General features: G+C 42.4%; 2 protein-coding genes across 2 annotated transcripts; one reads left to right on the top strand and one right to left on the bottom strand.

Annotated features, from left to right (window-relative positions):
- Positions 1–52,223: 52,223 nt before the first annotated feature.
- LOC121201190 (transformation/transcription domain-associated protein) lies at positions 52,224–129,161 on the bottom strand. Its single transcript, XM_041066896.1, has 72 exons — positions 129,140–129,161; positions 128,379–128,562; positions 127,481–127,530; positions 127,083–127,193; positions 126,606–126,710; positions 126,064–126,147; positions 125,519–125,575; positions 125,207–125,332; positions 124,888–124,965; positions 124,323–124,411; positions 123,647–123,743; positions 122,777–122,915; positions 121,849–121,927; positions 120,385–120,619; positions 119,941–120,277; positions 119,715–119,812; positions 119,338–119,532; positions 119,031–119,222; positions 118,771–118,936; positions 118,379–118,635; positions 117,793–117,993; positions 115,510–115,661; positions 113,540–113,739; positions 113,027–113,244; positions 112,606–112,803; positions 112,102–112,362; positions 111,694–111,855; positions 111,146–111,242; positions 110,659–110,780; positions 108,788–108,958; positions 107,951–108,019; positions 106,072–106,191; positions 105,580–105,699; positions 105,094–105,258; positions 104,734–104,915; positions 103,950–104,148; positions 100,262–100,390; positions 99,068–99,334; positions 98,424–98,630; positions 95,945–96,103; positions 95,420–95,557; positions 94,144–94,254; positions 93,124–93,270; positions 91,076–91,289; positions 90,689–90,817; positions 89,646–89,795; positions 87,997–88,196; positions 87,383–87,504; positions 85,155–85,368; positions 84,756–84,935; positions 84,301–84,447; positions 83,752–83,871; positions 82,036–82,323; positions 81,724–81,861; positions 81,348–81,460; positions 80,675–80,810; positions 78,299–78,490; positions 75,642–75,837; positions 74,792–74,910; positions 74,562–74,708; positions 73,779–73,879; positions 71,562–71,763; positions 70,313–70,474; positions 66,366–66,456; positions 65,789–65,994; positions 64,537–64,798; positions 59,064–59,289; positions 58,378–58,595; positions 57,327–57,511; positions 56,519–56,722; positions 54,656–54,850; positions 52,224–53,495 (listed from the first exon to the last, which is right to left on the bottom strand). The coding sequence occupies exons 2-72, from the start codon at positions 128,476–128,478 to the stop codon at positions 53,211–53,213; spliced, it is 11,532 nt and encodes a 3,843-aa protein (XP_040922830.1). The 5' UTR covers positions 128,479–128,562; positions 129,140–129,161; the 3' UTR covers positions 52,224–53,210.
- A 5,093-nt stretch (positions 129,162–134,254) lies between these two features.
- Positions 134,255–139,667, top strand: nptx2b (neuronal pentraxin IIb). The gene is made up of 5 exons (XM_041067344.1): positions 134,255–134,695; positions 135,262–135,481; positions 136,019–136,263; positions 136,366–136,545; positions 138,170–139,667. The coding sequence occupies exons 1-5, from the start codon at positions 134,255–134,257 to the stop codon at positions 138,398–138,400; spliced, it is 1,317 nt and encodes a 438-aa protein (XP_040923278.1). The 3' UTR covers positions 138,401–139,667.
- Positions 139,668–142,657: the final 2,990 nt, after the last annotated feature.

Here is a 142,657-nt window from a genome sequence, read left to right as displayed (position 1 = left end):
ATCCACAAACAAAAGGATCCAACTTTGGGATTTCCTGTGTCAGATTTCACCCTTTGTTCGCAGCATTCATATTTTCTATGGCCAAGCTTTTTTTTTTCTCTTTAACAGAGCTCCTTTTGATCACAACCTGTGACACAACCGACCGACTGAGAAACACCATCCTCTGATATCCCATGTGACAACAGTATTAAAAGCACCTACACCTCGCACAGACAAGATCAGGAGGAGGAAGAGGAGGAGGGCAGGGCATCCTAACAGATAGCTGACTACAGCACAAGTCGTAAATACTCAAGATTTATGTCCTCTACACTTCGCAGTGTCTCTCGGTGAGATAGCACAGGAGGGATATCAAGATAGCACTATCCGTGTTCCTATCTGCACTACCACAGTGAAGGGTGAGGTTCACTACTGTACAAAGTCTTCCAAAGAGATTCAGGCCAGAGGTGATTCAAGTTGAAATGAAAAATGACATTTTCATTTTGTTAGCTGAGATTCCATTATCATAACACACCTCTATTCCATGTAAAAGAATGTCTACTAGTTATTCCCTCATATTTCTACATCAAAAATACCTTCTTTTTTTTCTTGTAGCTATTATTTTCACCAGAAATTTCTATTTTTAATGGCCTTCTGGCATACCAGAAAATTACAAGTAGCACAAACAGGTTTGGTTGCATTCCAGTGGTTTAGCTTATTCATTCTGAAGAATAAGGAAAATGTGACAGCTCAATGCATTTTTTAACTTGTAAACTCTTTTGAAAAGGTCACTTGTTGGATTAAATCTCTCTCTAACTTCCTGTCTCAAGGAGGCCCAATTTTTCTTTTTCATGTAACTGTATGACAGTCACAATACACAGCTCATCTGATTTGTTCTCATGTGAGTTTCAGCTCTTACACAGAGGAATGCAAATATTATTGTATGATTTTCAGTTGTAACCGTGGCAGCATTAGGCAAATTGTATCAGGCTTTGGAAATGTACTATGTTAAAACAAAATGTGAAAGTCATGGCAATAAAACGCTGACAGTTGTTGCAAGAAAAAAGAAAAAAAAAAAGCGAGAGCAGGTTGGAAGGCGAAATGAGGCGAGGGCCTCTCTGCTTCACATCCTTCCACTGTTTCTGCCATTCATACATCTCTCTGTATTGCCAGCGTTCCATATGTATTGTCTGAGTAAATTCATTTGTCTGAATTTGCCCTTGGCGTGACCAGGGCTGAGTGGGGAACAAGACTAATTTCCATCCCTGAGCAGCGCCGCACTCACTGCATCTGATACGGCACATTTAAATGGATATTACAGATAACAATGCCCTCTGTTGGCCCCAATAAGCCTCACTTCGCTCTCGCTGCTCCTCCATCTCCTTGACCCTCCTCCTCCTCCTCCTCTATCAGCCTCTCCTCACATCCATGTACAGTTGCTCAGTTCAGGAGCCAGATGTGTAAACACAGACACATTTAAACTGTCATGAAAATCGCTTGGGTAAAAACACCCACAGTCACAGGAGACCTGGTGACTCTCATCAAATCATCAGATGTCTTTTTCCTGAATCGCTTTTGTCTAGAGCCGCTCTCCTTTTCATTTTGACCGTACAATTGTTCTTGATACAGCCTGTATTCTTTTGTTATGCCTTTCCATCTATTTCCTTATAATGTTTGAATGAAGGATGCGGCTTTTGTTTACACAATTATCACTTGTGGGTGTCAGCACAAAGCAAGGTTGACATTCTGCTTGATTGCATATTAGGGACGTGTGAGGGAGATGTGTTGTTCTCTTTGTGATCATCACTTTGTTTTTACTTGCAGAGGGATGGAAGTTGTTTATAAAAATAATTGGCATCTCATTTAGACAAAATGCAATATTCATAGAAAATTCATTGTTTCTTACGATGATGCCTGAAGGCTTAAAAAAAACCCCATCTTGGCAGCTCTTTACAGATCAGTAGCTCTACACCAGTGTTAGTGTATCTACAAAATATACGATGTATTCCTTTGTGAATAATTAAGACAAAACAGTAAATGAAAGTGGGCTGTTTTGCTCTCATTAGTATAATCACAATCAGTGAGCTGACAACTAAAGCTACCTGTAGCCCATATTTTACGCTAGTATGCCATTTTTATGCTAATGTAAATGGTATTTATGTAATGTGTTCCCACCCAAATATTCTTTTCTTGCAAGCTGTCAAACACCAGAAAAAAAGAGTCCAGAATTCATCTTGTGGGGACCATAAATGTCTGTAGAAATGACAGGGCAATCCATTCAATAGCTGTTGAGATATTTCAATCTGGCCCAAAGTGGTGGACCGTGGACCGATCAAAACCCACTGCTACTGCTACAGCCAAACTGCTAGTGTGGCTGAAAACACACGTGAAAGTCAGAGTTGGATTTCCATTTCTGCAAGACACCACACCTGGACTGATTCACCGACCCCAGAGGGTATGAACGAAAGACCGAAAAGAATGAAGGAACTAAACGAGAAGGATGTTGGAAAGGAAAGGAAGGAAAGGATGCATGTCACTCCTCAAATCAGGACTCTTAAGTGGTGATACAGGCTCCCCAGGGCCATCTCTTAAAACATCTTAAAAGCCCAGACTGTCTGTAGCTATAATAAGATGTTATTGAGGAAAGTTCTCCTGACCCTGTCTGCCTCCTCCTGCTATCAGACTGTGGGACTTACTCTCCTTGCTGCTCCACCTTGGGGTTATTTTTAAGGCTGTTTGGGAGGCACACAGTCTGCACTATACTTACCCAGGTATATGTCTTGTTTTGCTTGTGTGCACGTCAGTGTGTAAGTTCAAACTCTGAGAAGTGTGTACAGCCTCCTGTGGAGAGGGAGAGAAAGACAAGCACTGTGTAAATGAGTGTTTGGGGTTAGTTGAGGAGTGTGTGTGTGCTTGTGGGTGGATACCTGGGTCACTAGGTACAGTGATCAGTGTGTTTTGGGGCTGCTGCATCCAACCAGAGGCCCTTGCTGTGTTTGTCCCGCTGGCTGCCCTGTAATCCTATAATTAGAGCTTGGGCGGACCACTTTAATGAAGGCTGGCTTGGATGGATGAGTGTTTCTGTTTGGATCATTTCAGTACAAGCGTGTGTTTATTTTAGTGTGTGGCCCTGTTGACCGCCAGGCCTCCCCAGCATGGCGCTCACTGCTCAGCCCCAGATATAGTAGCAAACCTCAGCACCCTCCCTGGTCCCTGTCACATAAGAGTCATCTGTGGTAAATTTGTTTGTTAACTTTTGCTCTGATTGCCTGAGATGCTCCTTGACCGGTAGGTGCACCTTTGGAGTTATGCTATATGATGGAGGTGAGAATTTTTGGGGGGTATATACCTTTTTTTTGGTTGAGAGTTAGATGAGAAGCTATATACCACTCTCAGGTCTGTACACCAAATATGAAGCTGGGGGGGCGGGTTGGGGGTGGTGGTTTCTGGTTAATGGCGGTAGCTTCATATTTAACTAACGGACATGAGATAGGTATCATTAGATGTAGCCTGATTGTAAATAATCAGTTTTACTGACAAACTGGAACTGAAACTAATAGAAAGAATTCATATCGTTCCACGTAAGGACATTTTCTTACTTAAACTTGAGCAAATTTTTACCAAATTTTTTTTCTCAGTTTAATTTAAAATTTAATTTAAAGTTTCACCAACTCATGAGTATTACTACTATTTATTCACTTGGATATACTACTTTTTCATTCCATGCCAAACTGCTTTACTCTCACTCTAATGTCTGTACCTTTCATTCTGAATGTTATTTTTCCACATGCCCACATATTCAATTTCATGCAAATATTTGAATTAATCACTGTAACCACCATTTGAGTACGAAAAACATTCTTATCTCATGATATGCTCCTTTTGCTAAACAAATTTTGTTGCTCCCTCTACGCTTTTACATGACCTCTTTTACAGATACCATCTGACAAAATCAACATTTATATTAGAGCATTTTATGGGTTTAGTGCAGACCGCCTTCACAAGGAGAGGGTGTGCTGCCAGAGCGAAAACCTCACGTTGGAACCTGAAAAAGATGTAAACATCCTGATGGCTGGAAAACACAGAAATCTCACTATTAATCCTTACGTCTGCCCGGCAGAGACATGTTTAGGTTGCTAAATGCAGTGGGAATGAGGGAATCACACTCTAGTAAATCTCAACAGTTATGACAGCCAAGCTAAAATAGAGCTAAATGGAGACAGATCCTGAAGTCGTTAAGGCATAATGAGAGAGAAGGAGAGATATCTCAGAGATTTGACTCAGGGCCAACACCATTATAAGAATGATATATGAACCTATTCCATCCAGAATCTTTACTCATAGTGGACAACACACACACACACACACACACTTACTAACTAACTTGCCTATACCAGCGGTTCTCTGCAGCTCACCCAGGAGCTCCTACACACACCTGTCTACTGACTGCTGACTTTGCAACTCATGCTTCCCTCTTCTTAGTTTATCTCCACCTCTTCATCTTTTTCTCCGCTTTATTTCAACACACTCCCAACTGTGGATCTGTCATGGGCTTCCAATCCTCTCCTCTCATTAATGCATTTCTTATTTTTTCCTTTTCCTTTTCCCTCACATTATCTCATCCCTGCTTTTCCTTTTGCTCATCTCCTCTGTGCCGCTGTGGCGTGTCAACAAAGTCCCATCACTGTCAGCCAGAAACACACAAAAACGTTTGCATAAACATGAGGTTTGTAAGAGGTGGCGGGCTCTACTTGGCAACGCTGCCCTGGCTTCTGAGTGTGTGTGCGTGTGTGTGCACTCACATGTGTATGACTGTGTGGGAGGATAACCAGTCATGGTGACACGGTGAAAGAGGCACTTGTCTTTGTTTTTCTGCTGGAGTTACAAGTCTAGCTTTAGACTCACACACACACAGTGTGTAACCACAAAGCCACAAAACTGCAGTTCCAGGGATTTTGGTGGATAAAGTGTATTTTGAGGATATTGTTTCACAGAATTATTGTGCTACTGGGTCATAAAGCCACACAAAAACACTTAACATAATTTTATATTGTAGCCCCTTTTATGGTCCACTTTATCCTTCTGTGTGTATGATAAATGATAAATTGATCAACAAAGCACCATTCATTCAAGGGTCCATTTTACTGCCAACATTTTTATCTGAGTAGTGGCTGGTTTGCATTTGTATCAAGATAAACTTTGTGCTAGCGGGCCTTGCTGCAGGAAACTCTAGAATGTGAGTGAAGGGAGTTTTACCCTTGCTACAGTAATTCACAAGGCCAGCAGACCAGTGGTGTGTGCAGTAAGTGGGGAGTGATTTAGCAACAAATCTGACCTCAGTCCAACAATCAGGTGTAAAGCTGCCAGTGCAGCTTCAAAAAAAAAAAAACCCTCCCACAACTTCCAGACATCATTCACACCCACTTCACGCTGTGATTGACCAGCTGTGCGGAGGTGGGAAAGGAGACTTTTGAACTTCTCTCTCTAGCTCTTTTTTTTTCCATTGTCAAGACACCTGTGTGTGTGTCACTTTTCATGTGAAGCCACACTATGAATGCCTTCCAGGATAAACTGTCTGAAAATATGTGTTGTTATCCACATACTTAAATGAAGATGGCAGGCTTTTCACCCTGTGTAATGTGTGTGTGTGTGTATGAATGTGTATTTGTATGTTTGAACATGTTAGCTTTCTACTTGTGTTGTTGTCAAAGTCTCATCTGTCATCTTGGCCAAATAAATTACTTTTTTACCTGTTGGTTATTTACAAAGCTAATTACCAAGTGAAGCTGAGGCCAAAGTTTTGGACAAATATAACTTTTGACCTAATGTTGGCAGTAGAATAGTGCAACATGAAAACAAAGAATTGCCGTGGACATCCAAAGCTTGCATTTATTCCACTTCAATAACATATATACTGTGTATTGTATACTGTTTTGTTTTGTGAGGCAATTTGTACTGCCACATAAATAATAATATGCTTAAATGTTAAAACTGAGTGTATTAAAAAAAAGACACACAGAGCAGCGACGGAACGAAAGGGCACCGTAAATGCGAAAGAACACAGGTTGCAGTTCTGACATCAACAGAGTGTTAGATGCCCATCTATATTCACGACAATCAAAAGGTCAAAGCGTTGTCCTGACATTCTCCACACCTCTGGAGCTCATATCCCCCCACCGGGTCGTGGAAATGTTATTGTAACAGAGATGATAGCTGGACGGCACCCAGTATGGCACGGGAAGTGTATATCCTGAATGGAGTTTCCATGAGATTCTGTGCAGCTTGACCTTTCAGTGATAGCCTCAATATGAGGTACTTTCCCCTCAGGGTAAAAAGAAAAGGCGCGTCTGCTGTTTTCTTCCCCTCAATGGGAGCTTTATTGAACGGGGGAACAAGAGAAAGGAGGGCGGCTGTTTCTCCTCCACTTTCCCTATCGAATATCAGGCAAAATTGCGATAAAGTCTGACCCTCATCCATTTCTCAACCTTGGAGAGCAAACAGATTTTTTTTTTCCTTTTACAGAAATAGTTCCCACCATGCAAATGCATTAGGGAAGGAAAGTGTATTAATAATTGAAACCATTCAGGGTATGGGACATTTTTCCAGTGCACTCCCTAATGCTGGGTGATATGAGCCGTGAAACTTGCCTTTGTGTGTGCACTTTGTGCATCCATAATTTTATTATTTCTCAGATTTTATGCCTCAGCTTTGTTATATATGATCGAACCTTGAAGTATTAGGGCCTCATAAAACACATACATCAGATTCTATTACTGCTAACACTATCAAGTGCACAGCATATGCAAGACCTCTGCTGTCAGTGTTTTTGCCATTTAAAGGACATATTGATTTAGCGTTACACAAAACTGTTCCTGTTTTATTTCCCTTAAGACTGCAGCGACTAAAGCCCCTTGTGCACGTTGTAGATATTGAACTGTTACCCTTAATAGATCAACACAAGCTGCAACATACCTTTGGCTTCCTCCACTTAACACTATAACCCACAGGGCCCATCATCTGTCAGATGAAATTCTCATATTTAAAGTTAGTTTATTTATCAGCATGATAATGGTTATTTTCTCACTGAAATGGTTTCATGTGCTGGAGGGCGATGAGTTCTTTAAAGCCATAAGGAACTATGTAATTCTTCAACAGAATTTAAAACATAAGAAGGGTTTTCACATAACAGTAAAATGTAAATGGACTTTGAAATTAAACTCTGGTGAATTGGTTGTCCTTATTGTTTGTCCCATTTAGTTACACATAAAGGCTGTGCAAACCCTCACTGGATTCAGTTTCTGTCTCTCTACCTTTCCTCCCATCTCTTATTACTTCATTTCAACTCTTGATCCCAGAAAACAGAAGCCTTGTGTCTTTGTGTGTAAAGACAAATGCTCTGTTGTAATAGGTGGTGGTTTGCGGTGAACAGGGCAGGTGGCCGGCCTTGATTGCATTAGACTGATGACGCGCTTGAAACGCCAGAGGAAAGGAAAAAAGGCAGAGGCTCTGTTTCCTGCCACCTGCCAGTGGTTTATCAGAAAAAAAGGGGAAAAACTCACACTGAAGTGTGTGAGTATGGGAAGTAAAGCTGCAGAATCGAAATGATGATGGGATGTCTGAGGGGAAAAAAAATTCACAAAACTTGAATTCAGTATCACCATTCCCTGATCTTTTATTCCAACATCAAAATAGTGACACACTGCGAAGTTAATTTTCCCTCTGACCACAAAACAAACATTAAAGCCTCAGTTTTCTGTCTTCCTCAGATTACTGTGCCTCACTGTATCTCAGTGATTTCCCTCTATCTGATTCCCTGTTGTCAGAGCTCCCACCTGCCTGCCCAAGCTTTTTGCCGGAGCTTTGTTGGGCCGCAAGAGCAGCTTAATACCTGTGGCTGATCTTAAACCAGTAAAAGGCTTTCTCTCAGGCCTCCTGCCGCATCTCATTTCCTTCTGCCAAAGGTCCTTCGCAGACAAGATGCACACTAAACACTAAAAGGCAGAGGATGAATGCAGGGTATTAAAAGAAGTGGCTCAGACGGGTTATTGTGAGGGACCAAGCTCTTGAAGCGTGTGCAGTACAAGGATGGTCAGATTCCGGGTCTTCTTTTAAATCCTAAGTGGTCCAGGAAGGCTGCAAAGGGAGACCAAGATCTTTTCAGCTGTTTGGATGATTGTGCATCCATCTAAATATCAATGGTAGCGCGTAACAAAGGTCGCAGAGATCCTTGTTCTCCATCAGCGCAGATATGGACAACTCGTGCAATCACCCACAAATAGGGGTGAGGTTGAAATGATTCTCGGCAGGGCTCATATTTGCTGCTTGTTTGTTGAACAAAATATAGTCAGGGCCCCATAGTGCTGTATATCCCGGACTTTCAAAAAGCCTTGAATTCAAAGGAAGTGCCCACAGCGTCCAGTGCATTTCAGAGTAACGGATGCTGTGCCAAGGTAAATGCGGTGGAAAGCCAGCTGATTTGTAACAGCACTCACCTAAATGGATACCACGAGCTACCACTGAAAAGCAGAGTCTGTGTACAATGACAAATTCAAACCAAGTGTAGATGTACTCTGTGGCCAGTGATCACAATCAAGCCCAAAGACACTAATACCCTCTGTCTCTATCTGTCATTTAGCCCACTTTAAATTAAGGAAAGCAAGGGAAAACAATTCAGGGAATGGATCTCAGTCAACTGGGGGGCGGGGGGGGGGGGGGGGGGGTCAATTGGATTAGTCTTCGATCATTAAATCCTACTATTGATCCCCGGCCAGAGGAAATATCTGGAGGGCCGCTGCAGTACCCAAAGTGGGATTGATTGGGAAAATGGGATGAACAGGAGCTGATTTAGTTGATGCATCCAATCACTTCTAAGTTCTAAAAACACACAGTAGCCTCTGAACTCTGTTAAAAATTAAAACAAGACTATGTAACTTTTGAAACTAACTAAGAGCAGCTCTGAGGGGTTGCACAGCGTCGATTTGGGCTAAATGCTAATATCAGGACGCAAACAGACTCACAATAACAATGTTAACAAATAAAAAAAAGGCTGAACTCGTAAATAATAGAAAAGCCAGCAAATTTTGGAAGGTAAATAATCCTAATGTTCCTCTGAGCTGTAATTCAGCTGACATTGGTGTTGTCTGACCCCCCCCCCCCCCCCCCCCCCCCCATACCACCACATCTACTCAGACGTACATATTACCACTCAGCTACCCGGTTTACCAACAGGCCTGCCTTTAGCATGTAATGCAACACTCCAGAGATCAATAAAACACTCGCATGCTGAAATATGTGTCGATTTCTTAGCATCTCGCTGAGTCTGTCTCCTGAATATAGCAGTATGATACACAGATGCAAGTTTAGACAGCTAGAGCAGGCTATGTGTTGAGCATGCACCCCCCACACACATAGACACACTTGAAAATTACTTGAATGAATATGATGGTGAAGCCTTCACATTACTATAAACCCTGAGTGCTGGCAGCAGCAGTTCCTATAATTCAAATGAGAAAAACCCACTAAATGCAGGTTTCCCAGATTAACCACTGCACACTGGTCTGATTGGACTGATTTCAGTGATTGTGTAGTGAGGGGGGCCAATCAAGACCAATTCCAGGTTTGATGTGTTTACTGGAGTTAGGTTAAAATCACATTTTAAAAAAATGCTATGACTTAACATTTACCCATTGAAACTAACCCAATTAAATTGTCTTCATGAAACATCTTTGATGATACAACATATATGCAGCTATGCGGTGAAATGAGGACACTTTAAAAGATGCACGGCAAAGACAAAAAGGACTGTGTAGGACCTGGGCCTAAATGAACCAAAATCAACCTGGACTCTGTAAGGATAATTATAGTAGACAGCTTGAATAGTGCCTAAGATACGGCTTTCGTCTGTCATCCAAACTGTCAACAGAATAAAATCATAGTAGCTTATTTAAAGGAATGCAATCCAGAATCATTTTGGTAACGTTCATGATAAATGTAGCACTGATGCCAAAACCGGTCTAAAGGCTCATAATGGGTGCAGCAACCCATTAACACCCATTATGGTTAGATGTCTTTCATTTCTCCAGCTACCCACAGACATGCAACATAGATTTATTGGCGTGTTCCCTGCACTGTTAGCGGCTGAACGGGGAACGGTGGAATCTGCTTCCTCTGTCAAACTTTATCTGTCGCCAGGGATTACAACAAAAACGTCAGAGGCTTAGAAGACAAAGGTAAGATCATTAAATCCGAACCATAACAGAAATGTTTACTTATAGGGGTGATGTATTACCATGCACAATACAGGCATATTAACTTTGCTCCATTTTGCTTCTTGGCTGGAGAAAAAGGCTTTTTAACCTTTGTGGTTGAGCAGTCACTCAGTCACAGGTATTGATCAACAACCCTTATCGACTCCCATCAGGGCATTTTGTTCTACGGGGCAATAAAAGTCTTACTTGTTGGTCCTTCTACGTAGAGCTAAATGATACCAAGAAAACATCCTACACCATAACAGAGCAGCCAAAGTCCTGATTTCCTGTTCCATATTGTGTACAGGGAAGCTGAGACTGAATGGTCAGACCAGTTCAGCTGCAATCAAGCTCCCTGTGCAGGTGCAGCCCTCCTCAGTCTGCTTGTATTGTGCGTAGCAAGACTCTGACTCTCAGCCTTGTTCATTTTAGTTGAACTGCAGCCAGGCAGCACCAGCACAACTCCAACATGCACGCACGCACACACGCACGCACGCATACACACGCATACACACACACACACACACACACACACACACACACACACACACACACACACACACACACACACACACACACACACACACACACACACACACACACACACACACACAGCAGATCCTGGTCTTGACAAAAGAGCTATCATATTTCCACTGGTTGACATGTAGCTGAAATCTCTACCACTCACAGGGCTGGGTTGTTGAGATATGTTAAGTCCAGCCCAGGACGTTCAGAATTATTCAGCTTCCTTTTTTAATCTCCTTTCCTTTCTTTCTCTTTCTCCTTTGTCTTTCAGTTTTTTCTCACAATGTTTCTCTGTCGTTTTTTTTTCTTTTCCTGTCTCATTTCTTCTGTCCTCTCTTTCCTCTCCATTTCCTATCACACCGTGCCCTCTCTCTCTGGTTGCCATTTCTGACGTGCCTCATTTCCATACTGACAATTTCAAGGGTCTGTCAATTTCATCTGACTGTCAACATGTTTCTCCAGCTGCTGGAGGTATACCGTACATGAATATGGCTCCTGAATGCCTCCAAATGTAATGAGACAGAAGCATTGTCTTGTGTAAATGACCATGTATGACATTTACAGGACTACCAAGATACACAACTGAGGGTTTCATACACTCTTGGGTATCAGACTGCTTTGAATAAAACTTGAGTTGGACTTAAAGGCCTTGTTTTCTCTGGATGTTGTAAAGTATATTTTTAAAAGCTATATCTCTGAAAGAGTAGACTGTGGTTTTCCACAGGATGTGAAATATTGATCTTCAGACTAGGAGTGCAGAAAGCTGACATCCATTAATAAACTTATTTATGTTTTTCAAATCCATCAAAGCAGCGATTAATCGGTTTATCTTCTGACTTTGCAAAAAGTGTTTGCAAATCACAAGACCTATGGTACACAATGTTTTCATTAAAATAGAAGGTAGACACATTAAACCTGTGGCATCTGTTATTTGAAAGATAGACACATGGAGATTGTGATAACATACATGAAATATCACCATCATTACTGGCCACCCAGCACATCTGACAGACGGTGCCCATCTCAAAATGGCCGTCGTTGTCTTATCTGGGCAGTGACAGATTGAAATGTTAATGAGGCCTTTTGATCAACAGCAGCAGTCTGTCAAGCTAGCCTTTAAACTGATCAGTCTGTATGTCCAGAGGATGAAAAATCAAGCCCCTAGTCTGCTGACCTCTTAGTTAAATTAAGAGATACAAATAGTTCTGTTTGTCGCTGCCAGTGCCTGGTTCCTCACCTCCTGCTGAGTCCAGGTATTGATCTGGTCTTGAAAAGAAAGACAGAAGAAGACGGCCTTTCATGGGGAAGAAGGATTTGTACAAGAAATCCCAAATGGAGATGAGTTTTAGACGGAAAAAAAACCGGCATCATCAGCGGATCATCAGAGAGCGACCGCAGAGAGCTTTAAGCCTGAAAAAGAAGCAGAGCAGAGAGGAACTGCCAAGAGAGAAGAGGAGGAGATTGAAGGAATGAATATATTCATCTGGAGTTAAGAAGGAACAAAGAACAGATCTTTGATGTTTCTCAATCTCCATGGCCACAAAGAAGAGTATAACTTCATTATGACTGACAAAGGAGACAGGGATGAATGGCTCCAGCATGTCTGACTATGTGGCTATCATCATCACTGAAACCATCACTGAGAGCATCTACTGCACAGTGTTAATATGAGCGCTGATTGCAAATTGGTCCGCTGGGACTAATTTCTCAGACGAAATCCTGTTTAAGCTTTTTTGTACCTTCTATAAATCCAAGAATTTGCATACATATACATACACTGCGACATGTCATTCTAAATATTTCAGTCACATTTCCTCAAGCACAATGTATTTCATTTGCAGTCCCTGTTGTATATACATACTGTACAGTATATGCTGACAAACTTCACTTAAAAGGTTGTGAGTCCTATTGATGTGCTGATGAAAACACACATCTGCCTCCTTCAAAAAAAAAACAAAAACAATCTCTCATTTTCTCCCATCTCACCGGCGGCAAATATTGCGTTGACAGGGATGTATGAGGTGCTGTGACAGAGGGACAATGCCGTTTACACTATCTGTCCTGAGATTTAAAAAAAATATTGAATAGGAAGGCAATGGCACAAACCAGTTATGTTCCTTGACATGAAACAGAACATAGTGTATATCCTTGAGGTTTGTTTTGACTTGAGTACTTACTTGTAACTGGTAAAACTGCAACTATGCAAAAGAAGATTTACTTTGGAGTGCTCCCAAATACTGAATACTTACCATGTGATATCTTACATTAATAGTATATAGCCGCCAGCGTGCAGGCTTGTTGAAAAAGGGGAGAAGATGTCTCAACTTATTAATGTTCACAGGCACTACAGAGCCTTGACATGCTCCAGTTACTGCTGGACAGAGTGTCCACAAATGTGTCCAAAAAATGGTGAAATATGCACAACAGCTGCAGCGTCATTATACATTTTAATTTATAACCTAACGCTTTGTATCCTTCAACTAAAAGTGCAGAGAAGTCAGATTTTAGTTGGAGTGTAATATCTACATTTGTGAAGCTTCCACAAATTCTTTTCCAGAGATAAAATATACAATACAGACCACTAAACGGGACTTTTTTTCTTTTTTACCTGCTGCCATGTTGGATTAAAAGATGAGGTGGACATTTGACAAGATCTCAAACGGGCAGGATGTATCATTGAATTAAAGTAACGACAGCCCCGGAGGGCGCAACTGTACATTCTGCTACCCCAGAGCCGCCACAGTCCCTGCTTATTAGACCTATACTCGTCCACACCTACACCACACTGACACACTGCACCTATACATAGTTCCACCAGGTGTTCACACCGCGAGCAACATGACCACCTTGTCACCGGAAGCCCTTTCATTTCCTGCAGAGCTACATCAGGCAAATAATATCTGTACTTGTATGAATATATACACAGTATGTATACACATCAAAATAATTCCTTTCACTGTCACACGGTGATGCTCACATTGTCACTGCTGGATGAAATTCTTGAGTGGCTGTGCTGCAGGTTTTCACTTAAATTAAACGATCATTCAGGATGGATGATGATCCTCAGAAATCATGGGCTTAATATCTCTTTCAAACCTTATCAAATAAAACGTCTGACCTATTTTATTACCTATTATTTTTACTGCCTGAAAAAAGGAAAATTTCAGGGCTGCAAGATTTCTTTTCATATAAGTGACAATACTATATCATTAATTGAAGGACTGCCTGTGGGTTTGAAAATGTATACAGCCTCTGGCTTATGAAGCCTGTCAAGTGAACTGTTCCATAGGTCTAGATGGATATGCAGGGGAGAAAAGAAAGCAGTAAGGAGACAACATTATTGTAGACTATGAGCAATCCAGGACAAAGATCCAATCAGCATCCAAAAAAAAGAAATAATAATCTTAATTACTGCCATTCAAAAAACATTTTTAAAGTGATACCTCTTCAGCACTGTTAGAACGAGGGTCATGACGAAGATAACTGCTCCAAGTGACCCTCGACTGCACATCTAATGTCACTCAATCATTGTTCCAACATGAGATATACAATGTCTCATTTATCTCACTGTGCTCTCCTCATTAACCATGCTAGACACCGAGACAGTCTCTGGAGGCCTAATAGCTGCAATTAGCAAAAGAGCCGCTCTGTAGCACGACTATCATGGCACACATGACACCCAGACCCTCCTCCCCACACACACACACGCCTATACTGGGGCTGGAAACCTGTCAGAGGGAATTGTAGCCCTGGTGTGTTGAGTGAGAGTTAAGATGGAGGGAGAGACAGACCCAGCAGGCAAAGGCAGAGTTTCTTGTGCATTTGCTAATGATGTTGGGCTGTGTGTGCCAGGCTTGATTTCACTGGCTGTCAGGATGAAGACCACTGGGCCTGGATTAGCGCTTGGGGTAGAGGGAGGAGAAAAAAAAAAAAAAAAAAAACTCACTATAAATTAAAGTCTAATAAGGGCTGTTTTTAATTTCACTAAAAGTACCTCCATTAGCTGTATTTAAAGCACTTTATCCATTTAAATGTAATCTCAGCCCTGGTGGATAAACAATTGACTTTGTGAAGGCTGCCAGGGCAGATTTTGCATAATTTTAGTTTCATTAATAAATCCTCATTTCACTAAGTGTTTCTAATATACAGTAAAGGAAATTGACAGGTCTGGGTGGAATGAGGGCTGTTACATAATCCGATTACAGAAGCCATGGCCTGCTTTTTAGTGATCAGTACTGTTTAATTACACATTTTTGGAGGATTGGTTTGTTGATCTAATGCTTAATTAATTGATTTGTTTTGACATTGCTAATTTTTACTTAATTTGTTGCATACATTAGTTAATTTATGTATTCATATATTCATTAATTAAGTAAACGATTGATTGATTGCTGGTACATGCCATTTCTGAACAACTGTGACATGTAATCCTCCTGTTGACTGTAGCACTGTACAGAGAAAAGCAAAAAGATTACCCAAACTAATTGAATGGATTTTGGTTTTAGTGACTATTTACTTAAATAAGTCAACTATATAACATCTTAACATTTAAAATAACTGCCGTAATCTCTTTCTTGCACAATACGAGACGTAAATTAATTTCACATGGCAGCACAGAAGCACAAGAACTGCCCTTAGCTCTATTATGTGTCACTGAAAGGCTCGACATTTTGGGAAATATTCTAATTAGCTTTCTTGAAGAGAATTAGATAAGAGAACTGATATCAAACTCATGTCTGTGCTTTAACAATGTAGCTAGAGCCGGGAGTCGATTAGTTTAGCTTAGCATGCAGACTGGGAACACTGGAAACCACAACCTGGCATTTTTTACATTTCACATTTTGTACAAATTAAACCATAAGATTCAGCATGGCAGTCCTTAGGTTAATCTAAGTTAATTGCCTCCCAGCTCTAGCTCCACAGTTAATGTACAGACATGAGAAAAGGATCAACATCTCCCATAAAACTCTCAGCAAAACAGCGAAAAAGCATTTCTCACAATGTGAAACACTTTCTTTAAATCTGTAATAACTACAACTTGTCAGCAAACAGTTGCCTATTTCCACATTCAGCAGTTACACAGCAACATTAGCATTCACCTGGAGTCATGTTTCTGGCCACCTGAAGAATATCAGTCCAATATTTCACTCTCCTTCAGCTCTGTTTTTGGTCTCCACTATCTCCTGAGGGAAATATCCAGCTCTTTAATTGCTAAATTCTGTTCACCAGCCAGTGCCCATCTCTGTCTGTGTATTGCTTGGTGCTGAGCGGGTAATGTACAGTCCATTTAGAGCCTTTTCTGGTTTAGCGGCCTGCTGTGGCCCAAAATAACACCATGAGAGCTGTGACAGCGAACTAAAACAATAAAACTGCGGGCCGCTATAAAGCTCAGCAGGGCTGAGATCAAACTGCAGGGTCCGGTGATAACGCTATGTAGGTTCATCGCTATGAGGGACTCCTTTCACATACCATGAGTTATGTGATCCATTGTTAATATAAAAATATTGATTATAGCTGCTAAGAATTAGCTTTTATGCATAAACTTTAATTTTACTAGTAACTCAGGTGGCCTAATCTTACAGAACTTTCCAAAGCGGACAACAGCCTCAAATTAAACTCAAATAGAGTGATCATTAATCAGCTCTCCTGTGCAGTAAGTCTTTGTGACAAAATGCATCATGGGACTGAACGAAAGCTGTATATTTGTCTCAGTCTGAGCTGCTGTTCTCTCTATGAGGACAGCTGTCAAGGTCTTACATAAAGGAGAAGGATAGGGTGATAGGAGAGAGAGGAGAGGATGATAAGGAAGGAATGAGGAGAAAGATGAGGATGAGTGGCTGATGTCCAATTTCTCTCTTCCTGAAACCTTTGCCATACTATATACAGTATCTGGAAAAGGGAAGCAGGAGAAGATGAGGAAGAAGATAGAGAGTGAGCAAAAGGAAAAAAAGGAAAAACAAAAATAAAGAAGGTGACAAGGAGAGGGAACGCGTTTAATTGCTTCGACAACCTGCTTCGACAGTCAGGTTTTAAAACAGGAGCTGGGAGGAGAGGAGAGGCTGAGAGGTTGATGGGGATAGAACAAGGTCTAGTAATCTTCCAGAGAAGCTCCTATTATCTGCCATGCTGTCTCAGAGCAGAGAGCCCGATCCCTTGGGTACAGCCTGTGCCTGTCTCCACACACACACACACATGCGCACACAGGTAAAACCACAACTACACACCAGAGGAGAGCGACCGTAGTAGACAGACAAACAATCTGACAAGCAGAGAGACACATATTCAAGCATGCAGACAGACAGTGAAGCAGGCAGGTAGACATGCACACTGTCAGTTAGAGGCGGGCAGGCAGACAGGCAGGAGGGCAGACCGGCTACGCTCAGGCACCCAATGTCCCCAAGCAGCTAGAGATATTGCTGCTCCACTGAACAGCATAATGACAGTCTCTTCTACTTCACATGGGCCGGCCGATGTGAAAATCTACTCATAGTCGTCCTTTGCTTCAATTTCATCAGCAGAGTATACTGTGGCAGGGCCCTAAAAGGAGCAAATATGGGAGTAAATGACTGCAGGGCTGAGGGATGGGAAGTTTTTTTTTTTTTTTTTTTGGCTAAGCAAACTGATTCCAGGGCAGGTTTGTTTGGATGGTATCTACACCAGAATAAATGAACAGGAATTTTCAGTTGTTCTGTTTGAGCAGTGCAGCTGACTGCAGCGGCAATAGAATAAGTTTGTGTGTGATGGTTTGTGTAGCGCAGATCTATCTTCAGATGAGCTCAAGACCCACACGATGCTCCGCAGGGAGTTCAGGAGGGAGAGCGAGGTCTTCTGGTGAGGTCCACACACACACACACACACACACACACACACACACACACACACACACACACACACACACACACACACACACACACACACACACACACACACACACACACACACACACACACACACACACACACACACACACACACACACACACACACACACACACACACAGAAAACACAGCTCGTCCTTGATTAAGACAGATGAACACATCTTGCAAGCTGTTGCTATGGCTACTTTGTCACACCACCTCAAAGGTTTGAATTATGGCTCTGGATTCTCGCTGCATTCCATCTTACCCACACACACACACACACATACACACACACACACACACACAGTTAGCCGAGTTAGCCCCCCCCCCCCCCCCCCCCCCCCGTTCAGTCAGTCACTCTCCTACTTTCGTTATCCAGATGATTCACAAGGAAATTATATCATCTGGCGCAATGATGCAGACTCCAGAGTGTGATAGCATGTTTTATTTGGTCTGATAGGATGGCAATTAGCCACGTAATGGATGGCCAACCTATCATACAAGGCTAATTAAACAAGCAGTCATGCTACAGTAGTTGGGTTTTTAGTTCAGAGAGCCATCCAACCAGTTTCCACTGCTGGTTTAAGGTACAGATACAAGGTGATACATCATCATTATTCACTATTTACTCTTTATATATATAAATATATATAGTTTTTAATCATGTTTTTAATTTCTTATCTGAATACACAGCAGTCACTGCGCTTTTTTTTTTTTTTTTAATATTTGCTCAAGCCTAATCTTTGTGTTTACATGAATGTAAATTTGCTTATATGCTGTGTTTCTCAGGAGGGAAGTGTGTACTTGTGAAATAACTGAGGAACAGAGAAATGAATCAATTAGACTGTAACCACAGATAGGTGAATGTCACTATTTCTTAGCTTTGTTTGAGTAAAAAAGAAATTCTGTGCACAATGCCTGAAGGCCTTTATTTTTCATTTTGAAGATTGCATAGTGGCTATTGTGGTTTTTAAATTACAGTAGTTACAGGACAGTGTGTTTTTTGTGCAGCACAGACTCAAACTTTTAATGCACTATTCATTAATGTGCTTCTTCAGCAGATAGTGCAGTGAAGATAACCTCAGTCACTCACAGCTATGCCTCCTCCTTTTGGGAGGGAACCGAAAAAGACAAGAAAGCAATTATATCTCTACCACCATGCTCATTTTCAGGTACTCTCTCTCTCTCCCTCTCTCCCCCTCTCTGTTCTCCCAGGCTGATGACAAATGGAGGAAGAGGAGCAGAGCTGCAGGTGCTGATGGTGTGTGTGTGTGTGTATGTCGTGGTGGGGTGGGATGGGGTGGGGTGAGGGAGAGATCATGCTCCATTTCAGCTCATGTTATGGTGGGGAAGCAGCACTGACCACAAGCACTGACAATTTTTAGGGCTTTTAGCTGCCACTCTTCACTCCTGAATCAGACTTAATGGCTACATTTCAGAGTGATCAGGCGGCCAGTCATACCCTGCTTCCTGAGCGAGATCTCGCTCTCTCTCTGGCTGAGCTGTGCACCTTTCGTACCCTGCAACTGACCCTGTAACTGAGTGTCTTTGATTTGTACACATACAGTATTTGGTTGAAACTGTAATTTCTCTGCACTAACAGTACTACACTAAAATCCCGCATGGCTGTGGATTTTTGGTACCGACCAACGATGCCCATATCGGTTCTTTAATCGGTACAATATCTGTCTGGGCAGGCAGCGGCCACACTGGGGGCTAGAACACTAAAAGTGTCAACATTCATAGTCTACACAGAATTCTGTTCTTCAGTTATTTGTGAAACCACGGAAGTTGGCAATGCGTTCTCCTGTAAACATCTCGGATGTCAGTCAGCAATTGTCTTGGGAAACGGCCACACAGAGGATTAAAGAATTTCATTTTTAAAAATGAATACAGTTCATTGATACAGATCTCCCAAAACCTGACAAATTAAACCAAAACCATGTCAATGGCTGCAGTTTGGGGGAACTGACCTTCTAACGGCCTGTCTACACGTAGAGCTTTGATCTTACATAAAATGTGAAAAAAGTATGAATCATGTCACGCTGTCACTTCTGTTTGACTGAACGATAACCTCAGCTACAAGAAAATGACTTATTTTGCCCCTTAATTATGGCAATAGTAGTTGTGATAGTGGTGTATGGTGATAATAATGTATTAAAACAACGGACCTAAGACAAAAATATGATCATAATACCTTTCAAGGTCAAGTTTCCCGGTTGCTCATAATCTTTTTACCCATTTTGCATTAAAGTTTATATGGTCTTATGAACATCAAGGTGCTTTCTGTGACCATAATGGATGGAGAGTGCGGTTATGTCTTGCCATTACGTGTCCATGACAGCTCAATGTCTGCTTCATTGTTATTGACTGAACGTCCCTCTCAGACAGAGGCAGGATATGGCCATCATACTGCTGATCCTGACAACACATTCAAAACCTTGAGAGAGAGCGTGACAGACATTCAAAGTGGAGGTGTGGCAGAACACAGGACCGAAGTCTGGTTCTCGAACTAGCAGGACTGAGCAGGCCCGACAACACACTGTTGTCATGAATAACACAAAGTATGGATGTCAATTAATTACAGATATTCTCATAAGTGTCTTTCTGTTTGCTGTCATCCTCCATTTGTACTTAATCGAATAAAGTCAAAGGGATACATACACATGACGATATGTTAATTTAATTCACCTGATCTGCTGTATGTTATCATACAGCAAGCAGGAAACACTGCGTAATATGATGATGACATAAACCTGCACGTAAACACACTATGGATATCATGTGACACCTTATCTAAACCAGTCAAGGATTCAAAATCCAATCATCCCAAAAGTTCCCAGAAAGCGCCACAGTGCTTGTGAGCAGGGCGTGATAGCTGAGCCCATAAAGCATTTAAATCATACCTGCTGTGCTTTATGGATGTTGCTCTAAGACATAATAGAGCAGGTCTATAGCAACTCATGCAGGTGATCTAGCTGCCTCTTCAGGTTTGTTGACATAAAATGCTTTCCCCAACTGCATTCAAAGTCTGACTGATACAATCAAAATCATTTGATTGCTTACAGAGGTGAAGATAAACTGAGAGCTGATGTGTTGATGCTTGACAGGACTGTCAGAATGGCAGTCATGCATCGTTGCCACTTAACAACAGCATTTTGCTCTTCCTTGTCTCCCTGCTGATGGGATTTTCCTTTCTTGTAGTTTTTCCTGCAGGTGCAAATGCAAACAGTAAGTGCACCTCCCAAGCAAGATTCACCATATTGTTTCTTGACAAAAGCAAAAAGTTTTAAGAACGATGACACTCAGTAAACCCCGAATAATTATGTTTCTTTGTTTGTTTACGTCTTTTCCACCATTGCTCGTGTGCTCACAAACTACTTAAGTGAGAGCATTTACAGTGAATCATGACAGATCATTTATTGTCAACGTCTCACATCACAAAATACGAATGCACATTCAGCCTAACACTGTGAGAGTCGGGGTTTGTGCACACACTGAATGCATTTAAGCAATTTAATATCACTGTCGGTTCTAAGGTTTTTCTCTTGAATGTATTTTTTTCCGTATTTGATTTGAGCGTCAAAGGAAAGAGTGTGTCATACGTTGTATATATTGTAAATCCCTTTGAGACGAACCTGTGATTCTGTGCTATATAAATAAAATCGACTTGACATGACAGGTGGTAATGGGTGCATAAACACTGTATTTTTAGGTTCTTAAGAGTAGATATAAACAGAAAAGACGTGTTTATGTTCTAAAGACATCAAAAGCTGAAAGGCCTCTTAGTCCTTTGCTCTCTTTAATAAAAGCGGTTTATCCATCCTACGTACACAAGTACCTGGAGCTCGATCTCCACACACTTAAAAGCCAGAATTACTCCGCTCCTCCCATTTGACGGTTCATTAAACCTGAGCTAATCATAACTTAGCGGCCATCACACAGCAAATTTCTCCACATGATAAAACTGTGCATATCTGGCTGTAACAAGAACAATACTATAGCAATAGATTTATTTCAAAAAGCTTGGGAAATGTCATTAGCCAGCTATATATATATATATTATGTGGGGTTACAGATTACATTAGAAAAGTAGCTGGTCAGGACTAAAACATGAACTGCCTGGGAGCTAAAGTAGTAACATATCAGAGTTACATAGGTATGTATGTTAATACTGTACAATAATACTGGGACTTTTTGTCTGAGACACATGGCTTTAGCTTCAGTCTTTGAGGATAACATCATGTTTGAATACATGTAACCACCATATGCACAATTTAAGGCTTTTTGTTTACACATTAAAAATTAAAGGTCAGCTTGAGACAGAATTTTCAACCAGCTCATGGAGCTGCAGTGTTATCATTAGCTTACTCTACCTAGCAACAGCTGATAAAACCTTCCAGCAGCAGTTATCATCTCAGCCCATAAATTGTCACCGTCGTCGTCTTGACGCGTGTGAAATGGAAGAGCCATTGATTCAAAAATTACTGCAGATTTACTGCAGAAGTGGTGAATCTGCAGCAAACGGCAAACAATCAATTGGGTTTCTCATCGTCACTCTAAACAAATGTACGGTACCTGCATTATTCTGAGTTTTATACATGTAGATGCACACAGCTTTCTTCCCCTAAAGATCAGAAGCACTCAAAATCAGAGTCAACAGTGTGACTTTGTTGGTGAATAATGTCTTCTGGCAGCTTTGCAAACACGAGCAGTTGCTTGTTGAGCTGCTTTTGTTCCCGTCTGCATCCGAGCTCAGCAACAACAGAAAAGAATCGGCCTTTTGGATGCTGAAGCTGCATTCTGTTCACACAGATGCTCTACACCAATACTGTAGAACACAAAGCATTTTTCCGACAGCAGCCCTGTGTTATTAGGAACATAAAGAAGATACAAGATATCATACGCTTGTACGTGTAACAGGAGCTGACTGCTTTTCATATCTGCTGTGACAGTGTAGTGATATTCTGCTGCTCTTTGCTGAGAGAAAGACAGCTTGAAGACTGGCTTTCTTCTTGAAAGGATTTTGGAAAGCTGAGACGATGACTAAATTAAAGCGATATTGTCTTCTTTTTTTCTGTCTCCGGCTCTTCCACTCACTCCTTCTCTCTCATCTCTCTCTTTCCCTCGATCATCTTTCAATCTCTGTCTCTCTGTTTTTCTGATTGATACAGCCATTTCTTGAAGATTTCATGCTTGAGGAATCCCAAATGGGTCTGCTCTCATGACAAACAGATCAATTTTTATAGACTTGAAAGTTGCTGGTCTTGAAAATTGTTTGACTATCTTCAAGACACCGCAGTGGCAACAATCTGCCTCCCTCTCTCTCTCTCTCTCTCTCTCTCCTCTCTCTCTGTCTGTCTGGGCTCCTTCTGAGTCATGGGCGTCATATACTGTTGTTGTGTCGGTGTCATAAACCATTTATGAAACCGCTAATATCCTTCGCCGCCCTGATACATTTCGCACAACTTTTCACACTCAAATGAATTTGCAAAGGTGAACCACAAAATATGTCACAGGGGGGCAAAACGCTGAATTTTGAGGAGGCTGAAACATTGTTAAATATGCTGACACAAAGGCCTGCATGATATGCTTTATGGTCTGGAGGCTTGTAATGTAAACAGCAGGTGGCGGAGCCTGTGAGCACTGTGGCTGTTACTGCTGCCACAAAAAAAAAAGATGTTTCTAAGAGATCCACCTGCCTCTTTGAGATACCACCGGCAGCCTGGAGTCACCCTTTAGCCTGCTAACATATGCACATAAACACACATACACACACTCGTCGAATCAAACCCACATATACAGCACGGAGACACACAGAAGGGCCAGAACGTAAACACTAAAAACACTTGTATGAAAGATAAAAATGACATGCACACGTCTGTCTGCGAGCGTGCACACGCATAGACGGTCATGCAAACAATGCAATTAAAATGTCACGCCACATGCAGTGATATTCTTCTGAGCAGATTTTCACAGCGAACAAGAACAGTAATGTCTCTAATCACAGCGGGATCCTGTGGCGACAAGGTGAGCAGCACATTTACATCTCATTCACAGAGCACACAGCAAGGTGAGCCTGCCAGCCTCACTCCTCCTTCCTGCACGTGTGTGTTTGCTTTTCAATCTCTATTTGTACTTTCTTGTACTGTTCCTGTGTATGCATGTATGTCTGCATGCGCATTAAGGCCTATAGGTTTTATGATTTAATACATATATGCATTGCATATAAGCAAGCAGAACTCCCTGTGCCTCCCTCTGCCTACAGCCGTGTTATAGAATAGGGTGCTGTTTGTTTTTCTCTGCCATCTCCCTTCAGGTTTGTTTTTTTTTTTTTCCCCACCATATTGGTCGGTTTTATTTTCTGCTAGCAAAATAGTTTGTGTGGACTTGGCACTTTCTTCTACTGCCGTGGTGCCAACTTTTTCCACCGTTTCAAACTGCACACTCAGTTGTTTTCTGATCAGCAAAATACTCACCCAGAAGAAAGAATCTCTGGATTATATAGGCTTAAAAGCATCACCTGGTGTGAATATAGACAGCTCAGTGGATAAAATGTTAACAAGCATACTCCCAGTACTAATGTGGATTTTTTTTCAGGTGCTCAGAGCCATTTCTGGCCCAGCTAATGTCTCATGGGTTTGACTAAATCTCACTCCGGCTTTGTGTGTTCAGGATTGTGTCAGACTGTAGGTGTGTTTTCATGTGACCAGTTGCACAATGTGCACAAACCACAATTTTCAAGGCTGTAATTTTCCATCTGTCTGACTAACAGGAAGTTTCAACACGAGAGGCCTTGAGCGGGTGCTGTAGGTGTGTGTGTCCTATGGATGACATAATTTACCAGTCTACTAAATCCCTAGCAGGCAGCCACATAAGCAGCAAGAATGGTGGATTGTGCTCACGAGGGCAATGACTCGTAACACTGATGGGAGGACAGTAGGTGGCAGGACAAGTTGAACTTGATTTACCTCTAGTGGAGCTGCTTTGCCAACTGAGACACCAACAAACAGCTGTGTGCATGGCCACGTTTGCGTCTAAACATTCATTATCTTTGCATTCATCTCTGAAAACTGAAGGAAGTGAAGTTCCTGAGAAGGAAGAAAAGAGGAAAAGAAAGAAGGACGGACAATCCAATCAACTGACTGGCTAAATGAAGGAGCAGCGCAAAGTTAGGATGCAGTTGTTACCTGGCGATAGAAGCAGGTGCAGATCCCAGTGGTGGCCGTCTGCAGCCATCCAGGTCTAATCAGACCAGGTAATGACGCGCTGCTCGGTTTGTCCAGTCCCAGGAAACAGGTGAGTCTGATTAATCAGGAGGCAGCTACACAGCTCTGGTAAACAGCAAGCAGACACAATTCATATATCACTGCATGATTGTTCTCAGCTGGACAGGATGGAGCTTACCCACGCTTAATCATTTCTGAAATATGTCCCTGTTAGCATGCATAGATGGACTATTGAAAATCTTCTTTGAATAGTTTTGTGGTTGTGGAGAGCGATTCCGTTCTTTGTTTGATGTGTTGCTTTTAAAGCACAACTCTTGAAACATTTCATATATTTTCCCATTGTGCAAGTTTATTCTGAAAAAAAAAAAAAAAAAAAAAAAAAAAATCTCATCAACTGCTTCACAAGCCACTGACATCCAATACTGCCCTTCAGGGCCAGTGGCACTGAGAAAAAGTCACACAAATCTTATCTTTTCAGCACATTTCTCCTCATAATGTAATAAGCTACATACGCTATTGAGCTGAGGTTATTTTTATATCCTTTCCAAGGGCAACAGCCCATATGGTATATCAACAATATTTAATTTTTCAAATATTCCTCACTTGATCCGTGAGCTGACAAGAGCCAAGGCAGCGGTAAGTGGTCAAAGGCATATCTAACTACAGAGGTAATGTCAATACGATCAGGAAACATTGCTTTTGGATTGATTTTGTGCTGGATTGGAGAGATGTGCACAGAGGGATCTTAGGCTGGAGTCAAGCAATTGACGATGTTTTGGTTCGAAGTGAGAGTTTTTTGGCAGGACACCTGGGTCACACATGCAAACACAGATGAGAATAATGGCTGGGATACAAACACACATCACAGTTACTTGCACATCTTATTACCCAGTGAAGTGCTATGTGTCTGTTCATTTGGGAAAAGGGTTTTCTTTTCCAGTACAGGTCTAATGACACATACCAGCTACAGAAAACTGTAGAACAGTACACAAATAGGCCGCAGTAATTCACAAAGGCAAAATGCAGCCAAATCCCATAAGAGTCAGATTTCAGCATCAATAATGAACATTTCTGATGCACATACTGAAAAATTTGCCATATAAGCTCATAGCAAATCTTCCCTGCATTGTTTAGATATGACAATAGATAAATCCAATGATTTTCTGTCCAGGTCGGTGCATAACACGACTTCCATTATCTCCTGAAACTCAAGAGCTCGACCATCAACGACAATTTCACCAATCAATACAGTAATTTTATACAGGAATATACAAGGAGTTAGAAATGGGGTTACAGAAAGAGGTGTGTGGGGAGCAATGTCACATTTTATCCCCAAGACACCGGGGAATAAAAGCAGACATCGGTGGATCTGTCTGGCAGCAGCAAGTATCAGTAGGAAAATGGACAATTTTATCTGCTGGCTTTGATGTTGGTGAAGAGACTGATGGAGGTTCAAGGACGACTGCAAAGCCATGGGAGGGTAGGGGCTGTGGAGGGGTGGGGCAGCTGGGGATGATGCATGTGATAGGTGAGGGGAAAAATAAAAATGTGCGTGTGTGCAAGAGAAAAGAGCAAGAACTGGGCGAGATAAAAAGAGAAACATAACAAGGAGAGTGAAAAAGGAAGAGACAGCGACTGGTCTTTAAACATTTACCTGTGCTGAGGGGAGAAATGGCTGTTTGATTCCATTACACTTCTATAACAGCTGTAGTTAATGGCTGTGTCACAGTCTATTAACTGCATTCATCTTTGCCTCTGATATATAACAGGACATCAGCGTTGAACAAAGACAGATGACTGTGGCTATGCCATTACAACTCATACCTTATTTCCATGCACAGGACGTGGTGGAGGATGTGCACACGTACACACACACACACACACGTAGGACATTCACCACAAACACATGAGAAACATGTGTAGATTATATTCTAATATACTGTACACTGTACCAAACAAATAGAGTAATGCAGACATTCATCTTTCTGTCCCCTCCACACTGTCGTAGCAGCGACAGCCAGCAGGCAAGTGCGATAAAGGAAAATGGAGAGAGGTGGTTTTAATCTAAATATGTCAGTATCTGTGAAATCAGAACACATGACTGCAAGAATATATTCAGTTTTGACAGATACAACAGAAACAAGAGAAAAGATATACTGCTGTACACATGACTGTGTGTTAGCGTGTGCGCGCGGGAGGCTTCATTCACAGCTCAATTTCAGACTGCTGCTTCGATCTGACTGTTTTAAATGACTGAATGTGCGTGCCTATTCAGGGATGTAACCTACTTTACACTTCACATAAACAGACTGGGATGCTGAAAAGAGCTTTGCAGTATAAGAATATCAACTGGTATTTAGGCTTTCACTGAAGTCCCAAAACTATTTTTTCTCTTTTTAATGTCACTGCTATAGGTATATACCATACTACCAAAACTAGAACATAGCTCAGGTGAATCCAGCATGAATCTGCCCCATATTCATTTTAAGAAGGATAGGGAATCAACCCTCCAGTAATTAATATAAATCTCATATCTGTATTAAACCAATACAGATAATGTGCGATTACCTGGCAAAGTGATTTCCTCCTCTAACTCAAAAAGGGAAAGCTACCTCTTATAATATTAGTACATTGCATTTTATATGTTGGAGATTCCTTTTTGGTTCCCACATACAATTCTTCCAACGTAGGACTGAAAAACTACAGGTCAAACTCATCTTTTAGTTTTTCACACTGATGATAAAACAAAAAACACAAGAACATTCGTAGACTTCAAGCAGCAGAGTGTGCGTCTGTATTTGTATGAGACAAAGGCAGACATGGATAAAGAGCTCCTTGCACGTTTAGTTAATTTCATAAGGGGATTATACATGGTCTCAGTAGTGCCTTCAAATGAGCCGCTCTGAGATGAGTTTCTCATTGCTCCTCTCCTCCCTGCTGGATCTCGCTGCCCAGCATTAACCTATTTAGGGCAGCTTTTAGGCCTCTCCATCGCCCCTATACTCTTTCACAATTTATGAGGTCTAATCAATACAGAGTGGAGCACCTACATGAAAAAATGGTTCGGGAGGAAGCCACAGAGGAGAGCACATCAAAGAGATCCTCCACCCCCCCCCCCCCCCCCCCCCCCCATCTTCCTGCAAGAGATACCACTCTCCAAATTAATATAACCTAATACACAACGTGAAGAGCTCAGACCCCACAATAAGAGGAAAGGACCCAGAGGCTAATACTCTGTTAAAGCAGTTTTATTCTACCCTTCCTCTTTCCTGCCTTTGTCTACACCCCCCAATAAAACTTTATCAAAAGCTAATTATGCTCAAAAACAATGAAATAACTCATAGGATGGCAGCCTATACAGAGCTTATTGTATGAGCCTCTTGGCAAGAGTACCCCACAAAAATTATATTGTCACTTACCTATTAATGAAGACAAGTTTGCAGGCACTCTTTGGACCATTTTAATTTATATTAATTCTCTGTCAGCCCTCATTATGGGCATTATTAAGCTGCACCCGGAAGCAAAACAAGGCTTTTGACCTGAGCAGGAGTTGGAATAAATCTCTCTCTATCATTTAGCGAGAGCAGGCAAAATACCTTAACAAACAACCTGGCAGAAGGAGGTATGTGAGGAGAATTTAGAGGAGCCAACTGAGTTTACAGAGTTTTGAATATATTTCAGTGCCTGTGCCTGTGATAGCTATGCAGATTCAAAGCAGGTCCAAAGAAAAGAATAAAGTAAAATGTTGAAAACATATTGCAGCTCTATTGTACTGACCTGACCTGATAATGGGCCTTTTTCACAGAAGACATTCTGACATGTCACAGTAAGGAAAATGGCTGTAAATAATAAAATAATTGATTGGCTAAATTACATTTTGTCACACAGTCATGGTGTACTGGAGCACTGGAATATACATTGTTAATGTTATTAGCAACACCTGTGTCTTTCCTACTATGACTAGTCAAAACATTGCAGCAGCACAAGCTGTAACATAACTGCCTCAGTTCACCACAATGCAATTCAAACACAGGTCATGTTGTTGTTTTTTGTTTTTTTTTATATCAGCACAATAACTGCTTTTTCTGTGCTGTTACAACTGCCTTCAACGCCCACTGCACTAAAGTTAAAAGGTGATCTATAATAAGAACGCCTGATCGCTAATGTTGTTGAAGAAGGGGTCGTGGATCATGTCCCACACCACAAACTCTGCATCACAACACCAATTCCAACAGAATTAATGGGCAGCAGTTGACTAATGAGGCTTAAACTGCACCATTCCAGTCAATTTAACCAAACACTCAGTTCTCAGTTTGCATTATGATCACACAAACTATAAAATATACCTCACAGTTCTCCACGTACATCCCCAAAAGCTAGAGATTGGAACAGTTTTCACGAACCAAGTCAAACCTTGCCATGCTTAGTCCTCCAGCGTTCATAGCTGTCTATCTAGCAGCCATATCAGTCGTTTCACCGCCCCATGCCCCATTACAGGAAGAGGAGCCTATTGTTAAATGAGCCATTCTTTCTCCGTTGGCTCGTCCAGAGCTTGCGGTCAGTGGAGAGTGGCTTATCTGCCATGCTGTCTATGTTTGTAGGGTCGTAACGCCACTGACTGAATGTTCTTTGTATTCCCTGAACAGCAGTACCACCTACCAATCTAACTGCCCTGTTAACTGTCTGTCTCTCTGGCACAAATACCCGCACTGTCTACCTAACTGCTGAACTGACGGACCACCTGTTTGAACACCTGATTGTGTCTAACTACCTGCAGCAACATTGAATTTCCGCCTGAATGTCCGCCTTTCTTTCTGAAAACCCGGCTCTTTGAATTTGGGAACCATGTGACTGCCTGTCTGTCAAACAGCTGTCTGTCTTCCCGCCTGCTTGTCTCAATAGCTGTCTGCCCCTCGTGAGCCAGAGAGCGAATCACACGCAATCACTGTCAAGTGACAGGAAAATGGAGATGAAAGGAACATCTTTTACTGACGCCTTTGTTTTGGCAAATGATTAACACGACACTGCCATCACCCATCACATCGTAAAAATGAAACAGTACAAAGATAAATAAAATTAGCATATGACACAGCATCTATGAAAAACACTTCAAATGCCATGAGATCTGCGGTAAATCATTTCATTCCAACTCTCTTTGTCCCGCAAAACCAAAGCTGTTAACTACATCCAGTTTAATGCAGATACGACTGGGTATTCAAGGTGAAAAGCTCAGTGCCACTGTGATAATCAGAGCAAGGGAAACTGGCCACTGCTAGTGCCGAAATGGATCTCTCGCTGGGGAAAAGATTGCATGTGGTGCATTATTTATTTATTTTTTATTAGGGGGAAAATGCTTTGTAAAGGATTTATTGCAGTGAGAGGGAATAGCAGATGAATTTCTCACTGGGATAATGTGCAAGCAGAGTTTCTTCCTCTGCGTGTTGTCTCTATAAATATTCAGACCCACAGTCCGGGGGTCATGTTAGGCGAAAGGAACGCAGTGGTTATCCAAACTGCTGGCGTGTTTCAAAAGGTTGATGCAGGTCATGTTGACTGAATGACCCTTCATTTCTTCCATACATAATATTTATGAGTATTTCTTATTTTACTCTTTCTCTCTCCTCTTTTTTTCTATCTAACTATCCATCCCTGTATCTACTCTCATCTTGTTGGTTACACTTCTCTCAGTCTTTTTCATCACTGTTCCCTATTGACCTGCATTTGTACATCCTCTCTGTAATCCCTCCTTACCACTGTCTATTCCTCTGTCCAACTCACCCTCAGGCTGCCTCTATATTCCTTCCCTTCACAGAACAATGTAGACAAACATGATTCCACAAGGTTTTTCTGTAGATACTTGACTAAATCTTTCTGCCTTCATAAACCTATACATTCTTTTCGAATTCATCTTTTCCCACACTTCAGCAGAGCTGCGAAGTACGAGTTAAGCGAAATTCATTTTTCCCCACAGACTATTTTGAGTGCCTCACAGTTGGACCACTTCTACAGCTTGAACTGGCACGAAACTCTCCCAGTTCAATCATCAGTCCAAAGGTACAAGCCGGTGTATGTAAAATTATCCGGGGGGGGGGGGGGGGGGGGTTCACTACAACTCCCAAGGTGCATTTCAGCAAGAAACATCCAACCACTGAGCTCAAGATTTTGAAGCTAATGTTGGGCGAGAACTAAAGATAACAAATAATAAGCTAATAAATCTTTTCTCTGCCATGGAAGTATTTCACTGACAAAAATTTCCAAATAAAAGTTTCATGTTATCCAAAACAACACCACATTCACACAATATGATGTTATGTTTGGCAAATATTCATGTTTTAATAGCTTTAGAAACAGTGTTAAACTGATATCAGAGGGGCATTTAAATCAAACTGACAACCTGATGCAGCTGTGGACAAAAACTGATGTCTCAGCTTTCAGTTTGGTGCCATATTTACAGTTTCTCAGAATCTGCAGGTCACCTTCCTGTGAAAATCTGCAGTATATATATCCTTACACCCTCCTTTCAGCCCCCCCCACCCCCACCACCTCTGTCCTTTATCCCTCCATCGCTTTGCTTTTTTCATCTCCTCTATCTTCCCTCTGAAAGCCCCGGCCTGTTCAATTAGCCATCTGCTTGCCTGGCCGGCAGCAGCGGCGGCATTGTGACCAGCCCAGTCTGATGGTGTGACCCTGGGGATCAGGACAGGTGAGTGGGCTGCAATCAGCCGCTTTGATTACTCCTTTAACCACTACAGGGCCGCCAATTTACCACAGGGTTACCACTGATCCTATTAACCTGTTAGCCTACACAGGCACCGCAACAAAATTGGATGCTGGATGAAGGATGTAAGGTGGTGTTTTCTGATGGAGATCGTGTAATGTGTGCCCTTTAGGTGGAGCAAGATTGAGAGGTGGTGTGTGTGTGTGTGCACGGCAGCCCAGGATCCATGGTTTCCTGTGTTACAGTCATCAAACTTATAATCAGGAGCATAATCCAACCGATTACTATCACTTACTTAGAGGCTGCTGCTGCTGCCTCTTCCTCTTCCTCTCTCTCTCTCTCTCTCTCTAACATACATCAGTGTGCGACCCTAGAGTTTACCTCTGTGCAGGCGCATGTGTGTGTGTGTGTGTGTGTGATAACAAGGCTGGTAAGAACAGGCAGCAATTAGAGAGCTGCTGGTAGGCCCGACTGATTATGCTGTTAATTGTTTTGTTTTTTTCCTCTGAAATGGACGTGCTTTTACTTTTCGGATACATTTGTTATCATGTCGGGGGATTCATTGATTGTTCTCCGACCAACATTCCCTGATGGCCTAACAACAATAATATTATTACAGTAATGAAAGTTGAACGTATGTTATATGAGAATCTTACTGGACAGTACGAGCCAGAACGAGCTCACATCAGGGAGTGAAAGCTACTGTAATGAAAATGACCGCAATAATTTTAAAAGAGAAAAAAAAAAAAGACAACTTTCCATGCCTTTTCTCTTTGCTATAATAGTGCAAATTGTGGTTCTGCTGTGAATAATTTCAGCTCTAATTTGCACTTGGAGTCAATTACACTAAGCTACACTCCAATGGGATAAATGAGCCCACAGAAGAAAAGGATGCCAACGGAGGGACGGATGAAAGAAAGGGATGGATCTGTTGGTTGTAACAACACAGACCGTCCTCAGATCAGTGCAGTGTGGGATTTCACTGAATACCAGATTAGCTTTGAATGTCGGTGTCCTGGAAAACAAAATCCTGCCTCTACTGTTCTAACAAGGTCCTGGAGTGATGCAAGAAACCTAGCTGCTCGCGGAGTCTGAAATCTGCTGGGGCACCTGAAGTTTTCAAAGCAGCAAAAGCGGTTTGTTTGGAATAATTAGAGGAAGAGCTGGGAAAGTTTTCAGGAGCAATGACAGCCACTGCAGCTGAAAAGACAAAGAAAACAGCACCACCTACAGAAACTCAAACTCCAAGTCAAACTTTAACTCAAATATAAAGCGTGTACAGTGAAAGGGACACTGTCAACTTTATACATGAAGACCAGGTTAGTTGTCATGAAGCGTCTCCCACAAGCAGCAGTAGTCTGTGAGAACAGTTGTATAATCTTGTGTGGCTCTGGAGGAGATTTCTAAAGTCTGGTGTTATCAGGGTTATCTCAGCATGAGCTTTCAAATTTCTTTCTGAAACTTTGTGTTACAAACTGGGACTGTGGAGTTTGATAGATGTGGGAGTTCTTGAGGCAGAGATGGTCTAATGAAGGTGCTATAAAGTTGCATTATGGGAAATCTAATGATAAAAAGGCTTTTTTTTTTCAGTATGACTTGTACTACGGGCGAAAAGTCAGGATGTCTCAGCCTCTGTTTTTAACCATTCTTTTTAAAGGAATAGTTTGACATTTTGGGAAAAGCAATTACTAACTTTCTTGACAAGAGTTAGATGAAAGGATCAATACCACTCTCATGTTGTATATTAGAGTGGTATCAATCTGCTCATCAGACTCTGGGCAAGAAAGTGAAAGTGTGTATTTCCCAGAATGTTGAACTATTCTTTTAAAAGACCGTTTCTCACAAGCTCTTCAACTGTATGGAGGTACAATGGCTCATGATTGCAGTGACTCTTTAAAAATAAATAATGGCAAGTACAAAGATAACCCTGAGCTCTAAGGTCACATGCAGATGAACCTAAACACCTGTTCAACACAACTTAAGTTTCCTGGTTATAACTGTGAACTACTGCCTGCGACGTTCCACATGAAGGACAGAGATCAAACTCAACAGAACCGGCAAGGACTCAGCCTTGGTACACGGTACACACTCTACGAGGTGAGCTACCAGCTACCAAGGAACCCATGCTGCTTCTTTAACATACTTTCATACTTATGCAATTTTGGCAAGTCTGACTTATTAACTCTGAGTGTCCTGATTCATATATTGGCCTATAATTCAGAGCGACTTCATCCACTGCATGCATGTCATGAATCCATAAGTGCCTCTAATTTGGGATGGAGATGGAGCAAGGTGACCCCGGCTGTATTCTTAATCATCAGCTGGTCTGGATGAGGTTAAGAATGGAAATTGGTTTGGCTCTGTAGTGAATCTATTATCATATCTCCTCACCCCCACCCGCCCCTCCTTCTTTGTTTCTCATCTCTGTTCGACACTATTTTACATCTCGCTCACTCTCCTCGCCCATCCATCTCCTCTTTGTCATTCACTCTTTTTCCTCACACTTACTTTTTCTCTTTACATCCTTTTTTTTCTCCTTCTGTGATGTAAAAACTGCCTCAGCATATTGATAATGAGATTTATTTAAATAGCCCTCCTTAAAGCGAAGGACATTCTCTGTGACATCTGCAGTTATTATATTGAATCATGTAGGTGTCTGCATTATTCCTCTCCTCTCACTGGTCTGTTTAATCCTCAAGACTCTTGCTGACCAAGAATCAGAGGCTCCCGCTTTCATTTTTATCAGCATTGTCATTTATTGATCAGTTTTTTTGCAACATGCTGCAGGTAGGGAAAAAAAAAAAAAGAGAGAGAGAGAGAGAGAGAGAGAGAGAGAGAGAGAGAGAGAGAGAGAGAGAGAGAGAGAGAGAGAGATCCGCTTAAATATAAAAATACATCCATTCATAACTCAGAGACAGTTCATGCACAGTATGAGGTTTTCCATCACTACAAACACTTGTTGGTTCATTAGGAGCCTGTCGGAGTGACTGACTGACTCTGCCTTGTTAGGCTGATTAAACCATCACGTCTAATTAGGGGCTGTATCACAGCTCAGTTCACAGTCGCTGTAGCATCACAAAGATAGAGGATACGCTACAAGCATTAAGAATTCTATAGTCTGACTGTCACCTGAGTACGGCGCCACTACTTGGAAAGTGTCTACAGTGCAACACAACCACCTCGTGCTACACCCTTTCACGTGTAGCTGTGCTTGATAATCAGCAGTAATTCCTCCTGTGCACATACTGATGATAGATTAGGGTTCAACTCATCCTCTGAGATTATCATACCTATAAGTTATTTCCACTTTATATATCTTGCAAACACTAAATAAGTGAGAAAATCAATAAAGCAATGCAGTCAAGCAAATGCAAATAATTATAGCATGTGCGGGAAATCAGAAACTTGCTGTAGGAACTAAATAAAACACACTGATTTAAAAAAGATTTTTAACCTGTGGGCATGTGTTAATTTCTGATAATGACTTTAAGCGCACTAAATAATGAAAGTGACGGCAAGAATTAACCAAACAAAACATACACCAATCAAAAATCAGCATTTGACATTTTAACGTGGTGGTTTGCACTTTATTATGCTGACAAGAAGGGAAACAGATGATATGGGGATTCATCTAACACTTATTTTTGTTATTGGTTAATGTACCAATTATTTTTTGGATTAACTGATTAAGTGTGCAGTCTCTGAAATGTCACAAAATAGTCAAAAAAAAAAAAAGATGATGTCTTCAAGTACAGACTCCTCTGTTTTGAGAAGCTGAAACTGGAGAATCTTGGCAGGTTTTCACTCTTTTTGCTTAAAAAATGACTGAAAAAAACAACAAATTGACGATTCAATTAATTGACTAACCATTTCAGCTTTAGATAGTACTGTCTTATGTCCTCCACGATTTACTGACAAAATATCCAACAGCCCAAATACACAGACGAACAATAACAGGAGGACAGAACATAAAGATCCTCTATGTTTGATTGGCTTAGACTGCAGATGATGGCTGAGGAGGCAAAAACCTTGAGACTCATCACACCCAAACAACACTTAAGTGTTTGTGCAGAGCACGTTGCGTATGTACGGAAAGGGAACAGCTCATCTCAACATTAAAACACTCATCTCAAACAGCAAAGATATTCTCTCTTCTTGAGTTTATTTCCCCACAACATCAGAGGCGTGCTCCCTGCAAGGACTTATTTATCAGCTTGGCACTCTTGGATGTGATATTCCCCTGAAAGGACCTTTTTGAGGGGTCTGTTATAGAGTCTACATCTATCCTGCATCAGGTGCATTGGCAGTGCAGGGTTTCGCAAACACCTTGGCAGTGGAGTGGCAGGGGAGGAAGTGGATGGAGTGCAGCGAAATGCTCACAGGGTCAAGTGGAGGCCAGATACTACATTAACCTTTCATTGCCTTAGGAAGCAGAGAAAGAAAGAGGTTACATTACAAAATGTAGCATGAATGTAGTTGGCGCACACAGTCAGAACTTGGTGGAGAATTCCTCAACTTTCTGAAGAACCGACACAAAAGTAACATATAGGATGAAGTGACCTGAACGACCCATCAGCAGAATTACTGAACACAGATGATTTGAATGAACTGTAATTGGGCAGAAAATAAATAACACTTGTATTCTGTCCAATATCCCTGTCAGTTAATGCATCATTGTGAAATCTGTGCAACTGCAAAATAAACACAGAAACACCCGCCAAACACAGTGACCTTTGCAAAACTGATTATGTTGACGCAACATATTCTTCTCCATTGTCTAAGGCGTTACCATATGTTCCCACTGTGAGCAACGTGATCAACAAGTCACTAGAGGTCCATTCATCTCCTACAGAGCTTAGTGAGCAGGGATACTCAGCCAGCATGATGACAGACAACAGACTTATCGGCCAAAAATAGTTGGCTCTAATGACAAGGGCAACTCAAGAGAGTTAAATGATGAAAACATGAGTTGATTAAAGTGTAACTGAACTGATAAATCTGCTCTTAAAGTTTAGATTGTTCTGATAAAGGCGTGAACAGTTGGTTTAAAAGACACTTGATTTGGAACAGGCAGATACAGTATATGATAAAAACAGGCTTGATTTGGAAATCGTCTTTATCTTTCATCATAGCTCTGTTCACTGTCTTTAAACGTTAGCACTGGTGTGAATATTTATCATGATGCTGTGTCAAGTTCACGTGATGCGATTTCTGTTGCCACAAAAAAAAAATTTTTTTGGAGACATTACTGTGGCTTCAAGTAACTAAAATAAATATATCACACAAAAGTTGCCATCTACTCAAATCCCCACCTGTGGGAGACTTTGGTGAGCTTCCAGTCAGTTGTTGAAGGAAGACACTGATGAGAAGACACATTGGCCAGTGCCAAGGTGACAAGGTGAATAATATCAGTGCAAACACCAAAAAATATTAAGAGACCAGAGATATGGTGAAAATTAAAATGCTGAAAGCATTATCAGTCAACTTTGCTGTGCAACTTTGAGTGTTTTAGCATCTTTTAGCTTGTTGTTTTGGTTCAGCCTTGCCAATCGTACCCACGGGAAGTCGTTTTTAGCAAAAAATCTCTGATGCGAGCACTGTACATTACCTCCTCATTGATTCACCATCAACAGCCGATCAGATTATTGCTTTTGCATTCCTTGATTTGCCGCTGGAAAGTGGTTGATTACAGCCATTTAAAACCCTCCACTTCACTTCAAACTGAGATAACACCTGTGTGGCAGAGTCAGTAAGATGCTAAGGGACTGGTTGAAACACTGTGGGTTGATGTTAACATATTAAATAAACTTGTGAAAGAAAATACAAAAGCAGCAATAAAAATCTTCTATGTTCAAAACTGTGTAGCTGTGGACCAAACAGATGCTATAAAAGCGTCTCATCCCTTCCATTATCATGCATTATGACCACACATTAGAGAAGAAGTGCAAATGCACAGTAAGAAATTATCACAATTAAGCAATTCATTTCTAAACTACATTATAACTGCCTCATTATCCAATTTGTTTGATCCAAAGTGTTCTCTTTGCCTCTTTTGCTTTTTCCCCATTATGCAAGCCTGCTAGCACGGCCATGCAAAAACAGCCATGATTACAAAAAAAACCTTAAAAACATGTGGTCTGACAATACAAACAGATGCTACAAGAAAGGCGTCACATCCCAAACATCAGTTATACACAATTTACTTGATTTCCTACTCCTTCTTCAATTGAAGGAGCCTGCGAGTGAGTCAGTGAGAAGATATCAATAGCAGGAAATAACATGATTCACTGCACTGTAATTAGAGATTCAGTGAGATGAAAAGAGAAGATTTGCTCTTTGACACGGGTCACCCACAGAGAAACACAAATACTATCTAAATGTCATCAGGCGCACTGTAGCTACAGAGCCTTGTGTGAGAATGTACACAGTGAATTCATTATTTTCATCTATTTTCATCTCGCTGCCTTTATAACTCTGTCAAAGGAATGTGACTCACAGAAGGAGAGAAATTGGAAAGCAAAGTTAAAAGTCACAGCCAAGGATAGTGTTCGATGTCTTTTCCCCCTCTCTTAAACAAGAAATGCCTCTCCGGAACAAACAAGAGTCCCATATTAATTTGTTTGAGCAGATTTCTGTGATGATCAAATGGGACAGTGTCTTTATTATATATGACTAACTGGTAGATTGAAAACTATCTGCTGCTTTATCTCTCCTCCTCAGACTTGGTGGCTGAAGCTATCAGAGCACAGATCAGTAATTACTGCAGGCTGTCAACAATTTATCACCGGGGTCCCACGGGCTCCTGCGCAGAGGCTGGACGTGAATGCACACAGGCACGCTCACACACACACACACACACACACACACACACACACACACACACACACACACACACACACACACACACACACACACACACACACACACACACACACACACACACACACACACACAAGCGTGGACACAAATGTACCCGGTTGGCACACAGATGCACACAAATTCACACACGGAGCTTCAAAGACACACAGGTGTCACTGTGACAGTACATTACCCCTCTGTCCTTCGTGATAATGCGGAGTACCTTGAGGAAGGCTTTGTATGGCTCTTTTAGACACACACACACACAGAGAAGCAGCAACAGCTATTCATTTACTGAAATGTGTGTGGAGTGGCCAGCAAATTGGCTTCTATAAATATCTTTTTTTTTTTTTTTTATTCTATTAGTTTTCATTTTGCAGGTAAACAAACCTCTCACTTCTTGGCGCTATGCTACATTAACATAAAAACCAATCAAACAAATTATGTTTGGGCCATTTATTAATTTTTACAGATACACATTTATTGAGTGTATAACATCAAGTTTAGTTTTTTTACACTCAGCAGAAGAAACCAGGAGTGATTATTTCTACAGTTCTGCCATCAATTGTCAGCAGCTCATCAAAATAATTCTGTTATGGATGTTAAACAACACGGCAATCCATCATCAAACAGCTAAGGTCACGTTGTAAGTCATTCTGTGTGCGGTTTACACCTCTCAGCATGCACACACAAACACGAAGATGCACACAAACCCTCCATCACCATACTGTTAAATTTGATTTATGAAAAGTGACAACAGCATCAGTGTTTTTAATTATTAATAGGGAAGAGTCCATGGGAGTCATCTCTCAATCCTCCAACAAAGGTAATGGGGTTATTTGTTGTGGCGGAGGCCCTTAAACTTTGATTCATTTGACAACCATCCCTTGTGTCAAGAGCAACAGCAATGGCTGCTAGATAAGAAGGCTATTCCCAGTGATACTGTGACATTGACCTGCCTTACTAGAAGGTACATGCACTCACACACGAGCTCATATGCACATTCACAAACACAAGCTGCACACATACACACCTGAACCCATTTAATCTTCGAGCCAGTGTTACAAGTGCTCCCACTGAGATACTGACACCATTACAGGAGCTGAAAGTCAAGGGGTGACCCCTTTTAAACTGCACCTCGGTTGGACAGTACAAAAAAAAAAACCCATTAAGAGGTTAAATGAAAAGGTTAAGTGATCATTCCATAAATCTGAATGTCAAAATTCCTGATATTTCTTGTTTATTCCGATTTCACAACGTAACTGTAAATGCAATCTTGCATGGCTGCACGCTGTGTTTATCATTCAAGGCATCTGTCATGCTGCACAGGGGTAGGTAAGGCACAGCGCTTCAATCTGTGCTAATTACAACCCTCCTGTGATGGTACACTGTACTCCAAAACCCTTTTCACTGCTCCTTTTGTAGGACTGCAGGAGCCCAGAACAAATTAGTCTAATAGCTGGAAAGTGCCTTCGAAGCAGTGGCAGAGGTCAACTAGCTGGAAAACGCTCAGGCACAAGGACAAAGCAGAATATGCCGTGTGTCATTGCCTTTGGATCTGCCTGAAAAGAGTTTCTGAACAGTGGACAAGTGCAGAATTAGAGGCGGGTCTGCACAATATTAAAGCGACAAACTACAGCAAAGATTAGATTTTCAAGATGTAATTCAATAAACGCACACAGAATAGGCCATTTGTTAAACTTACTGTTGCTTTTCATTCCTGCACTGTGAGCTCCTTCATAATCAGAGAAGGCTTAACAATCAACGGAATGATACATAAGTTAAGTTTCGGGTCCAGGTCCCTTTACGACAAAATTCATAAAATACATAATATTCAGTACAAATAGAAAAAACACAGCGAACTTTAGAAAAACGGCTACAGGAAAACATCAGCCCGTACAGATAACTCATCTTAAGTGAACACACCGCCATCAAACACTGACTGTTAATGTGAAACAAAGCAACATCATTACAAATGATCCATACACAGAGACAACTTTGTAAAACATATTTTTCGCAGACACACACACTGCTCACTGCTTACCTCCTCCTCCTCCTCCTCCTCGCGTGAATGCGCCAGTGTACACACGCGCGCAGTTACACAAACAGGTAGACGCACCTGTGCGTGTGTTTTTAATTGCCATTTGTTGTTCCCTCTACAGCCCTGCATGAAATTGCTGCAGACCTCCAGAGTTTGAAAGAACTTCCGCCCCAGTTACAGTTGTAAAGCTGTGATTGGTCAGTTGCTTGGGAACAGGGTTTAACAAACACCTGATGTCCTAAAGCTAAACCTGAAGATTTGCAACTGTTAGCATCTACAATAAATCTGTTAATATTCTCTTCACATTAGTTTTCCTCACCCACCTAGATATGGACCAGCATTTGAAAGTAATTTCAGCTTTAAAATCTCATTACCAGTGAGCTACTACACGCTGCACAAAGTCAGCTGTGAAAAAGTAACCAGGAAATCCATCTCTGCCTGTCTAAGATCACGCCACCATCTATTTGTTTATCCCTCAAAATGCATCAGCAAACCAAATTAAAAGTCATATCTTTGTGCTCCAGGCTTCCCAGTATTATTTCCAATCAGGGAGAAAATTATTCAGTGCTATGTAAAATGGTGAGGCTGCATTAACCAGCATGGGAGGGTACAGTAAGGACAAGATTAAATATTAATTGCATAGTGATTTATACTGCACATTCTTATTTATCTCACCTGCTGAAATGCATGCAGGCCATGCTCAGCAAGAGCCTCTTATTTATTTCTGCTGGGCAACTATCAAGCCACAGAAATATCAATACTAAAAATACATTTCAGGCTGTACAGATCAACTTTGAAAAAAAAAAAAAATTCAAATTCAGTTTCAGTACTGTCTTGTGTTGATGTGATCTGCTTCTGCTTCTGGTGTTATCACTCACACAGCATTCAAAAGGAGCAGGTGATGCTGAGACCAGCTGCCTGTTCCACCCTCTGGGTTCAGGGATTCAGCGGTAGATGAGGGTCAAATCTTTTATTTTTGACACTAAACTGGGTCTTCATTTAGCTCCACCAGGGAGGTGGTTCATGAGGTCAGTAATCCAATATCAAGTCGTAATGTTACAGTATTGCTCCTCGGAGTCCTCTTAGACATGTTCATTTTCATTTGGCCTTTTAGAATTTGCAAGTAGAGGTGGAAATAAATGGTATGAATTGACCTGGTAATTTAGAGCAAAGTCAGAACTGTTCAGGGCTGTAGCTGCTGTTGAGGATACTGAGCTCATGTCATTGTTAATCTTTCTAGTAATTTGGGGGTTTACTGATTTGAGGAGTTTGTATTATCTTGTATTGTCTTTAGCTGAGTAAAAATCAGTCATGTGATGTTTACAGCTTAATAATGTTACACTGTAAAATAAACTATTCTTAACCAAGAACTTCACCCACGTGGCCCAGTTTTTTTCTGTCAGTGATAACAAGTGTCTGTGTCCCTCAACAGTGATGTCCACAGTGAGGTCCATTAATTCTTGCACTTTCTTATTATTTCCCCTTTTTCTTCTCACACTCATCTTTGAGTGCCTTTGAAGGCAGAAGGTCTCTTTTCATCTGCAAATGCCAACATGAAGCATACTGTCATCAGCTGTTCTTTTTCTCTGCGCTTCTCCTGTCACCTCTCTCTCTCTCTCTCTCTCTTTCTCTCTCTCTCTCTCTCTCTCTCTCTCTCTCTCTCTCTCTCTCTCTCTCTCTCTCTCTGTGCTTCTCACCGCGGTGCTTCGACAGGCTGCCGAGCCAGAATTATACACCAGGTCAGGACTAATGAGTGGGTTTGGAACATTTTCTCATATTTATCAAGATGAACCTGCTGATCCCCAGCCTCTCCAACCTTCTCTCTTATTCAGTTTGTTGTCTCCCAGTTTTGGAGGGGTTGGTGGCTGCGCTTGCTCTCACTCAAACTGCCTCAGACTCAAACTGACACTCAGCCTTCAGACTCAGACTCCAGATTTTTAACATCACAGGAAATGGAAATTGTGGAAGCCTCTATGTAAAAAAATAATGGGCATCCTTGAGGTTCAGTTGACACCTGCTTCATCCTAACTCTGAGTCCAGCCTGGGACTTCTTCTTTCTAAAGTAAAAATCTAGAAAGAAATAGTGATAATAATAATAGAAAACAAAACAAATTTGAGCTTCTTATCCAGCTTTTTTTAAATTCATTTTAATGTTACTAAATTCCTTTCTGCCCCACTTGGTAAAGACCTACAAACCCCCTTTTCCCCCCTTAAATGAATAACATGATTGTCTTTTACCAGCAGTCTTGTGGAAGAGACATTCATTGACTTTCAATTACTAAATATGGGATATAACTGGCCTAATATGGAAATCTTGTAAAACGTTTCACTGCGGGCAGTGAAATGGGATTTATGCTAGAAGTGAACACTGGCTCTTGCAATTGTAAAGTAATGGAGGATATATCCTGCCACATCTCAGGCAGACAAAGGGATTTGCTTTCACTGAAAATCTTTCCGACCTTGTTCCAAACCCATTTGGAGGTGTAAATTCACCACGCTTCACTCTCAAAAGTCAAATTTACCCCAAACTCCCCTGATAATTTCTTCCGATCCATTACCCAGCACGCTGATGTGTTGTGTTGTGTGTAGCCACCGTGCAGCTGCGTCTGCTGCAAAACATACAATCAACCGGAGGCAAACCCAACAGACACAGAAGAATTTATTTGGTAAACAGGGTTTTTATTTGATTTCCTGTTGCGCTGCCGTGTACAGTAGTGGAAAACGACATTGTGTTCATTAGTTTATGTGCATTAGCAAAGGAATCTAATGGTTTATGCATACAAGGCCACCAGCGGAGGGCTCGGATGATTTAGGATGATGCTCATTTTATGGAAATCAAAGCAAGAAATAAGAACAGTTCTCGTAACGCACAGACGCTCCCCCCTCCTTCTGCATTTCTGTCCTGCGGTTGTCTCTGTCAAGGCAATTCAGTGCCTTCCTCACCCTCCCTCACCCTCTTTCGATCTTTCTCTTTCACCTTCCCTCCATCCCCTGCTCTTGTTGCTGTCAGAACGCATTAGGATGTTGCTAATGAGTGACTTAAATTAGGATCCCCTGCAGTCCTATCCAGGTGTGGGTAATGAGGTGGGAAGTCAGAAGACTGGGGCTCCTCCTCCATTCTTTCACTCACTAAACAAGAGAGAGGAACATCAGTCAGTGTGTATGAGCAACACATCAAAAATATTTCCCTATGTCCCTTAAGGAGTAATGAGCTTATATTCTGGTAATCTGACAGACAAATAGAGCTCAAGTGAGTGGAAAAAACACATTTTTGAACATAAACCCATAAACAATGTGAGCGCTGACACAGTTGGATTCATGACAACTGTTATTTGTTATGTTTCACCGTGGATTTATGGAGAGTAGCGCTGAAATGCTCTAACACAGACAAGCTTAATGATATGGAAATTGAAGTCGTAAGTTCGTGAAATGCAGTCATGAGTTCTCTTTCTCGACGCCATCGGTTAGATCTGAGCTCCGACAGCTGATGGGCTGTGATCTGTTATCGTCCCTGTGGCCTGGCCTCTCACAGACAGGCTAAATAGGTGGTCTCCCTCCACTGGAGGTGGAAATGAATCTGGCCTCAGATCCCCACTCCTTTCTGCTCCCTCTAACACCCCGCTTGTCTCCCCGCCTACCTATCTAGGCCATCTCACTTCGTTTGACATGACGGGTAGGTGTGTGTGTGTGTGTGTGTGTGTGTGTGTGTGTTTGTGTGTCTGGACATGTGTGTATGTCTGTGAGCCAAAGCCTCAACTTTCCACAACTACAGAATGATCAGTTACAGCACAATTTTATTGAATCCAATTACCTTCGATTCTTTCTCCGGCTGATCCGATGCTCTTGAAGCAGCGGAGTCAGCTAAACACTCAGGGACTCATATTTTTTCAGCTCTTCATCACTGTCTATCAAGCTGCCATGACTTATCAGGAACAACAGAGGCCTTGACAGAGTGACATAGTCACAAATGATGGCCATCTGCCTTGCATGAAAGTTTTGGGAAAACTAATCTGATTACCATCTCTCCTCGCTGTCTCAGCAGGTTTCTGGTCCAGGAGCTTTTACTGTTTGAGTTACAGTGGGAGAAGCAGAGACACGGACCTGGACTTTCCATATATACATGTAATAAGGTTCGCTGGTTGTCTTGTCTGTCTGCTGGGTTGTTAAGCTGTCACTCCAGACACTTACACGGCTTCTCCTCTCAGCCTCTGCACTCTTTTATTAAACCCTTTTTTTTTTTTTTTGCAGGAGGAGGATTGCTGTGTGAGGATAATACTGTTAAGTCAACTTGGTGGGTAATGCAGATGTCGTGGCAGCTGCGAACAAGTCCTGGATCTGAGAGAGTCTGCTGTGCACGGCCAAAATGAAACTGCCATTCAAAACCAAAAACAAATAAAAACAAGAATCAATTATTAATGGCACTGTGAAGTTAATTGAAGTTGTTATTTTCTGACTTCTTTTTTGCACCCTTTCCCTTCAATCTGCTCCATCTACTTTTTCATTTGATGATTTTCAGTAGTTTCCAAAGTGAGTTTCAACAAACACAGAACTTGTCGGTGTCAGTCAAAGGTGCATTTATACAAAGCTAGTTAACCTAATTCCTCCCTGTATGATTATTGTTGACCCTCATTATTGTTGAACATTGGTGCAGGAGACCTTTTAGTCTTCACTTGTAAAGCCTAAAGAAAACAATTTAATTCATTACAACTTTAGTGCTATCGAATTCCATTGTAAATATGCTCTGTTTTGCTATGGCATCGGTTGTTAGCTGTTAGTGTGTATAGCTGAAGCCAGGAGGCCTTTAGCTCAGCTGTGTATGAAAGACTTGAAGCGGGAGAATCTTGTATCTTGTTTGTTTAATCCGATTGAGTTTGTTCACTCACAATTTTGCTTGACGTGAAACCAGTGGTGGAGGTCTAGCGGCTCACAGGCGCCTAACTTTTCCAGTTCATCAGACGTGTCCAGGTAAGTTGTTGATCCTAACTCTCTGATATGAGTGTAGCACGTTCATATCAGCGAGTCCTCTGTATGAATGTACTAGACTTACTGAAGTGCTCTTGAGAAGTTTGAGAAGAAAGTAATATTTTCATTAATATCGATCTTTAATTTTCATGAATATTTTCATTGTAATTATTATTTTTTGTCCTTACACACTCATAATGGACTTTTCTCACTCACTGGAAATGAGGCTCTAAAAGGCGCCTGCCTCTAAGTTTTCAGAGTAAAGAGAACATCACAAAAAAATTAAAAATAAATAAAATACGTGTGGATTATCGGGAGTATTGGGAAAACCTGGACATGAAAAGCACATACCTGTGATCTCTACAATCAAACGCAGAGTTTGAAGATCTGAGCTGACAAAATAAATATTACAAATTACAACAAGATCCATCATACACTACAGGATGAGCTGTCTTGCCAGAGTTTCCCTGGAAGCTGATTGGACAGATTGGACGAGCTCCAGCATGTTGTTGTAGAGCAGATCGGTCCCTCCAGTAGCACCTGGTGCTTTGTCTCCACTTTAAACAGCTTCCGTCTTGGTAGCTGGCTCCTTTCCTGACACAAAACTCCCCTGTGGAAAAGAGAGAAGTGAATTGGTGTCTGCCTCCCTCTCAGGTACATCCTTCATCCCTACACCTTCTCCTCTCCTCCCCTCCTCCCCCTCCACTCTCCACAGCAATCCGCTGCCCACTCAAGCAGCTGTCAAGGTGAGGCGGTTTTACATAGTGAGGCTCCAATGCCCTTGTCCAATTTCACTTTGGAGTGAAGCTGGGCTGAACATGCCAATCCTGATATTACCAAACAAATTAAATCATGCGGTTGGGCGCAGAGGCGAGTGAGAGTGCTGAGGATGCCGGGATGGGTGGGTGGAGGGGTGGGGGAGCAAGTTGTCAACTGGGTTAAACAGCTCTCTGCCTGGTCTGCTCAGAACATCCTAAGAGGAGAATCATTAATTGGCTCAGGATGGAGGGGAGCACTGGTGGGAGACGCCTCTGTTGCTGCCGGCCATGTCCATAACAAAGCCATGATGGCTGGCAATTAAAGGCCTTATCAGAGAAGAAGCGGCCGCAGAAGGTGCACGTGAACGATGAACTCCCGCTTGTCACGCTGAAGGAGAGACGTCAACCCAGTTCATGTAACACAACTTAGCATTTCCGGGCATGATTTGTTGTTTGATGGTCTATTCTTCCTCTTCTTCAGCCATGGCAACATGACATGTTTAATCTACAGTCACATGAACACACAAAGATGCCAGTGTTTAGCCGGTGTGATGTTTGCCGTGTTTACCATCGTAATTTAGTCATTTGCATTTAGTCATAAGTATTGGACATTTAAATTTTTCATCTGCTGATTGTGCTCAATGAGCAGATTACAATGAACAGAGCTTATTGCAAATGTCTCCAATCGGGGACATGAACTTCTGCAACAAATTTCACAGCAATCAACCCAGTAGTCGCTGGGACGAGTGTCTTCAATGTCAACCTCCCTGTGATGCTGGATGAAAAGTCAGGGAATCAGGAAAGTGAGTGAAGTGATTCGTTTCCCTGGGGACAATAATTCTCTGTGCAAAATTTCTCTTTCACACTGAGACATTTCAGAGGGGAACAAAGTGGTGGACTGACAAACGCCCCAAATGACGTCACCATCCCAAGATCCACGCATCTAGCGTGGTTCAGTGTGTAGGATTATATTAAACACATCAATGGTATAAAGCAATTTCTGGCATCACAGCCTCATAATCACACGAACAATGTGTTCTTCTTGCCGATTTTCAACAATCATGCAGGGAGAAATCCATTTCCCAAGAAACAGAGCTGCCAATTAGCCCACCAACGGTGTCCTCAATTGACCAGAGCAGAGCTTCCTGACTCCAGTTCTGCTGCTTTTCATTTACACGTCTAACAAGGAATGATTTAGACCAGGGACACCAGGTGAATGCAGGAACCTCTCAGAAGACTGAAGCTAGAAAACAACATAATGCCAGTGTTAGCTAAGTCAGGCTGCATTTTGAATAAGAGGTGCAATTCACTTTTTCTTTACTTAAATCTATTATCTTCTACCTCCCACCGTCAGAATTGCATTTGCAGTCACGAGCTACACATACAAAACATAGTTCCATGCAACATGTTGGTTTGTTGTTTAAGGTGATTCTGGTAAAGGTGGGGACTGTCTCTAACTTTAGGAGAAGCAGATAATGCATGTTTGGGGAAATATGTTTCCCGAAAAGCATATTACAGCGCTTCATCACAAAATGACTCCCAGAATGGATTGATCATAACAGTATGAGTCTCAGGGTGAAATTTTCTTCCAACAAAAGTGGTCCGTTGACTTAGTCCTGCTGACATATACAGTATATATATATGAGAAATGTATCTCATTGCTTGGGAAAGATACCTGACTTTTTCTTTCTTAACGTGAAAGCAGCCAAGAGTCAGATATGAACTGAATCCTGGAGACAGAAGCATCTTTGGATTTACATTTTACAAATCAATTTCCAAACAAAGGAAAACTATAAATCACAATTACACCACACTACCTCATAGCGTTAAGGAGTCAGTTCAGGCCGACCATCAGAGAAACTTCTGACAGACCCTCATGTTCATTCAAATCCAGAATCCATCACTGGAAATTGCCTTGCTCCTTGTTCTCTTCACACAGTAACATTGACATTTTCCCGGACATTCCCACCTTTGTAGCACTGAATCAATTTTTGCAGCAGGAGCACAAAGGTTCACACTGAGCCCTTACAGCACACAAATTTCTCAAGCACTGTGATGCGCTAAATACCGTTCAACATCAGGAATCATGTGACTGCCTATCAGCCAGCCACTCCGTTCAGCCAGAGCGATCGATTTAACCAGGAAAAAGACTTTGAAAATGTGGAAATCAAAGGAATCCTAGTTAAGAGAAACTGGAGAAGAACAAATGGATGTTGCATCAAGTATATTTGAAGGAACAAATGAAAAGCTTAGCTACACATATTTTAAGTAGACAGATTTCAAAACAGAATTCAGGTCATTCAAACTTCGAGTCAATACTGTTAATTCACTTTAATGCTGTCCTGCTCCAGTGTTGGACTCTGTGTCCATGTGCGTCCTACTTAACCGTATTTTATACTGTAGCAGGGTCAAAGCAGAAGAGCACCACAGGTCTTGTGTCAACTGCACAAAGCAATACAGTAGATTGTGTTGAACACCTTGTTGACACTACTTCACGCAGTAATGTGAGCAACAACAACAACAACAACACATTTGTTCATTTTACACACTGTTACAAAGGCATGTACTCACACTGAGTATGAGTCCCCACGTCTGAGAATAAGCCAAAGAGAACTACCCTTAATCAACACTTCAGGCACACTTATACTAATACCACTTCAGCATGTTAGTCAGTGCCAAGAGTACTCCATAATTAATCACGCTGTACTGTTTCACACTCCGCTGCGGCTAATGTTGCCAACTGGCAATAAACAACATTGAAAAAGGAGGATGTCATTGTCATTTCATGTTTAGTTCACTTTTTAAGCAGCATCATCACCAACCCAACGTGACCAAACAGAGTTGCAAGTGTTATTTAACACACCATAGTTGATGAATTCATCCAAAATGAAGCCAGACGAGTGACACATACCAGTATTTTAAGCTTGGTGAACAGATGTTGCCAAATTGCACCATGGGAGTTGTAGTTAACATGTACCTCAAAGTTTTTATGTACACAGGTTTGTACCTTCAGTTAGCCTAGCATAAGGACTCTTACACAATGTGTATCAGTACAAATTCAAATCTTTATGAAAGTTGCTGATGTACTGCTGCATCACTGTCACTAAGACAAAAAAAAAAACGTGACTTTGATTGCTTCCCATAATGCTGTGTGTAGAGCTCGGGCAATTAAAATCATAATGGCAGATTTTAGACACAGAACTAATGAGCTCAACTCCTCTGAGTGGAAATGTCATTAGAAGTCGTAATGGGAGCTCCTACACCGAACAAAACAAATCCTCAGCTGCTAGATATGAGATGCGCCGCTTCCCAGACTAGAGATCAACACACAGTCATTATTTGATTAATACTGTTTGTTTACATAAAGATACAAAGGAGCTTCTCCCCCTACTGCGCTACAAGGCCTGATACAATGTGATGTATAATTGGATGCTGGCTGTGAAAACAGGAGAAGAGTTGGTAGCGTTCCTGATCTTGAATGATGAATAGTGATGAGGAAAACGAAGTGGATTAGGGAGTCGACGCAGCACATTTGTTTTCTCCCTCTGTTCTCTTCACACTCAGAACAGCTTCATCCACGTGTGTGTGGACTCTGAGTGTGTCAGCCACTGATCTGTGTACTTGCGTTGCGTGTCTACTGTAAGTTTTCATTACACTGTATCCACACGCATCAGTGTAAAACAGTTTCTGAAAAACCCTCCCTCCTCCACTCCTCCCTTAAGGCCACCCCCACCTAGGCGGGGGATGAGGATCACTGGAGGGAGAAGATTTCATCATCTGGTCCTGCCAGGATCTATTCCTGCTCCGGTGTGTCCTGTGAGATCTCTGCTCTGTGCCAGCGCTGATGATGATCCAGGCTCAACACCTCCACTCCCAGCGGAGCACATCAATCACCTCCACTCCTCTCACGCTACCGGAAAAAAAAAAAAAAAAGAAGGGGGGTGCGAGGGTTGTAGGGGGGTTGGTGAAGCCTTCGCCTCCACTTCACTCATATCAGGCAGAGAGAAGAGGAAAGATGGAGGTGGGGGTTGCTGCAGCCGTCACCTCTGCTCCTGTGGTGTCTGTGTGCAGTCAGAGGACGCCAAGGAAAGAGCCCAGGAGGCAGGTTGTGACAGGTCTATAGGGGAGGGCATGTGTGTGTGCTCACATGTGTGCTCTGCGGTTGTGGATTTCATATTTCACCTAATCTCTCTCAAATCGGAATGGACACCTGAGGCGTGAAATGGATGCCTGTCCCAACAGAGGGCACCCACAGCTTCAAACGTAATCTCTCCAAAGGACCGCATGTGTGTCTGTCTCTGTCTCCATTTACTGAGGAAATAAATCCCTCCTTCGTGTTTTGTCCTCACTTGACATGAAAATCATTTCTTGTTACCGAAGACGCGTTGGTTTGCTCACGGGTCACGGGGTCAGCCCCGGCTGCCGTTGAAACCAGCGTGACTCTGCCGGGTAAATGATGCATCAGGGAACAAGCTGAGTCAGTAAAATTATACAGTTAACTCTGGTGCTGCGTTGCTTCGCTACATTGGGAGAGATAAAATAAAAAAATGAGAAAGATGTTTTGTTCAGTGCAACAACTGCAGACGCACATGGTTTGTTGAGGCAGACAGGCAGTTAAATTCATGTCCCGTCCTATATTTAAGTCAGGTGAAGCTTGGGAAGTTGGGAAAAAAATATCCCCAAACTTTATTGGATTTTAAAAAAGGCAACTGAAATATGAATCCTCATAACTTGGGGAATCGCTTGAATTTTCATCTACACTGAATAATGACAACGTACTTGCTAAACATCAGCATGTTAGCATTAGCACTGTGAGCATGTTGGCATGCTGGTGTTCATCATTCAGCTGCCTCACAGAGGCGCTGCCGTGGCTGTAGACTCTCAGTCTCCTTAAATATTTTAACATTGAAAATCTAGTATACAATCAAATATTCATGTTTTCTATAAGCTTTGTGCAGCTGGTTTGTTTATTTATGACTGTGACATCAACAGCAATGGATTTTGTACATTTGACGTCATCCTTCCTCATGTTGGCTATTTGCCTGATGAAGACCCTGTAGGGTCCAAACATCACCTTTTTCAGTCTGGTTAAGTCTGCGGAGTGGGGGGGCCTAGAATAAGTCATTGTAAACGGACATGATTCATCTCTTCAGGAAATGAGGCAACTTGAAATCTCTTCTAACTCAGTGTTTAGGGGGGGGGGGAGTGAAGCACCTCATAAAAAAGACACGACAACCAACTGAAAAGACCACACACACTACACAAATACAGACACTTAGCAGGAGGGCAAATACAAAAAGAGAACGGTGAATGGACCTCATATACTTCATAGACAGAAGTGTTTCGTTTCTTCTGTGGCTCAGGGAGGAAGAGAAATGTTAGAGACAGTGTGTAAACATGTTGAAAGGCAGGCTGTGTGTGTGTGTGTGTGATTCTCAGAGAGGCGAACAGAGATATAACCTTTGTTTATGAGTGCAGGCGGGCCGACTGACAGTGTGTATAAGTCAAGTGAGGCCAGCCCACTCGGAGATCTACTGGCACGCATTAATCAAGCACCAGGGGGAGGAGGCAAACGCCTCAGCACACCTCCGCAGGACTCTCTAACCACGGGGAGGGAATGACCACAAGGTTATTGTACCTCCACGAGACAGAGCCGCTCTTTTTTTTGATTCCACTCCGCTGAGCTGAAACTCTTCTCCATAAATGTCTGCTAGCTGTGAACTGCAAGGATGACGGCAATACTTTTTTTTTTTTTCCTTTTTAAATACGTCGTAGAGCAGTTCGTCTGGAGTCGTTTCACAGCATGAGTTATTGCTGCGATAATATCCAAGAGTGCGTCCTTCAGGGTGATTATGACTGTGACAGTGATGCAGTAGATGAGAAGCACAGATGGGGATTAACTGGTTATTGTTGTTGTTCTACAACTGGTATTAAAAAATAAATAAATAAAGACAACTCAGGAAAGAAAGGTAATTGAGAGTTTTTTTTTCTTTCAGGTAAATAAATAATATACAAGGACAAAAAAACAAAAGAAGCAAACAGCTTCTGTATTAAAAAAAGAGCATTTTATTAAAACAAAATGCTTATTTACATGACAAGAGATAATACTTCTGTTGGAAAAGGCTTTGTACCTTTACAAAAAGGGGAGAAATATGCAAACAGCCAGTTTGGGAATGATATTTGCATTACAGCAGTTACAGCTTATGACAGTCATGTCGTGTCAGTTCCACCCTGAAGATTTACTTTCTCACACCAGGACTGATGGAAAGACACAACAACATGTAAAGTAAAATGGTAAAATGGCTTTTTGAATAGTCAGACATCTTAATATAGTTTAAGCAGTGAGGAAGAAAAAAAAAATCCAAAAATTAAAGAGCATCACCGGTTGTTCACAGGACAACAAAACTCCTCATTCGGCAAGGATAGAAAAGAAGCTACATAGTTTTCCGTTTAAATAAAAATACAAAATTTGAGGTGACAAAATGATTTTTAGGGATGAACTGTATTTAAAGTAAACCCTGGGTGCAGGTGAAATGCAACGCAGATGCAGCTAATGCACACAACAGCAATGATCCATCTCTTAAATTAAAAAAACAAAACAAAAAACATTAAGTCATTCAAACATTAGTTTGAATGAGTGGCTCATCATGATGCCTACACCAACATTTGCACTTCCTCCTTGTCATATTAAAGACAGGGCATCACAGACAGACTCCTCGTCATCTAGTTATAAAAATAAATATAAGCTGACGGAGGAATTGTGTTTTCATAAAAAGATTCTTCCGGTCCAGATGAGAGTATTCAACTTACTGGCAGGCCCACGTCACACCACCAGTGTGACAGTCAGTCCAACGTCGTCCACCAGGCTTCAGTTACAGTGAAGGGTACATTTAACCACTGTTGTCTGTGTTTGTCGGATTTGTTCTAAAAGTAAATAAAAAGACCTTTTCTTTTCTTGCCCTGCATCACATCCCACGCTGCTCTGTGGAGGAGTCCACAGCGTCTCATCATCTCCTCCTCCCTCTGATCTGGTTTCTCAGAGCCAGGGGTGCCAGGCGGGGTCCATGCGACACAGATTGTCCAGGCTGTTCGCCGCGGCCACCAGGGTGTTGACCTTACTCTCCCCTCCCTCGAACTGAGCCAGGTTATGGAGCCGGGTCATGATGGCCGTGACGGCCTTCTGGACGAGTGAGACTAACTGCTGGGAGTCCATGTTCTCGGGCTGGCCGGCCGGAGACAGGGGCATGGACGTGTCCTCTTGGGTCTTCTTGTGCCATGCAATGATCTCATCACGGAGGACGGCCTTCAGGATGCCGTCCACCTATCGGACACAGAGGAAATGAATGTTGCAGAAACACTGGAACAATGGAACATTAAATATTTAGCCTGTAGCTGGATCCTCTGACAATCAGACATTTCCCAGAAAACAGTGAAGTCAGTGTCCAAATTAACCAAAGCAGCTTCTTCACTTTGATTCTGAGCAGAAACGTCCATGAAAGCGTGAAGGCTTTGTTTCATCTAGTCAAACTAATCATTACAACAGGATGCTGTTGCTAAAAAATCTTGATGACAACACAAGTCTAGAAATAAACGTTACCTAATTTAACTTTCACACACCAGGTATGCCTGTCTCCCGGGCAGAGCTTCCTAATCCATGTGCTCAAAATGTGCATCATGGGAACGACGGCGATGAAACACGATAAAAGCTCGGTTTATAAAAAGCCATTTCCAATCTCAAACACACAAAACAAAGCTGTTAACTCCAATTAAGGACGCGTCAATCATCCTCGGGGAAATCTCCGTGTTGTTAGGAGCTCATTATGGTGACAGAGAACTGAAATACATAACCATCTAAACCATGACGGGGCCACAACACTAGCAATTATCACCTAACTAGGTACACGCTGTTCCCTACCCTTAGCTAATGTGTTTATATGGTTTCAGGCGGCACCAGATTGTTTATATGGTTTAAGGCTTCACTATATTTGAGTGGATAATTGTTGTGCGTTTGTTGCGTTTTGTTTTGTTCGCTGGAAATGTCCATTTTCTTCGACCACAAAAGAGAAACTGGCCTCTGGCAGAAATCCTTAACTAGTTCACATCGTCGGGTGTTTTGTTTATTTGCATCTACAGCGCTCCTGTTCCCTCCACATCTGTCAGACTTAAAGCATGAGCCACAGCTATACATAGGCACCACACGCCTGTCATTACTGCCCTGCTGCAAGATACATTACACAACCCTCTGACTGCTCCTTTTTTTAACGACATTGTTTTTGTTTGGTTGTGCCTCAGATAAACCCGGAGAGGAAGTTCACTGGGTTTAAGTGCAACACAATACCTGGAGTAGTTGTTTAAAGCAGCCTTATTACAGAAATCCAAACTGTAATTTACATGTATTTATATATATAAAATATGAAACACAGGATCATCATAATAAGGTAACTCTTATTATAAGCAGACAGGCTTTTGCAGACAAGCTACCTTAAAGTTTGGCTGCGCGAAGCATCGTGCCACGGCAATCATGGAGGCGGTGAGCGGGCCCGAGACGCCGATGGTGGTCAGGAACTCTGAGATGTTTGGCGTCAGGCGGAAGGGAACGGGACGATTGGCGTCCAGGTCGCCCGTGGCGTCGTTGATGTCAAAGCGGAAGTAGGAGACGTTGAGTTTTCCCGTGTCCTGAAAACAGAGAGCAGAGTAAAGGTTAAGGTGCATGTCAGCAGCCTTACAAGTGAGTGTGTTGGGTGTTTTCTGACATTTTAAATAAAGTATTGTTCAGAAGTATGTGCTCAAAAAAGCTAAAAATGATCAATAAATATTCCTTTTCCAGTTTTTTCCACAGTCTTCTTAGTTCACATAAGCCCTGTAAGAAAATGACTCTTCTTTAGAGAGGCTAGGGGGAGTTACAAAACAAGCTCACACCAACCAACGAAATGGCTGCCGTTATTGATCTGCGTGCCCCAGACACAGTAACACGTCAAACTATCAGCAGCAGAACATCTATAATCCTCAATTCACTCCCACTCCCCTCTCCCCCCTACCCCCACCCGCTGCTCCCCGCTGACTTAAACGTATACGGCCAAGTTTTCATCTTTAAGCCTGCATTTATGTGCGAGAGGACCGGCTACACAAGCAGCCATTCCAGGAGAAGATAAGCTCCCTTATATGAAAAGGTGAGTGGCTCTGACAGCTTTATAGCAGAGCATTTCATTCCAGCTCCTGCTCCCTCTCCTCCTCTGTCTCGCCTCATTCCCTCCCCCTCTCCCTTCTCTCTCTTTCTCTCTCTCTCTCCTACTGTCATTTGCTCCTCCAGGCCCCAGTGGAGGGCCTCGAGGCAGTGGGCTGAGACACCAGCAACCCCCAGGGGGCTCTGATATGCCCGCAGACAGCTGGGTGAGGAAGCAGCACTCAGAATGCTAAATCACCGGACTGGTGGCTAACGATGGCTACATTTAGGGGCTGGTGTGAATGGCATGACGCAACATTAGCGTGTCACATGTGGTGACTCGGGGCTGTGAGCTTCACAGAGAGAGATGACAGATGCTGGGTGATTTTCAGAACAAATGTCAACGATATCAGAGGAGATACAGGAAAAAAGAATGGGGTCTATAACTAAATGAAGCCCTGATGAACATCACCAAGCAGGTGCCTTATATACTGATGCCTCAGAGCATCACTTGGCTGTATAAGAGCCAACTTAAAGGAACATAAGGTCTCTGTTTAGGCAGGGTGGGGCATGATGGCATTGCTGTGATGTCCTGTCCTTGCTCTCTCTCTCTCTCTCTCTCTCTGTTTGTGTCTGTGTGCGTACACTCTCCGCACCGTAATCCTCCTGTGTCTAATGGGATCTGCGGAGTGGAACAGGCAGAGAGGGGGCTTAATACCAGCGCTTAGCTGCCCGGAGGAACGCCTGTCAGCAAAGGCCGATTAGGATCAGAGGGGAGGGGTGGCCGACTGACACAATCATCTTTAATAATGACTTTAAGAAAGCTGTCTGCGGACCCTGAGCGGCAGACGGATGCGTGTGGAAGCGGATGCGCGCACACACAAACACGGGCCTCTTCAAATTGAAATGTCTTTGATAGCTGTAGAGAAGAGGAACTGAATATAACATTCTGTCAAAACACCCTTCGCATTGACAGCAGCTGGCTGACTGATAGGCCTAGCGTGAATGTCATGGGGGAGAATGGTAATTCATACGGCCAGATATGGAGAGGGTAATAGTGATCTCTTAATGCGTCTGAGAGTGTGTATCTATTGAATTAGCCGCTGTCACACGGATCCCACTTGCCCTTGACAGAGAGTCCAGCGTATTTCTGTTTGTGTATGTTTGTGCGTGTTTGCTACCTGTGCTATCTGCAGCATCTCAGGATTGAGCCTGTTGAGGTGGAGCATGAACTCAGCCAGACCTATCAGGGCCAGCTGGATGGTGAACATCTTCCGGAAGGTCCAGTAGTCGGTGGCATTGGGGAAAGTGTGGAGGGCCCACTCCTTCAGCATGCTGCGAGGAACCATGTTCCCCTGCACCTCCTTCAGGATGTCCCGCAGGACCTGGTAGTAAACAGGAGGAGGGAGCAGAGGTTAGGTATGCAGCTGTGGTTCAGCTGTTATTGGGCCTGTTTTATTCAACACAAATTCTAGTCATTGAATATGATTCAGTGTCCACAGTTCACCAAAAACACTGGTGGATTTTATTATTCCAGAGGCCATAAGCAGAGGAGGCACAGAGCCAAAAAAATCAAATTCAAATTAAGCAACAGGTCTGGTTGGCCTATTTTCCTCTTTTTGATTGAGAGTTTAGGTGATGATCAGTCGCCAGGAACAGCCATCACAATTTTCCAGTTTGCAACCTTGAACCAGAAGTGAATGACAACACAGCCTTTTGGAGCATTCAGCCAATCAGGTGAAGGATGTTTTGCTGATGTTTTTTTTTAATGACGAACACATCTATTATTTGGTGATTGGCTGATGTAATAGCTTGGCTGACAACCACTGATTAAGTCACTTGTGAGAGTGAATCACTGCTATCCAGTGAAAACTGTGCATCTTCAAATCTTCAAATCTTTTTCATTTTTGTACCAAGCCACACAGCTGTATATGTTACTGGTATGTGTGTATGCAGGCAGATGTATACGACATATGACTGTCTCCATACCTGGTGGCTGGCCTGCGTGCCTCGAGCCTGTACAGTGGCCAGACGATCATAATATCGGGAGATGGGGTTGTCATGTTCGATGCCCTTCTTGGCACAGCGCTGTTTGTAGATTTCCACCAGTGACAGAGATGAAGGATTGTCCTCGACTAGCCGCATCTGAGGTGACACTGCCACCACTCGGGGCACTGGAAAGACAGAGGGAGAAGGGAGGGAGAGGAGGAAGACAGGATGCAGGTGGGAAAAGGATGGGGAGGGGGAGGCAGAGGCAGAGGGAGGAAATGGGATGTAGGGAAAGCCAAAGGAAAAAACAGAGGAGGAAAGGGTGGAAGGAGGTAACAGGAGGGGAAAACAACAAAGTCAGTGACACACAAGCTGTAAACATTAGGCTGAACTTGCTAGCAAACAGTCCCTGTTTTAGCACAGTGTAAACTACAGATCTAAACCTACAACTAAAATACTCCAGAGTCGATCAACACCACGCAGGGTTAAAGAAGGTGAAAGGCCGTGCATGGGTTGCCCAGTGAAAGCAGTCTAAACATTTACATACACTGGCACCCTGAATCAAATCAATACCAGTCCTTCCAGTTGGGAGGAAATGGGCTGGAAGGGACTGTTGAATTCCCCCTCCATATTTCCCCTTAAACAAACCAATCAAGTGCATAAATGGAGAGTGGGCAAACATCTGGGTGGAGGCAAACCACAAGGGGATGACAAGAAAGGAAATAGCGCTTGAAAGCGAATTGAAATTGTGTGTGTAGTTTGCGAGTGGTGTGTGAGTGAAACTGAGGCAGAGAGAGAGAAGAAATGAGAGGAGACTGTCGGTGCCAACTGTTCTCAGTGAACAAACAGGTGTTTAAGAAAAAAAAAACAAAAAACAAAGCAGCTTTTCTCTTTTCTTGATCAAAAGCTGGTGAAAGAGGTAATGAAAGCTCGAAAAAAAAAGATACAAAATCTAGTAAATAAGGAGAGAAATGCTCCTAATATATCATCATAACACATCATAATAAACCTCCTGCAGAGAGGCCCCCGTCTCTTTTGTCCCTGCTCCTACCAGTGAAGAAGAGGTGTCTTTTGGTGGTCTCCTTCCTCTTCTCCAGACAGGGGTTGAGGAGGCGCAGGAGCTGCAGGACCCTCTCCTCTCGGCGGGACTCGGTCAGGCAGGCGTCGTTCATCACCAGGTAGGGGTAGATTTTGCCATTGTGGCCGCGGATATAGAGGCGACGTGCAGCGGTGTTGTGTTTCTGAACGATTTCGACTCTGGGCATGAACCTGGAGAGAGGTGCAGAGAGACAGAACTGAAGTCATAAACTGTGTGGGAGGAACGGTGCGTGGGTACAATTCTCCTGTGTGATTCAGTGCTTCTACACAGCACCTCACTGAAAACTTCATATTCTTTTTGACTTAAAATGACCAAGATTTATTAAAGAAGGGCTTTAAATTTGGATTACAATCACTGGGGATTTCAGTCTTAACAGGACAGGATGAGTATGGAGTATTTCATTCGTACTTTGTATGTGCAGGCAATTCTATTACATTCATCAGCCATTTAAAATTATTTTCTGTAATAAGAATTAAGTATCTGTAGAAAAGAGAAGGACATATAAAATGTAATATGAGCTTGCCGGAGCACAGCTGGTCAATAAGAGTACAAAAGGCCAGGCTTTTGGCTCATGGTTACTGTGAATTCATCCTCCTGCTTACTACCCCCAGGTGCCCTTCTGTAGAAAAGTCCAGTACCTTGCAATTTTGATGTAGTAGTGCGTAGGTTTGGGCATGAGGAATTCCCCGGGGATCTCCACCTCAGCTGTCTGTGCAGAGAAGTTGCTGAGGAAGCGGCATTTCTCTTCAATGAGGAAGAACTTGGGCAGCTGCTTGGTCTTGGCCTCCAGGATCTTGATCCACTTTTTCAGCTTGGAGATCAGATTGTGAAGCTTCATGGAGCCTGGCACGCTGAAGTCAAAGTCTGGTAGAGGAGGAGAAAAAAGCCGTTACAACACAGTTACAATAAGAATCTTATTATAGCACTGGCACTTATTTACCAAACTCTGATTTAGCAGCAACTTTCCCTTGCCTAATCAGCTATCCTTGAAATGCCATTCAACAAGACACCAACAACCCCAACTGCTCCACTGGAGCTGCCAACAGTACAAGACTGTACCAGCAGTAAGCAGCTCCCAGGTGTGTTTGTATGTGTGTGACCTTTAACCTCCCCAGCAGCTATATGTTCCCAGACTTAAGCTATAAATACAGATGTTTTTAAGTAACCTTGCTAAATAAAATACTATGAGGGGGTTACGAAGCATGCAAGCAGCAAACACACAAGGAAAAGTACTGAGAATAGTGTCAAAATATCAGTAAGAAAAGAAAACAGAAGCAGGATTATAAAGGAAAATGTTTGAAAGCTTATTGGTCAGATGACATTTCACTGCAAATGCTGCAACGGTTTGAAACCACAAATGGATAAGATTAATTAACGTGAGATCTGGGTGTTTACTTTACTGTTATTCACCGGGTAACACTGACTAAGAACACCTCGTTTTTCACAGCGACGGCCTGAGGGAGGGCAGTGGTTACACAAACTTACATCTGGGAAATGTCCATTATAAATATTGTGTTGCACTGTTGGTCACTCCGCTGGCGCAGTGTGGTGCAGTGCCTTGCTTAAGAGAACTACATGGATAAGTTATTCACAGCAGGCTTGCAGCACAAGAGGAGCTGTTTGCTCTATCGACTTAAAACTCCCTGGCGGAGGCTGGGAGCTGATTAAATTAGAGCTATAAAAATGAGAGTCTTAAAGTATTAAATTCCTGTTTCAAGTCACAACTCATATTGCACATAACATATTGTGATGAGCTGTAGTAATAACAACGGAAGGAGGGGAAGTGAGCCAGGCAGGTTTTCCATTTTAGAGTAAAGCCCCCAGGACATCTCTGTAACATGAATGCGCGCAAACACACACGCGCACACGTACACGAACACCTACCTCTCCTATTTCAGTACACCCTGTTGTGCCGCCTGTTATAATGAATCCATGAAACTGCAAGGCCTTGCCATTTCAAACCCGTTCAATCTCTCCCAGAGTGAGACCTCCTAATACTTTAAATAAGCCCTTTAAAACAGCCAATGTTCTTTTCGGAGTGGCCTTATTTCGCCATCCGTCTGCCTGCAATTCACCTGCCTCAATAGCAGAGGTAAAATTGAAACAGTCCTGAGAAATTGCAACCCGACAACAATTCAGCACCATAAAAGTGTATAATGCCTACAAATAGAAAAAGCGAGACATGCTCCACTCCTTCGGAGCCATGAAGCAATACCGTAATATCATTACATCTTTATCAGATATGAAACATTTTACCTGTTTAACTCTGGAGACGGCTGCACATGAGCAACAGGCATTATGTTACAAATAAAAATACAATACCTAAATAAAATACAGGAATATTTCAAGTAGCTAAAACTGAACAAGTTGTCAAACAAAAGCAAAAAAAGACCTTTTCTGAAACAGATGGTGAACAATATTTCATTTTTTGGAGCTCTGATTGTTAGTTATAATTTCCACACATTGGCATTGAACAATTAATCTTCTAATGGAACATTCATTTTGTTTGAGAGAAACCGCAGAAAGTGCTCTCCATGCAGCCAGTGAGACTGGAGGAGAGTTATTTTCAGTCCCCCTGAACTCATCTTTGACCCCTGCTCTGTCAGCTAGCACGGGGAATAGGATCCTGATAGAAGGAGTGTGGTGTGAAAAGCAGCCAGGCTGCTCTCTGACCTGTGCGTAGAAACCAGGGCTGCTATTCTGCCCTACCTGGTCTGTCTGACAGACCACAGCGGTGAAGCTGCCCTGCTGTACCAAATTGTAGATCCAGACTCAGGAGGTGGGCCACCTCTGTATATACAACCATCATTCCCTCATGTACTGCCCTGTTACTGACTGAGTGTGGGATTGTATGTGTCCCACATATGTGTGCGGTGAGATGGACTCATCTCGACTTTATTATGTCTGACGGGTGGGCTGAAGCTGTTAGCATTTCAGAAGCCACCACAGCAGCATGGATGGAGGTAGGAGGAGTGTCTGGCAACAAGGTGACTGCTGTCTAACTGAAGGTACATAGGTCAGAGGTGCTAAGCCAAATTGCCATACAGAAATATAATGAGTAACATTTAACTATGTTAAATATCATTTTAGCATGACAAATGACTATTCAGACACAGAATTAAAAAGCCAAGAAACTTGTGCATTTTTTTTTTTTTCAGAAAAGGCTCTTCTGACAAAAGTCTCTGGAACAGATCCACTGCTAAAACAGTAACTCATGCAAATAGCATTTGCCGTAATTGGATTTGAATGCCTCCCTGCTGCCAAATGTTATATGTGCAAACATAAACCCATATTTTCCGGCCCACAAACCCTGTGAAAGCGAGTGAGCCACTAACGTGGTGCGGGGAATGGGAGCCTGGCTGCTCAGCAGCTCTGTAAACCCTGTTTGTTCCGCTCTAGAAGGCTTGTGTGGTTTCAGTCTCTGTCGGCCCTGCTCCCACGTCACCGTGGGGACAGCTGGGTAGCGATGGTCGGCAGGCACCCTGCGAGGCAGAAGCCCTGGTGACGCCTGGCTGCGTGAGCACAGCTGGCACTGCAACATCTGGTAAGATTCATCAGCACAGCTCTCACTGCGAGTCTCACTCGGTCTTGTTTGTGTTGTTCATTCAGTCAGCCCATGTGCCATTCCCATGCTTTTGTTCGCTAATGCCATCACACCTGTCTTAATGTTTCCTCTCAGGCTCTTATTCCCATTGTTATAGCTTTTTTTCTTACTTAGTCAGGTGATGGTTTTTTCCCAAGCTGCTTTTCATTTACTCGCTCTCCTTGTCCTCCTCTATCCCAGGGCCAAACACATTAGCTCTATTGGCCACTCTCAGGACCAGTGGAGGGGAAAAGCACAGGAGACACTGAAGAGCAGAGCAGGGGAAGAGGAGGGAGAGGGAGGAGTTGCTGTGTGGTAACGCAATAAAGGGGAGAGAGGGAGGCGTTTGCTATGAGAGTAATTCAGTGAACATGTATGTGCAGTCAGTAGGAGAGAAAAGGAGTCAGCACAGAGGTTTATTTAAACACTGAAAGCTGGGGGAGCTGCAGACGGTCCTTGTTTAAACCGGGTCCAGTGAACTGTGTTCAACTCCCTTATGTAATGTAGGAAAACAGACACGTGGCTTCCAAAAACAGGGGAATGATTGTTTTGAGAAAATGTCTCAGAGGGGGCCTTGGCTGAACAAGAACTGCACCTGTCCTGTTGGATTCCACAGCTCGCATATGAACAGGAACGTGCAGGCCAAAATGACTGGAGGCTTCGTCACTGCCTTACAAGCGTACACGTGAATATCACAGACTTTTTGCTTTGCAATGTGTTAATCCAAAACTGGGGACAGATCAGAGAACTACCTCTCACTGCAGAGAATCTTCCAACTGCTAATCTTTGATGTTGGATCAGCTCAAAACATCTCAGAGAATACGAAGATTGGGAAGGTGCCATTAAGGAATTTTCTGGGGTCTCGGGCTTAAAAAGGAAATTAATTCGAAGATTGAGCTAGATACGGTCTATAATTCTACATCAAGTAAAACAAAGTACAGGGGATGTTTCTAATGATAGCCCGAAATGTAAAACCTCCACAGGACAAACGCAGTGGACTTTTCAGTGCTGTTGTTTATCATCCTACCTCGATGACTTAAGTGAATCCACACAGACGAGGGTTATTTGTGTTGGTAATTCACAGCCGATCCTGCTCTCCAATGAATGATTTTCACTGTAATGAGAATATAATAGCTACCCTGGTATTGTTTTAGGGCAATATATAGCAGGGAAAGTGGATTAAGTGTTTCATCTGTGTGCCCCAGTGGTTGAAGTAGAAGTAGACTCTTGAATTCACCTGCCTGTTCCAACATTTTATGAGCTATACTCACTTTTTTGGCACAGCAAGAAACCTGTAAACAATGCTTTCGACGCAAAGGTTTCCTGACAGAGGATAATACACAAGGCAAAACAACACCTGACTTGGTGGATAGTTGTACTTAGTCTACAACAATAGGCAGTTAAAATAAATTTACATGTCAGTATAAAATGGTATAAGTTGCCCAGTACCAATATGGTGAAATTCACTTTACTCAGCCTCTGGTGGACTATAAGTCTATAAAACCCACACTGAGAATCCATTTCACTCTGAAATAAAGTAAATTCATTACAGTGTGTTTCAGTAGAGAGATATAGTGCTTTACAGACTTTAAATGCTACTAAGACTAAAAACTGAATTTTTACACAGGGAGTTCACCGTTCCATCGTTCCCGCAGAGGCAAAATAAAGCAGTCTTCTGCTTTATTTCATCAAATCTTGACAGGTTGTTGAGATCGTCACCGCAATGCTGCACCAGCTTAGATAGAAATGCCACTGACTTGTTTATAATCAAAACCAGTGTGGGCATGTGCACACACAGGGTAATAAAGGCACAAACAGACAAACATGCACACAAACACACACACACCTATTTCTGACCAGTCACCAGCCCCAACCCTCCTTGAAATCAAATCATCTGGTTGGAAACCTTAATTACATTGCAGAACACCAATGCTCCAGCTGCTCCAAGCGACAGTGCAGCATGTCCCAGCAGCACAAGTGTCCATGCAGACACAACCGTTCAATACGTGGCTACAGAGGCAAGTCGGGCATCTGGCTCATCATTTAAACTAGTGCAGACATACAGTAATGCAATGCTGCTCTTGTTTGCTGAAAGGTGGCTGATGTCTGATGCAGGGCTTTAGGGACAAGAGCTAGGAGGTGTCGCTGGATTTGCTACCTGGCCAATTGTCGCACCTTGTCAGATACTCACACAACAGCTTTTTTTTCATTGCCTGAAAACATATGCCCCACGTTTTATGTCTCCTCTAATGTTATGATGTGTTATGTGTTGTTATGATGTGTTAAAGTGTTATGATGAAGTTGGAAAAGAGGTAACAGCAGGGATGCTAAAAGCTAACATGGCTGACAGCCATGAAACTGAAGTGAGCAAAGTTCAAAAAGTGAATACAGGAGACAGAAGGCAGGTGTTTGTAAAGAACAACCACAAAATGAAAGGGTTCTTCAATACTTGTTTTTCCTTTCTGTGCGTTCTGTATGGTTCTAAATCTATAAAGGCAGCGGTGAGTGTATTTCAAAAGCCAGCCAACCTGTTGTGAACTGCCCCTTCATCTTCTGGAAAACAGGATCCTGGGCTGTGGCCTGAGCCCGGCGGGCCAGCGACTCGGAGGCAGCGCTGGAGAACATGGTGGAAACATTGGAGACGTTCTCCAGGCCAACACCGAAGGTGCTAACCAGCTTCTTGACAAAGTTGAGAGTGTGAGGTGTGATCTTGGCATCGGACACTGCCCCGCTCTTTTCAAAGGCCACTGAGTAGCATTTAGCCAGGCCCTGCTGGAGCTGCCTTAAAACCTGCAGAGAGAGGCAGAGAAATTTCGAGTTACATGAATATTAAGTAGAAATATTAATAGAAATATACCAACATTATTCTCTAATTAACACACACATTTCTTAAGTAGCAAAGATGCAGCAGTATGATGTCATACAGCAACCAAAGCGATGGAGAGGGGCGAGGTGATGATGGTGTAGCATGCCTGTGCCCCCTGCCTGCCCAGTGGAACGAAGCATAGAGTCTGCAGCTGCTGCCATGTGCCCCAAACCATCACAGATAATCACACGGACACACACACACATCAACAAACTTCCAGCCCTAAATCCCTTGCCCCATCCTACACACTCACCACACCCATCCATCACCTGTCTCAGTCTTCTCCCCTCCTGCTGCCTCTCACCGACTCCCCCCTCCACACCACCCACGAACCAATAACCTTGTATGGATGCCACCTAGCATGGCTAAAACAATTTGCAGCAGCATCAAGTTCAGTTTGGACTATTGTGTTGTGTACCTCCTACACTGGAACCCACACAATTTGCTAGGGCAAAAAAAATGCGCTGGCTGGATGGGTGATTTAAGTCGACGAGCTTCAACAAAAGAGATCTGAGAAAACACCGGCAAGACTTAATGAAGCTGAGGAGGGAATCTGGTATCTGAAACATACATATACATGGCAGCTGGGTCTCTCGGCTCTGCTCTGTATATGGCAAAACACTACTTCAGTCAGGGATGGAAGACAGTGGCGACCTATTCACAGACAAGTCACATCACCTTAGACTAAACAGATGTGTCGGACCACCAGAGAGACAGGATCTGCCAAGCTGTGGTCATCTGGTTGACCAGGTGGTGTGATACACAAACAAAAGACGTGCACACCAACTTGCTTTCACACATATGCGCAGATGCACGACAATTCTCACAACCAGCCGTATTATTTTCTCACCATCTGATCTGCTAAAAACACACAAGTCAGACACATACGAAACTAGCGCCTCTGTTCTTCTCACCTCTTCGTGCCAGTTCTCCCTGAACCACACCATCTGGTCCACGATGCCCTCCAAGGAAGAGAGCAGCGTAGGGTGTAGCTCCCGCTGCATGTGCATAATCCGGCTGCAGCGCCACATCGGGGCAGTGGCCCGTATGGGCCCCGGGTCGGAGGCACCTGAGTGAGGCTGGGCCCCCACTGAACTGGGCTGCTGCTGTCCAGATGCATCTGGGTGGGAAGAGCGGATGAGAGGGGGCAAGGTGATGGAGAGGGAGACGTGACAGGAGGGAGAATAAAGGAGGAAGAAAGGAAATAGGAGAAAGAAGGGGGGAAAGTAGATGGTAATCAGGATTGGAAAAGCAAACAGAAAGGAAAAGGAACAGGGGCAAATTCTACAGTTTCTTAAAGTATAAACTATTTTGAAGAATACATAGACAGGTGTACAGTCAAGATATATGTTCCAGAGCATATTCTATATGCTATTAACATGTTTCTTCACCTATTTGTACCTTTAAAGATAACAACTCAGCAGAAAAGAGCATTTCATGTTCAGAGTGTGGTTAAGAGGAAAGACACCACAGCCAGCCATGTTTACTCACCACTTTTGTAGCGCTCCCTCTGCTCGATCTTGAGCGTCAGGTAAAGGGTGCGGATAGGGAAGTAGACAGCCTGGGGGTACACTCGTCCCACCTAGCAGATAAAAGAGGGTCACAGATTACATTTCAAAGACTCCCCCGCAGGACCGCAAAGGAGAGGGAGAGGAGGCAGACAGAGGTGAAGAAGGAGGAGATGGGGAGAGAGAAAGAGAGAGGGACAGAGAGATACTGTTTGTGTATGTGTGTCACAGAGAGGGAGAGAGTGGGAGATCATACTGATAACAGCCAGAGACCTCTGCTGTAACAGAGGGAGTGTTTGAAGCTTTGAGTCAGGGGAGTTATGGAAGTTAAAAACACGTCATGGCTGAATTACAAAACTGAATGTGACTGATGATGAAATTGCCCTCAAGACTTTCAAGAAAAGTCACTGACAGCGTTGGAAGGCTTAATGGTTGAAGTCAGGACATAAGAGGTTTCAAGTTTTAAACACATAGAAAATTCACCTCAAACTTAGTGGAGTAGGATCCCTCTGATAAGCAGGTGAATTCTGTGTAACACTTTGGTGTATAACCTCACAAATCTATCTCAGGTCACAGTTCAGTATGAAGGTAGGATATATGGTTTCTGCAATCAAAAGTCTGAATCAGCTGGAAATGTCTGCTACTAAACTAAAAAACTGAACTAATCTTTCAAAAGAAAGTTAGCAAGCTACCTTACCTGCATACTCCGCTAGGAACTTTTCTTTCCTCAGTTTATTATGGTACGATCTGAAGGAATGTTTAAAATTACACTGGGAACTAAACATTTAATAATGTGACATCTTATGGCAGGTACGTCTTCCATTAGAGAAGGACGCACAGAGAAACACTTTGCCTTTGATAAGTACAAGTTAATTCACTTACTGTAGGTCTCTTTCATTCATTATCCACTCATGTGGTCCTACAAGCTCAGATCGCAACACACGCAGCGTTTGTCTAGATACACACTGATTCAGTAAAAGCTTTGAACAAATTCCCACACGCCCCCTTCTGTGTAGCCACAATCCTACTTCTACACCTGTCACCATACGACATTCTAATACCTGAGAGGGCGACCACTGTGAAACATCGCACGCAGAGACTGTAAAGGAATCCCCCTTTGAATGGGAGAGGTAAACTCAACTCGACACTGATATATTTGTGTGTTTGACATTTGGCTATCATTGTGATGGCACAAAGCGAGTGCCTACAGGTAGAACACGAGCTGTGACAAAGCTCCCTCAGATTTCACAGAGGCTAGAATAAAGATCTGCCTTTAAAAAAAAAAAAAAAAAAACTACAATCAGAGATAAAATAGTTTCAACTCCAGACAAAATGTAGCCATCTCAGAGGTTTATTTATAATAATATGAGATTGTCTGACCACTCACATTCCTCCTTGCTATGGTATAACATTGCACAGTGATGTAAAATGTTATTAAAACTGATGGAAATGAGTACCAAAACAATAAGCAGTTTGCAAAAAAAACCAGAAGAGATTTTTCCTTGAAATTCTAGGTGGAAGAGATCTGCGAGTCTGGCCTTAGGCCCACTGCATATCGACAGAAGACCAAACCACAAGGTTCTCTCAGATCTCAGAGCAAAATTTCATAGGTTGAATTACACAGCTACTTGATCCCTTCTAGACCCTCTATACGCCTGCAGGGCAGAAAGGGATACCTCGACATCTCGACAACAAAACTGAGCTCAATTTAACTAAAGGTGGGTCGAGGATAGATGGTGTTGGTGGAGGAGGATACAGGAGGAGAGGAAGAGAAGAAGCTTTTTTCACACTTCAACCTAAGGCTAAGTGGATTTTGGGACCTGTGAGCTTTTTCCTGACTCGATCGACATTCCTATGATACGTAGCCCAGGTCTTCAGAGGATTCTCAAACTACACATATCAAGATTACACAATAAACTAGCTCAGTTTTAAAGCTGCCAACGGTGAGAACAGATAAACCAGCAGCTATCTAGAACACACTGTAGTACTACTTTTTGGTCAGGTACTTACTTAGTGTGCTGTAAATGCAGTACCAACACTTTCAGTGCAGAAAGTCGCATCCTCAGTCAGGAAACAGCTCAAAATAAATTAGTGTTAACAGTGTCTTTCTGCTGCAAATCTGTTTAAGTCAGGCAAATACATATCTGGAAACTGAACAAACCTTTGCGTATTGATTAAGTTGTCCTACAATTGTTTACACTGACTTTCGCTAACGTCTCATATTTTCCATTTTTATCTACTGAATATGAACTGAATTCTCTTCACAAGAAGACAGACCTAAAATGAAAAAACAGGCCGTTGAAGGTGAGAAGTGAAGGTCTAGAGTCAGGAGTAACGGGAAGAAGGAGTTTTAAGTGGCAGCTAAGAGCAGCATTAAAGATGAAAGAGGAAGGACAGCAGAGAGGAAGAGGAGGAACTAGAGATCACCACGCTAATGGGAAGATAAGAAATGTCATATTTTGGCGAAGCTGAGGTGGGCCGAAGGGGAAGAGGCCGAGTGGTAGACAAGGAGGAGGCGGCGAGACGAGGCTGGGAGTGGTGCGGGGAGGGGTGCTGAGATTCTCTGTTAACTTCTGATTCATCTTCCCGCCTGCCCCCAGGCGCTCTTCTCCTCACCTTCATCAATATTTCAACATACGTTTTTTAAACATCCCGCCGCCGCAGAGAAACTCTAAATAATTCAGGCAAGCGGCAGAGATAAAGCCTGCCATGCATTAAAATGCGGATTTCTCTTTACATAAAAAATGGAATGAAGAAAAAGAGTGCCAACCTTTTACCCTTCAGTCATTACAGGGTGACGAGGCAGACCAAGGGGAGGACTGGATCTCCACAGACGGAATAATCTCTACAGTCACCCACTGACATCCATTCATATACACGCAAAAGGCAGGTACTAGTTTAAGCGATTCAACTGTAACTAGGCCACGACTTTGAACCTTGTAACAACCAGATGTCCTGTTTAAGTATCCTTTAAATAGACAGAATGCCATAAAAGAATTCATGTGATATATAAAAAAACAAAGACAAAAACATGAATGCAAATTATTCAGCATACTTATTTAACAGCTAACTTGCATTAAGCCAGTTTGTTAATAGGCTTGACAACCAACCATCAATGAGATATTTCCTCTAACTGCATGCTAAAAAGTAGAGAGGATTCCCAAAGCAATCATCAATTCATCGCACACTCGGTGTGTCTTTTCATGATACTACTACATCTATCTCTTATATTACCCACTTGTATTTTAAAACCCCGTCTCTTCTCTCTCTTCTCTTTATCCTCCTCCACACTTGCTCTCATATTCTCTATACAATATTCCTGCTCTGCTGAGAGGATGGTTGTTTGTTATAGCAGACTACTCTTTGAAGATCACCCTCTTCAAATTGTGCGGAAATAATACTCCATTAAGCAAAGCAAATTAGTCCTCGGTTTAATTACTAGCTCTGTTCCCGCAGTGCGGATGCGTACGATATTAACTTTATAATCATTTCTTGAACAAATAATTTAAAAACCAATTCACCAGGGACTGGTGAAAGCCAATAAATTGCAGTAAAAGGGACAGTGAAAGAGTCTGAATGCTTAGTTTGGTAAATAGAAAGCAGGAGAGAGGCCACTTTGGCGTGAATGCAGTTAATTTATCTTGATTAGAAAGACGTGCATGAGCACTAATGCTAACACACCAGCCAGATGCGCTGCCCCAAAGAGGATGAAAGAAGCCAAGGAAAAAAAAACTACAAATGACTGATGGGTGGAGCAGACATCCAGACACGAAACTGAAGGAGACAAACTGTAAAAGCAACAAGGAAGATGATTTTCAAACATATTCTAAATGCTAAGATTATGTGACAAAGCTGTTTGACAGATGTTTTCAGGGATAAAAAGTTGAAACCAAGAGGATTTTTTTTGTTCGTTTGTGGAAACGGCCTCACCTGGCTGATTAGGTTGAGCAGAGGTTTGCCTTCTGAACCAACCAGGCATGTCAGGAGCTGCGGTATCCACGCCAGCCACTGGATGGGCGGGACTCCAATGCAGTACTTGTCCACGGCGTCTGCAAGGGTGTTCTTGTCATCGAAGCTGAGCAGCCACAACACCTAAGGGCGAAAAAAAAAAAACACAAAGGGAGGAAGGTGAAGTCAGGAGGAGAGACAGGTAAGAAAAGGAGGAAGTAAAGAGCAACAAATTAAAAGCAGCACTATTTTGCCAAGGTAGAATATTCCATGAATTTCACGTAACTGCTTTAAGACACCAAGTAGCAAGAGGTAAGGTCTCTATCATTAATCAGACCATTGCTGCTTCCCTGGCTGGTCACGGCAGGAGGGGGGGGCTGCAGATGAAAGAATGAGTACATCTTGGCAATCCTCACTATGATCAAAGCTTAGCCAATGTGGAGGTGATCTCTCTTCCTGTGGTGTGCGTGTGTGTGCATCCACATTGTGATGAAGACATTACCCCCACTCAACCCCCCAGGCTCTCTTCAACGAGCCAACCCGGGTATACAGATTATGTGTAATTACTGATAATCACTGGTCATCTCACTTCATCCATCAGGACTAAGCACTGCCAACCCGGCTTGGCAGCACAGTGCCACGGAGGGTCACCAGAAAAAAAAACATCTAATTGGCATGTGTAGCTGGTAGAAGCCTTTGTTAGAACAGATAATGATAGCAATGCCTTGCCATGTCCAACACTGGATGTGGCAAGACCATATTTATTATTTATCCAGCCTGACACAGGGAGGTAACTTGTAGCTTTTGCTCTCTGGATGAGTCTCTCTAATATGACTCTCCTGTGGCTCTTTGAAAACAAAGACCCAGCAGGCAGTAAAGTTTTCACAATTTATCAGCCTCCTCTAGTCCATTAATAATAGAAAAAAAATCCAGATTGTATTGTGTTTTTAATGATTCAAAAAAAAAACCCTACCAAGAAGAATTTACTGTAAATTTCTTTCATTTTGTGCTGTGATGTTGCCTCTTTTTATGATATTGAGCACCACCTGATCTGAATACAGTATGGAGGAGCACAGGGGGTTTCAGGGCTTTACCTGTTTACAGAGCATATAGAGGTCCTTCTGTGCTAACTTCTGCAGGGACTCTACATGTCAGTGTAAGAAGGCAGGATGCTTGTTAGCAAGGAGTCCATCCTTTTACCTCCCACACAGGACTTACTCAACCTTCTCACCTTTGCTAGGTATTTGCGGGACTTGCTCTCGTTTTGGTGACGGCAGGCATGGAGGTAGCAGGTAATGGCGGAGACTCCCAAGTGCAGCTGGCGGTCCTTGACAAAGATGTTCTCCAGATAGTCACCCCACATGGCCCAGGCTTTCACTAGCACATCGTGCATCTGTACAGCTGCTGAAAAGGCCTTGTTGGCCTCCTCTGACCTGGAACGTGGGAGGGAAGGTGGAAAGAATTAAAGAGTGAGAGGGACAGACTGGGGCTAAAGTGCTGTAGGCAAGTCAGCAAAGGGAGGCATGCTGGAGAGGAAGACGAGGAAAGGATTGAGTGAAAGGGAAGTTAGAGGGGGGAAAAAAGAGATACAAAATAGGGAAGGACACTGAAGGGAAGGGGGAGCGCTGAGTGAGTCAAAGAGATGGATGCAATACTTGTGCAGAGAGTGGAGAGGGGGGCTGAAGGAGCGAAATAAAAGGAGAAAGATGGAGTGTGCAAGAAACAGATTATGATGATCATGTTCTGAATTATGTACTACACATCCATAAGAACCATATTTCATTTGATGTAATCTTCAAGGCCTTTCCACTTGGCATTACAGAGCAAGCATTTAACCCAGCATGAATAAATGTCACCAGGGGTTCAGCTATTTTGCTACACTGTAATATGAGCTGAGCCCAGCCCTTTTAATCAGAAATGACAGAGCCTCAGCAAGGTAAAAAAAAAACCCTCAGTGTAATGGCTATATTTATCTGTATACAAATACACTGACCGTGAAGAGCACTGCTATCGCTTAGTGAAATCTGCAGGCTGATAAACCTGAGAATCCGTGGGATTTTTATCCCGGTGCTGCAATCTAGCAGTCACACTTAAAGTGTTCGATTTAGACACTGTTTAAATAGCAGGCAAAGAAATAGACAGGTGAAGTCTGGCAGGAGACCCAAGTTTTGACTGCACCATTTATGCTGACAGGGAAAATATATTCTGAATCATCAGCTGTTTTCACTACGCCAAGCTGTTTCTAACAACTCGTTGGCACGCACTCTGAATAATTTTTACACACCTTTCGGGCTTTGATTAATAAATAAGATTCGAGAGGCACCCCGACACGCACTGCCTCGCAGTCAAAACAAGGAGACAGGCCTGTCAATGAAAAAGCCTCACGGCCGGTAAATGGACCTCCATTTTAGGAGTGCTTCCAAAACTACTCTCCCACTTACTTACAGTGAGATGTCTCCCAAGCCAATCAATTAAAATGTGTTATTATAAAAGGCATTTTGGCATGTGATTCAGAAATGGGAGCTTGATTGCTATGGGAGTCAGAGCCGAAGACCCTCCAGTAATACTTAATGGGGTTGCCTCCGTCACTTTGCCAGTGTTAAAGTACATTAACAGTTTCTACTACCCGGCTCAACAGGAGCACAGGCACCCAACAGACTGTCAAATCTCTGACACCCGTTTAATTGAATGATCCCAAAATCCTTAGCACGTGCGGCTGCACATGCGCGCACACATGCACTCAAGCACACACACAGACTCTCTCAACCCCTAACCCCCACTCTGCTGTTAATTCTCCCCTGGTGTAGGGGAAACTTAATGATTGCAATAAACCCTGCTGAGGTGGAGGCAAGTTCTGCTGATCCCATAGATTCCTGCAAATTGCCTCGAGTTAATTATTGAGCTGCATATACATTTAATAAGCCTTCCTCAATTTGTCTTTCACCCCTCAGGACGCCATGTCACATCAAAGATGACGGACGAAAAGGGGGCGCTGAAAGGGAAAGGGGTGTTGAAGAGCGTGGCTGTGGGTATGCACAGCCCAGGAAAGCATGGAAACAGCAGTCTTGTGCACCACAGGCAACCCCTGCAGCCAAAAACACATTACTGACACTGTCACAAGCTGATGACACAGATGTGCATTAACTTCTAAGCCACATTGTGGGGGTTACCTAGTAACATCATATCAGAGATGAGTCAGTGAAAAGCGCTCATAAAATATGACTGCCATGTCCCGACAGGAGAAATCACCCAGAGCAGAGTTAAGGGACCAGTGACACAGTCTGAGGACTGTGGTAATGAACGAAGGGAAGACACTGGCAGACAGGAGGACAGATTTCGACTGTCAAAAACACAAAGGTGAATCTAAAGCTGGTTACAAAGTGATGATGATTTTGTGAAGTTGGAAACGTAGTCAAAGACAGAACAGGTGGAGCACTAGTGGACATACTTGTTAATCTGAGCCAGGAACATGCCCTTTAGAGCGTAGAACTCAGCCGTCATCTCCTTGGTGAAGTACTTCAGATTGGTCGACTCTATCACCTCCAAACCCTGACAGATAGAGCAGAGAACAGCAGACGTTTCACTTCAAACAAAACAGCAGTAAAGGAACTTTCAGAAAGAAGAATCGTGAAGGAGACACAACAACGTTTTGCTTTAGACAGGACCATAATCACAGGTGAAAAACAAACCAACTGCTCCGTGTTCATTAAGAAGTAAGAAAAGCGGTGTTAAGGGAACTAAACTTCCATTATGGTGAGCCTCTGATTAGGTGTCCCCTATGTACTGCTGTGACAAACGATGTGTAGCAGGAGAGAGAGACAGAGAGCACCAGAGGATATGAGATAGAAGAGAGAAAGAGAGCGAGAGAGGAGTGTCTACTGGCACTTTTAATGACTTGTGGTGTGCTGGACTGCTTCTATTAATCAGAGTACTCCATGGGCTTAAGAGCAAGGTCCTGAGTTACACTCTCTTATAAGTCTCCCTGCTATAACTTGTCACCTCGAGCTGCGCCAAACACCTCTTGCTCTAACTACTTTTCTCACTCAAAAGTACCGCAAACTATGCTTCCAGCTATTGCTAACGGAAATCAACAAGTACTTAAATCAGACCAAATGCATCAACTGTGTTGTTCTTCTCAGATGGTGCATGGATAAAAGATAGACAGATGAAGTACCAACAGATTTACTAAGTTGAAATACAGTAACAAAGAGGAGGCGTCATTCCACCTTACCTGCATGCACTCATTCTTGCCCATGACACCAGCCAGCTGCAGGTAACATTTGACCTGCTGCCTGATCTTCTGGAAGCAGTCAACTATGGGCACTGTGGGGATGGTATGGATACGACTCAGAATGTCCAGAGCCACATTCACCAAACCCTGGGAAAACAACAGTGTGATGTGATTTCACAAACACAACTGAAGATTAAAGAAAAAAAAAAAAAACTTGAGAAAGTCATTACCTGTTTGCGTGCTATCTTGCCATACTGAATGATAGCAGAAGCCGAGGCATGAACCCCTAACATGGCGTTGTTGTTGTTGGGATCATGCTGTGTGTTTGTCTCATACGCTGTCACTATAGCTGTGGATAGAGACAATACAGTCATGAATGTGGCGTTTCTCTTTGCACAAGTGTCACAGTTTAAGGAAAACGTAAGCAAAAAAAAACGAGGGGAGCTTGGAGCTGTATGAACACTGGGGATCTTCTCGCACTCTCCTGAATGCTCGGCTGTCATGACCCACAGTAAGGCACTGGGGACACTAAATGTATTGAACAGTAAATGGGCCATGGCAATGAATTTCACTGAGAAAATTTCATTTCACTTTAACATAAGTTTGAAGGCTGTCATGTAGAAATGAGGTGGATTTTATTGGCATGGTGCTGCAGAACCAGCGCTATTATTATTTCAGCCCCTCACAGTGCGAGTTGGAGCTCAAGTTGCTTGAGACATCACATTTTGCAGTGGCTGCCTCTCCGAATGGTTTCAAAGTCACCACGGGAGAGAGCTGAGCACTGAGCAAGGTAAATATGTGTGTGTGTGTTATGTCCTGCAGTGAGAGAGAATGCTTTAGCGAGCTGACATTTGGAAATGTACAGAGGCCCTGAGGTGCTTCTGCACATTGTGGCCTTTTAAAGAAGACCCCCTTTCTGGAACTAGCGAAAACCTAAGCAGCAAAATGAGAGCATGTCTGTATGAGAGTGGCACCCTGTAACACACCTACGACATGTGAAAACTCATGCATGTGAACAAAAGTAAGTCTTAATATCACTGGTGTCAAACTTAGATGAATCTGTCGGAGTGTGGGCCGTACCTTGGTAGTGGTGCTGGCGCCACATGAAGATGCTGCTCCAGTGGGAAAGGTCATCAGAAACAATGGGCAGCCGGTTCCTCCAGGTTTTCACCACTGTCTTCATGTCATGGAGGCTGGTGTTGCGGCCCAGGTTAGCTGGCTGAAGCCCAGCATTAATCTGGGCTGCTTCTTGCAGCTCAATGATCTGCTGTGCCGCCTGGGGAGAAATTATAAGTAATATCTGCCCTTGAGTTTTCGTACAATACCACAAGTGTCTTGACCACACTGACATGACTCTTTGACCCTGACTTTAAACTTTTATGGTGCATGCCAGATGGCAGATCTGAAGCTGCAAGCAAATAGCAAGTGCTTCTCATGCCTGCGATGGCTAACTTTTTTGTTTACTATTAAAATTTTGTATTCCCAGGACTGCTCTACGGTCTGCTTCCAAGATTTGGTCCAGACAGTGTACCAGCTGCACTTAATCTTGTTAATATTTTGTCTAAGCATCTGAACAAATGTACGCTACTAGCAAAAGTTCCTGTTCACTTGGCACTGCATTACACACATCCTGTCCATGTGCTGTCAATCAGTGACTGGTCAATTTAAAGGTAAAGAAATCTCATGTAAACTGATTGTTTTATTTTCTTGTTCTTTTGATGCTCCAGAACCAAACACACTTTTATGCATTGCTTTCCTCATCTCTCTCCCATTACTTCTTGTTTTCCTCAGTTTTTGGCGTAGAACACATTAATCTAATGAAAAGAAAGATAAAGGTAAAAAGAGCAAGGTGATAAGGTGATAACATGCTTAGAAACTAGATATGGGGTGTTCAGAGTTTAATTAAAAGGTGGAAAGATGCTGTGGGAGATGTGGTGATACAGGTGGAACTTGAAGAAAGGTGATGTTAAAGAAAGAGAAAGTGTGAGACTGAGAGGTAAAAGCATGGAGAGTAAAAAAGATAAAGTAAAAGGCAGAGACTGAAATAATGAGAAAAGGAAGACTGTTACTGCATGGGCACTGACAGATATGAAGAAAGAAGACAATGCCTGGGCTGCACTCCTCTGGGTCAGACTCATACTCAACAATCCCACAGGGATGGAAAGCCTCTAGAACGAGATGGATCAAAGTGACCAAATATATTTACCTCTCAAGGACAACTAGGCCTGAGGATCTCTAAGACAGCCGTGAAAAAAACAAAAGCAACGCCTTCTCTAAGCGTCCTACCGCAAATCAGCACATTAATACCCATTATTGTTAAGGTTTGACACAATTTGATTTGTGATTTGTGTTGTGTAGGAACTGCATTTAGCAAAATGTCACCGAAACATAAATTTCTTTCTTTTTTTTTTTTTTTGGCATCAGAAATATGGTTTTCATGCCACTAAAAATAATTTTGCAGGGAAAGTCATTATGACTTCCTACACTGATTCAATACCTCATCTGCTCCAATATGGCACAGAAAGAAAGGGACAAGGAGATGGGAAAATGTGAAAATGATAAGCGAGGGCTTCTATCTCATTCCGTGAAAAGAAGCCTCATTGATTGGCCTAAAGCCGCTTTGTGAACATATAATCAATCATTCCTTTATAACTACTCATCAATCAATATTAATGCCAACCTTCATAATCGATAGCGTGGGTGATAATCCATTGATCGTCAGTCAGTGCTGAGAGCTGAGATTTGATGATAACTTGATTCAAATGGTATTTGAACCCTACTGTATTTGCAGGGTCTCGGCTTCTCATTCTCCAAGGCTCATGGAGTCGTGAATGTGAGATATAGAGTTTGGAATGGAGATTTACAACAGGCCGCTTGGCTGGGTAGAGGAATAAATAGCTTGTTTTCCCTCGGCTAGGGTAAATAATTGGACTGCACATATGCGAGCATACGGACACCAAAATACACACACACACACACACACACACACATGCACAATAACAAAGAGCGTAGTCACCCAATTCAAATACCCATTTTGAAAAGATAAATGTAGTGAATCAGAGCTGTGCTGAAGACTTAACCCCCCCGCTCCGAAATCAAATCTTCCAAAACAAAATAAATTAGGCAATACAATATTTTTCACAATTATCTGTTAATATCAGCTGATGGCCCATTTCTAACCTTCATTCAGACCGTCCCATTCATCATGTAAATGTAATTCTGCTGCAGGTATTTAATCAAATGGTATCTGATGGCAGGGAAGTAATTACAGCCATTCTAAACTAACTCCTTTTCTTCCCTCCCCCCTCTTCTTCTTCTTCTACTCTCTCTCTTTCTTTCTCCCCATGTCCCACGATTCTGTTCACTCTCCACCTTTTTCAATTTCCATTGCCTTATTCTCCCCTCTTTTTTTCATTCTCCTTTTTCATCTTTGCCCCTGTCTATTGTAATCTCTCCTGGTGGAATCAAAGAGGCTTAAAAGGTTTTTTTGATTTTTTTTTAATCATCTATCTCAATTTTACAAAATGGAGTGAGAGAGGGAGATAGAGGCCGTTATCAGCATTACTCAACAACGAAGCGTCTCAGGGCGACAGATGATCTCTCGACATGCATCTTTTCAAGTGCTTATCGCAATAAAATGACTTCCCGTCACCACTCTCACTGGCTTCCTGACTGCCGCGTCACTCTAAATGGAGCCTTGCAAAAAGAAAAACTCTTCAAGCATCCTGTATACTGACCTGAAGCAGCGGCGTGTGCACATGGGAAACAATATGAGGCAACCTCCTCCACTCGCGGATGGCCAGGCTGGAGGCCATCTCCACCAGCCGCTCTATGAAGTTGAGCTGCTGCTCCTCAGGGTGGCAAATGGCCAGGTAGCCACGGTGCATGTTCACCTTCCAGGCCATCTCTTTGGGACAGCTCAGCTCCACCTGGAAATTCACACAGACAGTAAGTTTCAGCTATCTGTGACTTATTGAAATTGATTGTATATAACTATGATGTTTTCTTAAAGGATAATGGGTAGATGATGAGTAACATTTTTTTAAGTACTACTATTAAACTAACTGGTATACTTTGGTACAACCACAATAAAAAAATGAGATGAGATTATGGTCGGGAGGCTCAGTCTTAATGCTTGTGCTGTTTTGCCTCTTATCAAGAAGATTCACAAGAACACTGCAGCTTTTGGAAAAAGGAGTTTTGCTACTTCTCTCCTTGAATATCTGAAGAGCATAACTGTAATTTGTTTTTCCCCCCCATCAGTCTTTTTCATGTTCTACCATCTGCCATGAACAAAATCAAATTAAAGTTTTACTTGAAGAAAACAGCTCCATCTTGTTCTTTTATGTTGTCAAGCAATCCACCGGTTTTCCTGTAAAATCCATACCGGGTGCACCACAGGGGTAAAATGCAGCACTGAGAAGGCTGTCAATCTCCTCAACACATATCATGTTCAAGGTAATAATACAGAATATTTTTTTTATTTATTCAAGTGTTCTTGATAACAAAACAGAAAGACTGTCTCACTGTACATTTTCCCATGCAAAATCACACCTCGCGGAGCGTGTCATGGCATGTTAGCTGACTAACTTCCTGACAGACAGTAGCTGATAGATGCAGCCAAAAAAGACAACTTCAATAAATTTGGAATTGGTGACATATTCTCTAGATATAGACACTCTGTTGGTAAATGGGCCGTGCTGTTTTTCTGTGTGTGTCACTCACACACTTCACAGCATTTTAAGTGTGGGACTATGACACTTTCCTTGCATAATGTAGTATTTGGACAAATACACAATTCTGTTTCCAATTCATTTTCTGAATGATTTCAGCAGGACGTTTGCACTAAAGACCTGTCAACCTGACGAGTCTGACAGAGGTAGAGGAGAGGAAAAGGCCCTGCTATTGATTGAAATGCTGAGTGCGTTAACACTAAACAAACAACAGCCCCGGGGGAGCCTGCTGCGTCAAACCTGTGGTTTGCTGTTGTGCGTTTATGAGTGAGCCGAAGAAAAAGAATAAGAGTTGACCAAAAAGAGGAGGATGAGTGAAAAGAGCAAGAGAGCGAGAGAGCATAGGCGTGTATTTGTGTAAGCTCTTCCAATGCTGGAAAAAAAATTATTCTGATCGGTCAAAGCGCACTTATCAGGGGTGGCACTTGATGAATATCCTGGAGGCGGGGCTGCCCTTATCAAGAGCCAGCTTTAATTGAAAGCAGGGACATTTGGACTTTGCCTGTGAGCTGGTGAGCTTTGGGCAGGCAGGTAACTGAAAGCCTTGCTCGTCTCCTCCACCATAAAACAAATCACCCTGCAGCAGATGCCAGGGTAATTATTCACACGCACAGCTGTCGTAAATATTAGCTGCTAGAACCAGAGCTATGGAGCGAGGGATGAAGAGGTGGAGGTGGAAGTGGAAATAGAGAGGGCAGTAATAACAAAAAATACAGGAAAGAAGGTGGAGACATAAGAGGAAAAAGAAAGAGAAATGGGTACACAGAGGAAGGAAGGAAGGAATGAAACAAGGAGGAGGGGACATAGCGGGGTTGGTGCTGCCACCCAGACAATTTAATTAGGTGTCACCTTAGGACAGAGCGGCTCAATGGATTGGTTCCAAGTCTCCTTGAAAGAGCAAAGCAGGAGTATTTGTTATATGTCCGGTACTATCATGCGCTCGCCACCCGTCTACACTTTGTTTTAGGAAACACAAGGCTAATAAATTAACGGACCAAACGGCTGAACTGCATTTCCACAGCTTTACGGCCAGCTCCCTCGTTCTCCCCAGGGGCGTGGGGTTGTGTGTGGGGGGAGCTGGACGGTACCAATATCAAGTTACTGCACTTCACACTGACATGATGTCTGGGCTTAATATACAGCACTGTACCGGAAACTAGAAATAAAAAGAAAAAAGTGGAGTCTCTGGTTCACTGGGTTCAAGCCTACAGGCTTCAGTGCATCTGTGATTGTGTTAGTGAGCACTTGCGGTTTTAGTTTCTGTTTTCTGTCAAACTGTTAGGGGGTTACTGCACTCTTTGGGAGACAGTGAGAGCACACGTGTGTGTTTGTGTGTGCAGGAATCCATATGTTTTTACAAGGCAAATGTGAACTTCTCACCTGTACCAGAGCCTCCTTCATAGCAGCCCAATTGGAAACCCTCCAAGCACACTCGAGCACGAGATAAGGGTTTGAGTGGCCTTTAGACTGGCCATATTCTGTCAACGGTTCCCACTGGTTCAGTTCCTTAGAACAGCTGGAAATGAGGACAAAGGAGATGAAAAGTCTAGGCAACTTTAATTTATGCTATTAAATGTGCTACAGCGATAAGACTGTAATGATAAAACTGCTCCTTTGTATTAGTCCAACTCACAGTGTGTCATCTGGAGGTTTGCCTGGCTAAAAATTCACTGTTTATCATTTTGACTTTTTTTTTTTTTTAAAACGCCTTCTGGGTTGCACACTTTTGCACTGGCCCTTGTGGTTTTCTAAGTCTCACCCATACAGATTGTGTGTGTCCTTTTAATATTATGAATGATTTGCATGGTAAACTACATCAACAATTGGAGGCAAAATGCACTAAATATTGGACACTCATGACGTGATGAATGGAGTAAATGTTATCGGGTTTGTACAATCAATAGTGCACCGTATACTTTTACTTTAACACCTTCATATATATATATGAAGGTGTTAAATCCACTATGGTTTGGCGCTCTGCTGGCTCTGACTCCGTGTGTAACACAGACTGCCCTCTGGGATATCAGCATCTTTTCTGTTCCAGAAATCTTACCGTATCCAGTGGTCCTCCCAGAGCTGGTACTCAGGGAAGATGGCTGGGGACACATTGCTCCTCTCGTGCTCTTTTCTAGCCTTCTCCATCGCTTTCTCGTAGCTTTCCTGGGCCTGAACCAACACATCGTAAAAGTTTTAGTTCTCAAGTAAAATAAAATGATCAATGCAACTTGAACTCACTGATATAAATGCAGAGTACAGAATATTAGAAACACATATTTGCATAATGCATTACAGTTTTACAGCACCACATAATGCATCCTCCAAAATGACCATAAAGGTGAAGAAACACCTATCTTGAAGTGTTTGCTATATGAGATAGTATATCAGTTTAACAGTGCTTTATAGTGGTTTGCCATCAGTCTTTCTCTAACCTGTTCAAAGAAGCCATGCTGCTCGTAGGCGATGGCAGTGGCCGTCTCAGGAAACTTGCACCTCTTCTGCCACAGACCCGCCCACATGTCCTCCTCTTGGAGCAGGGAGTAGAGCTCTGCCAGGGAGTCCAAAATCTCCTGTAGAGAAGTAAAACAAAATGTAAATGGCGGCAGAACAAATTGGAAAATGAGTAAGCTAAAGTATTGGGCTGCACATAAAAGTATTTTTTAGGTTAACCCATCAAGACAATAAGGTATCTAATCAGCCACAAAAAAATAAATACTAACAAAGTCTAAATCAAAATACATTACCTGCTGAGGTGGTGTGATGCTCTCCTGCTCATAAAACTCTGTGCTCTGCTTGGGTTTGCTGTGTAGGCTGAGGCCCTTTTCAAAGGCCTGCTGCTCCAGCATTAGAGTGGAGCGTAGCCAGAGGTTGTGTGTCTTGCCCAAGTACTTCAGTACACAGGGGCGAATGGGAATAGGAGGCACACACTGGGACATGGCCTCCACAAAGCAGTTCAGGGCACTGGGCTGGCAGTCCCGCTGGGCCTGGTGGCTGCCACTGCACAGGAAAGGACTCATTTCTCCTGACAAAGCCTGGAGGGGGGACAGGGAGAGAGTTCATCAGCCACCCAGTTTCACTTGAGCAGCAGTGCACTATTATAGCATATTGATAAAGGCATTCTGTTGCATGTATGCCATGCAACATGATGCCTATTTCCAGTAAAGGGGAGCTGTTAAAAATAAAAAAAGAGGTAAGAGAAAACAGGTAAAAGGACTGGAAAGGGACAAATGACAAATTATATGCAGCCTTCCCGTGTACGCAGATCAAAACAAACATGATCAACAAGTCCCTGAAAGTCCATTCATCTCCTGTAAAAATGAGGAACACGTGAATTTGAATACACTTGAAGGAATTTGATATATTATGTTTTTACACATATATATATGCAATATAACCCTAACACTAATACTACTGGAAAATATGAATATATGATATGACTTTGACCTCTTTACCCAGTTCTAGTCAGAAGTCGTGTTTTCCTGTTTTACTGTCAGTTAGTGAAAAATATTTAGCACTTTACTCTCATTTAAGACAATTGAAAATTTGTGCACAAAGGATTATTTTCTAGTATGAACTGTACAGTGCTATACTATGCAATCAGAGCCTCAGGCCCACAACTGGATGGAATAGACTTTGAGCAGGACCACGAGGTTAGGGCTCCAATAATCGTGACTGACACACACTCAAAAATAAATGATGTATTGGTAATGAATATAATTTTCACTGCCTGTTGACAGCATGGAATAATTAAAGATTTGATGGTCACTTTAATTAGGCTGGCGGTGGTGAGGGCCAATGTGTCATCAAATTCCTTCCTATGAAGAATATGCTTTTCTATCATTCCCATGAAATAATCAGCCCAGAGATATAAAGCCTGAGCACTAGTAATCACTCTATTTTCACCATAAATTGATATGGCGTAATGGAAGCATGAAATGCGGAGCTGAGCCGGGCGTCAGAATAAACACATGTGACATATTTGTCACTTCATGCCTGTCACAGGAAGAAAATATCATTCTGCAGCCATCTTTCTATTGACTTCATCTTTCAGATGTTTAAGAGCTCAATCACTTCAAATCAAGGCTTTTCAACGAGTCTCAAAATACTCTATATGCATCTGGTTCGTTAAACTCATTAAAGCTTTCCTCCCTCAGCTTTCTCGTTTCCATATTTAGCATAAATGAATCTGTCCTCATTAGGTGGAAGTACACATTTTTAGAGAGAAATGGGATAGCCAAGGTCAGAGTAACTGTCTGCTTGTTGTCTGCTTGTTAACGTCACTGTTAAGATACAGAAAAGGATAATACAAGGAGTAGATGAGTGCATAAGGGATTTGTTTTCAAATAAGCAATGTGCAAGTGAAAAATACTTGCACATTGTAGAAGTAGGCGCATATCTAACCTAACATGTAAAATGGTATCACATATTTCTCCACAAAGCTGGATGGAAGTTATACTCACATGCTGTTGCCTATCGGAAAGGATTTTCCAGAGACGAGGGAAGAGCTGGACCCAGGTCCTCTCAGCAAGCGGTGTGGAGATGTGACAAAGCTGGACCAGAGCATTCAGAAGTGCCCCCGTCTAACACAGGCCAGAGAAAAATAACAGCTGCTGAGTTAGCAATCTTTGTCCTCGGGACTCAAGAGTAGTGTGCATTTACTAAACTACTGGCTGGTTAACTGCATTTGACTGGTGTACAAGGTCGAAATCAGTTCTTGATTTTTTTTTTTTTTTAGCAAGAATAAAAATCAGCAGGGTCACAAAAAACTTCTGCACAGTGGAGTTGAGGGAAAATGTTTGAAAAATTTGATGAAGTTCAATATCTCAACCACTGCATTCTCTAGTAGTTACGGCTGAGTGATAGGGGTAATTTTAAAAAACCCCTTAAAATAATGGTTAGATATATCATTTCCCCCAGCCTTGTCAAAATCCAGTAAGTTTCATCGACCCCTCGGTGCACTCTGAACTGAAGGACAGAGTGCACGCTGGCTCCAGAAAGACCAACCTCACCTTGACTTCCCGTAGTGAGTCAAGAAACTTGTCGTGGCGGTTGGTGAGCATGTGCAGTTGGTTGCCCGTGTCTCTCTCAGCCTGCTCCTTCGTCTTGGGGATGGCAGTCTGATCACCTGGTGCTAGCTCTATGTCTATTTCCACATCCTGCCAGGGATGATGAGAGAGGAGAGGAAAGCAGTTGTCTTTTGAGAGAGCTTTGACATTTAGTCTTCACGCTGGACGCAGCACTGTTTTGAAAGGGACCTGTATGACATTAACCATCCACAGCCTCTAGGTAATGGGTGAGGGATGAGAACAGAGACTTATTTTACAGACAGACAAAGAAGCAAGGCTTTAATCTTTTTTCAGGAGCACAGTATGAAACACACTCCTAATGGGATAATGTGCTAATTTGTGTGGGAGAGCATGTCTCTTGATGCATTGTGGTATTTGTGTGTGTTTGTGTGTCCCACCTCCTCCTTGGTCTCACTGTTCTCCCTCTCACGCGGCTCCTGCTTGACATGCGTTGCCATGGCGAAGGCGGCGCGGTCATGGCTGTCAGCCAGGTTGATGACGTTAGTGATAGACGGCAGCATGGATCCCTGGCAGCTGGTGCCGATGATGGTGTTTCGTTCACAAACTGCCAGCAGCAGCTAGCAAGCATATACACACACACACCAGGGCAAAACATAAGAAGATCAGTAACAGTAAAGGACATGACAAGTGATGGGGATGACAAGAGGTTGATGAAACTAAAAAAAAAAAAAAAAGAAATAAGAAAGACTTATTCTGAGGCAACAATACATTCTTTTGAATGCTGGATAAAAGACTTAAAAGGCCTGCTGAAAGATCAGAGGCAACACTCTGTTTACCTCTATGCACTGTTTGATCCAGAAGTGGCTGCCCATGGCTTCCCAGTTCTGAGAGCAGCAGATGTAGAGCAGCCTCTCGTAGACACGCCGCTTCATGGAGGCGTCAAACACCTCAAAGAACTTGGCTCTGATCAGTGGCTGAGTGCAGCGAAGCCCTGAGAGGAACGCCGGCTCCAACTTGGATGTGATATCACTTCCTGAAAGGCTCTCGTCCCTGAATAATGCGATGGACAAAACATTGATTTGACCGAGCTTGCATACTGGCTCTTACCCGTTTTACTTCCATGATTCAGGAAAGCAGAAAACAGATGTTTTGTTGATAATAAAATATTTAATTCACTTCGAACATTTACTGTAACGGAAAGTAGTCACGCCATTAATGCAAGAGCTAAAAACTACTGTAAGACAACTGTGAAAAACAAGTCACAATATCAAAAAAACTATAAAGTACACACCGAAAAAAAGGAAAATGAGAGCATCAATACCCTGTAATAAATCCACATTTATGAAGCTTATAATAATCAGTTTTTGGTGAAAGTGTACAACAGATGTGCTTATTCTTCTCTAAAGTCAGTAGGAAGCTGTCATCTGTGTTGCTGGTGTATCGCATTGAAGTCTTCTAAGGCTGTAGACATTTAGTCCAATTACTCTACATCCTCAAGTAATTTGAGTTTTTAAAAAAAAAATCCTTGATTCAAATTCTTTGCCTCAGAGCTTCATTTCATTATGAAAATTTTATACAGCAAACAGGTGCAGAGATAATTATCACTGTGACACTAAGAGCTGAGTGGCATGTCAAGAGAATAGTAGTAATATATGCCAATACTCATGCTGCAGCAATTTAAGGAGGATTGAGTCAGATTCTTTATGTTTTATGACACTTTTACTTCTGTTAACTTCATCTGTAAAATATTTGTTGCTAAATATCATTGTAATACATTTCTGTACAAGGAAACGAGTAATTTTCATTTTAAGAACAAAAAATGTATAGTTTGTTTTCTTTACTATCTCTTTTTTTTTTTTTTTTTTACAAAATATTATCATCACCAATTCAAAGAAAACTCTGAAAGCTCAATTTTTCTGGTATTTCTGTGTAAGCTAACTAATCCTGATTGGGTTGAAGGGGTTATTTATAAATAGGGCAGGCAGGTACTATTCCAAACATATTATGAGCACAATAAGTAATCTCAAAGCAGCATTCAAATGCAAGGTGCCAGGATGTTTGAACAGCCCTGCTGTGCCATGCTTAGGACCGCTGAAGTGTGAGGAGACGGCAGTTAGCACTGAATATCGGGTGAAGTTAAATATCTTTGATGAGGAGACTACAGTGACGGTAAAGCTCTAACAGTAATGCATCGAACACTTAAATAACAAACGTCATCATTCCCACATCACCCCGCTGCACTGAATGTGCCTCATGGGTATGATCCACATAAGAGAAGCGGAGAGGCAAGGTGGGATAAAAGCACCAACAAAGGCAAGGCTACCACAGCTGCATACTGCCCCTATTCGTGCTATTCCCTTAATCACACATTGCTCTGGAACAGCTGTTTTATCATTCCATTATCATTACTTGCTGTCCATCATGGCTTTACTGCTCATTTTAAAACTTCTGACACGAAGAGCAGATGGGCTGGAGGGATACAGGGTACATTTGGCTGATTAAATGTTTATGTGTGTAAGACAGAAAGACAAAGGGAGCTGTGGTTTGATGAATGGCAGGCAGTAGGACAGTGTCTCCCCTCTGGCCCCCACCTGCTGGGTGTCCTGTCATGAGTTGGCTGCTTCCTGACTCTGCTGTAGCTCTGTGAAAGACCCAGTTGCAATATCTATCTCTATCACTACCTGCTGTCTTTTCTCACCCCTTCTGCACACAGCCACCCTCCTCTTCTCCAACTATTTTCTATCTACAGCTACAGTTTCTCCTAATTTATTCCTTTGCATGTACCCCCAACTGATTCTAAGCACCTCCAACCATTTTTCATGATCTATCTTTCCCTATCCTTACAAACTTCTTAAAAAAAAAAAAAGAAGTGAACAGTACACTGCTCATGCTCCAACTCCCCTCCTCCTCCTCATCTCCATTTTCTGCTGCTCCTTCAACCAACCTCTCATGTCTTTCCCTGTCTCAACCTCCTGACCTTCATTCTTCCTGTTAAGATGGATGCAAGGGCGGCAGGGCGGCAGTGGCACGGCCATTTGGCCATGTGATGAATGGCGGTAATTACCTGTAGACGTAATTAACGAGGTCCAGGAACTGGGCGTTTAACTCAAGTTCATCGGGGAAACGCTTCTCTATGTAGGTCATCATCTTCACCAGCAAGATGGACTTCTCACGTAGGTTTGGCATCTGAAAGGAAGAAGAATGTCGATTAGAAAAGAGAGATAAAGGGAGGAGATATTATGAAAATGAAAGAGAAAGAGTGCAGTGAGAAGAGAGAGAGAACCCCCCCCCCCCCCCCCCACCCACCAGATAATCTATTCAGTTACTTTCTTATAAATGCATCTCTCTGTCCACCTCAGCCCTTTACTGCTTTCTCTCTTTCTGCGGCTTAAAAGACAATAAAGCCCAAAGACACCTCTGTGGGTATTATGCTAATGTTAACCTGACTGGGTTTAGAAAATGTGCTTTGCTTGTTGTTTGTCCAAAGGTTTCACACCTTTTAAAATGTGCACTGCTGATTCAGTTCTTGGATTCGCGCCTGCTATTATCAAAGAAATAACACAATGATCTACTGAAACACACATTTTAATGTTTGTACACATTATATTTGCTTAACTTAATGTTGTTCCAGAGTCTAACGTTCTGAACCATCTCACCAAGGAAAAGCCTCCTTCTCACCTGGTTGGCAGCCATGGGCGAACTGTTTTTCACCCACTCTTCCACGATCTTGACGACCGCACGGAGGATTTTGGGATCAGGTGACTTCTCAATCAGCGACGTGAGGATCACCTGGATGAAGTTCTTCCTCATTTCCATGCTCATGACGGACAGGCGAGTCTTCACCAGGTCAAGACTCAGCATTACCAGCTCACTGGTCACTACGAGAACAGAGGGAGCCACAATACAATATTAGCAATTTTAGTATTAATACTTGTCTCATGAGTCGGGCTGGCCTTGCACACATCTACACTCAAGTCACCAACATAGGATTTGCTGTGTGAATCTATTTTTTAATAATGATAGCAACAAATATACAACTACACAGTTTCAATATAATCAGTACCTCAGTTAAGAAGCTAACAGTAGTGAGAAATGAACAGTCTTTGGAAGCAGAGGTCTTGTTGGGCAGATAGCCTTTGGTCTTAGTGACTTAGTTAACTGCTCCTGGTGGAGAGTAAGTGTCTGGTTTTCCTGATATAAGCTATATATAAGATATAAGAGATACAGCTTCCTACTTCTTCACCTGGTGAAGTCAAGCTCAAAGAAGAAAGTTAACATGAAACCTAAATGAATTTTATAATAGTCATGACAAAGCAAAAAAAACCCCCAAAAACCTAAAGCACTTAAACAACAAGACCTAAACTTGTGAAACTGTTTACCCTTGCCTACAGACATACAAGGCAAGCTGTGTTTCTACGTCAAACAGTGTCTACCCTTTCAAACCCAGAGCAAAACAGCACAAGGTGACCATCTGTTTGCTTTATCCAGAGAGCGGCTAGGAGACAATACAGGCTGGCAACCAGAGCTGAAGAACATTCCCTGTGAAACCAGGCTATCTGTAGAGTGGGTCTCCCCTGACCACGACAGCTATTGAGAACACAGCTGGGGCCATTGATATAGAACTTTTGATAGGGTCTTTGTATGGAGCCAGGCACTGCTGTGATACATGGGATATCTGAGCTCTAACGGGGCCTGAGGAAGGTCACCGTGTGAGTGTGCGTGTGTGTAGTCTACAAGCGATCTCGCACACAGACAACCCCCTGTTGGACCAGGGTTGGGGAAAGTACGTACACTGGCCTTCCTGATAACGTCAGCCAGCTTTAACTGCAGATTAAGTTCAGCTGAAAAAGGTAGTTGATGTCTCGTGAGCAGTCTGGTGGATCTTTGAGCTCCAATAGTAACTCGACTGCCGTAAACCCCATCAGAAACCACGCTGGGAGACATACTGGGAGAAACGGGGGTAGTAGGGCAAGACCGACTGCGTAATCAGGGAATTACTCTGATTGGTAACCTTTTTTTTTGTGTGTGTGTGAAGACCTGGGTGTGTGGCTGGTATTTAATTCATGCTAGAGTGTGTCTGAGTTTCATACTTAACTGCTGCTGTTGCTGTATTGCCACACTGTCCACTAGCCAATATTAGCATCTTATTTTGAAACAAATTTTGCTGTTGACTTTACTTTTATGCAATGATCAGAATGTATTCAGGTATTTGGCATTGCTGATATACTGTACATCCCTACTTTAGTCCAAGTATGTACATGTTTGTCTCTTCAGGCTGAGCCTGGTTTTCCCAAATCTTTCCACTGATTTCGTGTCCATGCATGTACCTGTGCTGGTTTCGGTGACCCCTGGGTTGGCCTGCTGCGGGCTCAGGTGTTCCCGCACCATCTTCTGCAGCGAGCGCATGAACACAGAGATGAGGCGGTCGATGTAGCTGGCATTATAACTGCAGGCAGACTTCAGGATCATCAGTGTTCCTGGAAGACAAATGAAGGGGAGGGGAGGCAGATGAACAGAGGGGGAAAAAATTGGAAATACAATAATCTGATAAGAACCACAACCTCTGTGGGGAAAGGTAAGAGACACGTACACCTGCAGTCATCTTGTGTTATTTTCTCAGAGCATGTCAAAGACCTGGTTTTTTTTTTCTTCTTAGAAAACTTCCTGTGTGTGACAGAGGCAGGGATAGGTATGACTAATGTCCCTCTCTGTTGCTGCTCCCTGGAGGGGAGACAAATGTTAAAATGTCACCCCCCTGGCCAGACGGATGCATCACATCAGTGCTACCTCTTTTTGACAGCAGGATACCGAGAGCCTTCTATTGACCACAACGGCCATTTTGGGAAACCATATCAAATAGCATTACCTTTAGACTGCTGCCTAATAGCCATTCGTTCACTTTGAGGGCCCTTCATCTGGAAAGCTATTGTACTGTGTTTTAAAATTGTTGGAGAAAAATCAAGCCACAGTATCCTTAGAATAAGCTTTAATGTAAAGTTTGCACATAAATACTCTACTACATCTGGATGTATAACAGTAATGTTTATACAGGGAGGGTGGCCGAGAGCAGCAATCCTTCCCGAGACAACCTTTCCCAAGCCGCTGGACTGTGGCCTCCGTTTAAACAGACCAGATGTTAGCCCGAGCAGCAAGGCCCATCGGCTTGCATTTTAACGACCCACTCACTGGCTTAATTGCTAAAAGTGACTGAGAGCAGTTTGGCTTTGTAGGAAAAGGAGTGAGTGTGTGAAAAAAAAATAAATTTACAGGGTCCATGAGCAACAAAGTGAGTGTAACAGAGCACAAGGGGGTAGAAAGGGATAAATGAGAAAAAGAAAGAGGGAGAGAGCTGCAGAGCTGAAGGTCTTACCAAAGAGCTGTGTGGGGTTAGTGTTACTTGTGGCTTTTTCATAGTTGGTAAGTCCCTCATAGATGACTTTGCCCACAGCAGCATACAGACACTCCAATTCCTCATACTTAGAAGCCACGGTTGATGTGCCTGGAGAAAGACAGCAACACTTGCTTGAAACAAAGAATAGTTGAAAATGTACTGTAATGCCTTGAAATTATCACATGGTATTTAAGCATCATTTGTCCTAACAGAACAAAACAATGTTCCAAATATTTTGGCACTCTTTAATGAACACAGCAAGGAGTGGACAATTTCTCAGAGAGAACTGTGCTTTCCTGAGTTTTAAGTATCACTGGGCTGACTCACTCCCTGGTCCAATTTACGTATTAAGCGCTGGAAACTTACTAGGCTCAGTGGGGAAGATGCTCATGAGGCGAGAAAGGAGGGAGTGGACAGCACGCAGGACTTTGGTGTTACCGCAGGTCATGCATGCAGCTATGCCCCGCTGGAGGGGCTTGAAGTGGGCCAGGATGGCTGGGGACTGCAGCACTGTCAGCAGGAAGCACAGAATCTCCAGGCCAGTGCAGATGTTGGAGATGTTAGCCTGTGCTGGTTGCTCCTGAAAGGATAAAAGGACAAGAATTAATATTATATTTATATTTTTATTCCAAAAGACAGAAATATGTAGCATCTGTTATGTTTCTTAATAAATATTATGCACATATTTAGCAAAAATATTTTTTTAGCCAAAAGTGTACAACCCTCAAACAAAGCAAGAAAAACTCTAGTGCAAATTCCTCAGCAGATACATTAATCATTCAAGTTTTTATTCCATACAAACTCCAGACAACTGAAAAAAAATCAATATTCTACACACAGAGGTATTTCTCACACAAAAGAACTAAGGCCTTGTGATTGCCGCTAAACCAAAGATCAATGACCAACATCAGGTACTAATTTTGTCTAAATTGCAATCACGGTTTACGACGATGGCAGGGCCAAGAGGATAATCTGGGACAGATCCATGGCACTAATCTTGGCTAATGAACAAGGTGACTCTTGTGATAAGGCTGCTAGTAGATATTAGGGTAGTATTGATTTGGTACTGTATTAACAGAATGGGGACCTTGTCTCTGGATCCATGCAGATAGGGCATGTGCATGTATGTGTGTCAGTGTGTGATTGTGTGCATGTTTTGTGTGCATGTCCTCTGCCCCTCCTGATTTGCCCTCTCACGCCACTCCCCCTGACTCTTAATCACTGTCATGCCAGTACAATGAGATGATAAAAGGTAATCCGATTTAGAGCATTGTTCATTAGTCTGAGTAAGACGGCTGGGCAGGTAGAGCAAGCTCCCAAGGGAGAAGGGCCCGTGTATGTGCATCTGCATAAGACCTACAGAAAGCCCTGTTTGTCAGACCATCCCTATGGGATCTGGAGGGGCTGATTAGGTTTGTGTGTGTGTCTGTGTCTAGGCAAAGAGAAAGGTGTGGCCAATCCAGAGATCCCCAGTAGAGAACAAGGGAAGTATGTGACAATTGCCAACGCATGGTGATAACCTCGTCTGAACAGTGGCGCCAAATCAGGCCAGAGAGATGAGAGAAGAGAGGAGGGGAGAACGGAAAAAGAGAGAGAGAGAAGAGAGAGGCTGTGATAAGAGGCTGAAAAGAAAAGAAGAGATGAGAGGAGGAAGTGGTGGCAAGAGACAGAGAGAAAGGCGAGGAGAGATGTAGAGAGGCATAGTGAGGAGATACAGAGAGGCAAGGATGAGGAGTTTGGGATGAACAGGGGTGGGGGTTGAACGAAAAGGCACAGGCCAACCCGGATAGACTCCTGTTATCTCACCACTGTCATTATTTTGTCATTATGGCAGTTTGCGCCTCACTTCATGTATTACTGATAACAGACAAAGGACTTGGAGGCATTAGAACAAACACTCAGACACAGCTTAAGCAGGGAGAGGGAAACTTCTGCAGTCTCTGGAAAGAGGAGAGCAGCAGAGACACATTAGTTGTTCTTTGCTTATTGCTTTGAGCCATAACAACAACAAGCCTGAATATTTTGAATTTTATTAAACACTTTTGCCCAAAACACTGTTGATGGCATACACTTTCACTAGCAACTTAAATAATCTGTGACATGCTCACATCTATAAATACTGTGTTTGGACTTCGCAGAGGAACAGTAATTGTTCCCATCGCTAAATAAAGAAAAGATAAGCCAGAAAGTTTATATTCATCAGTGCAAAAAATAAAGAAAAGCCATGACAGGCCCGGACACAGTGACTTAAAGTGATATCTGACAAAAACTGTGTCGAAACACAGCAGTAACGACACCTTAGCATCAAAAATGTCATCGACACGAGCATGAATGTTGTTATATTAAATATAAAGGCAGCCTAATAAGGCACATAATGATGGACTGAGCCATTCTGAAGGCATATGCCGTCTTACCACTGTCATAAGCAGCTTGTCAAACCACTGTAGCTTGAGCTCAGCACGAGGCCACATGTCAGGCCTGAGGGCAGTCTTCATCAGGCTAACACAGCGGCGGGACAGCAGTTCCCCTGGAGACCCAGCCACATTGGTGCTGTCGTTCACCTAGACAGGAGAGGGGGAGGAAGTTTGGTATCATTATCTTTATCAGAGACAATGGCTCTTTATCTTCAATATCACAATGGTGTCCTGACACGGTAAGAAAATCACATCAGGCAAGAAGAGGTGAGGCCTTTACGATATATTGCAATTTCATTCATCCTTCAATCAAAAAGCCTAGTTCAAACCCTCATGGTGACAAGCATCCACCCTGCATAAGCATCTTTAAAGAAAGACAATGAATCCCTATCAGCTCGTGGTGTGGTGTTCTTTGGTTGACGGTAATCCCTGAGGTCAGTAGAAAGAATTTTTCTATAGGGATCAATTTAGTATCACAATACGCTGTTATCAAGTGTCATACAAAGAAAAGATTATGTTTCTATAGACTGTTGCGTGAGCAGTGAGAGATCCTCACCGGTTATATAGAAAGTTATATTCAACAGAGATGGTTGGGTGAACAGTGAGAAAGGTGCTTGGCCCCAAAAAAAGAAAGTAGGAAAAGTCAAGGTGAGTGAAATCTCAACAGTCTATTTCGGGCTTGTAACCAAGGTCATCACTGCCACTAGACCAAGGGACAGCTGTGTGAGGAGACACATAAAGGACTGTGTGTGTGTGTGTGTGTGTGTGTGTGTGCGCGCGCATGACTGTGTGGAGATGTGTTCAGGACAGCCACCAGGTGCGTCCTACCTTCACCACTGAGGGGTTAGAATAGTTGTGTCCTAGCTGGCAGGCGCTATGGATGGCAGACCTGTACCTTATGCGTGTGTGTGTGTGTGTGTGTGTGTGTGTGTGTGTGTGTGTGTGTGTGTGTGTGTGTGTGTGTGTGTGTAAGTGAGATGAAGTGCTGTGTGCGTGTGGCGGTGATCGTGGGGGTGTTACCTGGCATGCAATCCTGATGAGGAAATTGACCACGGTGTCCGTATGTTGTTTCTCAACAGGCTTGGTGAGCATGGTCTCTGTACCTGGCATGGACTGGCTGCGGCCAAACACCTAAAAACACATACAATTATTAATACGTCAAGGTCTTTCTTTGTTTGAATAAAGAGAAAAGATAGATTCTATTAAAAAAGATTTAAACTTTCAGTGGCTATGAAACTACAGACATACACAATGAGACTGTGACAGCAGAGCAAACATCGCATAGAGTCCTTAGTTTAGAGGGAATATCAAAGAGCCTGCACAAAGTCAGGATTTTGCCTGCACTGCTTACAGTGAAAAGAACGCAAGAACTTTGATTTTCTGATAATTATCCTGGCAACTTTCTGAGCAATTAACATTTCCACGGCTCCAGCAGAAACGAATGCTGCTACTGCATTTTTCTCCTGACATCAGGTAAAAGAAGCTGAAAATTACACAGTCATTAAGACTGCAACTTCTGAGACTTGTGCTGGTGTTTACTGAAAATACATCAGCTTTTGTTTGGGTGTTAAAGCAAATTTTAACACAACATAATAAAAAAAAAAATCCTTCGTAAACTCCAAAGTCTGTGATTTTCATGTTGTATGCATATAGGGACAGCCAAAGATTCTGTTAACTTGCATTTTGGAATTTATTTTGAATACCAAAATTCATCATGGTGAATATTATTGCACAGTAGGTGAGGTCAATAAATAAACTTTATTCAAACTATGTTGTCATTGCCCAGGCAGCATTAGGGTGTCTAGCAAATCTTGGAGGGCTGTGACAGTTTTTATTAAAAATGAAAACAGACTTTTGAAAGACTATTTTTATAGTATAATTCAACAACTCAAATTCAGATTTTGAAGAGGTACTTCTTGCAGCAAAGGCGTCTCACCCATTTTTAAAACATCAAAAACAAAGGGCCACAGTGCAATTAAAGATAAAACAGATGTAAGGCTGCAATACCGTCGTAAGGAAAAATGGATTAAGGCAACGACAACCATGCGGCCATCTCTGGTGTGGCAATTTTTGCCTCTGGTCAAATTATCTTTCAAAATGTTATGAAATCATTCAGAGGAGCATAAAACACAGGGACAAAGGGAAGGGACTTGTTAATTTTGAAGGGTGTAATAAAATCTAACAAGATGTTATGAACTACTGTGTTGCCTGTTCCTCGCATGAGTGACTGGGCACAGGGACCTGTCAGCCACTGCCACACTGTACTGGCATCTGAGTGATTGTTGACTGAGCTCACCGTGGAGGCAGTTCCAGTCGCTGTACGGAACCTCTTGACGTCCTGTCCAGTGGCAGCAGCTTCCAGAGACAGTCCTCTTTTCACAGTTCCACCGCTGGTTCCTTCACCACCGGCGGCTACTTCAGCCTCAGACTCCGGCTGCCGCAACCGCAGAGAGAGACAGACGAGAGGGGAGGGAAGAGGGCAGGGGTGAAGTTAACATAATTACAGTTTACAGAATGTGTAAACATATGTGTGTATCCTGAAGGTTTCTGACCAGCTGTTACAAGATTATGAGTCATGAGTATTTACAGCTTTACCTTTGAAAATAATCAACATGTCCAGTCTGCAGTGATCTATTTCTAACATTTAGAATAAAATAACGTGACAAGTGAAGGACACCACTTGGTGACACGGTTTAAATGTGTATGTCAACAGGGCACATCACATGAACACAAGTTAATATAAACTGTGTGTAGTTCAGACAGCCTCTTTGTGTAGATTTCGGTCTGACTGTGTTTGTATTTCCATAATCCAAGAACACACCTGTTGGTCTTTGATTCTCTGTAACTCCCACTTAATGACCACCTCAGCCAGGTCAACGGCCAGTTTCCTTTGCTCTATGGTCACACTGGGGGTGAAGCCCAGGCGCTGCATTGCACTGATCATGTGCTGCACCAGGTGGTGTCGCACGGGGTAGTACACCTGGGAAGAGAGAGCAATAAGAGACATTTCACAAAGCTTATATATTTGGTATTCTGAACACAAACTGTCAGGTAGAACTACACTGCATTTTCTTTTCCTCGAGCATTAGTGGCAGACAGTCACAGATGCCATGAGCACTGATAGTCAGCAAAGCTGAACAGATGAAAGAGCGGTATATATAGAACCTAAACGTTAAAATAAAATACCATTGTAGCTTGGGGCCTGTTTTTTGCATTCTCTGCTTTTATCTGGACATCGCACGATTTGAAACTCAACTCTGTAAAAAAAAACAGATGCTGAATCCAAGTATATAAGAGTGATATAACTTTGCTGGATTATAATATTTATAAGTGTACAAACAACCCTGTTTTGCAAGTGAAGAAATACCCCCAACTGTGCGTTTCCATCAAAAACAACAACAACTTCTCACACAAAACCACTTGTATTTCCCGCCTGGTGTCAGCATGCCTTCCAGATGGTGAACCCAAACACACAGGCCCAAACTCTGCTCTATGAATTTCGTGTAAGATGCACACGTTATGTGAATTATAAAATTATGAAATTAAGCATGTGTGTTTTGCATGCTCTTTACATTGTTTTTTTTTTTTTTTTAAAGTCTAAAAGTCTAGACCTGTTGCTGGTCTATGTATCGCAAAAAGCCACTGCATCCATGTTAGTGTTCAATTCTTCCCCTAGAGGTTTCTGGTCAACTGAGTCCCGTGAACTGACCACAGCCACTGCCTCGTGTCATCTCCACCTTGCTGCAAGAGATCTGGTCAAGCTGCTCACACATCGTCATTCTGATGATGAATGCTGCTAAAAATCAAAAGTCAATCAAAGGCAGCTACATTCACTGACAGGAGAAGTGTAATTTCTTCCACACTGCCCACACTTTGCTCTAGATTTTTGGGGTGATAACGTATGCAAAGTTAAACAGGGTCCTCAATCAATCTGAGACACTTAGTTAGAAGAGGCAAACTCTAAAGTCGTATTCCCACTTAGTTTCAAGGACATGATGACACACACTTAGCCCCGAGCATTCACACTCTCAAGAGTCACTCTCAAGAGTCACTTAGCTTCATCGCAAACCGAACTGGGACTCTCAAACACAGAGACACATGCAGACAAAAGAGCAAGAGATGAGATGTCTATCTGAGGGCTGTTGCCAGTGTCAAAGAATATTAAAGCTTCTCACTCTGAGGGTAATTATAGTCGATAGAGCAGGACTTCACAGCCCCTTCATGACAGCGTGGCTAAGCCCTGTCCATCACGTGTGAACACAGACAAACACGCACACAATTTCTCTATTTCTTTATCACACACGCACGCACGCACTCACGCACACACACACACACACGCAAAAACTCTCATCTGTCTGTCATTATCTCCTCCCCAGTGTAATTATGCTGATGTGATTACATTAGATTAGTCATCTGGCCCAGTGAGAGCAGCCTGTCAGTGAGATAGAGAGGGGAGCTGAGGAAAATGTCAGTCTTCTGCTAAGAGACTGTCGCTCTCTGACTGGCAAGGCGATGAACATCGGCTGAAGGAGCGGGAGGGCAGAAAGTGTCTTTGAAGTTTAAGGAAGGAGGCGAACATAAAGGCCAATGATCCTTCAGCTGGTGCTAACTAATGCACAGACGAGTCGCTCTTTGACTCCGCGGTTCATCACTGTGAAGGGTGTGTCTGAGAATGTGTCTGCATTAAGGCGATTACAAGCAGCAGGCGGTTGCTATCAACTTCACTGCCCACAGTTAACGATCCAGCTACTGAATAAGAGACGACAGACCATTGTCATGGTTACCACCAATATGGAATGCAAGTTTAGATAACTAATATCATAAAAACTATTAACTGTGGCACATAAAATAATCCAGATTTAATGTTGTTGGCCTATGGACTGGTTCAGAGGTGCCGTGTGGCTGCCAAGGCCACACTCAGCAGTGAGAAGCAGTGGAGAGAAGTGGCCGTGGACGCACAGGAGAGTTGCCCATTCATTCATTGTGGCAGCAGCTAAACTCAAAGTACCATAAAATGTAATCTATATCGTCAATAATTCTATCGTCAGTAATTAGTCACCCTTTTAAAATGTATTACTTTGTGTATTCTACATTCAGACAAACACCACAGCACATAAATTTTAGCAAACCGTGCAGACAAGTCCATCATGATTATTTGAAGACACAGGGACAGAAATCGGATTTGTTTTGACTGTGCTGTCTGTCCATCCCAGCCCCGGATGAATGTGCTGGGGATCAATGCATTTGATGTGATGAATTGACAGGAGGAAGTGAACAATCGCTCTTTTATATCAGCTTACCCTGAAGTGCTGCACGATGAGATGCAGAATGTGGACCAGCTGCGGTACCGTGTGCCCCTCCTCCACGATGATTTTGCGAGTCCAGTGGGTCAACATCTGGTGGCCGTCCTCCATGCGGGCGGGCACAGCTGGGGTCAGGATGGCCATGGCCTGCCGTACGATGGCCCGTGCTTCCATGGTGTGGGCCTTCAGCAGGCTGTGAAAGACCTTTACAAAACACACAAACCATATCTAATTTGGTGACATACCAGGGTTTTCTTCTTTTCTTTTTTTCCATAACCCCTTTTACTGCTGTTTCCCTTTCAACACATTCATATTTCAGTGGATGTGGGATTTCAGACAGTACAGACAAACACAGTCTTTTACTTTCTTGCTCTCAATTCCACTATATCATCATTTTCTCCATAAGCAGTAACCGTAAGTTTGTATCCAGCTGTTGTCATTTACTTTGAGTTCAGTCTTTGTAATCTTGATGATTTCCTTGTTTTGTGTGTCTGCATAAAACATTTTACAAATCCACTGGGTATTTTTATATCTGCTACACAAACGTGCCATATTTTCTGTCTATTATATGTCTTTAGTTTTGTGTTAAGTTAAAACCATGCTCCACTTAGTTTCCTTCCTCTCTTTGCATACCCCCTCACCTGAAGGACGATCTTCTTGTGAATGGCGAACTTTGCGATGATGTGCGCCAGAAGTAAGTGGCCGCTGTATTTACAGGCGGGGTCCACGCAGGCTTTGGGCAGTAGGCACGGCCAGGCAAAGGTCATGAGGCGCCGCAGCTTGCTGTTGCGTGACTTGTTGTTGTCATGAATGTGGTGGGGTGCGTGCTCCACCAGCAGTGTGGAGAACTGAAGCAGGCAGATTCGCAGCGAGTCCAGCAGGTCAGCCTGCTTCTCTGGGTCCAGTACCTGGGAGACGTGGGGTTAAAGAGCGCTGGGTGAAGGGGAAATGCATGCAGATGTTTTGGGTATAACATGTGTAGAACAAAAATGCCTGAGACCTGCTGTTGCAGCTGTAATTCTTAACAGCTGCCGACAGAGGTCAATAGACGTCTTAGATAATTTAATGCATCTCATCTACATAAATAAGAAGGAAAAAAATCTATTGAATATACTGTGCTCTCTAAATTGTCCAAGTATGGTGCAGTTCTGAGTAATGTTTACTTCCCAAAATTACATTTGAATGGCACTGTAGCACAACAGCAATCTACTTTTTCACATATTGAGAACTTCTTTCAAAAACACAGCTCCCCATTCAAAAATACCCATCACAATCTGAATTCCCTGGAGAGGAGGTAGAGAGGAATGGAAACAGAAAGAGGGAAGTGAGTGAGGAAATGAGCTCTAACCAGACCGTAGAGGAGCCATTAGCAGCCATTAGGACTGGTGTTAGTCAGTGATGAGATCTGCCACAGCACAAACAAACATGCTGACCTTTAGCATGGTCACATCATGACATTTACACCAGGAATTATAGCCTGGCCTGATGAATGAAACGTGATGGTAAGAGAGACCAGAGGGATGGTGGGATGGGGAGAGAACGAAAGAGGAAGAAGAGAAAGATGGGATGCTGGAAATTAAGTGATCAAGAACAGAAGAAGAATCGGACTAAGTGGGATGTAGCTGATGATGACTGAGAGTACGGAGATGTGTTGGACTGACAGGACATTATGAGAGGAAACGCAGCAGGTAATGAAATCAGAGAAGCTGATGGAGAGACAAAGTTGTTGAGTAATGAACAAAGAAATCAGAGGGGAGACATGATCGGGCTGAGTGTGAGGAAAGATGTTGAGAGGAGGAACAACAACGCCTGCAGGCGTCTGTGTGCATGTATACCTTAGTGATGAAGACGCTGGTAATGCTTTCAGGATTGTCTCCTTCAGGGTTGGGCGGTCCAAGCAGCTGCTCACCTTCCCCCTTCTCAAAGCTGTACAGGAAGGCTGGATTCAAGATGTGCTGCAGCACCTGTGAAACAGGAAAAACAAACGTTGTTAAATGTCGAGTTTAACAATAAAACCCCCCCAAAACATTTTGCCGGGTTAATTAGGGGAATATATGCAACCTTCACACCTTCAGGTTTTAAAAGTCTACAATGGGTGATTTCACTGAGAGCACACCATCAAGAAAGGAGAAACTAATCAGTGAAATCACCTGGTGTGGTCTTTCAAAAGTGGCACATAATTAAGTGATGAAACAGTAATCTACTCCAAAATCTATTCTAAAATCAGAGGGACACGGGGCCCTTTTCAGATGATGATAATGGGAGAAAACTTTGATTCATCAGCGAGGGAAAAATGAACTTAGAGCATAAAGACAGACTTGAGGTACAGCAATGTCAAATATGACCTAAAACAGTGGTTATAAAAAGGTGAGACGTTTAAAGAATCATAGAAGAAAACAATGTCAACTCTGGGGATAAAACCAAGGAACCATAATGTGTTTTCTTAATTAATCCATAAGCATCAAAATAAAAAGAAGTCTAAACTAATGCTGAGCCAAGGCTGAAAATGCTATTTACTAACATCCCTGAAACCTGCCTGAATAGTTATCATGAATGTGCGAATGAAGACAAAGGCTTGATTAGTTAGTAAAATGCAGAATAACCCCACCACAGTACAACTAACGACTGCATTTATTAAAGAAGCTGCTATCTCTTAATGAACCCTCATATTCAATCCATCACTGCGGAGGACAGGGCATCGCTCAGTGGAGAACGAGCTGTGGCAGCATATGTTCCAGCTCCTCCATTAGCACATTATTCACACAGGCTCTGCACAATGTACATGCATGGCTGATAGGCTCATACGCACATGCAGAAACACACACACACACACACACGCACACACACACCCTGAAATGAAGACACAAAGAAAACGCATGGAGCGCAAGTCTGTTTCTCAGTCTCATCTGTTCCCATTAATTCTAAGTTTCCCTGACATCAATCACTGATCACAGCATATTTTTGTAATGCCATTAGAGGATGTGATCCTGCAGGCTGTGTGTGTTGGTGCATGTGTGTACACATAATACCTCTGGGCAAGTAGCCTAGATCTCAGTGTGCAGGTGTCTTAATTATCTTAAATCCCATTTCCATACCCTTAAACAAATTGCGTGTTGTGTGTGTGTGTTGCAGTGCCGCTAGGGTTCCTCACCAACTACAACAGAAGAGAGACAGTGGCAAGGGCGATCCAGGCTAATATAACGCCCGTATACACACACCAGGAATGTTCAAATAATGTATGGGCTGTGCTGTGAAGTAGCCACAGGAAGTCTTGAATTATAGTCACCACCAACACTACAGGCACTTTTTTTAAACTTCTTTTTTATAAATTAAAAAAACTAAACAAAACTGAATTTAAATCTAAGAGAAAAAACACATATACATTCTATAAGAGGAGTGTAACAGGTACAGGTGCAGATGCAAAAATATCTGTTTCAACTTAACACTGCAGTTTGACTTCAGTCTCCACTGAGGAGATGATACTATCACAGCACGTGGACACATCCTGATGGAGAAAAGTCTGCTACACTCTACATCATGTTGGGAACAAAAAAATTAATTTTTAACAGAAAAAAAAAAAAAAAGTAGCAGCATGTGAAATAGACGCGCCGTGCTTCATAAATTTCATACACTTGTTTGTTTGCTTGTCTGCTTGAAATCTTTTCCAAAAAACAGTCAGATGCTTTTGAACAAAAAAGCAGCACAAAAGCAGTTTTCTGTAAGAATTGTTTGGATAGAACAAAAGACGCAATACAGGAGCAGCATGAGGTCAGTCTGCGCTATCACAGATGATTCATTGCTGCTGTCCCACACTGTCTCTCTCTCCTCCTCTCTCTTACACACTCCTCTCTGTGTCTTGCTAGAACCGAAATATTCAGACCCCTGTGATGCTACACAAGAACATGAGCCTCTATCTAACTCCCAGGCATACTGAGTACATGCACAGACACACAAGAACACACACTCTTCCCTGTGATATTATGCTTGCAGGAAAATGCTAAAGGCAATTATTTAAATGTCGGTGGAGGTAACACTCACATTCATTCTCTTCCTCGCGACTCGTGCACCAATCAACACAAACACGTTCACACAAAAACACATCCTCTCTGTCATCCTGTCTGTCTGTCTTTCTGTCTTTCTCTGTCTCACACAAGCACAACCAGCATCTGCTGTGCACCAGAGGAGAACAATTAAGGGAAAAACAACAAAATTCTGTCGACGGGGTTGGGGGTGCTGCGCCTCTGCTAGCAAAGAGACTCAACTCTGCGCTGCTAAAAAGTCATACGCAACATTTCGGCCACAGCACAGTGAGCTGGCTGGACTCTGCCTGTCTTTATTTTGCCTCTTTTTCCAGTTCATATGCCACAGAAGCAAAGCATGCTGAAGGGAGCAGCATCATGGACACACGTGTATGTCCTTGGATTTGGGTACACTTGCCAGCTTCTTGTGTGTGTGTACAGTTGTGTGTTCTTGCCACACAGTCATTTGGCTATGTGCTACTGAGCGGCAAGGCAGGTCTTCCCCACTGACCCGTTTGTACTTAACAGCAGTGCTGTTGCTCCTCTGTGCCAGGTTGTGTGCCTGTTACAGCTGTGCAAAATATGTGTGCGCGCATCTGTCTGTGTGAGGGAGCTTAATTAAAAAGCAGCCCGAATGTAACGCTCGCAGCAGCAGGTCAGGTAGAGAGGACAGAAGCATTCATCTGTGAGCCTCTGAGGGTGTAGAACCAGACAAAATGACCTTCCTGACTCGATCAAAGAACTTCTGCTACAAAACACACCAACCATAAAAGTCACACAGATCAGCTCCCTAAATGCCTGCAATTCCCACACTGACAAAGCAAAGAAAGTAAGCAGCGGTGACGCTTGCAAAGAATTTTGCGACATGATTTATAATGCACCATTCAGCTTAGGACTGGGTAATATGGTCAGTCCGTCACTTTTAATCTATTTTCCCAGCAAAATGCAACAAGTCCAAAACATCCAGATACTGACACTGCATCACAGTTCTAAATAAGCAGGCTTGTCTAATAATTTATTTTTTTTGTCTTTAACGGGCATTATAAGACCAAACATAAGTGATGAATGCAGGGCTAGAACAATAGAGAAACATTAGACCAAAGCTGCAGAGTCTTTAATTCCTTCTTTGAAATGTTAGTGTTTCAAGGGATAAGGGATATAAGAACCCCATTTCAACAATTTAGACATTTTGCACATTGTACAAGAACAAACATTCAAATTTATCCATCAATGCAATCGAATCCTCTGCTTTATTTCACTATCGGATCCTTTTCAAAAGTTGGCCAATTTTCAACTGTTGTGGCCACATTAAGCTCGTAAAGCCAAGCCACAAGTCAAACACTGGTAATTGTTTTCCCTGTGTGGTCAGTAACACAGAGTGATCATTTTAATGTCAAAACCAAAACAGAGTTGGAAAAATTGTAAAAGCCATTGGGGAAATTTCAGGTCTCTGCGGCATGTGGTCATAAACTGACCATCTCGCTGTGATTGCCTGTGCACGTACCTTAGCTTTGAGCTCATCGTTGAAGTGTGGGTCATTGAACTCGACAAAGCGGAAGAACAGGGCCCGTTTCTGGGCAATGGAGTAGTTCCTGGGAATCTCCTCCTCCATATATTCTTTCAAGAAGGTCATGTTGCATAGGAAGCGACCCGTAAAGGCCCGGAGCAGCTGGAACAGCAGCTCAATCTCCGAGTAGTTACGCCTTTAGAGGAGACAGGGGGCGAGGGGGGGTCAGTAAGTTCAGCACACAGGTAGAAAGAGATATGTCTAATGTCAAAAACAATGATATCGTATGACATAATTTTCGAATAATCTTTGATAATAATGTGATTCTGGTAATTAGCATTAAAAGAAGGGTGGCTGAACACGTGTGGTTGGGGGTTAATTGCAGGGTCTAAAATAAACATCTGCTGTGTGCCTAGTGCACCAAATGTGTTAGCTCTTTCTCAGTGCCTAGACAGAGAGGTGGGCGAGGAGGTCATTCATGATTGGAAAGCCACTCATTTAGTGAAAGTTAGAAGCTGCACTAACTTTAAAAAATACAAGCATTATTAGCTTGCAGTCCTTACACAAGCTAATAACTCAACTATGGTGCTCAAACGTCACTTAAGTCATTATGTTTTACACTCTATGGACACCACTGTTAATCTCAGAGTAATGGTTAGTCCAAAGGTTCATCTGCAGTAACTGCTGAGGGATGGCAGACTGTCATCAGGTCCTACACGACAACTTTGTCCAAGATTTGTGCACTTTTCATCCCCATGGCAATTTGAATAACTGTACATACTTGCAGTAGCTTAGCAGGCAGTATGCCAGCAGCTTGGGCTCCTTCCAGTTGGTGGCAGCCATATTGTCTTTGCGATGTCTCTCCTGGAAGGCCTCACTGACCCAGACTCGTCTGAGCTGGCTGACCAGGGAGTGCTGCCCTGCCAGCCAACCCTCATCATTCTTCACTATGATGCTGATGATCTGAGCAAACAGGATGGAAGAAAAATGGTTAGAGGTTAAATGGTGGAATTACAGAGGGTTATGTGGTATTAAGATTAAAATTAAGAACCATCTTTACACACGTACATCTGACCTGACAAGACGTGACTGTGTGTAAAGGATCTTTACCTTAATAGAACTGTAATGAAAACGCGCATACCTTGATGGCTTGAAACTGCAGGTCCAGTCTGGCTGTGGTGGTGGAGGGAGATCCAGGTCGAACAGTTGCTGCAGTGCCAGCAGGAACCAACAGGGGGACGAAGCGGTTGGGATTAGAGGCCAGCACGTCTCTCAGTGGCTTGGCATCTTTGTGTTTCAGAAAACTCTGTATATAAATAAATACACATACTGTAACTGTAACACAAAACTGCATTAAAGTAAAACTACAGAGAGCTAATGTTCACGACATTGGCTCAACCACTGTAACAACACGTTTAAAGAAACATGATACAGAAAATTAAGAATTTTTACTGGGAGTGATTTGTCTCAATTTGGTTTTAAATGGACCGCTGAGCCTCGCAACACCCAATATATCCCTGATTATAGCCCATTACTGAGCCAGCAAAAAAGCAAAATGATGTTCTAATGGCAAATGTGTCAATGAAGAGATGGAAGGGACCGCTACTTAGTGCTGCCAGTGTCTGACCATGAACATGCGGCTCCACTGGGGGTCGTTGAGCGTAGCCTCCATCATGAACAGCTCCACTGTCTGGGATGGGTGACGTGTCAGGAACTTGATCAAGGGCTCCCTGAATGGACTGCCGGCCTGGCACAGGAGGGATGAGTGAGGGGAGAGGAGAAAGGAAACAGCAGAAGAAACAGGCAGAAAAAGGACAGATGGGAATGATTTCATGAACACAAACACAGATTTAGATTCTATCACTTTCTTCTGAAGATCTGTGTCGATTAGCAAAGTTTACAGATCCATCCATTAAAGCATAACTATGGTCATTTTTATCTTTAAGCTATTTTTCTCATCTTTTCCATTGTGCTGTTCAGGCAGTGCTCTAGGATTTACTTTCTAATCCACAATGACCTTCACAGTCTGCGTCTCTATGATGTGTTTTTACGCGACTTCTAAAGTACGGACAGACAATCCCTACAAGTTTATCCAAGAAAAATGAAATTTGTGTCCTACCTCTATGAGCATGGCCCTCTCTGTCTTCATGACTACCTCCAGCAGAGGTTTGACCAGAGTCTGAGGTGCAGCTGGGATCAGGTGGAAAAGGTTAATGATGGCAGAGCAAATCTTCATCTCCTGCAGAAAGAGTCAGAAAAACAGAAGAGAGGGAAGAGGATGAATTTTTTTGGAGAGATGATGGGGACTAGACATAAACAGAATTTCTGACAGTCTTGATGGACAGCCACTGTGGAAAGACGAGGATGAATCTTAGTCAAAAGACTGAAAATGCCACCTGTCGTCATTAGGTATATAACTTCCAGCAGGAAAGGTAAAAAGCGCCACGCTCACATGAGTTCTTGGATTTAATGCACGGGATACAAACAAATAAAAGACAGAACGTATGATAGTCTTCGTAAACCTATAAACAATATTTGGAGCAAACGTCAAAGGGAAAAAGGGGAGAATTGGACATTTTAACAGTCAAAATATGAGGCTAGAGCAAGGCTGAGATGACAGTTATGTTTCTGAGGACGATGACAGACACATGGACACAAAAATACAGGGCAACTTCACCAGCACCACTACCACAACATTGGTTCAATTCACCAGCACAACATCGGTTCAACTGTACGTTTAATCACTGACAGAGAATCACCAACAGAGGGCGCAACACCAGGTCACATCTCACCTCAACGCCCTCCAACGCAGGCTGTACCGGAACGGGAGACAATGATCAGAGTCAGCAGAGCAGTATGTGTGCATTTTTGTGTGCCTGTGTGTTGTCTGTCTTTGTTCCATATGGAAGGTGAGGAGATAAGACGGGGTGATAATGAAATGAATGGGACAGCGGCGACCTTTTACGAAAAACCACGGGAAGAACTTTTCCCAGAACTGGGTGTGTAACCGGGCATGGGCCATAACTGAATGTTCGTCGAGAATCCAACACAGAATCCATGGCATTTGGAGGAAAAACTCTCTTCTGACAGATATTGTGTCCTGAATACAGAAACTGACATTTTGTTTTAGTTAAACCTTTTCAGGCAAATTAAAAGTTTTTTTTCCCTCCAAACATGCTCTATGCTCCTCGTTACTCCACTCCACATTCTCCTCCTCTCTGTCAAAACCCTCTTTCATGCCTACATGTCTTCAGGCCATCCTTTTCAGCCCTGCTCTATCCCTCTTTCTCCGTTTTTTGTCTTTATCAGGCTTGGCTAATTGAACCCATGACCCTTGCTTTATTGTCACTGCCAGCCTTGCTGTCAACAGGCACAAAGACCACGAGCTGGAGGGAGTGAGACAAAGGGCCAATTTGCATCTAATTAACCACACCATTTTGAGATGGGGCAGGAAGAACTCACATAAAGAGAAGGCAGGAGGAAAAAAAAAAACTGGCTTTATTTCTACGAGGGCGAGGCAGCTGTTTTTCCCCTCTTTCTCTCTCACCTTTTCTCTGCCTTTACAAGGTTATCTGTCGGGAAGATAATGAGGAGATGCAGCGCTGGGCCCACCACCGCCTGCCTGGCGCCTAATTAATCATTGATTGTAATATGGCCACTCACAACTCATCTGGGAGGAGGCCACATTAAGGAGGTGTTGACTACATGTGACTATGGCTTTGTGTGTATAAGGGGCAATTTCTCTGCCCCTTCACTGAGAGCTGTTTGGTTTAGGCAGGAGAGATCAACTGAAGAAAAAAAGGTGCCGGCAGACAGCTGTATTGACCTGTTCCTACGGGCTATGACTGCTTCTGTATTGCATTCAAGCAGGATTTCAAGGTGGATGAAAGAAACAAGACACATCTACATGTCATGAGTGGTGAAAGCTGCACATTTGTATTAGATTTCTCAGTGCTGTAAGGTGTGGGTATGGGACAATCTGAACTGTTTATACTTACACTGCCATCACTGCGTTGGCCTCCTTTGTGTGTCAGTACAACCACCTCCATCCACTTCCTCAGGTGTTGCTGAGAAAGACAGAGGCAGTACAATAAGATTTAGACTGTGTGTGAGTAGTGTGTGTGTGTGTGTGTGTGTTCATTGCTGTCTAGCTCAGTGGGTAGAACATGGCACCAACAAGGACTGAATATTTGCTCAAGAAATTCAAGTAATGTTCACATGATTGACAAAATCTCTAATGCAAAGCTTTGTTTAGCTACGAAACGATCATAGAGTAGACAAGAACCCAGACACCAGTCACTGTCATTGTGTATTAACCCTGTGAGCCCTGCTGTCATAGGTTAATACCCAAAAGTATTAACCTGTGACACAGCTGCCAACACGGATTGCATCAGCACATGCCATTCTGATTTAAATGCTTAGAAGCATATGTTAGAGGTACAACACTGAAATACGTTGTGGCAGTACGAATCTTGAGCCACATTCTTACGGGTTAGATTTTTATGAAGATATTATTGTGGTTGTAAATAATAACATTCAAATTTTATGTTGTAGGACAGGAAACTTGTTATTGCTCATTTTTTAAAGAGCACACTCGTATTTACTAACTAGCCTTATTTTATTAACCTACAGAATACTCTAACTTTTAAAAATCAGATTTTTAGACACTCGAAAATCATTTTTAGTTTAAACCCTAGCAGAGACACTGCCACTGTTAAAAAGTCAGTTGCCATGATATACTGCATTCTGTGCTGTCAGGTGATTTGAATAAAAGACAAGAAATAAGTGTTGAGGCATGAAGAGGAGGCGGAGTGCAGGGGGTTTAGGATTCTCACCATCATCTGGTCACAGAACTTGTCATTGAAGGAGTTGGGGAAAAGACGTGTGACAGACGTTAGGCGGTTCACCACGTTGAGCGTCAGGCTGCGGTAGTCACCAAGCATCATTAGTAGGGGGCGCATATGAGTGTGGATCTGGTCCACCTCAATGGTCGCACCTTCCAGGAACTAAAATAGAATTCAGGAACACATGAAGCACAATTTAAAAAAAATTTCTAATAAACTTTTTACAATTCTTAAAAGAAATATTGCAAAAAACCCAAGGTACAAATTCAGCATTGAGTACAGTAGGGCTGTTGGAAAAGTGGAGGTGTAAATATTTGCCTCTGCTGAATTTACGTAATTATCATAACTAAAAATACAAGCTTGTTTTGCTCTGTTGAACCTCGTATTAAAAAAAATCTATGAAAGTTATAAAATACTATTCAGATCTGTGAGCAGATCTTTTTTTTCCTCACTGCTTTCAACCAAATCATTTTAATTTCCCCTCCAAAAATAATTTTTCCTTCACATCAGACCTGGCCTTGTCAGGCTTCCTATCCCCATGAAGTGCTCACTACCTCTTGTGTCTCCATTAAGGAACTAAGGCCACTCAAATGAGGGCATGGCCAGCCGTAAACAAGCACACATGCCAACATCCAAACACTGATGACGCACACCCACACCCTCACACAGACGGGAGGGGAATGATGCATGGCAGCCACATTCATTTTCCTCTCAGCGCTGAGAACAAACACTCCATCCTGTATCGATCGGGCCATGGCAACGCTCATTAGTGCTAGCAGGACAGAGATGAAAGAATGGAGAGAGAGCAGAGAATGGCTAGGTCCCAAAAAATAAATAAATAAATCACAGGATAGTGAAAAGGAGTGACAATGGTAAGGAAAGAAAATGAAGGACATAGAAATGGGAAGAAAAAGTGACGAAAAGCTTGGGCAGCTAGATGGATAGAGGGTACAATGGTATGGATGCTTGATTAATAGAGGCAGAGCTGGTTCAGGGAGAGTGTGATAAAGCAGAGGGAGGTCCATATGAAGATAACTGGGTGGGGAAATGGAACGAGGGGAGGATTAACAAATGACTTCTAAGATGGCAAAGGACATGAGTGATACAGATAAAAGACAAATAAGGCAATAAGGAAGAGAACAAGGAAAAACAAGAAAATAAAACAAAACTAAATTTACAAAAAGAAGCAAAATGTAAAATAACATGAAGATGCAAACAGATAAATTAAGAGGTGAAAGCACAAGGATGGCAAAGTAGAGGACCACTTCAAAGGTGCAGAGACACAGTCTTTAATCCAGATTTGGAAAGGTCATGTCCATTCGTCTCAGGCTTTTTTTTTTCTTTTTTTGCTCAAAGGCGGTAGCAGCTGATACGGGTGATACAACACAGGTCTGAGGTTTCAAGGTAAATAGATAAAGTCTTGAAATTAAATTCAAATCAATGGAAATATAAATAAATAAAAGTAAATATAACGACACTAAAATCGAAGTGAAGCAGGGCTGATTGTGGATCGTGAAAATTTCAAAATAAAAGTTTCAAAATGTAGCCTCCCTGAAATATTTCCACAGCACAGTGATGATGAACGTAAACCAGAAACATGTCCAGTGAATGTTCCTCTTGGACTTAATGTAGGATGACATGATATCATGTATCTGCTAAATCTAATGATCTAAGTGATTTTGAAAATATGAGAAATCATTAAAGTGTCTACAACAAAAACGCACTGGTTATTCTTAGTAAAGATGACGGGTTTGAGGGGTGAAAACAATTACAAGGGATACTGATACATTTCCTATACAGTGCTATCACTTAAATCAAAAGTAATTACAAAGCAACAAGAAAGCGAGAGATGTTGGACTGACCTTCCTCATGCACGCCTCTCCTGCTTCCTGTAGTTCATTGTTGGTGGAGTTGAGGGCTTTAAACAGCGCAGCAATGATCTTCTCTCTGGACTGTGGTAGGTAATTACAGGCTGCCAGGGCATCTATGCAGGAAAGAAAGAACATCAATAACACTTCCTTTCTGACAAGAAATAGACAAGAGATGAGTCAAATCAATAAAATAATCCAAAAATTACAAGATTCAGATGATTTAAGAACTTCAGTGATTTCAGTAAACTGCTTATTCATCCAGTTCACACGGTGGTGAAACAACAATAATCATCACAACAATCTCTGCTAACATAAATAAATAGTTAGACCAATAAAATGTAATAAAATCTGTCATTTTAATTTCCCCAAGGTTGAGGATTAGGTTTTGCGTTAAAATTCAAAAAAAGACAAGTAAGCATCAATTGCAAAGCTCCAATTAAACAGGGAACCACTATCAGGTTCAGCGGGGGCTACTCACTGAGGGCAGCGATGCGAAGGGGAACCAGGGAGGGAAGGCTCTTGTAACAGGGCAGCTTCATTAGAGCAGCATCCTCCGCCTCACACAGGTTCAACAGCTTGAAAGAGAGGGGGAGGGGAAAAAAACACACACACACATACACACACACACACAAACAAAGGTCAGCGGTCAACAATCAAGACTGCTAAAAGTGCTGATATAAGACATTTAGGTTTCAAAGAGTGCAGTGGAGGAGCGTGCTGTTGCCACATCACTAGCAAACAAGGCGCTCAGATGGCAAAGAACCAAATGTGATAAAACAACTCAGCAAACACTTGATGATGAACTGAAAGAATCTTCTTTATTTCACAGAGGAGGTGATGAAGGTGGGAGTACACAGATTTCTCTGTTTTTATCATTTGTGGAAATGTGTCTGATTCAAATCTGAGATGACTTTGCACCAAATAACACTGTACCATTAGACATTAGTAAAAGATATTCATTAATATGGTATATCAAGAAACAATCTGAAAAGGAAATTTGCTTTCTGATTTTTGAGTCTTGCATACCTCGGTGTAGAACACCTTGTGCTCCATAACATTGAGGTCCATTGTGAAGAGGCGGGGCTGCAGGGTGGTGCAGAAGGTGTTGCCCTCCATCAGGCCGATCTGGGCGTTGGCGGGCTGGTGGCGAAGCAGGTGTTTCTTGGGGGGAACCATATCTTGCAACACCTGAAAATAAGGAAACCCCATGAAAATGAACGTAGATTAAAACATATTTTGTATTTCACTGTCTCAAAATTGAGACATTATCAGAAGACATCAGTCAAGGGTGATCAGACACGTTCCTTTGTTATAGTTAGTTTTGTGTTCAAGGTGGAAACAGAGGAAGGTTTTATATAAATGTCTTGTCTTGTGCAGCATTAAAACACAATCTTAGACAACGCTTTTAGAAAACTTAACAGTCCTTGGCTTTACCTCTTTGTGCGGTTCCATGATGACGGTCACACTCTTGCCGGTGACCTGGGCTAACACCTGCAGAGAATGCATGGCCTGCTTTCTGACGGTGGAGTTGGGAGAGGTGACCTCTCGGACCAAGTCATGCGTGACCATGTGGAAAGACTTGTCCTGGGCAGCGAGCAGCTCCTCTGTCTTTTCCTCATCTTTCAGTGGAGTGGCACAGCGCACCAGCAACTGCTCCAGAGTGGTCTTAGCCATGGCTACCGCTCCATTTGACACCTGTGTGAAAATCAATACGATTGTAAGTAGAATGCTGTAGCATTAAGAGTGGAGCAGTGCGACAAGTGAGCAAGGTTACGAGTTGTTACACGAGCTTTTGTAAAACATCATGGGAGCACAAAAGGCGACAAAAGATGGAGATGCACCTCTGCACTCAACAGCTAACTAATAAACGGAGATGTCACTTCCAGCCCTTTTGAAATTATTAGGTAAATATGAGATTATGCACTAATCTGCTCTTACCTCTCCTGTGAGGTCCATCATGACAAAGAGAAGGGCCTTAAGAAAGGTGAGCTGGTTCTGCAGTACCCAGATCAGAGGCAGTCTCTCCATGAGGAACTTTATAGACACTACGCCACCAAGCTTGGCGTACCAGGCCTGCTCGTAGCAGCAGGCGCACAGACGCTCCACAATGTACGAGAACAAGGGCAGCTGACATGCCTGGAGATATAGACAAGAGGCCAGGATGATTAACTGATTCCCATTAAAAAAAAAACATGAAAGCATAAATCAAACACTTCATTTCAAAGTAAAATCATTTCTCAAGTTATCTTAATGACCAAAACGGTTTATCACTGTTACAAAACAATGACACAATGAGCAAATGACTTGATTAAATCCACAAATCACTGATCCCTCCACCACCCTCCTCCCAGTTGCTTACCCTCTCCTTGGACCCGAGGATGATGCTGGCCACGTCAAAGATTACGGCCAGGGCCACTTCTCCAATCTTGCACAGCTCCTTCTCCTCGTAGGCCATGCAGATAGCTATGGCATCAATCAGAACCAACGGATCCATGCCCTTTGAGCCATTCTCCTCACTGTGGAACATGGCCGTGCTTGGCTGGCTGCCCAGCTGGTAGCACTGCAACAGGAACGGACCTGGGACCAAGGGAGAGGACAAAAGGAAAGGAATTATGTTGAACGTGATCTATGTTAATTTTAACATGGATCAAAAGATGTTACAGCTACACTTAATGTGTAACTTTTAAATTTAAGTTTCTCTCTCTGTTATGTTAAATACAAAATCAAAAGCCAGAATTTTAATAAAATCAGAGCAAGGTCAAAATTGGAAAGTGACTGATTTTCTTGTACAGCTGGGAATAAATGCCAACGCCAGGGCAAAACAGAAGGCTAATATTAGATGTAGAGAGTACGAAGAGCAGCAGTCCCTCACCACACTGCTGGGCCACAGCGACCATGGTATAATGGCGAATCAGGCTGGCTACGAAGGGCAGCGCACTGGGCCTCAAGTCCTTTATCACAGCAGACATGAATGCCCCAGTCAGGGCCTGTTCAAATGTTCTGCGGGCAGGCGTGTCTTGTGCTTTGTAGCGGTGAGAGATGATGACATTGGGGATCCACTTCTCAGTGAAACTAATGGGGGAGAAAAGCACACAGTGAATTTGAGGATTACATATTAATAAGGACAACATATTATCATGTGACGATAAGCACTGAACCTTTCTTTTAAAGCAAGACGCCCAAAAATCATGTAGTGGTTTGTGCCATTTGTGTAATATTTCAAAGTAAAAATCCATCTCCATTTTCTGTCTGCCGCCCAGAACATCTCTGATTGTTTTTGTCTTTAAATTTTCTCTGTCTTCTTAGTTCCTCATTCCTCTCTATTTCTCTGCCTCCCTCTTTGTCCCCTGTTGGTATTTTTGTTATTTACTGCAGCTGAAGGCAACTGGGCCGCGGTGTGATTGAGCAGCTGTTTTCTCCATGCTTGAGCTTGTGTTTTATAATGCCACACGCCAGGGGCAGACCTGATGGATCACTTCATTTCATTATTGCCATTTAAAAGACTGCTCTTTGGAGGAGGAAAGAGAAGACGTGGGTGGGTGGGTAGGGAGGGGACTGAGAGGAAAGGAAAGAGGCGAGGGAGGAACGTGGCGGGCGGAGAAAGTGGGGGGTGGCATGGTTGACAGAATGTCAGATCAATTGGCCTTCATTCATTCGGTGGCCTGCCACTTCAGCACTGCTCCGTTCTCACCAGTTGGCATTTCATGAATCGCTGTGTGTCTTTTTTCTCTCTAAACAGAGATGCTATATTTACAGTGACCAAATACGGAGGCAAAGAGAGACTGTGGGAAGAAAATGAAGGGAGGCAGAAAAAGAGAGGAGAGAAAAAAAAAGGAGACAAAATCCTTCAGGGGAGAGAGACACTGCAAATCGAGACATCTGACAAGAAGAGGCGGCAGCGTGGCCCCCCTGATCATAACTGACACACTTCATTATCCCCACAGAAATGTGCACACAGACGTATTCATGTGCATGTGTGTTAGTGCATAATGACAGGAGAGTGTAAGGGGCATGGTGTAGCGTAAACAGACAGGGGAAAGTCAATTAGCCCCTGCCCAGAGATCAATGATGGTAATGTGACTAACCCACCCGACAACCAGCCCCCCCACCCTTCCTGTTTGCCTGTTCATGTATGTGTCTCTGCCTCGCAGTGAAGCCTGCCAGAGGGTGGTGGGGGTGGGGGGGTGCCTGCCAGTGTGTAATTAGCAATTCCTGCTCTTGAGACAGAATTGATGAGGCAGTGTGTGTTGGGGAGAGTGGAGAAGACATGACGTGAGAGACTGAAAAGTAGGGCATGTCAGCAGGTGGGGGGGGGTCAGGGTTGGAGGTAGTGGGGAAGGGATGCAGAGGCAGTGTGGTGGGTGGGGTTGGGAGAGAACAGTGGAGGGGAGGGGTAAACTGTGCAGGGGGTAGAGATCAAGTTCAAGTTAAGTCAAGTACAGGTTAAAGAGGGGGATGATTGATCGGAGGCCTGGCTGGGTACACACCCAATGCCAAATGCACTGTCATTTTATCACTTCCTGCCATCTATGGAGACTTAAGTACCTATGGTAGTACTGATACAGCAACCCAAAACACATAACTGGTGAATATGTCCGGAATTTTATTATTGTACACAAAAATCTCCATTGAATGTTTGTAGATAAACACACCGTAAAGGACATTCCTTAAAATACATCTGACTATTTTTAAGTGGTTAAAAAACAATTTTAACATCTACAATCTAGTATTGAATAGTAGATTACCACTGAAATAAGAACCAATTGTAAATTAATGTTACAGTGACTGTAATATTTAGCCATATTTGCCACATTCAAAATCAAAGAAAGCATGTTTACTTACTTGGGATGAGACAGAAGCTGGTAAAGAGCGTGCTTGTTGTCATCCAGACTGGTCATGGCCACCAGGAAACACTTAATGACCTCCCAGGCCTGTCGTCTGTAGTAGGGTTCTGTGTTGGCACTCTTCAGACAGTCTAGAGCAGTCTCTATCGCCTTGGGAGGAATATAAAAACAAGTCTTTCCATTCTGAAATGACAAGTTTCCATGTTGCAAAATGCCAACATGGGAATTAAACTGCAATATACAGCTACATATCACGCATACATATATATACAGTATATATGTATACATGATTAATTTGCAAGAAGTAACACAGACGCCATCTGGCCAAGCAAAGGTCATTATGATTTCTACATTATGGGCTGACAAGCCTCAGCATCCAGGCACTTAAAAAGGGAGAAAACGAACTAATTAATGCCACTCAGAACAGAGGGGAGAAGATTAGGAGGATGCGAGAATAGAAAGAGGATGAGAGGAGAGATGAGGGCACCGCATAATTGAATTGTAGACCTGTCAGTGTATTAGGATATCAGGATATTTCTGCCAGGACTGAGACTCTGACGGGTATTCTGTTACAAGTACTTTCAGTGGTTTCAGAAAGTATTCTGACCCTGACATTTTTTTTACCCACTTTATTGTGTCACAGACTTAACTGTAAATTGATAAACATGACTTTTATTTTTCATACATCTACACTCAATAACTCGTAATGACAAAGTGAAAACAAGCCCCTTTGGCAGCAGTTACAGCTTTGAGTCTTCTAGGGTAAGTCTCTACAGATCTCTGGCAGATCCTCTCAAGCTCTGTCAGATGGGATGGGAAGCATATGTGAACTGCCATCTTCAGGTCTCCCCATTGATGTTCTATGGGGTTTAAATCTGGGCTTTTGGCTGAACCACTCAAGGACAATCTGACATGTCCCTAACGCCACTCCAGTGCTGTCTTGGCTGTATGCTTCAGGATCACTGTCATGATGAAAGTTGAACAACCACCCCAGTCTCAGGTCACATGCACTCTGGAGCGTGTGCTTTTCGAGCACCTCTCTGTATTTGGCTGCATTCATCCTTCCATCATCATGATTCACAGCTAGCCAGGTACTAGCCAGGTGATTTGACAGACCCAGTGTTTTGAGTTCTGTCCATAGAGTTCACTCAAGGAAGAGTCCTGCTGGTTCCAAACTTTCCATTCTTGAGGACACTGTGCTCCTGGGAACGCTCAAAGTTTCAGAAATGGTTTTATATCCTTGCCCTGATCTATGACTCACCACAATTTTATCATAGAAAACCACAACTTTGAGTGCCACAGAAAAGTCTGAATACTTTTGTAAATGACTGAAAAAACTGGCAACAGTAGATTTAATTTTAAATGGACACAATAAACCGTGCAAAAAATAAAGGGATCTGAATACTTTCTGAAGCCACTGTAGATATAAAAATGAAGTGTAACAAGAAAAGATTTTGAAAGTAAACTTTTCAGCAAACATAGCTTTCTACTTCAGCCTTTTAAGAATACTAACTTACAGGGGGATGTTTCTGAAGTGGTCAGGAAAAAACATAAAATTCAAGAGGAAAACGGGAATTGGAAAAGAGCTTGAAAGGCAAAAGAAGCAGAAGAAATTCAGAGATATGCAGCTTAAATCCACTCTCTGTGTTTTTACACGTTGTACAATCTTGACAAGATTCCAGTTATTCACATCACTGTTATTTGATATCTCTGTCTACCTTACAGCACTTTAAGCTGTGTCTCGCTCAATGTGCCAAGTAACCGTATGGCTGCATCACGAGCCTGCAAGAGATTCATGGGTGGGAGTGCAGCATGTGAGTGTGTGTGCTGCCTATGCTCATGATGATGGCAAGCACACAGATGGATAGCCAGAAAGAAGGAGCAGCCATTAGTGAAAGTAAATAATGCCGTCATGGTGGCCCGCACTAGATTGATGATTACTGACTGGGGATGAGGAGGAGAAACAGGAGATGAATTTAATTACCTGGAGGACACACACATCTCCTCAGTCACTCCCTCTCTCACACACACACATATAGCCCTGACAAAGATATATTGCCCTCTGTGGAGAACAATAATGAGGAATATCAAGCTCTTTTACGTTTAATTTGTTCTTTCTAAAACTGAAATACAAAGGCAAAAAAGGGGAGAGAGGGTCCTCAGTCTCATTCCAAGCAGTGTTACAGACTGAAATCGTGCCAAAACTTTCCTCTTCAGCGCTCTGCAAACAACTTTACAAAGTGGAGGACATGTCTCATGTCTCAACATCATCATATCTTACCTTCTCCATGGGTAGCTGTATGGATGCCTTGCAGTCAGTGAATTCGGCCTTGATGCTGGGCCCCTGGACCTCGGTCACCACATAATGCAGCCTCTGAGACTCCTTCAGCATCTTCCTGTTGCTGCCTCCGAACTTTCCCAACACCCGATAAGCGACATGGGAGATGCTCTCCGCTGGATTACGGAGGGTACGCCACAAGGCCTGGAGGGAGGAGATGAGAAGGAGAAAAAAAAGTGTGAAAGGAAGAAAGAAAAGGAGGTAAAGCTGGATTATGAGTACCTACAAGTTACTAGTAATACTGCTGGATAAGCAGCACTGCTCATATTTGGCTTGTGAGACAGTGATAATCTAAATGAATTAATGGGTGAAGGGACATGCACTGAATATTACAGACACGGGTCACCTTCCATAGTTCAGTAGTATTACAAAGACAAGAAACGTATTCTGGTTTAGTGAGCTGTATGCCACATCTTGACCACTAGAGGTGGGTTGATAACAGAATGTGCACTGCCAAAGAGCTCAGTAAGAATTGAATTGGGCTACACAATGATTGGACATGATGATGAGAACAATCCCTGACCCCGACCTGCATGAGCTCGGCCCTGACAGGCTGAATGTGGTCGTAGAGGAAGTCAGGCTGCAGGTTGTCCACACACAGCTCCAGGGTGCGAAGGCCCTGGCTCACCAGAGTCTGAGAGCCGTTGAGGGCTGATACCAGTGGATCCATTAGCATGGGCAAGTAAGGAAGTAAGGAGCTCAGCCGCACTGGCACCGTCAGACACAACTCCACAAACAGGTCCTTCATGTGTTGCTTGTGAAGGCCACTCTGCAGCATATTCAGACCTAGTCGGCGTGGAGAGAGAAGATTAGGGAAAAAAAGAAAGAATTACAGAGTGGCTCATGTACAATGGATTATAGTTTTTCACCTTTGTCAAATACAATTCACTGAAGCTTAAGAGAAATTATGTGAGGCTTTACCTTGCAGCAGGTTAGGCAGAAGAGGTAAGAACTCCTGGTAGAGTAGGTCATGGCTGCCTCCACCAATAGAGCGGAAGAGAGCCCGGAGAAGCAGGAAGTAGTTGTAGGGTTCCTTAGCTGACTGGGCCAGTTCCATAGAGCTGTTCACTATCTTGTGAAGGTGTGGCTGTGGAAAAAAAAAAGACAGTCATAGTAATGATTGCCTAAAATAAAGAAAAAAAAATCCTCACAAAAAAAAATACACAAAAACTTCTACTTACTTTAAGCATCTGCTCATTTTCAGCAGCAAACAGTGACACTGAGCCAAAGACTAGTTTGAAGAGCTTGAGGTAGAGGTTTGAGAGCTCGACATTCGAGCCCATCTCTGGCAGTCTTTCAAGAAGGTACTCCACTAGGATGGTAGCAAACAGAGCAGATGTTGACAGGTTGGCCAGGAACGAGTTTGCCACAATCTGGGAAACAACAGAGAACAAGATATGGAATTTGAGCATGAGACAAATTAAGAGTGAACACATCGTTACTCTACAAAACTAGAACATTTTCATTTATACGTGAGATAGCATGTACCTGTAGTGCATAGTTCTTGGAAATCCTCTCCACCATGTATGGCACAGTGGTCTGAAAAATCTCCTTGAATGTGAGGGGGTTCATCATGGTGAAGACCCCAGCAAAGTGCTCCAGGACCTCCTTCTCCTCCTTCATGCGTACAGTCTGACAGTTGGCCACCCTGATGTATGTCTGCTGGTTATTGGCAACCTGAACCTAATTAAGGGAAACATGGGAGTTGTTACGCCTGGCTGTTGGTGGATTTAAAACAGTTCTGTTTTTCAGAGACATGCCTTGCTGACTTCTGAATACTGGTCTGGGATTTTTATACAGGCTTGTTCCACCGCAAACTTCACTAAAAAAAAAAAAAAATACTGATGGTATAGTTAAGATCTTACCTGGTAGATGTCCAAGGCCTGCATGGCATATTTGACCAGCTTAATGTAGATTTGGGTCTCCTTTGGCTGAAGCTGCTTGTTAGGAATGAACTGAGCCTCTGGAGAAGGTTAAAAAAAAAGGGGGCAGGTCCAAATTTCATCAATCAATCATTGATACATAAGCACTGATATGCTGGACACCTAAAGTGTGGAATTATGGGTGTTGCAAAGATCTGTGTCCTCTCACCTCCTGGGGCCTTGCATGAGGTGATGCCCCAAGTAATCGTCTTCACTCCACACACCAGGGTCTTGACTAGGCTGCGGCAGTCAGACACCTGAAACGTCTGCTTGTCTTCCTTCTCACCAGGTCGGTCAAAGGGCGTCGCTGGCGGCGGAGGCACAGCAGCAACGGGCGTTGGAGGAGCAGGAGGTGGAATGGCAGGGGTGGTGGATGGAGTGGGTGTGGCTGGTACCCCAGGTAACGACCCCGGGTCGACCACACCCATCTCTGACTGGGGCTTGCACTTCTTGAAGATGGAGACAAGCTGGTAGCGAGCAATTGTGTGGAACTTCAGCACAAACACCTGATTTATAAGAGGAAGAGAGGAGTTAAAAATAACTCAACATTTGTTCTGTGTATATCAAATACACATCATACTGCATTTATTGATCCGAGCTCTGTGACTCCTACCTCCAGCATCCTCATCAGGATGTCCCGTCCATTGCCGTTCTCCTGCTCTGACTTTGAGCGGATGCAATCCACCAAGTTGAGCAGCAATTTGCAGGACATGGTTTGGATGTTACTGGGAAGTGACTCATCATCAATGTTTTTGGCAAAGAGCTGCACAGCCAGGGATAAATCTGTCAGGGGCAAGTTCTGTCGAACGTGGTGCACCAGGTCTGCCAGTGTGCTGTAGGCCAAAGGTCTGGAAAGAAAGAGACGCGCGTCACTGTGACATTTGGAGCAGAATAATAATCGTATTTCATGACTTAATGGTAGTGAAAGCTGAAAAGCCTGTGCTCCGGAGAACTGACACTTTCTAAAAAGGCAGAGAAAGTAGCAATCACAAAAGCTGAAGACAGCAAAATTTTTTTGAGAGATAGGGAAAGTAGCTGCAGATGCATCTGAGACTGGTTTATGGGTCATTCTCCTGCTACTAGTGGATGATATCAGAAATTAGTTCAAATCGCAAAATAATATCTGTGTATATTGAGCTAAAGAAATAAGATTATTATTTTCTCCAAATTCTTTATATATATATAAATATATATATATAATATATATATATATATATATATATATATATATATATATATATATATATATATATATATATATATATATATATATATATATACACACACACACACACACACACACACACACACACACACACACACATACACATACACACACACACACTTATGTGAATATAAGTTGCAAATCGTCTGTAAGGTTTCTTGGATGTGTGTGTCAGTACAATATTTCAACCCAATCCTGTGAAAAATAAGGAAGTGGCGAGGCTTAGAACACACACAAAGAGTCGCAAAATTATGATTAAATTTAGCTCCGAGGGCCAAACTTCATAAACTCATAACTGAAAAAGTATTTGAAGTAGAGCTATAGGATTTTTTTGCAAGGTCTCATGAATTTAATACATGTTTTACATGAATCTTTTTCGAGAGATTCCATGACATGAAATGGGAAATGCTCTGAATTCTGGGTGAGTTGGCATGGAATGACCCATGTGCGAAGGAGAAAGAGAAGGTGAGGTAATGAGTGACACTGATAGTCCTGCCAGGTCTCATCCAGCTGCCTTGTTTCCTATGTAGTACTAATGTGAAATGACAGCTATTTTGTTGATGAGGTGAGCTAGTTTGGCATCTAAAGAGGATTCAAGGAGGATTTCAACCTAAGTGAGGATGCGCGGGCAGCCTGCCCTCTGGAGACGCATGTGTACATGACAACTTGACAGTGTGGTCTGTGCTGCAGTGTTGCAGTTGCAGTCAGCTTTCCTGAGAATTTTGGCAGCGCTGAGAAGTGCCTGATTAATATGCTAGGACACTTAACATGCACCTGGCTGAGCAATCAACAACGGGGGGGGGGGGGGGTGCTGACTCCCAGGAGATCAAATGAACACAAGCAAAAACTCACCTAAGCGTCTCTCGAGCAGTGTAGCCAGAGCCGATCAGGATGGACTCGTCAAAAAGTTTGTCCATACAAGGGATAAACTCTGAAACACAACAAGATGCATTTCATGGCATGACTGAAAGATGCTATGTCTGTCCCAGAAAAAGAAGTTGAAAAAAACGGTTGGAAAAACTGAACAGGTGTGTGTACAAATGTGGCAATACCTATTGTTAGTACTAATTTTTTATTTCAGAATAATAGTAAACATACGTAAAATAAGATAAATATTTGAAAGCATTGATCGGATTATTATTAAATATAATAATAACCTGATCAATGCCCCTTTCCCTGCTGTGGCAGCAAGAGAATAACTGTCACACAAACAACGTATCATGGTCAAATAGTTTCCTCAGTTTTCTGCAACTCCACAACGTCAAATCTCTTGCCGAAAATGAGCCGACTCACTGAAAATAGTTTCAGCTACAGAAGCAGAAGTAACTCACAATATAATGCAGAAAATCACCCAAATGTGTATCGTTGTCTCGAGATTTCACTGATGGGTGGTTGAGCTTTCATTCCATTTCATTCAGCCTCACTTTTCTCCGCTTAGTCACCAAATCTAAATGAGGTTCTACAGCCGCAGTTTGACAGCTAATAAAAATGTTATTACAGAAGTGTGAAATGTGAAAAATGAAGTGTGACTTGGCAAGAAAATCTAGGCTGCTCGTGTTTTGACCAGGAAGACCACATTAAACTACAATTAGCCTTAAAGTTTTCTTCAGCTTTCACTGAGGGGAAAAAGACAGTGCTTAAAAAAAACATGATGCGTATTATGAAAAAAAAATACAAACCAGTAAAGAAAAAAATATTTCACCCAGCCTTTTCATTTTCCTGTTTCACACCTGTTCATATGCATTTGTGTATGTGTATGTGTGCGTGTGTGTATACATACGACTGCGTAGGTCAGTTGTGAGAATGTGTTTGGCAGCAATGAGCAGCTCCTTGCGGAGGTGAGCGGTCTCTGAGGGGCAGTTGGACAGCAGCTGCAGCATGCCCTTTACCATCTGCTGAGAGTATTTCCCTACCAGGTCCTGACAGGCCAGACACACAGACACACATAAAGCATATGTTTAAAAGCACAATTAATTAAAAAAAATTACTGTATATAAAGACAAGCTTATTTTCTCCACTAAAATTACCAATACTTCTTAACAAAAACTTCTACACCTCATTCTGAGCCAGGGTTCAATATCTTTTAGTGTAATTTAAATTTCATTGTCGAGGCACAGTTCACTAAATCCCACACTAATGGAATTCTTCTAGGTGAGTTAGAGGTTCTTTATATGGCATTATCAGTGTATTCTTTGAATGTTTGTGCCAATTGCAGGTTTTTATTTTATTATATTACACTGTCCCTGATAATGTGTGCGTGCACAGTCAGTACGGTAAGAGATAGCCTCAGAGGAAACTATGTGTGCCATTCATTCTTGTTCAGTATAAAAAAAACAAAGTAAATATAAAGTCTTAATTTAATTTTTCAAAGGGGCTCTTCTATCTTTATTCTTCCCAGTTTCGGTGTCTTCATATCGGTGAGCACAATATATTAAACTCTGCTTCCTGCCAATCACCTGACACCCACACGAAGAAGTGATAACCAGAAAACTATCTTTAATTCATTATATCTACATCTTTATATTCATGGGGTGTTTGCTAGTAGTTAATGTTAAACCAAGTTCAACTAGATTTTGTAAGGCAGGATAACTCGTTGAACCTATTCACTGTGCAGTGGTCAATGCAACATGCAGCCATCAAACAGGCGTACCTGGTAGATTCGAATGATGTAGGCAAGAAACGATAGCGTCTTGATCTGCGCTGCAATGAAGTCTGCATACAGCTCCTTGTTATAAAGCTTGTGCTGCCTGGAAAGGAAACAGCACAATTTACATACAAAAGCCATTCAGCCCCATCAAAGACGTTAATGATGTTGTATACCTGCAGTCGGTGGCAATTACACAGGTTGAAATTGTGCGTCTGCACATGGGAGTCAATTCTACATGGGTGGCTTGTTTGTTTGCATCACAGCTGTTACTGCACGTCAAAAAGAAATGCTCTCTATACCTGCCACACTCTGCTGAGGTATTATTTTTTTTCCAAATTAACTCTGCTCCATTTCCTTCTCGTTCAGAATGCTTAACACAACTCTCTTCCTACCCTGAGAGGTTTCACCTCCTGCTAAGCCAATTCCTACAATTTTAACTTCTCCAAATGGATTTTAACTCCGGCTTTGGCAGGCAAAGTGCCGAGCAGCACCACCAACAAACTTAGTGTGAGAGAGGAAGAGCCCAAAAAAAAAAATCAATTCTCTTAAACACGCTCAAACTCATTTCAAAGTGAAAATGTAATTTGTTAAAGGCACACTCAAACTCCTATCTCAGACACACTTACACAGCCCACATATATGAGTGTGTGCGGACACATGCAGACACACACACACTTACCTGGCTTGTGGAGACACCTGGAGCATGATGGTGTTCATGATGAGGGGCACAAATTCCGACACCACATTGTGAATGTTCAGCTTGTACAGCTGAGGGGACAGAGCAAACGCACAATTCCAGTTAATGAGAAACTAACCTCATTTACATACACACACACACGATCACAGCTGAAGGAGATCATCCTAAAACGCAATATTTTTCTATGTTATTTTTAGCACAAAATATGTTAGAACTTTCATGACTCCAATTAAACTGCAGATGAGTCAGTTCAGTAAGTGGTGTCAAAATCTTTGCAATACATGACAACTTAATTTCCACCTCCGAAAAGAAAGTGTATTTTACACTAAACCTTGTAATTCACAGTCATTTTTAGGTGTTTCCTCTGAATTTACACTTGCAAATTTCATACTTGTCCATTATTTTTTTTTAAAGCAAAAAGCAGATTTCCCATTGTGTAGTGATCCATTTAACTTGTTTCCTTTTTCCCATTATCAAACCACATCGCCAAAGGTCAATGTGGGAAAAGCTGGGTATATTTACAGAGGTCCAGGAGTGTTTCATTCACCTGATACATCAGGACCACTATGATAGGCAGCTCTGCCAGCACCTTGAGAGACAAAGACCCCCGAGGGATGATGGTGTGCTGGAGGCAAAAAGAAAAGGAGAAACATAATGAGAAGACTGTAATGACTGATTGAAGTTAGAGTGAGAAATACACCATTGCTGCAGTGAAGAACACATAAACAGGGTAATTTAAAGAAGTGGACTTATGGCCACAAGGTTGTTTGAGGTCTCTCCTGTGGGTGTTGCCACAACAGTGCACTACTACCATCCAGTGGTTATAGACAGTACTGGAAAAGAATGCAGTATGGAGTATAGCTTACTGTTCGTGTTTCGCTGTCTTCCCTCTCAGGTGCGGTCTTAACCAACACGGAGGTGATCATCCCCACCATTTCTGGGGAGGGAACTGTGTTCTCTGCTATCACCTGTGGGTTCTCAAAGTACCTGGCCTGGTGGGAATAGAGAGAATCGATGGTTAGAGGCAACAGAGAAAAACTGGGAATTTCATTAAAGGTAAGAAGAAAGAGACAGACGTGTTTGGAAAGGAAGGAAAGGATGATGGCAAGTTATTCAACGCCTCAAGCAAAAACTGGATCAAATCATGAAAAGCCACCTGCTGTGAAGGATGTACTTACAACAACTTTGGGAAGGTCTTTATAAATCTGCTTCACAAAGTCCAGAAAGTGATGAATCTGAATAGAGAGGATTATGGAAAACATGTTAATCCCAGACTGTCAAATAGTTGTTTTTTTTTTTTCAGAAAGAATGAGAGGAAACCCACCATTCTTTAATGTCTTACTTGTATTTGACCTGAATTGCCCCTGCTGTTTGTGATTCAGGTTTTGATCAACTTAAAAACTGTTACTTTTATTACTCATATTTTAATGGTTATTATTTGCTATAAGAAATTAGGTATTAGTCATTAATTAGGACAGTTTAACGATCAAGAGATCTCTGGAGGCACAGTAATATTAACAAATGTGTTTAGCTGTAAACACATTCAGTTGTACTGGACCAGAAAATGCTCTCTACGTTTGTATTCATCAGCACAAGGACAAAACACTCAGGGAACAAGCTGACTGATTTTTCAAATTGATGATAAGTCAGCTAAGAACTGCTTAAGCTGAGGACAGCCCTATCAAAATCACTTTCGAAATTATTTCACAACTCAAGAACTCACCTCCTGAGAGATTGGAGGGCGGAACTGTTTGTGCAGCTCAATAATAATGCGAAGGCATATCAGCACATTCTCCTCACTTTCAATCTGCAAAAAAACAAAAGGAAAGAATTGTTTGAAATGGCCGTGCAATAGCTTCTGTATGTGTTGAATACCTGCATGTATAACTCATTTTTCTTTTCCGCCTACGCTCATGGAGTTATAAATTCCAAACATCATCAGCAACTTTACCATTTTTGCATCCAGTGTATTTGTGTCACAGCAATGAAAACCACCCATTTAGACATACTGTGTACAAAGTCTACTAAAGAACAAAGCCATTACCGCCACAGGCAAAATTTTGCAGCATTTGGCAGGTCGCCAATATTAATCTTCCAGCACTTTGTGTGCATTTACTAAGCTCTGGAAACAGACTAGCTGTTAGAAAATAAGGCAAAATCAACCACTGAGAGTAAAACGATCCATACAGTTTTAAAGTTACCGAATGGTGCAAAACATTAAAATGGGTGTAACGTTATATTGTGAGAGAAGAAGAAGACTCATACCTCCAGGAAGCGAAACATCACAGACAGGATGTTCTTGGTGTGTGGACGAAGGTGTTCGTTTGTTGGGATGCGGTGAATGATTTCCAGCACCAGCTTTCTCAATTGCTGAACAAATGGATAACATTTTAAAGTGAATAATCCAGCCTCAAGTACACTTTTTATAAGATTCAGTGATGTTCACTCATTTCAGCAAATGTGTTGTGATGAAGTTCAGTGACTGATTTACCAGAATCACTTTCAACAACACTGATAGAAAGAGCATTAATTGTTTACTTTAATTCATAGGTGGGTATGTGAGATTTTAATTGTGACAAACTAGTTTGTGAATGCCTGATCATGCTATGTTATTAAACTAACCATAACCGTCTTATGGCTGCACTGCCTTGTGGGCTACAGAGACTTCTATTAGTACATAACTGATTATTTCTCCCTGAATAGATGCTGAACATTGATGTGCAGATCCCTTTAGCCTCATACCTGTGTAGGTTTTTCTTGAAGGAACTGCACCTCTCCATCCTGAAGAAACGTGAGGAAGCGAGGGATGATGTGTTCCAAGAAGGTGGAGTACTGAGGTGAAGATGTCACATTCTGAAATTGACAAGCCCACATGTTATGCTATGAAGCAACTCAGTATATCAGACACAGTAATGTTTCAAGGTAGTGAAACTTCTTCTCAACAATTTTATTTGCTGCTGTTTGCTTACTTCAATGCATCAGAAACATACAATATTTTTCTAGTTTCCACTAAAGAAAAACTTAAGAAAACCAAACTATTGGGGATCCATAAAAGCTCTTAGAAATCATTATAATCCATCAGCAGAGACAAAGAAAATGAATCCTTTCAATCACACACTGAGAACATTCATCAAACTCACCTCAAAGTTCTCGCTGACCTCCTGCATCATCTTCAGCTTAGTTTCATCAGCTGGAAGTTGAAGGACAGAGTGATACCATTAATTACAGCTGCTAATGATACAGTTTCGCTTTTCATGGCCGCCTCCATGTGCTCAGCAGGAACTCTCAGATCTTATCAGTTTTACTTTCAGCGTCCAGACTGATCAAAAGGTACATGAAGAAACACACTCACACCCAAACACGCTCACACAGACACACACTCTCCCAGACACTCGTACCTTTGGCTGGACTAAAGTATATCGCTCTCATCACACTGCTCATGCTGAGCACAGGTGCCTAACCTGAACCATCATTTATTCTGAGGACAAGTAGAAAAAAGTTCAAAGCAATGACAGGATGTGTGTTATAATTAACATGCATGATAAATGTATTCTTTGAATTTAATAACTTTAACTACTCCAAACAACAAATATTACAAAACTCTTTCTATTCTTGTGTAAATCCTTTTGGTCATTCTTACCTTAACTTTCTTACTACCCATAAAAATTGCTAAGTAATTAAACTTTTAATTTAAAGTAACTGATAAGTTCCATTTACACTAACCCATGAAAAGGAAAACCTCTAGACTTCAATTGCTGCAGACAAAGCACATCGTGTGTTGGTGCCAGAGTACTGTTGGAAAACACTTTCTGGGCTCACACCAAACCCATGAGAAAGTACGTTCATTTACTGACTCACATATACAGTAACAAATAATTTAAGAATGAAACCTGCATTTCATACTGAAAATGTGACTAAACACAAACAGACCTTTTATGACACTGTATAGGCCACCTTGTGTCATTTGTCAAACATCTGATATAGCTTCTGTCTAAATCACTCATGTCCAGCAAAACACTCTGACGTCTATGAGCTTACGTGTGTTGGTGTCAGTGAGCGCTGCCACAAACTGCAAGTACTTCTTCATGAGTGTGGTCTGGTCGACCACAGTGGGGCTCGGCGCAGGCACAAAGGCCATGGTGCCAGCTGGGACAGACTGGACTGCTGTGGGAAAGGGGGGCAGACAGCAGTCTGCACAAATCTCACTGTGATCTCATGAACACTGCAGAAATCAGAGCAAAGAACAGACGTAAAACAAATGAAGGAACGAATTTAATTTAAATTAAGACATTGAAGTTATATTTTCTCAACATTTAGGCATAAATCAGCGTTGTTCCATGAAAATGACTATTTGACAAACAAGCCGGTAAAAGATCCACAAACATGCCTCCTAGTGGGCGCACAATGATGACATCATCACAAGCATCAGCTAGCACAATATTTTCTATAGTATTTGTAAATTTAAAACTGGGTTTTCGGCGTCGAAATTAAAATCATTCTGTTATTAAGAAGCCCTACACGTTTATTCGTATGCCCAATAAGACACAAAAGTCACATATGATATTAATTCTGCAAAACACATTAGCAACCGCTTGCTAACAAGCTAGCTTTCCCAAAGAAAGAAAGCGCTCATGCATCCCTTCACATTAAACTCAGAAACAAAATAAACAGAAGCCACAGAGAGAAAACACCTTTTTAACTTTAAAAACTGCTCCAATGATACTCAAATGCAGGAAGAGCTGGAAAATATTTAATATTTCGCCAAAGTTTATGATAAAAGGCAAACCCTTTGCACTTACCCAGCTCCACAGACAGGAAGCTGCCGCTCTGTATCCGCCGCGCTCGCGCTGCTGCCCGCAGCCTGCAACCGGCAAAGATGAGTGATATCCCTCCGCGGATGGTTTATCATTTTTCACGATTAATGTATAAATACATTGTTTTATGTTGGGTTGACATAGATATAAGCAGAAAAACGATACAATCGTTGTTCACATTGATGAAAATAGATTATGTTGGTCAAAACATTTTATTCTAGTACCACCGGAAGGATACATAGTGAAAAACAGTAGCTATAAGACCATCGTTTTCGATGGTCTTCTTCCTCCACAGAGGTAAATGAGGGGGAAACTGCGCATGCTCGCTGGCGATAGTTGTCTCTGATAGAGGTGTACCTTTTAAATATAGGACAGGCAAAGCATTTAAACACATATTGCAATATTGTGTTGACTAAGTATATATCGTTCATAAATATTTTCTAAATTCTAAACTTCATTCGCAGTTTAGGCACGGGATTTACCCTAGGCAACCTTGTCTTGCCAAAATTACTATGCACTATAGCCTATAATCGTTAGTTCTGCAGTTGTAATGTTAATAGCATCAGTAGGTCACACTTTCTAATAAGCCAACAAGTCAGCAGTTATAAATGTCAGCAAGTTGTTAATGGATTTTTTAAAACAACAATCTATCAACTTTTACTTGTAAATGGCTGTAAGTTAATTCCAGGTGCACTGCAGTTCTTTTATAAAAGGTCAGAGGTCAGCTGGTTTAGAGGAGGGGGATTCCTACTGAATCAACATTGCAAGTGTTATCCTGGATGAGAATAAACACCATCCAGAGGGATATTTCACACCCTGGCGAGCCAAAATATCTCTGTGATAATGACTATAAATAAAGTGAAGCTGAGGAATTATGAAGGATGGAATAACACCTGAACAAAGTTTATATCTTCAAACTGTTGCATTACTTAGTGTGTTTTGTTTTTACCACAAGATGGCAGCGCTCTGAAGGTGACAGTGGGACTGTAAACACTCCATGTTCTGAATTTCTCAGTGCTCAAAGTCAAAGAAGAATAATTCCAACCCTTTATGAATAATAAAACAGCAGGAACTACTTTTCCTTTCTTGAAATGAACCAAGGTGAGACCTTGAGATCAACTTGAACTAAAAGGATAGAACTTGACATGAAGCATTGCAAACATTGCACTTCCACATTATTTTCCTATCTAATGCCTGTTATAGACCTGTGTGTTTTTGAGGAGAACTAAATATATGAACCTGGCCTGAGATCCTGATCTTCAGGGCTTTTTTTTAATAACTGAGAATTTCATAAGATTGGGACAGTGCTAGAGGAAAGATGTGCAACATTTAGTAGAGGTGAGCCAGGAGTTCTGGAGTTGGGGAATATTGTGTTGGGGGGGTTGGTCATTTTGTTAGAATATTTTGGGATATTTCTTTTGTTTTCAGATGCCCAAAAATATAGACTTTTCAGTGGCTGTTTTGGTTTGCATTCATCTTCTGAACCACTGTTTTCCTCTTCTCTTTTGCACTGAGTGGGCCTCTCTTCTTTGGAAAAAATTTGGAAATAATGAAGTCTGGATGAAAGTCATTCTTTATCTTGCCTAATCTATCAAACCTGCCTCTTGTCCACATGCTTTACTAATGGGTTTTAATTTATGATTCTCTCCTTCACAGCCTCCTCCGTCCATAGAATGAACCCACTGGCAAAAGACTGCAGAATGAGATATTCCTTTCAGTGAATGTCACATGTAATGTAAGAGGTGATTTGACATATAATGTGGCATTCTCATTCTCTTTTGCACTCTCTGTTCCCTAAGTAATAATGATCTGCTAAAAGATGTTTGTCTCAGGCTTATTGCACTGTCCTGTTCATTTCATTAGTGTTTTTTTCTTTTTCTTTTTTTTTTTTTTTGTCGGGGGCTTTATCCTGAGAGGGGAGAGTGGATGACACACACTAGTTCCGCGGCTTTCCAAACCCACTCATCTGTCCATTAGATTTGTGTTTTTTCAGTCCACTGTTGTGGCTGCTGATGCCCTCATGATGAAGCCGGATCGCCACTGCATTATTTCTCATATAGAAAGAAGTGCACTTTCCTTGAGACTGAGTCTGAATCATCAACAATGAACCCTGAGCATGTATTCTTGCATTCAAAGCTCCCATACACACACTCTTTTTACCCATATGCACTCCTGAGGTCTGCAAAATAAGAGGGCATGTTGTCTGAGAACCAGGCAAATGTGAATATGGTTGTTATTTTTTAAATTTCATGCTGACAGTATTGAATCTAGGGTAATCAAAGTTGATTTTTTCCATTTCCAGGAGCTGTTTTTAATCAGCGGGAGTTTATCTTGGACTGACATGAAGCTTTTGTCTTTGTCACCTGGTAACCAGAATATAGGTGTGATGTCAAAGTAAAATATTCTCCCTTTAACAGAGGGAGGCAGAGGCTGTCACTCATGATGGTAATTGGTTTGCAGAGGCTTAACAAATCTACCACAAACCCTGTGCACAGCAAACTGAAGGTGTTGATGGTTACTCACTGCTGTCAGACCTTGATTCTTTCTTTCTTTCTTTCTTTTTCTTTTTTCCTTCTCGCAACATCCAAAATCTAAAGAAATACACATTTGTCGCGTGTTTTTAAAAATGTATTTAATCACGTTTATGCGTTAAAATGAAAATGTGGAAAGTATTGCATTGCCTTGAAACCATGAACCCAAACACCATTCATCAGTGAAATCTGCCACGTTCTTAAAGGTTTCATTTTGCTCAATTTAATTTGCTTTGAAATGCACTAAAACTAACAACAGTGGAAAGTAAATAAGTTGATTTACAAAAGGACTGTAAGGAGAATATTGCACTTTTTACTCCACTTCATTTTGATATTTTTCGAGATTTTTTTTCATTGCATTTTTGGCCTCTATTGGACACTGAAGAGGCAGACAGGAAATGAGGGCAGAGAGAGAGAGGAGGGGGTATGACATCTAACCAAGGCCTCAGGCCAGATTCAGACCGTGGACATTGACAGATATATCATCAGTTTCAGGTGAAGCGGTACGGTAACACTTTACTTTACGTCTCCTTTATTAACAATAAAAGCAACTGTTAATGTACAGTATTCATCAGCAATTATAACGTCTCCTATGAAAACATACTTTATATAATAACTGTGTTTTACTACATTGTCATTCATTACTTACTTACTAAGTTCAAACACCAGCCTTTACTGGGTGTAGTTGTTAACAAATACATAAATGAACACTTGTCTCTGATTACAACTACACAACAGAGCATGATGAACAATTTATTGATTATTTATAGACTCCATTTGCATGAAAAATAGGGGGACTAAAATAAAGTATTGCAACAGACTTGCAGGTGACAAGCTTATAAAATACATCACATTACTGAAGCTTAAAACAGAGGTTGCCAGCATTTTTGTCTTATGACCCTTCATGAACCAGCTGTGTCTGATTTCAGCTTTTTGTCATATGTCAGAGGTCTGTGAGTTTTACACTGCAGAGTGATTTCTGGGCCCAAAGATGTACAATTGTCTAATATTTCACAAAAAACAGTGGCAAGGATGAGGGATTTTTTTTTAAACGAACACAAGTTTGTGGAGCCAAACTTAGTTTTTTCTTCTTTCTGACCTTTAGGCACATCACTGAAGGTGGCCCAGCCCCTGGGTTTGGAACCACTGAACTAAACTACCTTAACAATATTGTTTTCGTATTAGTACTTTAGCATAAGAAAAGACTCTAAATAATTGTTCTACCACTGACAAATTAAACCACAAATGATGTTCCTTTGATGAATTTTATATGAATGGATTTTAGATAAAGGGGTGTTCTTTCAGCGAGAGCAGAATGTTCAGTGTGGGCACATTGATTGGCTGACAGCTCCTCTAATTTACAGGAAGTGAGAAGAACCTGAATAAAGGCTTTCAATTTCAAATGGTACAAACTGACCCAACCTGACACATGTTGGAAATATTTCATTGACATGAGTCAGACATGACAGTTTGCTGATATGACCCACTGAGTTAGTCTGAAACTGCCAGAAAGATTTGTTGCCTTTTAAAAAGCAACAACTTTGCATCTAATCACTCAAATGACAGTGTTATTTTAGTGACCTGTCCTTATTTGATTTATTTAGAACAAATACAAAATCCTACAACTGACTCCCTTTCGAAGATGGCTGCCCAAAATTGAACAATGTGTACTCAAACAGCTTCTACTTCATCATCCCCCCTAAGCACAGTGGTATGTCTTGCAGTCTGCACCCCAGGCTTTATTGACCTTTCACAGGCAGGTAGGCAGCTGTTGCTAATTGCTCACCACCACATCCTGTTTCTTCACTCACTGCTCGGCTCATTGCAGAGACTCACTTGCATGTAGAATGATTTGTCATGTTTTTGACGACTGGCAAAACTAAAGCCTCCGTATCTCAGCATCACTCTCTCTATTCAGAACTGTGTTAGAGTAAATATCACTTCACTAGTCTTATGGGCTGATTATGTTCTCTATTTCTTGTTAACCTATGATCCAGGAACTGTACTATATAGTGCTACCACGTCAGAACAAACAGAATCGATGGTGATCACACCTTTCCACTCCTTGTGGCACCACCATCATCGGCTAAATTGTTGTGAGACAATCAGCTCCTCGCAGTCTCAATTAACTTTCCAAAAAAATAAGTAAAGACCCAGCTGGTCGGTTACGTCAGCCTACTACAACCAATCCAGGAGCTTTCAGAGACACCTTTTTTGGTAATCCTCTTTCCTTAGAGGAGCTATCCGATCGGCTCCACACTGTGCGCTCTGCCTGTGCCAGGAATAGTCCCTTTAACACAGGCAGCCACATTAACCAGGCTTACAGTGACCGACTCAGCCCTCATCGGATTTTCTGCTCAGAATTTTCTTGATTTTGCTACTTAGGTATGGCCCTGCTTTGTAGAAATAGTTATACGTGATGTTTTTGTTTTGTTTTTATGGGTAGACCTATTTAGTGCACACTTTTACGCACCAAACTTCAGACTGGGTTTAGTTAGAGAGTGTTAAGGGATTAGTGTCTGGCTTTTCACTTTTCCCTTGACTTCCCAGAACAGTAAACGCCGCCGTTATGTCCTCACTTTTGTACGGATTGTTATGTTTTTGTGCGCTGGGCTCCGGTCAGCTAGCGAGCGGCCAGGCGGACGATGGAAAGAGGTACATCTGCCGAGCTATACCCCTCAGCGGCGATGCCAGTTGCCCTGTGACGTTGTTGCCCGAGCTTAACGCCGGGAGCCAAGAAGAGGAGCTCAGAAACACTGTCATGCAGCTGCGAGAGACAATTTTACAGCAGAAAGAAACGATTTCCAAACAGCTCGGCACCATCAACGAGCTGACCACCAAGCTGTCCCTGTGCGCCTCAGCCACCGACGATAGGAAGTACGACAAGGGGGGTTCCTGGGGCAAAGAAAAGCAGAACACAATGGGGGATGTTCCCAGAGATCCTAATGACACCATTGACAGTCTTGGAAAAACCATGCAAGGGCTAAAGGACCGGCTGGAGAACCTCGAGGTATCACCCTGTGCCAAAGCGATGCGTAAAACCACATTTTGATTAAGATTAGGACACACTGTAGATTCAGAACTCAGCAAGAGAATAGCACTTATGAGAATCGTATAAATGTATGTTTGTATGGCGGAGATCAAACGCAGGTATCTGTGGGAAAGAGATTAATTATCTAAGTGGACAACCTGGAACTTCCTGTTACGCAGGGCCGATTATGCCTGTTTATTTCCTACCTTATTACCTACAGTGTGTTAAAAAGCTTGTACAGTATCTTCCTCACAGTCCTAAAACGACTGGCTCACAATATGAACATTATAGGTCACTCAGAATGTGTCAGAATTTTTGCTGAACGTGATTTAAAAGCAACAAACGGGAATGTTTTTCTCTCTAACTTCCACTGATGGGAAAACCCTGAAAGTATATTTATAGTCCTGTAATTCACTCATACAGAAGAATCACAACTTGTTTAATGATGATGTAAGTCATCACTTGTAGTTCTCAGGAGGCTCATCGTTGTCTCTGATTATCTCCGGGCACTTCCTGCTCATAATGTCCTGTCCATCCTTCCTTAGCAACAGCAAATGCGGGCCAACATATCCGGCGCTTCATTCCCCAGCGAGCTGCGCGACCTGCTGCAGCGTCGGCTGGGGGAGCTGGAGAAACAGCTCCTGAAGAAAGTCAGCAACCTGGAGGAGGAGAAGAGCCTGCTGTCTAACGCCACAGCCGCCTACAGGCTGAAGACGGAGAGCACGCTGAACGCCCTGGTGGAGAGGATCAGTGAGCTCGAGAAAGGTACAGGAAAACACAAGGTGTCTGTTCATCCAGCAAGATGAAGCATTGTTTTGAGATTAGGGAAGTCACTGTGAATTGGAGAAAGGAATAGGTTTGGGTGACATACAGCAAACATAACACATTAGTGGAGAGGATGAGTAAACTGGAGAATGGGTACATGATGCCAATGAAGCATCCAACCTGATTTTTCCTGTAATACACTAATGGAGAGGAGGCAGAGGAAGGCACTCAGGGTTATAAAGAAGTTGAGAGGCTCTGATGAATCAGAGATGGTGAAATAAAAGTGAGAGACATGAACGTTTTTTACATAAAAAGGGACCTTTTGCTGAGGCTGTTTTAAACCATGACTGTCTGTGTATTAAACTAAATGTGTAGGGGGCTGCTTTTCTTTCTTCACTTTCAGTCCCAGGCAGAGATTAACAAGTTATAAAAAAAAAAAAGACATAACCTCATGAGACACCTCTCACCTCTCCCTCCCTCTCCCTGTCTCCTCTCTCTCTCTCTCTCTCTCTTTTCTCCCTACCTGTCTCATTACAGGGGGAGGAGACTTCAAGTCCCCAGAGCAGTTTAAGCTGTCCCTCCCCCAGCGGACCAACTACCTGTATGGCCGCATTACCAAGAGCCTGCCAGAGATGTACGCCTTCACTCTCTGCATGTGGATCAAGTCTAGTGCCAGTCCTGGCATAGGCACACCCTTCTCATACGGGGTGCCGGGCCAAGCGAATGAAATTGTGCTGATTGAATGGGGCAATAACCCAATAGAACTTCTCATCAATGACAAGGCAAGTGGTCTCTGGTTTCTTAACTCCCTTGGTCTCTGTGCAATTTGTGTCCCAAAATGAAAAGCCAAAGCCACAACTGAGTGCAATGTATTGTTACCGTAGGTCGCCCAGTTGCCTTTAGAGGTACGTGATGGAAGGTGGCACCACATCTGCATCTCCTGGACCACACGGGATGGCCAATGGGAGGCTTACCAAAATGGACAGAAGCTGGGAAGCGGTGACAACCTGGCAGCCTGGCACCCCATCAAACCTGGCGGGGTCATCATCCTGGGACAGGAGCAGGTAAGGAAGTGTGGTTGTAGACCCTGAAGTGTCAGAGAAAAATATCTGACACATCCCTGTGTCTTCAGATTCAGTCCATACTCTGTCGTGGTCAAAGAGAGCAGCTACTTACCTGGAATTACATCACCAGTGACTTCTCTTCTTTATAAAGTGACATGAATATTATTATTATTATTATTATTTTAAATAGAACAGACAGCGAAACACATTCACAATGTGCCATGAACTCTTTAGAGCACACAAGTTACAACACTTCAAAGACCAATGTCAAGTAGTTCTGCTAGTAAGCAGTGTGTTACTTATGACGCACCTTTGCAAACTGCAGATGGAAACAAGAAAAGCAACAGTAATGAGATGGTGGCAGGTTATCGTGACAAAACAATTAACAAGGCAACAGTAAACCAGTCCCTGCGCACAGATGCTGTGGTCTCCCTCTGGCCCAATCAGTGCATTATTAAAAAATGTGAGAATGGAGGAATGAGATGCATCCGTCTGTGCAAATACAGTCAGCAGTGTTTGAAACTATTCTTATCAGGGGATATTTTGTAGCTACATGCTTGACAGCAAAGTGTGAAAAGCAGAATCCAGCAAATTTGCATTTAAAAGTATGTGTTTTTAGCTAGAGTCAGATTGCCATGATATTTGGCACAGACATTCATACTCCCCTCAGGATGAAATGTAATAACTTTGCTGATTCCCATAACTGTTCATCTTTTCATCTTCAGGTCAACGTTTTTATTTGCTTTATTATCTGCAAAGCTAATCCCATTCCCATCAGCCTCAGCTGCGCTTTGTGTTTAGTGCACCTGCTAAACATAGCCATGTTACCATAACCTTTACCTCAAAGCACCTCTGTGCATACGTTCAGCCTCACAGGGCAGCGAGCCAGCCTGTAGACTCTTAGTCTTGTTAGCACAGTAAAACAAGACAAATTGGAAGGGAACAAAGTTCTTCAGATGATGCTATGAAGGATCACTTCATGCATACTGCATCCTGCATATCAACAGTATACATTAATAGAGTTGTAATATATACTGTAAGCCTGTGGAATGAGATCATAGTTCAGACAGATCATTAGTAGATACACATGCATTGTAGTGGCCTCTTTGGCCTTCTTAATATCATTCTGAAAATGATAAAACATCATTTTCAGAAGTTTAATCAAAATCCAATCAGTGGCTTACAAGGGATTTAATGTGTATATGTATTTAATATGTGGCACAGTTTTAGGGGCTTCAACAGAGACCAGACATGAAAAATTAAGTTTAGAAATTGTTTTAATTATTTATATTTTTCAAATTTCATTTTATTCAATTAAATTTTAATTATAGTTTAAGTATTTCTATATCCCAGCATGAAGGTCTATCAAATTATTGTTATTATTAGTTCAGTCCCATACTGGACTGAACCTTAGTTCAGCTCAATGGTAGCTACTGTGTGTACAGCCCAGACCAGACTAGAACAAGGCAAAAACACACATTAAACCCTAAGAGTCTAATGACTAGTCTATCCATGGTCCCACAGACAACAACCTCCTCCACCTCAGAAAGATAATTACCTCTGATAATGGTGTTGTTGTTGATGGTGCTTTAAATGTACATCCTCCCGTTTATGGCCCTTACAGGACGTGGTGGGTGGGCGCTTTGATGCCGGACAGGCCTTCGTGGGCGAGCTGAGTCAGGTGAACATTTGGGACCGTGTTCTGAAGCCGGTCGAGATCCAGTCAATGGCCAACTGCAGCTCTTACATCCCAGGGAATGTGGTCTCCTGGTTAGCGAGCAACGTTGAGGTTTTTGGAAGGGGAGCCTTCAAACGGCCTCTGGAGATGTGTCAGGAGCGGCTGCCCAATGCTTAAAAACTACTTGTGTGATTCACTTTTGTTTAACTGGTGTTTTCATCCGTTCAGATTTTTTTATTTTATTGTCTGCTCCAACCGTCAGGCAGTTTATGGACTTTCTGTTATACATGAATGTGTAACAGTGTCGTTTTACCTGCTTTGCATAGAGATATATTTAGGATTTGTGAACAGACAGGATCTCTCAAAATCAAATGCTTGTACTCACATGACATTTGTGAACATTTTTACAATCGGATCTGTGGTAACGCACCAAAGTGCAAATTGCTATGCGGAGGCTGAATGGTGGCTATCAGAGAGTTACATGCCATTTCTTTCCCTACCATGATTAAGGTACTTTCAAGCTTCAGTACACCCACCATAGCAAAAAGGTCCCCTCAGGTATTACTGCTAACACCAACCCTGACGTCCCTCTACACTTGAAAGCTGTGAAGTAATGAAAATCCACTCTAGTCCGGTGCAGACGCACGCATGTATTGCTACTACTACAAATACATTGAGGACCAGACTAGCTGACGGTTTGGCTTCAACATGTGAACTGGCGTTGCGTGCTGTGTGGGAGGAAAGATTAAAGGTCTGGCCAATGTTATGTCTCTTCCTTAACCAGGGAATGGGCTTAGAGCCAACATCAATCAGACCTCTGATCCTGACATGTTCAGTCATTTGAATGTAACCGGAAAAATACTATTTGGCACTTTATCTGTTGTGTGGTAATGGCTGGTACTGAAGCTGGAGCATGTGTGCAATAGACTTAATCCTCTGGTAGAAATACTACTGCTGATTTAATTTTTCGGCTTATGTACAAGTTAGCGAAAATGTTACCTTACTAGGAAGCTTTATTCTTCGCATGTGTAACTGATACCAGTGATACTAGTGAGTCTATCACAGTGCTTTTTTTCCCTGCCTTTTCCATTTGAACAAAACTTTGTTTAAAATGGAGAATCGTGTTAAAAATATATTCAGAGCATCAATGTTGTGATATATTTTTATCTGTGATGATGTTGTTGCAGTGGATATTGAGACACAGCATTCAACAAAAGAATATGACAGATTAGACCCATCAAACCCCTCACACATGTATTTTGAATGTACATGTTGTACATTAATCATTTGTATGTGTAGTGTAATTTTCCATTGTTTAGTGTCTCAGTCCAGAACGATATCAGTTTTTTTTATGTAATCTGTTTTCAGCAGCATTGTCCACTTTTTGTCTTGTGGCCTTTTAATGGAAACATAAGTGCCATTTAATGTTTTCTAAGTGTTGAAAATTATTTGCTCTGCCAATAAATGAAAATGTGTAAATAAAACTACTGCAAAATGAATTTACAAAAGCCTGTGTTTTATCTGTCAGCCATGACATTGTGTGTTTTCAGTATATTTTCTTTAATATATTTCAAGTATATTTGGTATTTGAGGGTGAAATAAATCAGGGTCCTCGGATCATGCAGTAAATCTGCGGTAGACTTTGTTTGAGCAGATGGCAAATCTACACCAGTTTAAAATCACCTTGTCTCTTGTAAGCGGTACCTGTCAAGCTGGTGAGGTGACACAGGAGTGACATGAGCAGTTAATAACGCAGGCTGAGCAGGGTCTTTAGACTCAGGTGGCTTGGGTCAGGACAACAACAGGTGTCCTGGGTGGCATTAGCAACGCTTAACAGATGAGAGAGGCCGAAAGGTCATGGGTGACGTCACAGACACATTCCCTTGGTGGTTGGAAGCAACACCTTCCAACCACCCAGTGCTCTGAAAGCGTCTCAACTGGGACTAAAACTTTGCGCTGATTATTGGATGTAATAGCTGAAATTCTGAGCCACACTAAAACTGAGGCTGATATTTAAAAGCAAGACAATCCACTGAACCTAAGCAACACTGATCAATAAATTAGATAAAATACAATATAATACAAATAAGATTTTATAGACTGTTACAGTAAATGTACCTCTTTGTGACTCTGGCCTGACATATATGTATAAAAAAAACATCATACTGTATGAGTCTTTGTAGATACGAGTATGGTTTTGTTGTTGTAGCCTTCACACAATGCTCTTGGGTGAAGTCGTCTGATTAATTTGTGTAATTCACAAAGGCTCTTTTTCTGATGGTCTTGTCTGAGGACAAAATGAATTCAGCTTGAATGTTCACACCACAGCAGAAGACACTTCTTTGTTCCTCTGCATGTTGCTCTGCATGTTATTGCCTTTTATCTGGGCTGAAGGGGGTAGGGGGGTTGGGGGGGGGTGGGGGGGGGGGTGCAATAACATAAAAGTCTCCATCTGGCTATTCAGAGCTGAATTTGATCAATAATAGTCATGGAAATGGAAAAGGAGATGTCCACGGCCAGTCTGTATCTGTTCAAAATTTAGAAGCTTGTGTTTCAGGTCTGATTTTTACGAGCTGGGTAAACTGAGAAAAAAATAGGTTGGTTGCTAATGAACTGACAAGCAAAGACAAGGTGAAATGAGTAATTTAAACTTAACAAATCGAGCAATGTCACAAGGTATGAAAAACAAGCTGCGGAACAAAAATAGAAATAACGATGTGGAAAACGGAACATCACAGATGGATGTATAGTCAGGCTACTCTGTGTTTGCATTGACTAGAGGACCGGTTGAAGTTCACATTATCAGTACAGTCAGGCATTACTTAAAGCTGCACTGATCAATATTTTTATATTAACAATGGATCAAATGTGTGTCATGGAAAGGGTGGGGGGGGGGGGGGGGGGGGCGCTCGCTTCTATCTCTCTACTTCCAGCACTTTACTCTTATATTCAATCTCAGTCTTCACTGATCTCAACTACACACCTGTAACGCTTTATGATGGTTGTGAAGCTATAGCAATGACAAAATCTGTCCACAGACATATAAGCACCCCCCAAAATACTCAGTTCCTGTTACAGTAGGCTTCTTCAGGACCACATTTTGCCATGACGATACACACACAGACTCACAAGGTGAAAACAGTAACAGCCACACCGTCACAACTGGTGAGAAACTGACACAACATCAACTTTACAAATCTATGCTTTCTTTGGAATCAAAAGATTGTTTCCACTGAGCATGCCAAAAGTAGCTTGTTCTGTTTTAAGGTTCATTCACAAAGATTTTGGAGAGTCCACCCCAACCACAAATGCTCCCATGAGACAGCTTTGGTGGATGTGAGTGAATCAAGGAATTAAAAGCCAGGTACGTGAGATGTTATTCTCCTCAAAACTCTGGACAGCTGCAGACTTCAACCACAACAGTGTTTCAGCTCAAGGTCGCTCCTCTGATGGAAGTGAGGCATTGACTGAAGCACCCGCAGCTCCTCACAGCATCTCTGACACCTGGCATTCATCAAGAGCCTCGCAGTTAATAATGCTGTGACATCTCTAACAGAGGAAAAGCTGTCGTTAAACAGCATCAAAGTACTAAACAGCATAAAAGTAATGTGACCGACCTCAGCACAGTTGGAAAAAATTCAAGGATTTTCTTTGTGTGAGGTAATCATATGCCATCCTCTTTGCTTGGTAAAATTCAACTCATACCATTTTCTAGTGACAATCTCATGTTTTCTGATTCAATAATCAACACCCATTACTTAGTGGCAAATAACGATTTGTCTCCCTCAGTATCTCACGTAGTGTAAATAGTTTGTCTTTATGGTGTAATATATGTTATAAGGTGCATCTTTGACTAAAGCTCTATTCATTTTCTTCATTATGAAAACCTGTGTTTTGGTTGTCCTAAATTTTGAGCCCCACTGGGATGGCTACAGCAGCAAAGTCAAAGCAATGTCAGATCAGCCAGTCAATCCACTACTCCCAGTAGTGGATTGACTGTTGGAGTTATCAATTAACTATTGATGGATTACCATGGAATTTGGTTCAGGTATCCATGGTGACCAGAGGATAAATCCTAATGACTGTGGTACCTCTAGTGCCACCAACAAGTTACATCTCATTATCTACGTGCTGATTGGCTCAAAGTTTTGTACTGCAATTCACAGTTCCCCGGTCGCTGAATCCTAGTAACTTTATAATTCAATAATTTTTTTCCTGGAAGTGCCACCACAAGAGTCACATTTGTGAAAGTTCTCTACAGCTGTAGGATCGATTGCTATGAAATCCTGTGCAGACATTGCTGTTACCCAGAGGATAAACTGAAATCATCGCTGTGATTCCCTGAGTGGCGCAAAAATAAGGTCAAATTTTCAGTGTATTCAATTCTGTGTTTTGAGACCAAAAACAGTCCCATCAGCCTGCCCTTTCTCAGTC

This window comes from Toxotes jaculatrix, chromosome 21 (assembly GCF_017976425.1).
Source record: "Toxotes jaculatrix isolate fToxJac2 chromosome 21, fToxJac2.pri, whole genome shotgun sequence".
Classification (NCBI taxonomy): domain Eukaryota; kingdom Metazoa; phylum Chordata; class Actinopteri; family Toxotidae; genus Toxotes; species Toxotes jaculatrix.
The sequence above is the reverse complement of the archived record's forward strand: the minus strand, read 5'-3'. Positions and strand labels throughout refer to the sequence as shown.

Bases quoted from the DNA above. Each gene is read 5' to 3' on its own strand.
- LOC121201190 (XM_041066896.1), bottom strand. From the start codon at position 128,478: ATGGCCTTTGTGCCTGCGCCGAGCCCCACTGTGGTCGACCAGACCACA. The intron at 81,461-81,723 runs GTTAGAGAAAGA...GTGTTGGTTCAG, and splicing joins AGCATGGCTTCTTTGAACAG to GCCCAGGAAAGCTACGAGAA. The intron at 74,709-74,791 runs GTAATGACTTTC...TTGTTTTCCCAG, and splicing joins GCAAGATAGCACGCAAACAG to GGTTTGGTGAATGTGGCTCT.
- nptx2b (XM_041067344.1), top strand. From the start codon at position 134,255: ATGTCCTCACTTTTGTACGGATTGTTATGTTTTTGTGCGCTGGGCTCC. The intron at 135,482-136,018 runs GTACAGGAAAAC...GTCTCATTACAG, and splicing joins GATCAGTGAGCTCGAGAAAG to GGGGAGGAGACTTCAAGTCC. The intron at 136,546-138,169 runs GTAAGGAAGTGT...TGGCCCTTACAG, and splicing joins TCATCCTGGGACAGGAGCAG to GACGTGGTGGGTGGGCGCTT.